The sequence below is a fragment of the Nannobrachium achirus genome, assembly GCF_963921795.1.
Source record: "Nannobrachium achirus genome assembly, chromosome: 11".
NCBI lineage: Eukaryota > Metazoa > Chordata > Actinopteri > Myctophiformes > Myctophidae > Nannobrachium > Nannobrachium achirus.
The window spans coordinates 28,743,104-28,887,282 of NC_137820.1; the positions used below are offsets into that span (position 1 = coordinate 28,743,104).

Here is a 144,179-nt window from a genome sequence, read left to right on the forward strand (position 1 = left end):
TGTACCCGATACAATTAAAACTGCTGGTCACTTTGAATACAAGTTAAACTGTAATTGGATTCATGTGCATGAATGAATCATGCTTCTGTGGTTACACCAGACAGAGAATTCATAGCACCATGACTTCAAAGAGCAAAAAAAAAAACGGTTTCCTTGCTGGTGATTGTTAAGTTATCGGGCCCAGAATATGTGAATCAAACCGTCTGAGAGTGGTCACCTGCTATCAAGTATGACATCTGAAAGTAAGTAAGGGTTATTTGTGCAAATCTTTGGACATTTTAACTCAAATCTTTGCTTCTGTGGGTCCCGGGAACAAAATATTTTGAGCTGGAGATGGGGGTCCTTGACTAAAAAAGTATCGAGCACCACTGATACAACAACATAAGAAGACTTTTAGGATTTAGAAGACGTTTGTAGAATCAACCTCATGTCTTAATGGTTTAAGATGTGTGTGCGCTCACAGACATAACCATAAATGCAGTATCGGTATAAAGGTAGAGGCTTTATGTGAATTAGTAGACTATGTGAAAAGCCCTTGAGTTAAGAGTTGCTGCCATCAGTGCATTATGATGAAGTTAAAGACACTTTGTTGTTATAGTCGGGGGCGTTAGGGAGATAACATGGCCATTTCACGCTATATTAGTCTAAAAGCGCCAAATTTTGCACACATGTAGCCCAGGGCATGCTCTAATGATTTAGCTAGGGCGTCCGAGTCGGCGACCTTCGGGGTCGCCACAATCAAGTTGTGCTCCCATCGACTTTCTATACAGGAGGAAAATACCCAGAAAAATATCCGCTTTAAGTAGGATGTGAGGGGTCTAACTAGGGGTTTGTCATGATGCTGAATCCATTGCAAGCATTTGCCGACTCGGGCACCTTAGCTAAATCATTAGAGCATGCCCTGGGCAACATCTGTGCAAAATTTGGCGCTTTTAGACTGATTAGTACGAAATATCCCTAACGCCCCCGACTATTATGTGAAAAGCCCTTGAGTTAAGAGTTGCTGCCATCAGTGCATTATGATGAAGTTAAAGACACTTTGTTGTTAACACTTATGTTGCAATGATTTTTTCTCTTCAATGTCTCGCGTTGCCATGGTTACCATAGACTTCCATGTAATTGTGCAATTGGGTAAAAAGTGCACGCCCATGCCTAGATGATGCACCACGTGTGTAGATGCTGTTCACAGCTTTCAAACAAAAAAATCCGCTTGGAAATCCGTTCAGGCATTCATGATTTATCAGCCATTATGTTTAATTCAGATGTAAACAAACATGGCTGCCATGTTTGAAAGAATGAGTTGGTATGGGGGTTAAACATGCAATTTCGCGATCGCGATCATGCCTAATACATTTCTGGAGGTCCAAAAACAATTTTTGAAAAAAAAAAATTGAATTTCTTTTTTTTCTTTTTTTCAAAAACGGCCCAAACTCGGGAAACTCGGGGTTGGCACAGCGGTAGTACCAATACAAACTCTGGAAACTCGGGGTTGGCACCATATGTGTTAACAGGAGAGAGAAACAAAGAGCTCATTAGATCAGCCACACTCCCGTAGATAACTTCACTTAATCCGTCAACTTGAAAACCACATTATTTATATGGATTCAATACAACAGTAGACACACAGTAACACTCCTGCTATTTTGTGCAACAAACAGTGGAAAACAATAACGTAGACAGCGGTTATAAATACAAAGTTCAAGTGAAAATGTACAAAAGTTAAACTGCCCTTAAAACGGGTGCAAAACCTAAAAAAATACAAAAGAAAAAATAAATCTGTACACGTGTCAGTGAAAGAAATTGCTTTCACACAAAAAACAACCTCAAAAGAGAAAAGAATCTACTGGCCATACCGGAGGGCTTTCTCCTTCGTTTACTGTAACTATTGGCTTTGAATTAATCCTGTAGCATAAACAGCCAAGCCTTTTTGCAGTTGGGTAGGGATTCCCGAAACGAACAAAGTTCGGTAAGTACTTAACTGTTTTATATTCTATGGTGCTCCACTCTGGGTTCTGAGCATTAGATACTGCAAACTGCTGGAACTGTGATTTCACTACAGATCAACCTGTGACGTGCTTTGACATAATTACTGTTACTGTAGTCTCTGAATTCTCGCTCTTTCTGGCGACAGACACAGGGCTATCTCTCTCCATTCATTTATAGTCATATGGTTGTGTTTGTAGTTGCTCAGAGAGGGATTATATAGGTTTGTGCTTCCTAACCTCCCGAGCCAATCGCACACAACGTTTGGCAGGTAAAATCTGCAAGTTGTTGTGATTGACCTGCCAAAAAAAAGAAGATCAAATTACATTTTGGAGTATATTAAATGCCTTTACTCAAGGCCAATGGTTACTGTAAAGGAAGGAGTGAAAGAGCTTGATTATAATAATCAAGCATGATGGTGAAGTTGGATTTTCATTTTATAACCCTTTTTCGAGCCTCGTCGTCTTAGATCAGTGGTTCTCAAAGTGGATTCCAGGGACTTTGTGGGTTCTTTTATGTGGGGTCTAAATTGACCCATACAAGTTTGTAACTCTGACGGTGTACAAATGGAACCAAATTTTGGTTCCATTTGTACACCGTCAGAGTTAAGGGGAAACCTTGACATGTAAAAGTTCGAGAAACACCGTCTTAGATAAGCCACATCCTGGGGGGGGAAAAAACCTCAGAAGGTGACAGATTTGGGCAGCTGTTGGCTTCCTGGGTGCATCCTGTAAAAGTCTGGGCTGGACCGCACCAAAGGCACGGCCGCCGTCGACTGTCCTGAGGGCCTGGTGTGGTGGACGTGGCCGTGGCCCGGCGGGGAGGAGCCGGTGTACAGCAGCGGCGCCGGGAAGGCAGAGTGGTCCCTGGGAGCCCGGGAGAACGGCTGTGAGTAGCCGCCGCTCAGGGGCGAGGCGCGCGCGTCGTGGTGGGAGCGGCCGGGACTGTGCGTGGGGCTGTGCTGGTAGGGGGAGAGTCTGTCCGCGAAGCAAGGCGGTGGCGGGGCGATGATGCCGTCCTCCACCCAACTGTCGCCCCCCGCGTACTCCGGCAACTGAGGCAGGCGGGCGAGAGTGCACGGCGAGGGAGGGAGATGAGACGGCGGGATGAAGACGGGCGACGGGGGGAAGGGGAACGGGGCGGGTGGGGACTGATCCCTGTCCGTGGCGGTCGGTACCGCCGGGGGTCGGCCGTACGCCCCCGGGGCCTCCTCGGGAGTGGGCGGCAGCCCCGGGCTGTGAGGCCCGCCGGCGGCCGCCGCCTCCAGCAGCCTCTCCAGGTAGCGGTCGTCCTCGTCCTCGGAGAGGTTGTCGTACTGGGAGGTGTTGGAGGGCCGCCGGTTGCCCGCCGACGCCGGCACGCACAGGGACACCGGGAACTTGGTGGGCTTGGGAGGCAGGGCTCTGGGAGAGGGGGTGGAGGTGGAGGTGGAGGTGGGGGTGAGAGGCAAGGGGGGCCGCGAGGAGGAGCCGGGCTCCTTTTGCACCACCAGGTCCAGGGAGGTGGGAGGTTGCGGCCGGGGTTTCGGGGGGAGTCTCCCGAGGGGAGGAGGACAGTTGATCACGACCGAGGGAAGAGAGGGGGGTTGGATCGGCTCCGTGCCGGGAGGAGGAGGCTCCACGTCCAGAGAGGCGAGTCCGTCGTCGGAGTAGCCCAGCGGCGGAGGTGGGAGTTCGGGGAGGTCCAGCATCTCCTCCTCGGCCGGCATGGCCATCACCTCCGAGGCTGGAGGCTCGTAGGGCGGAGGCCAGTCTCCACCCTCCACACAGACCACCGCTACGTCTTCTGCACAGGGCTTGTTCGCCGGCTTCGGCGGCAACGGGGGCGGACCGCCGGACCGGACGCCTTCGGGAGTTTGCGTGTGAACCGGAGGGGAAGGCACGGGTTGCAAGGCCTGTGGTGGCCCCGAGAGGCCCTGTGGAGACCCCGAGAGGCCCTGCGGGTCCTCAGGAGAAGGGCTCTGCTCCGTACGGGGCTCTGGACTCTCCATGGCGGAGGGAGGCTGCAGAGGCATGAGGACGATGGGCCTCTCCTCTCCCAGAGGTTTCTTCACCCACTCTTCCGGCTTGGCTGGAAATGAAAAGGAGATTCAGAGGAAAATATAGAACACGCTTGAGACCGTGGGTCTGAAGCTGAGACACAGGAAATGGATGTGTATTTTTAGACCCAAACAAGAAAAAGAATCCCCCCCTCCTCCCCAAAAACAACAAAACGCTAAGTAATTAAATGAGACTGTGGGTACTGTTTTTCCATGAGAGACGGGTCAGTGCCAAACCAGAACATAGTGTCCGTAGCAGGTTCTGTAGGCAAACTACAGTATAGTGCATCATTATCGTGAACTGTCTACAAGGGATGCAACTACTGATTCTTTTTCATAGCAATAAATAGATAGATAGATAGATAGATAGATAGATAGATAGATTTTACTACGAATCGACATAAATTAAATAGACTTTTATAATTGACTAAAACGATTAGTCTGATTAACTGCTTAAAGCCTATTTTATACTTAACAAGCTTGCTTCCAGGATTAAAATCGACTAATGTCTTCAATTGCCACAATTCTCTTACCTTTTAATGTGCACGATGGTGCACAGGTCATGCACGGATCATGCACCACACATTCACAGCTTTCAAACAAAAAGATCTGCTTGGAAATCCGTTCAGGCATTCAAGAGATAGAGGCTATAGTGTTTTCTTCAAATGTAAACAAACATGGCTGCCATGTTTGAAAGATAGAGTTTGTTCTGGGAGTCAAACATGCATTTGGCTATAGCGATCATGCTGAAACCGGAAGTAGGGAGTGCAAAAAAGAAGAAAAAAAGGGCACATACGGCCAAAATTCGGGAAACTTGTGTTTGGCACCCAGTGTGTTAACTGTACAACTGTGTAATTTTTTTCTTTTTTTAAATAATTGATTAGTACAATAAAAGTGTTGCAGTCCCAGTGCCCACCTGCAGGTGGCCGGTCCAGCTTCTTACTGCGCAGCTCGGCCATGGCAGCCTGGAGCTGCTCCACCACCACATCATCTGGGAACAGGAAGGACACGGCAAGCTGCTCCTGGAGGAACTCCCTGAGGTCCTCTAGTGGAAGCTTCAGCAGACACTCTGATGACACAAACACAATTCAATTCAATTCAATTCAATTCAATTGGCTTTATTGGCATGAGAAAACATACTTTTACATTGCCAAAGCAGAAGTGTACACAATACAATACAATAGGAACAAAATATGTACAAGTGAAAAGAGTGTAACAGTTTTCATGCATCAAGGTTACATGCAGGCATAGCAGGGATATATACAATGGTCTTTAACAAACACACACACACACACACGTTTGTATCAACCCATTTACGTAGAACGGACTCACTCGCTAGCTTTTGCCGTGGACTGAAGACTCACCTTTTCAGACTCCACCTAAACCCATAGCACTACTGAAACACTCAATGACCAATTGACCATACAGGAAGCTAGTTAGCATTTGTTTTTAGAATCCTTTTTCTTTTTTTTCTTTACTGATCATTTTTTAGATTTCTTTTATATTGATATTCCTATGTATGTGTTATATTGTTGTTGATGTTCTGACATGTTATCTTGTTTATTATAGTGATGTATTACCTGCTTATTGTAAGTCGCTTTGGATTAAAGCATCTGCTAAATGCCTAAACTGTAAACTGTAAACGTAGACCTGAGGCAGATTCAGTCCTGCCTACGGAAGCCTGCAGCGTGCCAGATAACCGTGATAATGCACACCCTCTCGTGTAATATTGCTTAATTTTTGAATAGCCAGCGCTAAAACCTGTAAATGACACGGATGCTTTTGGTTTTAAGTATAAATCAGGCGTACACTGTAACTCCTACCCTAACCTCTAAATACCTATCCTAAACTGACTGACACACACACACACACACACACACACACACACACACACACACACACACACACACACACACACACACACACACACACACACACACACACACACACACACACACACACACACACACACACACACACACACACACACACAAAAGGATGGGAGTTTAAAAGCCCAATGTGACAAGAACACAAATAACCCTTTTTGTCCACGTCATTTAACATCATCGTTAACAAAAAGCAGCATCCCGTCACTCGAGTGACTTTAGAAACAAGACATTCTGAACGGTGCGCGATATCGACCAATCCCTGCCATGCGCTGAGCGAGCGCCCAATGGGAAGTTAGCGTTGGCTTCTTCTCCACAGCAACGAGCCGCTTTGCATTATGTAAGCCATACACTTATAGGCAGCCAACCGGGAGACAGTGGAGCATGTAATCCATGCATGCAACATGCAGCCATGCATCTCTACAGTATATACAGTATGAGCATAAAGCTGCTTCTCTGACTCATTCTGAAAGCACGGTACAGCTAGGCCTAGTGGTCACAGTTGTTACATAATCGCCTGATGACAATTATGTTAATAGTTGCAATTATTTTGCATTTATTGTAAGAATCGTTTCCATTAATTTGCATAAATTCATCATCAAAATTACCTTATCAGTAAGCGATGATTTACAAGCACAAGCTTAGAAGCACACGCTTGTAAATCAGCCATTTTCATTATTTAAAACAGAATTCTAAGTACACATTCATGAAATATGGCCTATTTTAGCCATGCAATATACATTTTTGATTAGATTTTGATTAGATGTTTTGTTTACAAAGCCTAAAAACGAATTAATTTGTAATTATATATGTTCCAATGTTTGATGCCAAAACCACAATCATTTGTATGACCATTAATCATCAAGCAAACGTTCGTGATGTTGACAGCCCTACTGTCACCAACTGCCTGTCGGGTGGGAACCTCATAAGCCCCAAAGATCAGGATTCAAATTCAAAAGCATCAAAAGTAGCAGATCTACAAGCTCAAAACGTGTTGTTTAGTGACGCGTTTCGAGCTTGTGGATCTGCTCATTTTCAGGTTTTTGTGTGACGCTGCAGAATGATAAAGTGGAGCATTCATTTACGAAAAAACACAAGTTAAAACAGTGTTTCTCAACCACTGTGCCTGGGGACCTTTGGTGTGCCCCTGAGAAGGGTCAAGTGTGCCCCTTGAAACTGCTTGAAAGCCAGTATTGTATTTATCATTTATCATAAAAATGATTTAAACCAGTGAAAACAGCCGATCTACAAGCACACAACGCCTCGCAACGCGAGGCGTTGTGTGCTTGTAGATCTGCTGTTGTCACTACTGTTATGCGACAGCCTTGTATGATGAAGCAGGGATGTACTTTGCGAAGAAACGTACACATTTGAAACTTGGAGATACAAGGTTTAGGTTTCTTCCCGACAGTGGCGATATTTACACCCCCGTATTATGTTGGTGTGCCCATGGATTCTTGGGACATGAAAAGTGTGCCCATGCAGAAAAAAGGTTGAGAAACACGGAGTTAGAATATGGACATAAGAGACTAAATGGTCAAGTAAACGTTCATGACGGTGACAGGCCTGCTCCTCAGTACTCACTCTTGTGTACTTTGAGGACAGTGTAAGCCATGGCAGTGAGCAGCCTCTCCCCCTCCAACATGTAGATGTCCCACAAGCGCAGCGTGAGGGTGAACGGGCTCTGTTCACACAACACACACAGGAACACCATGTCACCACAAAGACCCTCATAAGAGAAGATTTGTGTTTAAAAATATATATATATTATTTAAACATTTCCAATACTCAAGATCTTTCTTTACAAATTGTTTAGAAAAAAGCTTGTAGATCTGCTATTTTGAATAGCCAACATATACAGTAAATGGATAAAGTGGTTGAAATGATTGTGATGCTATGTTCCTTTTTTTTTTAAGAAAATGTCTTTAGGAAAAGAAAAACACTGAAATAGCAGATTTACAAGAGCACACCGCATCAATGTGACCCCATTGTGAGTTAGTAGATCAGCTATTTTCATGCGAAAATAACTAAAAACAATCATAGATATCTATCTGGTGTGGTGGTGAGTAATAATGTAAGCATAATATTTACATTGTGTAACATGTATGGTTATACACAGAGGGAACGAGGGACATTTAACAATCACGTAATGCATGTTTTGTAAGCAGGGACCTTTTATAAGCAAACAGGAGGCAAATGGAAAATATGAGGAGTATGATGAGACTCACTCGATCAATGAAACACTGCAGAAACCACTTGGTGGTGTATATTCCTGTGGTCATCTGCTCCTTCTCCTGCGGGAGGACAGCATTTCACAGGGTATTAATAGGACACGGTTTGAGTCTCAAACATGATCCACACAGTTGGTTCTGACTACTTTTGACCTTTGAATACTATGGTATGCAAAAATCCCCGACCACATTTCAAGTCACCAACCCGTGTATATACAGTACAGTATATACTACTAGTAAGGTGCTGTTAGTGTGGTATGTGGCCTCCATATATGGGCATTCCCGTATGAAGTCCTGTTAGATATAGGCTTAATATTGATGACAGGGAACTCCATATAAGGGCATAAAATGGATTCTGTTAGTGTGACATCACGGTGAAGCCAGAGTGTGATGTCAGAGCGGCAAACCCATTCTGTTAAGAGTGGTTCCCCTGACATCACAGTGACGTCAGAGCATGATGTCAGAGTGGCAAACCCATAGAACCACAGTGTCAGGCGTTATAGACAGAGATACACACACATACTAAACTACGGTCGCAATGATGCGTAGCCTGCAAACTAGTTCAGGCAGATACACTCGAGAGGTTTACTCTATGTGTACTGTATGTGGCGTGTCAAGCAGATGATCAAATTGGCGGTGTACTTAAGCTCTCCTGATTCATTGTACTTCCTCTTGCCGTCAGTGCTGCCACTGAATGTATATGTTGTACGCTTTGTTTGCTCCCACCAGTGTTGTTTTTGACAGCAAATTTTGATTTAGTTTTAGTCATAGTCTTTTGAATAAAATGTAATTTAGTTATAGTCATAATTTAGTCACCTGAAAAGTTTTAGTTTTAGTCTAATTTTAGTCGACTAAATATCATAAGATTTTAGGCGACTAAATCTACAGTTGATATAGTAAAAAAAAAAGTATTTTGGCAGGCCTTGATGACATCACAATGGCTGATTTTACACTTGGTTGCGTGCTGAAAATAGCCGATCTACAAGCTCACAACGCGTCGCAGTTGTGAGCTTATAGATCTGCTATTTTCAGCACGCAACACCCGAGAGCAACCAAACATAAAATGACTCTCTTCTCCACTAGTCCCTCCCTAACGTGTTGGTCTAGTTTATTTTGTTGACGAAATTGTCAATATATTTAGTCTTAGTTTTAGTCCTCACAGCTTAGTTTTTATTTCGTTTTCGTCAGTGAAAAAAACGCAGTCGACAAACATTTTTAGTCATACTTTTAGTCGACGAAATCAACACTGGCTCCCACCACCACCCCAGCATTTCCTGAACCGTAACGGTAATGGACATACAAGGTTTCCACCCGACAACGACGATATACAAAAGCAGGAGTCATAGAGGTACGGTAAGGCTCACCAGGTGCTTCTTGAGCCTGGGAAGCAGCTTGGAGAGGATCTGTTCGTGGTGGGCCTGGAATCGCATCAGCTTGGGAAACCCAGGGATGAAGAACCCTATTGAAGAGAGAGAGCAGACAGTTGAGCACAGTAAATAACATATTACCCACTTGAACCCAAGCATCCCCTATTTTTGGGGAACATTCTGCAAAATAGCAGATCAACAAGCAGAAATAGCAGATCTACACAATCCACACATGTGAGCTATTTTTGGCGAAGCAATTTGGTGTAGACTAGGGAAAAAGGTGCACGGTACAGAGGCAACTTGTGTCCAGTTTACCAAGTACAGACGGTTTAAGTGGTTATGGGTGAAGCAAGAATACTCAAGGGCAAAGCCAATGATGTCCCTTTTCAGTTCAACACAAAGTCAGAGAGAGAACACTCTGCGTCAGGCACCCGGAACTAGTGGCAAGCAAACTGACACTATGGGAGCCGACCCAGGGCACTATGGGAGCCGACCCAGGGCAAAACCAGGAAAGGCAACAAGCGCACCACCTATGAAGATGCACTGCGACGTGACAGCTTAGCTAACAACACTGTAGAGCTCAAGATACCCTGTTAGAGTGTGGAGTGCAGGGATTCAGGAGTGCTCTTGCATTGCATTGCCATCGCATCGCTATGACAATTTGCTTTTACTACACACTGTGGATGGAATCGGCTCTGTGCATAATTGTTATCCCAGGTTTACTGAAAGTGCTATACATGTTTACTGTTGCAGTTCAGTGGAACAGAAAGCTTCATTTGATAGGCTTGTGGTAGACGCAAATGGTACCTTTTATGTGCGTTTCCCGGTTGGATTTGCTGGGGAGGAAGTGGAGTAAAATCCATGCTTTTTTCTTTTTTAATCACCAGTGGGGACGTTTTGTATCCCTGCTTCTAGCCAGACTGAATTAAATGCATGCAGTTACAGTTTACAGTTTAGGCATTTAGCAGACGCTTTTAATCCAAAGCGACTTACATTAAGCAGATAATACATCACTATAATAAACAACATAATATGTCAGAACATCAACAACAATATAACAAATGCATATGAATACATGCAGTTCCTTTTGGTAAACGTAGACTGATCTGTTTCATATTTATGTTAGATAATATCACAATTTAACAATTACACTAGTAAGACACCTCAGGGTGACATGCGACCTCGCCCTAAAGGGCGAGGTCGCGCCAATTCTTGACTATATCTGGCCAACCACAGTGTTTCTCTGACGATTCTAGTTGTTATCATTCTGGGGGGAGTTTGTTCATGTTTTTGTGAGGGTATCAACCCTAGGAGACACGGGGAGAACATGCAAACTCCACACAGAAAGGCCCTATCGCCAACCCCACCTAGGGTGTGAGCGATGGGGCCTAAACATGGAAATGTGGAGAACACTATATATGGAGATAGTCCAGTCCATCATGTCATAATGGGACTACCGTCATAGACAGTAGCCATTGTTAGGCCGGAGTCAATGGCTGTGTCTATGACGGTAGTTCCATATGACATATTGGACTAGACTATCTCCATATATAGTGTTATCCACATCTCCATGTTTAGACAGCCAATGACTCCAGCCTAACAATGGCTACTTTCTATGACGGTAGTCCCATATGACATGATGGACTGGACTATCTCCATATATAGTGTTATCCACATTTCGTGTAGCCGCCCTGTACAGGAAGTGATGTCACAACTCGCTGACATCACACTGACATCACAGAGGCTTCGGAAGGACGGTCAGAGGCTTCGGACACTCAAGCGACACGGTTCTTCAGAGTATATGCGACCTTCGGTCGCAATTAAACATGTATGTTAATCACATTAAACCTGGTGTACCATGGGTATTTTCAGTATGTGTGGTACAAACAAGTACATAGAGCATAAGTAGCCTCGCATAGCCAGGCTTTACTCATCTGCGAAGAGAAAAGCCTGGTGACAATATAAGGCAGAAAGCGTTCAACTTCCACCGTGTGAGCTTCCCCGGAAGTGAGCATACCCGGTTTTCCCCCTAACATAACTTCCGTTAAACGCAACACTTCCGCCAGAAATCTTGGAACCAACCGGAAGGCATATTGTCTACAGGGTGGGGCATAAGTGGATTATTCTTTTGTACACACTGAACTCCACTCACACTGATAAAAGTTTATCGTCTCTTTGTGCCGTGTTTCCAGCTCGTGGATCTGCTACTTTTGATGCTTTTGTGAGACGCAGTAGTTCGATCAAGTAGTAGGGCGTTCATTTTCGAAAATGACAAGGTTTCTGCCCGACAGCAACGTTATGTTTCTCTCTCTCTCTCTCTCTCTCACCGTGCATGACATGCTTGCTGCTGGTGAGCAGCTGTGACAGGGCCCAGAAGGCGTCCTCCTCGTTCAGGTACATGAGAAGGAGGGCGGCGATCTGACTCATCCCTTGGCAGTAGTTCACCTCCTGGGACACACACACACACACACACAGAGACAGACAGGCAGGAGACATACCGGGTCAATTAAAACTCATTTAGGCCCAGAATTATTGAATGCTTTAACCATAGAAAAATAGCAGATATACAAGCTCACAGCGCGGCACCGAGTGCCGCGCTGCGAGCTTGTATATCTGCTATTTTTGAAAAAGTCGTGAAAATGTGTGCAAATCTTTGAATATAATGTATTTTCAAAGCGAACGTTTGTAACTCAAATTTTGCTTCTGGGGGGGTCCCTGGAACTAAATATTTTGAGATGGGGGTCCGTGGCCAAATACATATCATTTTGGGGGTCCTTCACATGAAAAGGTTTGAGAACCACTGACATAGTAGTCTCTCAAGAACAGACTAACTGAGCTCCAGTTAAGTGAAAAGGACCTTTTCTTTGACGACAGCCAGTCAGATTGCTGACATAGAAACATAGGTTTTTCAAAAAATCTTAGAAGGATTCAAAAGACACTTATAGAATCGGGTCAAAATTCTAATTTTCACGATTTTTCAAAAATAGCAGATCTACAAGCTCGCAGCGCGGCTGTGAGCTTGTATATCTGCTATTTTTCAATAGTTAAAGCACAAAATAATGATACACAATAATGTGTGCCCGTTCTGGATGGGTTAACCTGCTTGGGAGACACGACGAAGAGGAATTATTTATAACTTAATGCAGGATTCCAGACCCAGAGAGGAGGAGGATGGGGCAAAACAACATGTGAATGTCTGATGTGGTCTGAGAGGACCAGTGGATGTTTTTTATCATCGTTGTCGGGTGAAAACCTTGTATGTCCAAAACCGCTCTTTTTGCATTTTTCATTTTAAAAATGATTTAAACTAGTGAAAACAGCCGATCTACAAGCACACAACGCCTCGCACCACGAGGCGTTGTATGCTTGTAGATCTGCTGTTTTCACTACTTTTGTGCGACGGCCTTGTATGATGAAGCAGGGCTTTACTTTGCAAGAGAATATACAAATTTGAAACTTGGAGATACGAGGTTTCCACCCGACAACAACGTTATGCTTGTACGATGACTCTTGAGTGAAGGGTAGTCTTATGTTTACCGCACCTTTACCGTCACGGCCCCCTAGACCAGTGGTTCTCAAACCTTTTCATGTCAAGGAAGGACCCCGAAATTCATGTGTATTTGGCCGCGGACCCCCATCTGAAATTGTTTGTGACCTCCAGAAGCAAAGGTTTGAGTTAAAAATGTCTAACATTTAAAAGATCCACAAGCTTGGCACAAAAGTGACACTATATTATAATTTTTTTGCCCTAGACTTCAGAACAAATTACGAAGGAGATTAGGTTACCCACTTAAGCCCTATATAAATTTTACAACAGATAAGAGAGAAGAGGGTTAATGTGGTTAACAGCACCAGGTTCTGCTTTTAAGTCTAATTTAGAAATGTCCTTTTCTTTTTAAAATTAGCCTCTTCATGATTTGTAATGCTGTTTTATTGCATTAATGTTTCACTGCCTTGATGGTATTAATGGCCGTTTTATGTTGCTCGTCTACAGTACGTTTTACTATCCCTCCACTTCAGACTGTTTTATCGCTCTAATTTTGGACTGCCGTTTATGTTTTCATACCGAACGCCGTTTTAATTATGTAGAGTGCTTTGCTAACTCTGTTCAAGAAAAGCAATGAGGGGTTATTTTATGATTATTTATAATCGTTAAGTGCTCCTACTACGTCATATTAATGTCGTTTTACCATTACAACAATTACAACCATTTCAGTTCCATAAAGGTCTGCACTAAAATGATAACCTGTCACACACACACACACACACACACACACACACACACACACACACACACACACACACACACACACACACACACACACACACACACACACACACACACACACACACACACACACACACACAAAATCAATGTCACACATTCAGGGGTGTCACAAGGGGGGGAAAAGTGGGACTGAGTTACTAGGGCCCAAGGTGGAGGGGCCTTGATTATTTTATACTTTGGCTATTGAAAAATAGCAGATATACAAGTACTTGTAGATCTGCTATTTTTTGCTTCTGGGGGGTCCCTGGAACGAAATATTTTGAGATGGGGGTCCGTGGCCAAAATACATATCATCTTGGGAGTCCTTGACATGAAAAGATTTGAGCACCACTGACATAGAAACATAGGTTTTTCAAAAAACCTTAGAAGGATTTGAAATATTCAAAGACTTGCAAAGAGCTTGTATATCTGCCATTTTTCAATAGTTAAAAGCACAAAATAATGCGTGATAATGCGTTCCCAGTCTAAATGGGTTAAAACCCCTCCCCCTAAGAAGAACATTCGTGGGGGGCCCGCAGTGAATCCTTGTACCCAGGGCCCAGCATTTGGTGCGACACCCCTGCAGTGCATTTGCCATTGGTCTGCATTAAGACTAGCTTATAGTGCCACCATGACAGGGTACTCACCAACATCAAGCACCCTTTCATGGGAGCATAATTAATTTAATTAGGGTTACTTTGAGGCTAAACTGCACATTCTCTACATTCCATGTCTGTCTGTCCCCATGTACCCCCCCCCCCCTCCCCCCTCTCACACACACACCTCCTGTGGGCTCTCTTTACTACTGACCCACTTTCTGGTGAGCAGTGAAGGGACACGCACGCACGCACGCACGCACGCACACACGCACGCACGCACGCACGCACACACACACAAACACACACACACACAGCCGTTTCCTCTGTCTGTAAAACACCTCACGCACCAGTGTTGTTTTTGACAGCAAATTTTGATTTGGTTTTAGTCATAATTTAGTCACCTGAAAAGTTTTAGTTTGTGTGTGTGTGTGTGTGTGTGTGTGTGCGGGCGCGTGCCTAGCCTCCAGTGTCTGTGTTTATGTCTGTATGAATATGAATCATGAGACGGTCCTGTAAAACCCAAACACTTGCACCTCTCTTCCATCACCCCGTCTCCATCCATGCAGAGGACCATGGGCTGCTATGGGAGCCATCTGGGGTTTTGTGTGAAAAGTGTTGCTTAAGTGTACACAGCGCCTGTCGTCTTTTACAAACAGTGTTTAAGTGTACACACACACACACACACGAATGTGTGTATAATGATGCGTCGAAGCAGATAAGACTCCGTTCAGTCACAACAGCCCTCCTGAGGTGGGCTTATCTTCTCACTGCTCTAGATCTTAGAGAGACTGTCATCTTCATCATGATTTCTGGTTTCCATTTCGATGAAGCCACAAGAGCCAAGAGTATTATTTAGTTTTAAATTAACCACTTCAGCCCTATATACTGTAGTTTGTAGTACAACAAATTCAAATTTTGTTTTGTTTTGGAAAATGAGATTCTTTTGGAAAATCTTTGCCTAGAAAGACATTCCCAAAATAGGGACACCAGGTTGGAATTAGCCAAAGGAGGGTCTATGTAGGGGTGGGCGATTTGGTGATAATTATCGTTGAGACGATACAATGTCTCCACGATATGCCTTTTCAGAAGTATATATCGTGATACAATTGAGGGAGCCTTGTAAAAAATCCTGTTTAATCGTTAATACAGAGATTCATTGCCGAATTCAATTTAAACCTGCATTTTGGTCTAAATCAGTAGTTCTCAAACTTGGAAATGTCAAGGTCTCCACTTAAATCTGACAGTATACAAATGAAACCAAATATTTGGTTTCATTTGTATACTGTCAGAGTTATACTTGTAAAGTTCAATTTAGACCTCCCAAAAGGAACCCAGAGAGTCTAGTTGCTGTTAAGTAACTTGAAAAATAACCATAAAAACCAACGTGAAAAAGAATCATGATAAAATCGCGTATCGTGATACAGCTTGGGAAAATATTGTGATATTGTATCGCCCACCCCTAGGTCTATGTCTAAAGGTGCGTTCCCACCAAAAGACAAAATATGGTCCAAAGGTTACTGTACAGCATGACAGGAGATGCAGTCAGCCCTGAGGTATTTTCAAACACGGCTCCCTTTGAAAAAGGCATGGATGGACACCCCTGAACTAATCAGTCACAGTTTGAGTCACCAGGCCTGCAAAGCAGTGAGCGTTTGGTTCAATGCTGGGCTAAGTGCTGATGATGTACATTCTGGCTGGGCTACAGTCATAAATAAAACATCCCCACCTCCTCTCCTCCTCTCCCCTTCCCCAGGCGAAGCCAGGGTCGGAGTGGACGGGCAAGGAATGCTTACACTGTTAATGTAACCACTTGAACCCTCGCATCCCTATTCTGGGGATCTACAAGCAAGGCCTTGTGAGCTACAGTAGATTTTAAAAAGTAAATCCAAAAATCACACTCGTGTGAACTGAGCGGTGGAGGCTGTGTGTGTGTGTGTGTGTGTGTGTGTGTGTGTGTGTGTGTGTGTGTGTGTGTGTGTGTGTGTGTGTGTGTGTGTGTGTGTGTGTGTGTGTGTGTGTGTGTGTGTGCGTGCGTGCGTGCGTGCGTGTGTGTGTGAATGTGAGTCTGAACAACAGCGCCCCTCCCTTAACATGTGTGGTCAGAAAAGGTTACTGCAGGCTACAGACACGCATACCCACACACACGGCCACGTATAGGAGCGTTGTGACCACCGCTCAAAAAGAATAAGGGGGCCAAGAATGGAGCCCTAGGGCAGGGGTTCCCAAACCTTTTTGTCTCAGGGCACCAAATGAATATTTTTTTAATCCGAGGCACCCCTACATTGTAATTTTCACTCCCAACGCCTTATATTTATAGAATATCATCGTTGTCGGGTGGAAACCTTGTATGTCAAAAACCATTCGTTTTGTATTTATCATCTGTAAAATGTATTATGCAAGGCGTTGTGTGCTTGTAGATCTGCTGTTTTCACTAGTTTTGTGCGACAGTCTTGTATGATGAAGCAGGGCTTTGCTTTACCAAAAGACGTACACATTTGAAACTTGGAGATAGGAGGTTCCTGCCCAACAGTGACGATATTTTAGTGATTATGTTGCGAGGAGAACGTTGAGATAATAGCCATTTTATTTTGGTTAGAACTGACTAAAAATAACTTTGTACTTCAAGTTTAAAATGTTAAAATATTTTTTCAAGTGTCCAAATAAATTCCAAATATTATCAAATGATCTCGCGGCACCCCTGGACTGCCGTCACGGCACTCCAGGGTGCCCTGTCACCCACTTTGAAAGCCCCTGCCCTAGGGGACTCTGTTCAACAAAGTATAAGGTTTAAGTGTTTAACTTTGAGAGTGTACAACACCAAACAAATGGGACCTGTAGGAGTCATTTTCTACTCTGCTATGCCAAGCAAAACACACTCGCACTCCTTCACATTACGTAACACACACGCGCGCGCGCACACACACACACAGAGCACGTGCACACGCATAAACACACTCACCGGGTTGTACACTGAGTAGGCTGCCAGAACATGAAACAACGCCTGCTGCCTGGAGAGGGAAAAGAAAAGAGAAACAGGCACACGTCTTAAACCATAATACTACAAAAATAATTAGGGTTTAATAACACCCGTAAAGAATACGGGAGTTTAAAGCAGGGGTCTTCAACGTTTTCAGGCCAAGGACCCCTTAGTTGAGAGAGAGATGAAGCAGGGACCCCCATAACCTTTTCATAGATTCCATATAGTTTCATCGTTTGACAACACGATCATCAGTGTATTTTGGATTCATGTCAATTTGTGTTTTCAGATTTTTAACCACTTGAACTGTCAATACTTAATAAACTTGACCTTTCATTCTGTACTTAGTCTGCTCTTTTTCCCCTCTACACCAAACCTCTTTGCCAAAAATAGCCAATCTACAAGCTCACTATGCCGTTGTGAGCTTGTAGATCTGCTATTTTTGGCTAAAGTTCTCAGTATATGGACACTAGGGTTCAAGTGGCTAATATAAAAAAGGAGGAAAAACACTTTCTATCACTCAAAGATTCGGAGGACCCCCTGTAGTAACTCTGAGAACCCCCTAGGGGTCCCGGACCCTCTGTTGAAGACCCTTGGTTTAAAGAATGAAATGAACACTCGCCGATGCCCATGATGCGAGAACATGACTGAGGCACAATGCCTCATTGTTAAATCAACTTCATTGTTCATTCATCCATAAAATGGATACTAAAGGCTTTTTACTTACATAAGTTACTAGTTACATAGTACATACAGTATGTTATGTATTCAGACAATGTAAATCATATTATATTCATAAATAATTGAGTGTTTTCACTATTCATTTAAAAGAGGGAACGACGTTTACAATCATCATATATTAGCTATGAATTCAAACAATATAAATCACAAAATGTACTCATTTGATATTTATGCTATAACTAAAACTCAACATTAACAACTCACAGATTGTATCCTACAGTATGTCAAAACATGAAGATAAAAACAAGGATTGGTTCCCTATGTGCACTCTCAAGAGTTTAACCTCTGACTAAATGTTGAGTGGTAGTTATATGTTTAATAACAAATGAGAACAATTCAGGATATACACTTTTTGAATACGTACTGTAATAAGTGCACTTTGTAACTTTGTGACTAACTATGTATGGCAAGAAAGACTTAAGTAACTATGTGAGTAAAAGCCATCAGTATCCATTGTACAACATCATTTCATCCTCTTTATTTTACACCAGTAAACCGGAGATGAGACAATAAAGTTGAAGCTTAACTGTCCACCTAGAAACTGTCTATCAATACCAGCTACTGCAAAGAGTGGACAGGGAGACCATGCCGATTTTAGACTCTGCGTTGTTTATTAATGAAACTTCCCTTTTAGTTTCCTGTGTTGACTCCTTCGTGTTGCTGTTTCATGAGTCACGGATTGTAGCACATGCAGCTACTGTAGAATAAAAACAGCCGTGGCCACGGATACGATGAATACAAGAACGCTCGCCCCAAAACACAGTAAGGGCCGCACCACCAGGTATTCCTAAACGTAACCTCAGTAAAACTATGCCTAAACCTAACCTTATTCCTAAACGTAACCTCAGTATGATTCAGGAGGAGGTTAGGGATGGGACGATACACAATATTATCGTTTATCGTGATAAAAAACACACGATAATCGTATCATGGAGATTACCTTTATCGTGATATCGTCCTCCGTCATGCACTGGGATCAATTCCCCTTTTATTTGCCGAGCTGCATATCCGGTACCAATTAGAATGAATTGTTTATTTCGATAATCAGTGAGACATTACAAGTCAATTTTCTTTTCATTTATTTTTTTAACCTGTAAAAAAGGTCGAAAAGGTATAGGCAGAAGCTTAATGCTTATTGATGCCTATCCTTGACAAACAAACAAAAAGACAAACACAAACAAAAGAAAATAAACCATCTATAATTGGTAAAAGATACTTATAATATACGTACTTGATAGTCTTTTTTCACTCTATATGAAATGTCTTTGCCAAAAAATAGCCGATCTACAAGCTCACAACACTTGTAGATCTGCTATTTTTTGGCAAATGTTCCACCCCAGGATAATGGCTTTTGATTATCGCGATAATATCGTAAATCGCGATTTCTTTTGTCACAATAATCGTGATATGACATTTTCATATCGTCCCATCTCTAGAGGAGGTAGAGCGGAAGGTTCCCTGTTCGATACTCGGCTCCCCCCGTGTCAGTGTGGAAGTGTCCTTGAGCAAGACACTGAAGCCCTAACTGCTCCTGATGAACCTTACATGGGGTGCGTTCGGAAACCCGCACCGGGTGTGTGCTCAGTGTAGTGAGTGCAGTGGGCGTGACGTTGGAGAGTGCGTTCAGTGTGGCTTATTTACGAACGACCAGTTTTAAGAGGCAGCTGTGTGCTTTTTCACTCTGGACTCTGAAGGTAAACTTTCTGAAAAGCAGCAGTTGCTGCTGAGTATGCAAACGTAACGTTGCTATTAGGAGATGTAGGTCTAATTCACAACATTGGCATACCTGCTGTTAATTTACATGTTGATGTGTGTGAAACTATCAAGCCCAGCTGCAAGTGCTGTATTTTGCGGTTATTTCCTCCATTGTTCACAGCTGAGAAGGGCTCGAGACACGGCCATGAAAACCAACCAATCAGAACACCGCACCACACCACCACACCGCCAAACCCCATCTTCTGAGTAGTGCACTCAACACACCAGTGCGCCGCGCACTGGATTTCCGAACGACAACGCACCAAGTGCACCGAATAAACGAACGACAACATGGCACACCAGTGCGTTGAGTCAGCATTTCCGAACGCACCCTTGGTCTCCTCTGCAGTCGGTGTGTGTGAATGGGTGAATGTAATGCACGTTGTGAAGCATTTCGTATAATGTTGCCATATAAATCGAACTAAATGGACCAGTCTGGGTCCATTTGGTTCCATTTGTACACTCTCTTGAGTTAGTCAGTTACAACTAGGGCTGTCACGATTATGACATTTTACATGACGATTAATTGTCACTCAAATAATTGCGATTAATGATTTAGTTGCGTTTTTGTCATTGAAAATTACATTTCTGTTTGGCTTTTAGGCTTTGAAGACATATTTGACAACTTTATAAAAAAGAACATTGACAGTGGAAATAGCCGATCTACAAGCGTCGCGTCGCTTGTAGATCTTGTAGATTTTTACTTAAAAAAAGATATATGAAAAATGTTCATAATCGTGTCCAACATGGACACGATTATGACGATTATGAAAAATAATCGTGATTATGTCAAATAATTGCGATTAGACGATTATGTAATAATTGTGACAGCACTAGTTACAACCACTGAACTCCGGCATAAGGGTTTATACTACAGTATGTGTTCCAGGCTGATCACATCTGGCACTTCATCAGTCTGTGACAGCGAGCACAAAGCAGCCAATATGGGGTGGTTAGGGGTTTCCCAGATGAGTGGGCTTTGTCAGGGTATTAACAGATATAATGCAGACAATTAGAGAGACCCCCGTCCCCAAGGCCAACATAGTAGTAAATAGATGCCTTATGGATGCTGACAGAAACAGGAACGCAGCTTTAAATAGCTCTCAGCGCATGTGTCTCTATGTGTGTGTGTGTGCGCGCGCCCCAGCTGTTGATTTGCAGGGAAGCGGCAGTCAGCCAAGCAGGATGGAACTGTATTCAGGCCTGTGTGGATACACATTACACACACACACACACACACACACACACACACACACACACACACACACACACACACACACACACACACACACACACACACACACACACACACACACACACACACACACACACACACACACACACACACACACACACACACACACACACACACACACACACACACGCTTTGAACTGAAAGAGGAGATATGACACCAAGAGAAAAGACTTAAAGGAGTTTTGTAGTTCACCCCCAAAATGACTTTTTTTCTATTGATTACTCATGCCATGGAGAGTAGAGTTCAATAATATTTTTTGGTTTTTGTCACATTCCTAAGACAAAAATTTGATTCGAGTAAATTTACCCCCATTGATTCCGGATGGGGACCCGTTTCGAAACGGGTCCCCATCCGGAACGAATGGGGGTAAATTTATTGTTATCACATTTTTGTCTTAGGAATGCGACAAAAAACGAAAAATATTATTGAATTCTTGTCTCCATGGCATGAGTAATCAATAGAAAAAAAGTCATTTTGGGGGTGAACTACTCCTTAAATGGGTCCATTTGGATGCGTATGTTCTCTCTCAAGAGTTTAGATTTACTGTGCAGCCAAGGGATATGGATGCGATGACCTGGGTGCGATTGTAAAACACATGAACCCTAGTGTCCCTATTCTGGACATGTCATGATACAATAGGTGAACTTTTTTTAGCAAAAACGGGCAAAAAAAAAGTCACGGAAAAAAGGAAGAGGGCCAAGTGTAGGCCCCTAGGGAACCCCAGTCCACGAAGTATAAAGTATACGGTTGTGGACTCATGAAGTCTGTTTTGTTTATTTGTCTTGCCCTTCTCTCCTTCGTTGCCACCAGATAGGACTGTCACAATTATTACATAATCATCTAATCGCTATTATTTTACATAATCGCAATCGCAATTATTTTGTGATAATCGTCATAATCGTTTACATGTTGAAAAATGTTTATATATGTTCAAACATTTAAAAAATAGTGGAAATAGCAGATCTACAAGCTCACAACGCGTCGCTTGTAGATCGGCTATTTCCACTATCAATGTTCTTTTTAAAGTGTAAAGTTGTCAAATATGTCAGTAATTTCTTTGTACATTTAGGTTATGTGTCATATCTGCCATGTGCAACATCAAAGCCTACAAGCCAAACAGAAATGTAATCGTCAGCGACAAAAACACAATTAAATCGTTAATCGCAATTATTCGAGTGACAATTAATCGTCATGTAAAATGTCATAATCGTGACAGCCCTACCACCAGATCTGTGCTTTGTCGCGGCGCGCAAAACAGCGCTGTTCTGTGTGTGCACCGCTGCTCATGTGTGTTTCTCTCTGTGTGTCTCTTGCACGTTTCCGTGTGACTGCCATTTCCTGCAGGGCCTTGCTCGCTGACAGGAAGGCTAATAAAACCCTGAGGGGAGAGCGGAGAGAGAGGAAACCACTTTTGTTTTAGTTAGGTGTGCGTGCGCGTGTGTCCGCGCGCGCGCGTCGCCAGTCAAAGGTTAGAGCCAGAGTCGGTGCCCTGTACTGTAGGAGACTTTATGAAGAGGACAGACCTGGACATTGAGAGGCCCGCTGGGAGAAAACAAAACAGAGCTTTTTGGAGACGCCCAACCAAAACAAAGCAGGGAGGACTGTGAGACACGCGTTCTAAAGGCTAAGCAAACCCTCATCACTTACCCAGTGGTGAGTAAAGGTCACAGGATTGGTCCTATGATCCACACAGGAGCGTGAAAATAGCGCGTAGGGATGGGCTGATATGAAAATGTCATATCACGTTTATTGTGACAAAAGAAATCGCGATTTACGATATTATCACGATAATCAAAATTCATTATCCTGGGGCGGAACACGATTTGCCAAAAAATAGCAGATCTACAAGCTCACAACATGTTGCGTTGCAACGCGTTGTGAGCTTGTACTGTAGATCGGCTATTTTTTGGCTAAGACATTTGATAGAGAGTGAGAAAAAGACTGTATCAAGTAGGTATTATAAGTACCTTTTACCAATAGAGGGTTTAAGTGGTACCGGATATGCAGCTCGGCAAATTAAAGGTGAATTGATCCCAGTGCATGACGGAGGACAATATCATGATATAATACATCTCCACGATACGATTATCGTGAGTGTTTTTTATCACGATAAACGATAATATCGCTTATCGTCCCATCCCTAATAGCGTGAAAGCCACACTAGCGTTCCGTTTCAGTTATAACAATGCGTAAAATTATGATGTTTTCTAAAACCTATATATTCTTACCGTTTTACATACAGCCAACCGGTTGAAGAAAGCTACGCTTTTACAAAATATCCGAGACCATTAGGAGTTTAGGGAAGATGCTTCTGTATCGCTTCTATTGCTAGTTTGACCAATGCAAATATTCTTCAAATATTATCTTTGTAGGACTCACCAGCCACATGGGTTAAGGTTAAGACCGATTTATATTGGTTGCACGCTGGTGTCACACACCAAAAATAGCAGATCTACAAGCTCGCAACGTGGCGCGCTGTGACGCATGACGAGAGTTTGAAGATTGGCTATTTTCGGTGCGCGACACTGGCACCCAACACATTTCGAGTCCTTCTTTAGAGAAAGCCAAACGTTAGGCAAGGGAAAGACATGTTGGACTCTATGGTGAATGATAACTGTAATCCATGTAAAGGGTAAAGGCCCATTCCCACTGGGCCAGATAACAGATAAAAAAATCTTTTTCTCCAGATATTTTTCCATTCAAAGTGGATGGTAGATACAGATAAAAAAATATCTACCACGGATAAAAGTATCTGTGGCAAATATCTTAGTTTATTAAAGTGCAGTGTAATCGGAGCATTATCAGTTAGGTTTACAGGTCTATTAATGTGCTAGACATATATTGCAAGATTAATAGCCCCATAGAGTCATCATGCATTTCCTCTTATTTTTTCAAGTCACACTCTCCAAAAGCACCGTGCTATAAGTCAGTGTTTCTCAACCTTTTTTCTGCATGGGCACACTTTTCATGTCCCAAGAATCCATGGGCACACCAACATAATACGGGGGTGTAAATACCGTCACCGTCGGGAAGAAACCTTGTATCGCCAAGTTTCAAATTCGGACGTTTCTTCGCAAAGTAAAGCTCGGCTTCATCATACAAGGCTGTCGCACAACAGTAGTGAAAACAGCAGATCTACAAGCACACAATGCCTCGCGGTGCGAGGCGTTGTGTGCTTGTACATCGGCTGTTTTCACTAGTTTAAATCATTTTTAAAATGATAAATACAATACTGGCTTTCAAGCAGTTTCAAGGGGCACACTTGACCCTTCTCAGGGGCACACCAAAGGTCCCCATGCACAGTGGTTGAGAAACACTGCTATAAGTTACTTTTAACATTCCCTGGCACAGCAGTGCACATGGCACACGCACACGCCCCAACCGTGCCAGGTAAAGATGGATGTTAGACGGTAGAACGTGGAGTGGAATATACTCACGTGACCCCGAAGCGGTCCTTGAACATGATGTGGTTCCTGAACGTCCTGTTGACGTCCAAGTCGATCTGCTTGATCTCTGTGGAGAAGTTAAGAGCCTGCTTCTTCATTCTCTGTGGAGCGAGAACAGTTACAGGACATCAGTGGCAGGGTTGTCATAGTTAAATAAATACTTAAAAAAATCAAACCTTGGTTCGAAGTGAAGCGGTGAACTTCTATTCTATGTGTTCTAGAGTTATGAACTCTGTGATCTATACATTCTTTATATATTCTGAATTCTACATTCTTTATATATTCTGAATAAATGAATGATTTTATCTGGAGGGCCGAGTTATCATGTGAAGCTTGACCAATCCTCAAAGTATCCAATCATCAGACCGGGAGGGACACTACACACATATTCTGGACGTACAGGACAGATAAAACCTGTTCATTCTGAACTGAAATGGCCATATATGGACATGGGACACACATTTTGCTTTTTGAAAAAGCCTATTCATTCTGGACTGATATTCTGGACGTACGGGACAGATAAAACCTGTTCATTCTGGACTGAAATTACCATATATGGACATGAGGTGACAGACATTTGTTTTAGAAAAAACCTGTTCATTCTGGACTGAAATGACCATATATGGGCGTGGGACACACAAAGCCACTCATTGGAAGCGGTTTTCACCGCTTAAAAAAAAAACATATATATATTTTGTTAACTGAAACAAGATGGACTAGAATAGACTGAAATGTTGTTACATTCCCATTAAATATCGTATATATCTTTGACAGTGTGCTAGACCTTTTTCTTTCATTAAATGAAACTAAAATAAAAGCTGCTTAAAAGAGAAAAAGTATTGGGTTAGGTTTTGTATTATGCATAGATCATTTCCTCGCCTCAACGTCAAAGGTTATGGGGCTGTGAGCTTACCTCGTATTTCCCCACATTTTGCTGTTTAACCGTCTCTATGTCCAGAAGCAGTGCCCAGGCTTTGCCTCTCAGCTGCTGAGGGATCCCTTTGTACACCCGCTTCACCATCTGAAATAATACGCAGCACAAGCACATCATTTAGAATTATTGAATTCTTTAACCAGTGGAAAAATCTTGAAAATATGTGCAAATCTTTGAATATTATGTATTTTCAAAGCGAACGTTTGTAACTCAAATTTTGCTTCTGGGGGTGGTCCCTGGAACTAAATATTTTGAGATGGGGGTCTGTGGCCAAATAAATATCATTTTGGGGGTCCTTCACATGAAAAGGTTTGAGAACCGCTGACATAGTAGTCAGTCTCTCAAGAACAGACTAACTGAGCTCCAGTTAAGTGAAAAGGACCTTTTCTTTGACGATGGCTAGCCAGATTGCTGACATAGAAACATAGGTTTTTCAAAAAGCCTTGGAAGGATTCAAAAGACACTTATAGAATCGGGTCAAAATTCAAATGTTCACGATTAAAAAAAAATAGCAGATCTGCAAGCTCGCAGCGCGGCACTCGGTGCCGCGCTGCGAGCTTGTATATCTGCTGTTTTTCAATAGTTAAAGCATAAAATAATGATACACAATAATGTGTGCCCGTTATGAATGGGTTAAAACCCCATATGGTTGACTGGAATCCCCCAGGGCTCTATACTAGTGTCTCTTCGATTATTGTGGGGAAGGATTTCACTGAAAATTGCAGATCGACAACCTCACCAGGATGCTGGGGATTAAGTGGTTAACTCTCGGAAGGAGAGGAGGCCAGCCTTGAACAAAATACATAAATACACTTACACACATGCAAACATGGGCAAGAGGAGATGGAAATATAGAAAGAGAGAAGTGTACTGTAAAATCATGACTGTTCTTTTTAACTCGGAGAGAGCACAAAAGAAACCAAATGGACCCTTAACTCCGAGACTCTCTTGCGTTAAATGAACACTGCATTGGACGATTAGGTAATTTGGTCACACCTTACAATTTAGGCATTTAGCAGATTCTCTGAACAATAAAATAACAAAAAAATATTATCTGTACATTGAAACCATACAAATTATAGGATGCCAGGTCAACAAATGACCATGGCATCTGTTTACATAACATGCCATCTTTAAAGGAAACTTTGAGTTTATATTTTAGATAGTCATTAGAGAAAAGAAAAGATGAGTGTTAAAATGTTTTCATTTACTTCTTTCTATCGTTTGAGTGTTTTTTAACAATTTAGATTTGCATGCATGCATGCATGCAAGTGGCAAAATGTTTATTTTTAGACACAACAAGCCCATTCCGAAGATGCACCACAATCTTTCATGGGCAGATGTGACTTATGGGGGCTGGTGTAAATAGTAACAAAGGAATTGCCGGCTTATTGTGTCTAAAAAGACATATTTAGCCACTTGTACACATGCCCCCACCCACTGAAATCAAAATACTAAAATCGCTAAAACAATAGAAAGCAGTAAATGAAAACATTTTAACACTCATCTTTTCCTTTCTCTAATTACAATCTAAAATATGAACCCTTTTTGTAAAAAAAAACAAAGTTGTCCTTTAAATGACATTTTAATCTTTGCATAAGCCTGCAAGGTCGTCAAGGCTAGGGCAAGTGCTAAGGGCAAAGGTGGCGTCTTAAGAGGCGAGTCTTCAGATTACGGCGGAAGATTGGGATTGAGACTGCAGTAGAGGTCTTCACGGGTCCAAAAAAGCGAACCGAAATCGAAATGGACCGTCAAATTTCGTCCGATTCCGACCTGTTCCGAAATAATAATCAAATTACAAAACCAAATCCGAGTGGCCCCGTAACGGTCTCGTCCGATTCCGTCCCGTTCCGACTTTCTTTATTTTTTTACAGACTGAAACCTCTGACATGTTGTCCCGAAATCCTTTTATTTCCGAGGTTCCGAGAGACCCGGCCATTTAATCATTATTAAAATCCCCTTTCATGTAGTCTACCGAGATCCCTCACTCACGGCAGCTGTGCGGCGTGAGCTGTTAACTGATTGACAGGCAGAAGAAGGCTGTCAAGGAATCTATATTAACATCGAAACAAATGCCATGCAGGGATAAAGGAATACTTTTAAGCTATTATCTATCAACAGAGGTAAGTCAATTTTGGCCGGCGACAGCAGGAGTAGCTGCTACGCATTACGCACACGCATGCGTTACGCACGCACCAAGCTCTTTTTCCCCCGCTGTAAATCTGATCTTAGACCAGCATTATCATCTCACAGTTACACAGCCATTCATGTCGCTGCCTCGCGGCTAAAAACGGACCTGAAACTGATCCTAGGTCAGCCTAAACACAGCACGGCACACACGTTAAACAGAACTCCAGTTCGTTCCGTATCCTGATCATAGCGCAGCGGCGCACGCCAGCGCACACACACATATTGATTGATTGCTTGCTTTACAGTTTGCATAAAAAAACTGAAAGTACACACACAGTACGGGTCCTATCGGGTTATTCACATGATGATTAGAGTCCCGTGTTCCGAAGTGTTCCGAGGGAAATGCGACCGTTTCCAACCCGGCTCCGAGTGATTATGATAAAACACTGACCGAACCCGGTACGGGTCTCTCGGGTCCTCGGGTAATTTCGGGGTCGGGCCCCCGTGAAGACCTCTAGACTGCAGTTCTAACTGCAATGGGGATTTCGTTCCACAGTTTGGGAGCCAGAAGGGAGAAGAGTCTGGGACGTGTGGTGCGTTGGCCCAAATGTTCTTCTAACGGCTTCCCTATATTAGCATTGTTGGATGAGGGTTGGATCAGGCTTTGAAGATATGGGGCTGCCTGCCATAAACCCTATATTATACTTCATAGAGTGGTGTCCCCCAGGGCTCTATACTTGGCCCCCACCCTTTTCACTCCAGGGGACTGGTATGTGGAAACACACCAAAAGTTGGGTCACGATTATGACATTTTACATGACGATTAATTGTCACACAAATAATTGCGATTAACGATTTAATTGTGTTTTTGACGTTGACAATTACATTCCAGTTTGGATTGTAGGCTTTAAATTTGCACATGGCAGATATGACGCATAATCTAAATAGACAAAGAAATTACATTACATAGTTTATATAGCCGATCTACAAGCTCACAACGCGTCGCTATGCAACGTGTTGTGAGCTTGTAGATTGGCTATTTCCACTATTTTTGAAAATATTTGAAAATATATGAACATTTTTCAACATGGAAACGATTATGATGATTATGACAAAATAATTGCGATTAGACGATTATGTAATTATCGTGACAGGCCTAAACCCTCAGGGTTCCTTGAGAACCAAATGGACCTCTAACTTTGACAATTATGAGAGTTCTTGAAATTAAAAACCAATTAGAACCACTGCCCGGCCTACACCAAATCTCTTCACCTAATGTTGACCTCAGAATAATGAGGTTAAATGACAGCTAGAGATGCATCAGATCTCTGTTCTGTGTCTCATGACTAGACCAGGGAGGAGGAGTAAGGGAGGAATTCAAGCTAAAAGAGGAATGGAAAACAATTTATGAGTGACAAAAAGGGAACGCTGCATCAAATATGGTTTTGTCCCGAGGCTAAACTGAGACTGGAAGGGATTCATGTGATTAAGTTCGTATGGCGGCCATCACTGCACTGTGTTAATTTTGACACACGATTTAGATTTAGTTTAGTCACAGTCTTTCGAATAAAATGTAATTTAGTTTTAGTCATATTTTAGTCATGTTTTAGTCGACTGAAAATCATTTGATTTTAGTTAAATCTACAGTTGATTTTGATGACAAAAATTCATTTTGGCGGGCCTTGATGGCGTTGTAATGGCTAGATTTTACACTTTGTTGCATGCTGAAAACAGCAACACACAAGTGCGACCAAACATAAAATGACTGATAAAATCAACATTTCAGTCTAGTTTGTATTTGTTTTCAAAATTGTCAGTAAATTTAGTCATTTTTCGTCATAGCTTTAGTCAACGTAATGTTCACAGAGCCATCACAGACCTTGTCACTGCTCCTGTACTTGTCCCACTTCTTCACCATCTTCAGCCATTTCTCCGACCTTTCCACCTCCTGGTGCTTTTGCTGAAAAGTAAAAAAGCCAGAGTCATACTCTACTTAAGGTCCGGTTTGTACGCAAGTTTAATGTCATCCGCTATATAGGCAATAAGGCAACGTTTTGTAGCGTCGTTTTCTACGTTCTTTCATTTTCTATGAGCAATTCATACCCTCCCACTGTTGTTATTGCTCCTACTATTGATGATTTCTTGTATAGTATTGTATGTCTTTAGAAGTCTTGGTGAATTGAATACACAGGACCACAATGGATTGTGTTATCCTTTTAGTATTATTGAATAAATGTACTTTTTGCAGACTGTTATTTAATATGCACTCAATACCTTCGCTTCAACAGCACTGGGTGTGGGTAGTTCCTCCTCGCTGGTGCAGAAACAAATACATAACAGCAGGCAGACACGATGTGGCATGATAGAGAGAGAGAGAGAGAGAGAGAGAGAGAGAGAGAGAGAGAGAGAGAGAGAGAGATAAAGAGACAGCAAGAGAAGGAGGGAGACCGAGTGAGAGAGAGAGAGAAAGAGAGATACAAAACCAGAAATATGATGCAGTTAGTTAGCTGGAATAATTGGCCCGTGTAAAGTAACTAAGTAGATCTACTTAAGTAATGTACTTAAGTACAATTTTGAGGTATTTGTACTTTACTTGAGCCATTTCCAATTTCCAATACTTTTACTTCACTACATCTCGGATCCAAATGTTGTACTTTCACTTCACTACATTTATTTGAACACTTTAGTAACTAGTTACTTTGCAGATATACATTATAATCTATCTATAAATGCGACAAATCTCTGTCTGTCTGTCTGTTTGTTTGTTTGTAATCCGCGTATCTCGAGAACCGTTCGTCCCACCGGCTTCAGATTCGGCACGCGCGTTCCCCGCTGCGGCGCGGAGTGCAGTGCCGGGCCTCGGCCCGACTCGGCATGCGGTTTTCCCGAAGCGGCGCGAAACGTTCGGAATCTCCTTACGCGGAGCTGATTGTTAACATCAGGCTGTTCCTGAGGAAATCGGCACAATCGCTGACTCATTGTGACATCACTTCATAAAAGGCTCTGACATCACGTACGCCAGGAGTCAACAAAAAATCTCTGTGAATGTGTATGTATGTATGTGAATCTCGAGAACCGTTCTTCCCACCGGCACGCGCGTTCTCCAGATTAGATATGGGCATAAAATGAATCCCCGAATGCGGAGCTGATGTCTGACATCAGAGTTTTCCGCAACCGGTACTGTGTGTGCAGAGATCTCCATATATTGGGGTTTGCATTAAAGGGTGGGGACAAAGGCTAACAGAAGGCAAACAGATGGTCAAAACGGGTCCTATGACAACATGACAACAGGTATATTGGGGTTTGCATTAAAGGGTGGGGACAAAGGCTAACAGAAGGCAAACAGATGGTCAAAACGGGTCCTATGACAACAGGTATATTGGGGTTTGCATTAAAGGGTGGGGACAAAGGCTAACAGATGGTCAAAACGGGTCCTATGACAACAGGTATATTGGGGTTTGCATTAAAGGGTGGGGCAGGCATAAAATGGACGCAAATAGACAGATATCTCCATATATGGGCATATGGGCATAAAATGGACCCAGAACTATATCTGCAGTGATCTCCATATATGGACATAAAATGGACGCCGACAGACAGACAGATACAGATATCTCCATATATGGGCATAAATGGACACAGGCAAACAGATGGTCAAAACAGGTCCTATGACAACAGGTATAATGGGGTTTGCATTAAAGGGCGGGTCAAAACGGGTCCTATGACAACATGACAACAGGTATATTGGGGTTTGCATTAAAGGGTGGGGACAAAGGCTAACAGAAGGCAAACAGATGGTCAAAACGGGTCCTATGACAACAGGTATATTGGGGTTTGCATTAAAGGGTGGGGACAAAGGCTAACAGATGGTCAAAACGGGTCCTATGACAACAGGTATATTGGGGTTTGCATTAAAGGGTGGGGCAGGCATAAAATGGACGCAAATAGACAGATATCTCCATATATGGGCATATGGGCATAAAATGGACCCAGAACTATATCTGCAGTGATCTCCGTATATGGACATAAAATGGACGCCGACAGACAGACAGATACAGATATCTCCATATATGGGCATAAATGGACACAGGCAAACAGATGGTCAAAACAGGTCCTATGACAACAGGTATAATGGGGTTTGCATTAAAGGGCGGGGCATTCATTCTCTATTTACATCGTTCCCGAGTTGGCCAGGTCGCCGACTAGACGCTGGGCCGCCCGAAGGGCGGCCCAGCTTCTAGTATTATAAAACATGCATAACCCACTTTAGTCCTATTTTATACCTAGGCTATTTGAAATCTATCTAAATCGTTGCGATCTACAAGCTCACAACGCGTCGCAACGTGTCGCATCGCGACGCATTGTGAGCTTGTAGATCTGCTATTTTCAAACATTTTGAACTTTTACTTTTGGTACTTTGAGTACATTTGTATACCAATACTTTTGTACTTTTACTCAAGTCAATTTTGAAATCCAGACTTTTACTTGTAATGGAGTATTTCTATATTGCAGTATTGATACTTTTACTTGCGTAAGGAATATGAGTGTTTTTTTCCACCACTGGTCCTAAGCTGGGGTCAAACCCCCCTATAGCATGCTGTCAGGCAGGTAGACTTACTGCAGGAAGCCGAAGCGGTCAGTGACCTTATAGATGTTATAGTCAGCATCCTCCCAGGGGTCGATGTCAACACCTTCTCTGCGCCCCTGGAAACACACATGCACAGCCCCATTAGGTGTCTCGAATGAAAATGCAACTTCTACCACTTTTTGTGGTCACATGTTCAGATAATGGATTCTGATTGGCTTAAAACAGTGGTAAATCAGTCAACAACCTTGACTTGACCACGCACACTGTTGTGTTGCAGTTGTAACATTTCCAAGATCTTGCAAGTTACAACTGTGTTTTCTTTCATTTATATGGTAGAAGTGGTAGAAAAGCAATTTACCATTCGAGGGTCGTGGGTTGTTGGCTGATTTACCACTGTTAACACTTTCAGTGCCAGGGCGTCATATGACGTCCGACACGACCTTGGCAATGATGCCAGAAATTAATATTGGCGTCATATGACGTCAGATGCTTTTTTTTCATATTACAGTAGCACACAGTCTGATCTTGCCCTCAGCACAGACAGGGCCCTCTGGGCTATGGGATTGTGAAGTCACACGTCATGTGACCAAATTCGAGCACTCCGGTTGGCCGGTTCCCCCCAGAAACAAGGGTCTAGACTCTAGAGGCCCATTATATACACAACAAAGTCACTGGACACACAGCAATCAGAGGGAGAGATAGATATATTGAGAGAAAGAGCGAGAATCAGAAGCAGAGAATTTAGTTATAAAATCATTAGATTTAGTATTATTTAGAGAGATAGAGATAGAGAGAGAGATCGGAATGTAGAGGTTTTAGCAAGGAGGAGTGGGGGAAGGGCTAGTTTCTTTGTTTAGGTTGGAGGGGGGGTCCATTTTGTAAAAAAAAAAAAGAACACATCGCCACCACGGGCCAGGCTAAAATCACGGAGGTACTCGGCTGCTACACCCACGGGCCACGGCCTCGATTTTGGTTCTGGCGGCCAGAAAAGCTCCTTCTACGGGCAATCGGTTCATCAGCGAAGGCCTCGGCTGGAACATCCACGGCCTCGATTTTGGTTCTGGCGGCCAGAAGAGCTCCTTCTACGGGCGATCGGTTCATCAGCGAGGACCTCCGCTGGTACATCCACGGCCTCGATTTTGGTTCTGGCGGCCAGAAGGGCTCCTTCTACGGCGAGGCATGCATGCTGCCAGGGACAGACCACCGATTGCTACGGTTTCTCCCCGCGCCCTGTAGGATGCACTGCTGAGCTGTGCTGCGGTATGTTCTCTACGTTTCACTTTGTTATACGTCTGTCTTTCAATGTTATATGAGATAAGTGCTGTATAATGTATCAAAATGTATGAAATATATGGCCCATAAACCATAAAACTGTCTCCGCGACTCACAAATGGGTCCCGACCCAAACGAGAGAAGCATCCATTTCATTGTAAAGTCGACATTCAGAAACGCTGATTTTAGGCTATATTCTTCACTGCATACTACGTGCCACTCACGTTAGAACTAGGGATGCGGTATCGGTACTCGTGGTATCGGTACTCGACCCGATACAACCCTATTTTGCTGTACTCGTACTCGCCAGATACTTCTCACGGCAGCGCCCGATACTCTGCTGGGGCGTCACAAGGGGGAGAAAAGTGGGACTGAGTTACTAGGGCTCAAGGTGAAAGCCAGGGCCTTAATTATTTTATACTTTTGCTATTGAAAAATAGCAGATATGCAAGCTCACAGTGCCGCACTGCGAACGAGGCACCAGTGCTCCAACGATACAGCTGCGACCACTTAAAGGCATCAGCATCACGGCATGCCTTGTTGCGCTAAACTTACCTCTAAAGTTGAATCTCTTTCATATATCCTTCACCACCTCACGCAAATTGCAAAGTATAGGCTACTGTAGGTAAGTTAAACTTCCCACTAGAAAGCTGTGTGTGTGTGTGTGTGTGTGTGTGTGTGTGTGTGTTTGTTTGTTTGTCTCTGTCGCTCTTGTCTTGCAAGCTCGCTCTCTCGGTGAAGTGTGTGTCTGTCTGCAGGGACGTGCAGAGAAATTTTAGAGAGGCAGGGGCTGATATTTATAGAAGGCCTTTTGGTGGACAATTCTCTTGAATGCAGCCTTCAGTTATGGTATGGAAAGGGCCCGGGGACATTTGCATTTTTTACCATAGTAAAAAAATGCATTCATGGACACTTTTTACAGACTGATCTGGCAGGGGCTCAAGCCCCCGTTGATGTCAAATTGTCAATGTGTGTACGTGCCTGCCTGCCAGTGTAGCACAGCTGAAAAAAGACGATTGATTGAAGAGAATAGAGATTCTGTGGGCTTCGCCACCTAGTGGTGGAAGAAATTACCTCTGGGAACTCAGATTGCTGTGGGCTAAATCAATGAATGCATTTCTGAGAATACCAGAAAAAAATAATAATTTGACATTATGTTATAGTTGCGGAAATTGGATAATATATTTTTTTAGAGGAAAAAAAAAAGCGTAATTTAAATACATTTTGTATTATTAATTGTACTCGTATCGGTACTCGGTATCGGCGAGTACTCAACATGAAGTACTTGTACTCGTACTCGGTCAGCAAAAAAGTGGTATCGGGACATCCCTAGTTAGAACATTGTTTATTTTGGCGATAATGAGCCAAGGACATCACATCACAGCCTAGTATAGAACAGTGGTTCCCAAAAGGTTTGATCGCGAGCCCCGGGGTGGGGGCGCTCGCCCTGGAACCTCCAAAGCACTAGCGACCACCCTCCACAACTCAAGCCCGATTTGGGAGACCCTCCTGGGCATGGCGCTGCTCGGCGTCGGCCTCTATACCTCCGTGACTCACAAATGGGTCCCGACCCAAACGAGAGAAGCATCCATTTCATTGTAAAGTCGACATTCAGAAACGCTGATTTTAGGCTATATTCTTCACTGCATACTACGTGCCACTCACGTTAGAACATTGTTTATTTTGGCGATAATGAGCCAAGGACATCACATCACAGCCTAGTATAGAACAGTGGTTCCCAAAAGGTTTGATCGCGAGCCCCGGGGTGGGGGCGCTCGCCCTGGAACCTCCAAAGCACTAGCGACCACCCTCCACAACTCAAGCCCGATTTGGGAGACCCTCCTGGGCATGGCGCCGCTCGGCGTCGGCCTCTATACCTCCGTGATGGAGGGAGTGAAAACTTTTTATGTCCAAAACCGCTCGTTTTGCATTTATCATTTGAAATTATTTAGACTAGTGAAAACAGCCGATCTACAACAACAGCCGATCTCCTTTTTAGGCACTAACTAGTAACTAACAATAAAATATGAGTCTAGAACACACCACTGTGTGAGATGCATAAAGTGTGGTTCCTGTTGAAATGAGCCATGCATCTGTAGCCTACTTTGATTGATTGATTGAAGACTTTATTAGAAGTTTGCATAGGAAAAGGTACAGTTTCATGACGGTACAGTTCACTGGTACAAGGTCTACTAAAAGGAGATCCATGAAAAGACTAAGCTTATTTCCACTGGAAAGTGGAAACCATTGAAGTATCTCATATAACATTGAATGACAGACAGATAGAACACAGTACTATGCAGTAGATATGTAAAGAAAAACAAAAAAAGACAGTAAGTCTAAACAAACAGTATATACAAAGAAGGGGCAGGGGAGGGTAGGGTGGGGCTAGGTTCTTTTTTTTTACCACCTCTTTCTAATACATTCTTCAATCAATCAATAAGCCTGACCTGCTATTGTTTTTTTTTTTTTTTGTGCATTTTTTTGGGTGCACATTATACAATTCAATTCAATTCAAAGGAGCTTTATTGGCATGAGAAAACATATGTTTACATTGCCAAAGCAAGTATAACAAATACAATATAAAAACCAGTTGAAAATGGGGAACATATATACAGTTGGAGGGGGTACAGCATTGTTCATTTTACAGAGCTATGTCGCATTGTGACATTTTATATATATACAGGGTACACATAGCAGCATTATTTTCCTACATAAAGGTATCAGCTCTGTTTCATACTGTATGTGCAATCTACAGTAGCTATGCCAGTCCATAGCTACTGTAGATATGTATCAAAGCAGAGCCTATAGAATTCAGTGGCCACGTATATATACATATATACATTTGAAATTATTTAGACTAGTGAAAACAGCCGATCTACAAGCACACAACGCCTCGCACCGCGAGGCGTTATGTGCTTGTAGATCTGCTGTTTTCACTACTTTTGTGCGACAGCCTTTGCTAAAGAACATACAAATTATACAGAAGCACGATCATTTAGTATTTTTTATTTATTTCTATCATATACAGGGCCCGTGGAGTCTGACTGGATGGAGGAAGGATGGAGAGGACAGTATGATGGCTGAGATAGCGAGAGCGGAGGAGTCAGGCATAGGTCATACACACTGTAGGTTCGCTGCCTGGACCAATGTCACTCTAGGGGAGCTGAAGAACTTTCTGGGACTTCTCTTCCTCACAGCTATCGTTCACAAGGCGGAGATTGCCATGCACTGGTCAAAAAACCCTGTCATTGCATGCCGTACTTTCCCAGAACAATGGCAAGAAACAGGTACCAGGCCATTTTGAGGTACCTGAGGCGCACACACACACACACACACACACACACACACACACACACACACACACACACACACACACACACACACACACACACACACACACACACACACACACACACACACACACACACACACACACACACACACACACACACACACACACACACACACACACACACACACACACGGTGAACAGTACCATCTTTGACCTTTATTTGTGGTGCCTTTGACTCCTGAATGTTGGCTTGTTGAATGCCTTTTTTTGAGAATACAGTACAGTACAGTACTGACTTTTATATTATTTTATTTATTCTTTACTTGCTGCACATTTATTTTATTTTACTTTTATCCAGTTATATTTTATTTTTGTGAAGTCATATTTGTGATTTCTTTTTTTTTGGAAATATTTGTAAATATTGTTGAACATAAATATGTTCATGCTGGATGTGTGAGGTACTCACCAGGGTTAGGGTTCGATGTTGCCATAAAATAAAAGGTTGACATCGCTTTTCTGACTTTTTGTCTTCCTGACCTTCTAGACCAGGTAAAAACACAGTGAATTCACAGTGCACAGTTCTATCAAAATGTAAGGCAATTTCTACCTTCTGAGTCATTTCATACTTTTTCACTTTGCCCCCTTGAAACTAGACGATGGTACAATATTTTTTTAACTTTTTTTGCACATAATGAAAGCAGGCATGTCATTATTTCTGTCAAGGGTACTTGTGTTCCGTTACCATTTACCAATTTGTTGCTATGGCTTCCTAAAGTTTTTTTTCTTTGAACTCAAATATCTCAGAATCTAGATTTCTGAGGTTATTGACTGGTTTGCGCAGTGTGCACTCTCGAGCACTTATCTCCAAAACCGCTTATCGAAATCACTCCAAATATTGTTTATATAAAAAAAAAATCCTCTTTTACCAAATCTCCCATTTTTGTTCCGATGTGAATATCGGATCATTTCCAATTTATTCCCTGGAATTGGGGCAGAAATGAATGGGACCTAATGGTGGCACTGGTAAGGGACGGGGGGCAGGGGGGGCTGGCACTCAAAGTGTTAAAAGTGCCACAACTCTGAAACAGTGGTAAATCAGCCAACAACCCACTCCCTCTCATGGTAAATGGCTTACATTCACTTCAATTCACAGCTTGAAGGTATGTAAAATGGCCCTAAATTGAATGGAGAACTTTGTGTTATATAGTGAGTATACCGTTACAACTTGACAAGTGTAATTTGCTAATATGGCTGATGGTCATTGGCCATAGGGCAGGGCCAGGGTGTTTACATATTTCACAGGCAGTCCAGACTAGAGTAGGGATGGGACGATATGAAATTTCATATCACGATAATTGTGACAAAAGAAATCGCGATTTACAATAATATCACGATAATCAAAATCCATTATCCTGGGGTGGAACATTTGCCAAAAAAATAGCAGATCTACAAGCTCACAACGCGTCACGTTTTGATAGAGAGTGAAAAAAAGACTGTATCGAGTACGTATATTATAAGTACCTTTTACCAATAATAGAGGCTTTAAAATTGGACCGGATATGCAGCTCAGCAAATAAAAGGTGAATTGATCCCAGTGTATGACGGAGGACGATATCACGATAAATCTCCACGATACGATTATCGTCGTGTATGGTCCCATCCCTAGACTAGAGGTGATAACAGTTGATGGATGTTAGTTATACCATGCAGATGTATGTTGGTTACTAGTTGTTCACATGAAGGAAAATGTCCTTCAGATAAACATAATGTATACGTTTGCTTGTCCACAAATGCTAAGCATGTCGTTTAGACAGATGCTAGGTTTCATTTGTCCTTGCTAAATTCTGTCTGAATCGAAACAGTAGGGATGCCAGTCAGTGACTCCCCTCACAAGTGAGTGACTGGTATTTAAATAAATCGGTCACAGTGAAGTGGTTATGTCTGTGTGTGCGTGTGTGTGCGTGTGTGTGTGTGTGTGTGTGTGTGCGCGCGCGTGTGTGTGTGTGTGTGTGTGTGTGTGTGTGTGTGTGTGTGTGTGTGTGTGTGTGTGTAATTGGCATTAGACTGTATACACTCAAGGCAAGGGGGATTGATTTCATATTCTTAATTGTTTTTTATCGATTGTTGAAGGATCATGCCGGAGGTCATGTATTCCAAATAGGTGCAGTAATTGCTTTAACCTCAATTTGAGACCTATAGTGATTATAGCCCCCCCCCCCACACACACACACACACACACACACACACACACACACACACACACACACACACACACACACACACACACACACACACACACACACACACACACACACACACACACACACACACACACACACACACACACACACACACACACACACACTCTCTCACACCCTAATTTCCCATTTCCACCACCTATATGTAATGAATCTATTCTCAGTTCACAGACATCAGCCAGCACTCATGGACTACACAGGTCACAGGGGCAGGGCACAGTGACACACATACTTGCACTGGTGGTGTGTGTGAGCCCTGCCTCGACTACCTAATCTGTCAGGGAGAGAGAGAGACTCCCAGAGGCCAAGCTGTTCTGCTTTCCTTGGGAAAGGCATGTCATTTGGCACTGGTGGCATGGTACAATCTGTCCCAGAGCTCAGCTGTGCCTCCCCACCCCCACCCCCACGACCTATGGTATAATCCACTGACTTTAGGGGCTTTAGGGCAGAAACCTCTCATCTTCTTATTTTGATTCTTTTTTTCTATTTCTTTTGGTAAATTAATGCCCTACTTGCCCTACAATGTTACACAAAACGTATACAAAATAGCAGATAGCTCAAAACGTGGTTTGAATCGACTTGTTTTGGGCTTATCAATTATTTTTATTTTTTTAATTTGAATCCTGAAAAGTAACAGTTTTGGACATATGAGGTTTCCAGACGACATCTATTATAAACCTAGATGTTTGAAACATGTATAGCAATGTAGGAAGCGCAACTTCTTCTGAAGTGTCATAGCTCCACGAAGTTGATTACACACTAGGGCATTAACGAAAAAGTCGACAAGTCGACTCAGTCGATTTAAGTGGACTCCCACCGGAGAAAGTCGAAGTCGAAGTTGAAAAAATAAATCGTTCTATTGTGAAAATAGCCAATCAACATGCTCACAACGCCTCGCAACGCGAGGCGTTGTGAGCATGTAGATCGGCTATTTTTATGTCAACTCAACTTTTTACTGAGTCGAGTCGACTTGCAAAAATCACATTCATCACGTTAATGCCCTATTACACACACACACACACACACACACACGCAAGTACGTACCTTGTCATATTTGGAGATGATGTCAGCTCGTTCGTCTGCTATTATCGTCTCTATGTCCTTCTTCATGTCAAAATCTGGAAGTAAACGGAACGAAACAAAGAGAATATTAAACTGATGAACATACCGTATAACAGGAACTTGGGATTAATCACACAGCCAAAGAAGAACAGGAGCTTCACTAGAATATAATAACAGTGATTTTGTTGTTCACTGCCTGGACCAAATTTGGACCAGTGGCTCATTTTTGAACATGTACTGTACTGCATTTAGAGTCCTCTATACCAGTGGTTCTCAACCTGTGGGTCTCCAAATTATTTTGGGGGGTCCCCAGATGATTAAATTAATGTGAAACATTGTCACTCAACAGTATACAAACCAACATAAAGTGTAAGTGTATAGAGGGTGTCTGCACATTTCTAGAGTGACAATTTAAAGACTTTTATAATACCTCTAAAATTAAAAATTAAACATTGATTGGCCAAATTATCAAATATTTTTAGAGACAGAAATTGTGAAAATAGCCGATCTACATGCTCACAACAGCGTTGCGAGGCGTTGTGAGCATGTAGATCTGCTATTTTCACAATAGAATCGTGATTTACAAAATGTAATGCCTCAACTCTTATAGTGCTCGTCAGAGTGGGGGGTCACCAGATCAAATATGATTATTTTGGGGGTCGCGACCTGAAAAAGTTGTGAACCACTGCTCTATACCTTTGGGAAAGAGCTGTGTTCTTGCTAATTCTGCAAAATGTCTAAATTGTAACAGTAGGGATGCCAGTGACTCCCCTCACACTGGTATTTAAGGGACTGGCATTTAAAAAACTCGGTCACAGTGAAGTGGTTACTGTATGTCTGTGTGCATGTGGTGTGCGTGTGCGTGTGCGTGTGTGTGTGTGTGTGTGTGTGTGCGTACGTGCGTATGTGTGCCTGTGTGGGGGCAGGCACTCAGTTAACACCAACCTTTCTCTGGCCATAACAAACCGTATAGACTCAAGGCAAGGGGGATTGATTTCAAATCGTATTGTTTTCTATCGATTGTGCTGGAGGTCATGTACTGTATTCCTAATCGGTGCAGTAATTGCTTTAACTCTTGGGAAAGAGCTGATCATAAATCATTAGCTATACCAAGATCAGAAAGGATTATCTGACAGGATCATGTGTACATTTTCCAGTCGATTGAATCTTTCCAAAGAGCAGAGTAACATCATTTACAGGCTTACCCACTTTCACAAAGGGAACCCTAATCTTGTAAAAAATGTCCTAAGATGAAAACAAAACCAAAAGCAGATCTACTGGGTGGGCTATTTTTGAGGACAGGGCATAAGCGGTTAATATACAGGAACAAACGTCACAGGAAGCAGTATCACGAACACAGACCACGACACGCCACAGCTGTAGCATCTCTCAAATAGCATCTGGATATGAACAACATCACACCTCAACCACAAGAGACAGAGCTAATGTTAGTACTGTACATGCAGAGTGCAGACATAGCTTTAGTATTGGTGGTTCTCACACTTTTGAATTATCGGGAGATAAGCGACCGTCAGGTCGCATGTATACACAAATTGGCCTTAGAGGGGCCTTAGAGGGGCATGTGAGAAATGAGGGGCGGATGTTGTGGTTTGCCAGCCAAGGAGTGTGTGTGCAGTTTGGCATGGATAGGGGCAACGGTGCCAGAGATAAGAGTAGGGCCAAAAGTGTGACGTGACGGACAGACGGACTGACTGACGGAGGAACTGACAGACAGCCGGTGGAGGTTTGTATAGTAACTTGTGACGATCATGTAATAATTGTGACAAGCCTAACCCTCGGGTCCATTTGGTTCCATTTGTACACTCTCAGGGTCTCATAAGGGTCCATTTGGCCTCAATGAATCCGGAGGGTCCCTGGACCACATTGATAACGACCGTTCTGCATCATTTCGAGTGGTAGCTACTAGCTTCTACACCGGTAAAGTAACCTTTGGCCTTCCTCAAACCTGCTCCTGTTTAATCCGCTTTCAATTGACCATCAATGTGTAAACGGCCTCTAATGCGTTTGATGCTGGGCAGTGAAGCCATTATTCCCTTCATGTTATAATTCATTGGACCAAGTCCTCTAGCGGAAGGTATTCGCAGAATGCCCCGCACAATAATGTAAGCCTTCTTCCTAAAATGTGTTTTTTTTAAAGAATGTGTTATACTGCAAACTCCTACTTCCCCTTTTTAAAACATTTACAAGGCCACTCTCTGTGAACCTGCTTTGTAAAAGAAAAACTAAAACTAAAACTAAAACAATGCAAAGTGTATGCCTATGTAGATACTAGTGTAGTATGAAAAACAAACCAGGATAGGCCTACATGTGTGTGTGTGTGTGTGTGTGTGTGTGTGTGTGTGTGTGTGTGTGTGTGTGTGTGTGTGTGTGTGTGTGTGTGTGTGTGCATGCATGCGCGCCTGTGTAATGCTTTACTTATAATTGGTGGCATATCTGTGCTGTGCATTGAAAATAGCCTATCTATAGGTTCACAACGTGCCACGATGCAGTGTGTCTTGACTCGTGAGCTTGTAGATTGGCTATTATCAGTGTGCAAAACTAATCCAGTTGGTGGACACTCACGCCACAGTTTTAAAAGGTTGACAGACTGCCTCCTGCACCCACAGGAAAAGGAACACCAGAGTGGGCGATTTAGGAGGGATTGAGGAGGCCCTTGATGAGACCACTGCCAGTGCCTCCCCCACGTTCTCACAGTTTCACCCGGTGTCTGTCTCCCCTCAAAGCCTACCCCTTGCCTATACGCTAGCTTGCTAGGCCTGGTCGAGTCTGTCTGACAGTGTGTGGCTTGTCTGTCTGCTCAGCAACTGTCGTTAGAAAGCATCTGTGAGTCGAAAGAGGACAGCAGCTTGATCTCTCTCTCCTCATCGACAAAGAATGGACATCTCACAGGCAGCGGTGTTTGGCTATGAAGACTACAGTATGCCAGCCATGCCAAGCAGACATTGGGAACACATGGAGATAAAAGACACACGTGCTGTGCAGTGTTCGTGGTGGTCGGCCTACGTCATGGTACAGTATGAAGGCTTTAAGATATGCCAAAGAAATACCACAGCATCTTATCTGATAAGATGCCTGAGTGAGCATGTTAGAGCAGTGTTTCTCAAACTCCCCTTAACTCTGACAGTGTTACAGACTAGTATGGGTCAATTTAGTGAAGTCCCCCCTTAACACAATTAGTGCCTCTTAATCTGAAGGTTGCTTGGTGCCTCGGTGCCACGCAGTTTCCTCCATAGGCCGCCGCTATTATTTTGAAGGGCTGGAAGGGGGTTGTTTTTGTTTTTTTGGATTATCACTTGACGGCAACGATTACGTCATCTAGTCACATGACAGTGTGGGACAAGAAGAGGAAAGATGGCTGCGCCCTGCCTTGTGCCTTGTTTACATTTAGATCTGCTGCAAAATGTCTCAAAATGGCTATTTTGTTTAAATGACGTTTCTTTATGGGCCTCTCCATTGACTTAACATTGAGGAGCTTCACTTCGCGTGCACGCCCAACGTGCGTTGTAAACAAATCGCCGACATTACCGATGCGAGCGGGACCGGAGCGACATTAAGTAAGTAATAATATCTTTACTGTATATACAGTAAGATTCACAGTCCTCACCGTCAACGGCGCCATGGTATTAACCCTTTCAATGACGGTGAGCGCCGTCTACAGCAGCAGAACAGTTAAAGGAACCCAACCCGCATACGTACGTAATATATTTGTGAAATATTTAACTTTAATTTTATAATGGAAAACAATGGGTCTCTGAGTCTGATCAGTCTGAAACCTTGCCCAAATATCTAGTCATGGATGTCATAGTCGACTTGACGTCACGATCTGGCCACATCGAGACCAAGATCCACGTTGGAGCCACGCTGTTGGATCCCGAGATCCTTATGATAATATATAGTTGCTGTTAGGCAAATAAAAACGCAGCGCTTCATTTTTGTGTTTTTTTTCATACATTAATGCTCTACTTCATCATTTAACGGGCGGCATAGCTGAATGGTCGGGGAGCCCGCCTGGGGAACCAGAGCCCCTGGTTGTCCCGGGTTCGATTCCAGGCCAGGGTAGCAATGTCGATGTGTGTCCCTGAGCAAGACTCTTAACCCCTGATTGGTCACGCGCTCCTTTTGGACAGCGAATCACCTGGGTTGGGCTGAAATACTGAATTTCCCTCGAGGGAGGAAATAGGTAACTATTATTATTAATATTATACTACTAACAGCAGCAGACAAAAGCATAAAAACTTCAAAAGTAGCAGATTCACAAGCTCCAAATGTGCCACGAACTGAAGCGTTTCAAGGTTGTATTCAACATAATAGCACAACAACAACTTGAACAAGTTCATCTTTCAAGTTCACGGCTTCACTGACTGACGTCTAACAGCATGTGTGGCCAGATGCTGCCTCAGGCTGCGTTAAAGCATGCCTGGCATCCTTAGCCAGCAACAGGTGGGGAAGCGTGGCCTGCTGCTCCACAAAGACCCCCTCTATGGCTGCCCTCCACAGACCACAGGTCCACAGCTTCCAGTACACATTGTGGGCATTCACAGCCAGCAAGTGCTATTCAATCCTACTACGGCACCACATTTAAGTCACCACAAATCGTTTGTGTTCTTGCAATCAAGTTCATGTAAGCTGCCAAATGTGCATTAGACCCGTATTTTACCCTGGCCTCTCACTTAGTGGTTCACTACAATATTTTCTTTTTTACATAGTTTGAGCTTCAACTTTCTTATGTTCACTTAAGCTCGATATACTTCGTCATAAGACAAATAGTGCAAATAGTCGATCTACAAGTCTGTAGATCATCTGACATTTCTTTTTTTGCATACCGGTATGCCCAAAACAGGGATGCCAGGCTGAAAGTGGTTAACTGCCAAAACCCATTCCGTTTCAGCAGCTCAGCATTCTCCTCTGTAAACAACTGAATCTCTCCCCTTCTCCTCACTGACAGCCGATGAGTGAAAAACACACCAATTAGACAGTATGTCAGTATGTCTGTCCTTTTATCCTGACAGATTTCCCTTTCTCCTCTTTTATCATGAGGAGAGGGCAACATGTTTCTGGTATTCAGGGGTTGTCAGGAAACTCTTCTGAACAGCTTAGTAAGCTGTTTGAGAGGTGGGACTGTATAGGATGTGGGTTAATGTATTGTTCTATATGGCACACGTTTTCAGTCAGATGTCACAACAGGGAAAGATGGCCATTTCCCTGTTTGTGTAATATGTATTTAAAATAGGACACAGCTCAGACTGTAATGCCCTTTGCTGTTGAAGCTCATGTAGTTGAAAGTTGAAGTTTACAGCATTGTTTGTCTAGAAATGATATCGCTTTATTTTGGATGTACTCTCTTTGATATTGTTCATTTAGAAGTCTGCTATGTAGTGGCTTACAACGACTTCAATAGTTTTGATTGTTTATTGTTTTTCATTGATTTCCGTTGATTAGATTTTCTCTGTGAAACGCATTGTGCATTGTGATGCTTACCAGAGTTCAATAAATCCATATGTTCCATTCCTATGAATGACTATGACACATTTTTCAGAAGTGGACAGAAATGAGAAATGTTGTGTTGTCAATGTCAGCAGAGAGCAGAATGTCGCGTTTTAGTTGCCGATTTCTCAGAGCGGCAACCATAACTGCATTGTGAAGTGCCACATCTAGAAAAAAAAAAACAATATAATCAAAGTTCTAAGAAACCTAAGAAACAAATGCTAACTATCTTCATGTATGGTCATTGATTTTCTGTAGTGCTAAGGGTTTAGGTGGAGTCTGAAGAGGTGAGTCTTCAGTCCACGGCGAAAGCTCGCGAGTGAGTCCGTTGTTCTAAGTGCGACAGGGAGTTTATTCCACAACTTGGGGGCCAGCTACAACTTGGGGGCCAGCTACATGGCAGCGCTCTGGAAAAAATGTCTATTATGTAAAGTGTCTTGAGACAACTTGGTTGTGTAATCTGGCACTATATTAACTTGTCTTTGATAAGACTTTTTACTTACTAAAAGCACAGACGTAAGCCGTTTTTACCATTGGGCCAACGAGTCAGTAATGCTTAATTTATGCTCCGTCATACAATGGCGTTGTACTGCTCACTTCACACCCGTGTGAAGTGAGCAGTGCTGCTGCTGCTGCTGCTGATGATGATGATGATAGAGCCACATGACATCTCATCATTATATTGTCGGGGACATACATATATACAAAATAAGTATGTGATGGCCTGTCCATTTTGCATGGACATATACACACATGGACACATACACACGCATACACATACATTTGCTTCTCTGGTTATTGGTTCTAGATAGTTATTTTCAATACCTTTGCCCTAGCCCTTCTTCAGTCAGTCAGTATAGAAGGTCTCCTCTTTGACTTGAAGCAGGAGGCTGCTTCCTGTGTTCTGAGCCTCCAGACTGCTGATAATATTGTGTGGCGGTCAGGAAGAGAGGGAAACCAGTCCCCACCGCCACTCCTTGAGGGGAGAACCTGTGGTGAGTGACACTAATATTTACACGCAACAAAAGCAAAGACTCTCCTTTTTTTTCCAAGGACAAGGATTTCTGGTTTTAAAGAAAAGGTTTGAATTTCCCAGACTAAGCATGTCTAGTCAGCGACAACAGCATGGGCAAACACCACAGGCCATGCAAAATGTACCGTAGTGTACATGGTTCTTGTTTGGACAGTGAGTCAGTACACTGTCTGGTCTGGAACAAAAACTGAGGCACCTTTCACTGGCGGTCGCGGTCAAAGTGCGATGCCTCACGCGTTGTTCAAAGACCTTCACTGTTGAATGGTTCTTTTCAAGTGGTGGACAGAGAAGGTGCATTTAGTGCTGGACACAGCAGAGCAGACATGGTGGTTGTGAGCCAAAAACTGGGGGGGAAACACTGAATCAGCCCCCAGAGAGGTCACTGGGTGGGAGGGAGGGAGGGAGAGAGAGACTACAATGCTTTGTCAATGTAAACGTATGTTTCCCATGCCAATAAAGCCTCTTATTGGCATGGGCCTCTTTGAATAGAAGTAATTGAACTGAATTGAATTAAAGAGAGAAAGAGAGAGAACTCACAGTAAAAAAGCATCCCACCTGGGAAAGGGGGGAGGGAGGGGAGGGGGGGGGGGGGGGCATGTGAGAACATAAAAGGGAGAGTCATGGTCCGAGTCAGTGAGAAATACAGTAGGAAAATGTGAGCTGGAAGAGCAGAAAGATGTTGTTGCGGTCAGGGGTGTCGCACCAAATTCGGGGCCCTGGGTACAAGGATTCACTGCGGGAGTGCGGGTCCCCATGAATGTTCTTCATAGGAGGTGGGGTTTAACCCATTTAGACTGGGCATTATTACGCATTATATTGTGCTCACAGTGAGCTTGTAGGTCTGCTATTTTTTTTAAATCATGAACATTTGTGCAAGTCTTTGAATATTTCAAATCCTACGTTTTTTTTTAAACCTATGGACTCCCAAGATGATATGTATTTGGCCATGGACCCCCATCTAAAAAAATGTTGTTCCAGGGACCCCCCAGAAACATAATTTGAGCTAATGGTCGCTTAAAAATACATATATTCAAAGATTTGCACACATTTTCACGACTTTTCAAAAAAAGCACATTCGCGACGCAATGTTCAACTTATGATCTTGTAGAGCAGATATTTTCGCTATTTTTGTGAGACACAAGCATTCAGTTATGGAAAAACGCCTTTGTTACTTTGTTACACCACAGGCACTTATAAGAACAAGTGTACTTTCCGTCTACCAAAGAGCTGGAGAGAAGGGGAGACCCCTGTCAGCAAACAAACCCTCCACGGCAGTGACAGTGACCAAAGTAAATCACCTACACTAACTTCAACAGTCAAGGAAAAATAATTATTACCCACTACTTCACAACAGGAGAGAGGACAGAGAATCATTGATAGCGACAAGACTTTTTGTCTGTATGCCATATTAGGCTGGTTGATTGCAGTCTGAAAGACTACATAATGACATCATTTCCTGTTATGACGTGTGGCTCTAAATGTAGCCTCCACAAGCCCTGGGTGAACACTCATAACCACGGACAGCACGCAGAACCTTCTGAGTCACAGCCAGATAATTACATGGCTTCTTCCAGCATGCAGAGGATGCAGAAGTCTCAAACTAGCGGGCTCACGTGATTTATCATCAAAACTTCCTACTGTCAAACACGCACTGTAGAATCTCGTGTTAATTTGACTCTGAGAGTGTACACTCAGAGTTACAAATGGATGAATGAACGAACACGAGAGGATTTTACTGTGCATCACATTGCTTTTGTGAGATCAATCCACAATTGGGATGGTTGTACTTTGTTTCCCTGCTCTTCTATTGATACATTTAGATAGAGGGTCTTCAACAGGGGGTCCTCAGAGTTACTACAGATGGGTCTCCCCAGTCCCCACCTGTAGTTTTGAACCCTAGTGTCCATATTCTGAGAACTTTAGCAAAGAATAGCAGATCTACAAGCTCACAACGCCTCGCCCTGTGAGGCGTTGTGAGCTTGTAGATCGGCTATTTTCGGCAAAGAGGTTTGGTGTAGAGGGGGACAAATAGCTCACTAAGTACAGAGTGAAAGGTCAAGTTTGTTAAGTATTGAGGTTCAAGTGGTTAAATATATGAAAAAAACACAAATTGACAATACAAAATACACTATTGTGCGGTCAAACAATGAAACTATGGAATCTCTGAAAATGTTGTGGGGGGTCCCTGCTTCATCTCTCTCTCTCTCTCTCTCTCTCTCAACTAAGGGGTCCTCTGACAACGTTGAAGACCCCTGATTTAGATCGTGTCAAAGGTCATGCCTCACCTAGGCTAGACACAGGATCATCTGACACAGATTTTGACCTGATGGCGGTGAAGATTCCATTTATCCCCTGAGCAAGCAGGCAGGCTCTGTAGCTCAATGGTAAACATTCCAGCACTTAAGCAGGAAACTGGGTTCAAATCCGGGGTAGAAGAGGAAAGTTACACAGTGCAGCTTTATTAATAGAGAAGATAGATATATGCCTCACAAGTGCTATGAAATGGAATACACTTCCGGTCTTCAAAGTGGTCACTCAACAAGAACGTCCTCTCTCAGGAACATCCTATGATTGTGTCGTGTGTGTTGCTGACACAGACTCAGTCTCAAACTAAATACAAAAATAAATACAAATATTTCTGAATGTTTGGAACTTATGTGGCATGTGAAGAATGGTGTCCCAACATTTTCTTCAGTGACTATGAGGGAAAAGTCATAAACTCATAATCTGTATTAATCTGTATCTGAAATTGTAAAGTGGTATCTAACAACCACCTATTCCACAAGACTGCCCTGTTTGAGTCAAATTGAGGAGATTCAATTACAGTATACTACCCTGATCCTCTCTTTTTTGTTCTGTAATTAAACTTAATCTGGACAGCAGTTAGATTGAAAAGTATGGATTATAGGTTTAGAGCTCAGATCAAGAGAATGAAAGGCTGAGATTAGGAGTTTAGCAGTGGGGAACTAGCTGGAAGAACCCCAGTCCATCTTGTGTATTCTGTATGTACATTCAGTGTGTGTGTGTGTGTGTGTGTGTGTGTGTGTGGGGGTGTGTGTGTGTGTGTGTGTGTGTGTGTGTGTGTGTGTGTGTGTGTGTGTGTGTGTGTGTGTGTGTGTGTGTGTGTGTGTGTGTGTGTGTGTGTGTGTGTGTGTGTGTGTGTGTGTTGCAATCGGTGGTACAGACCTGGAGGTTTAACCTTGTTCAACACATCAATAATAATAAGTATTTAGTCAGATAAGTTAAAATAATTAGTATTACCTACTAATAATACATGTGCATGCATGCACACACATTTGTCCAAATATTACTAAACGATAAAATTCTACCTATACCAGGGTTGCCAACACTCCTGAATTTGGCAGGAGTCTCCTGAATTTTGACCCCACCTCCTGCCATGCTCCTGAATTGTCAATTCTCCTGAATTCTCCTGGATTTGCTATCAAACTCCAAGACTCACCAGTCCAGAACACAGGAAATTACATCTACTATGTTCAAAATTTCCCTGAACCCCCGCTTATAGGTAGTGTGGGAAGTGCATGCATTCATACAGAGCATTCATACAGAGACTTACTTACAGTAAGCAGTCCTACATTGCTGCAGTTATCAAATCAATTTCTGTGCACCGCTTAATGGAAATACTGAAATTGTACCCATCATTTTCCATTGCGAGTAAAGCAAAGCAAAATGATCAATATCGCAAAACTTCACCAGAACATCTACCCTGTTAAAAAGTAACGGGGGGAGGACTTCCAGAGCCCCCCCAAAAAATAAAAAATACCCCCCAAAAATCTCAAACACACACACACACACACACACACACACACACACACACACACACACACACACACACACACACACACACACACACACACACACACACACACACACACACACACACAGAGCCTCTCCTCAGACTGCTGATGGGGGGAGGAGATGACAGATGTTGCGTTCTATACTGGATGACTGGCTGAGAGGAAAAGCCATCCTTGCTCAGCAGCCTGGTTCAACCCTCTCTGCCTAACCTCACACAGCACACTCCCATCCTGTCCAAGAAGCCAACATACCTCTGTGTCATCTGTTTCACCACCCTGCCTGCCACCACCACCACTGCTGACATGTTACCTTACTGGAGCCAGCAGCGCTTAACGCCAGCTGATATCAAAAGATTCTCAGTGAGACGAAACCATTGTAGAAAATGCTTGTGAGAAATGTTCGCATTACCCCCGTCTCTGTTCATAGGAAGCAGGCTGATGGCAGCGCTTTTGACATGACATCATGTCATGTAGCAACTTTGTTCTAGTTTCAGAAGAATGTTGCAGAGCATTAGGGCTGGGACGATATGAATATTTCATATCACGATTATTGTGACAAAATAAATCGCGATTTACGATATTATCGCGATAATCAAAATCCATTATCCTGGGGCGGAACATTTGCAGAAAAATAGCAGATCTACAAGCTCACAACGCGTTGCAACGCATTGATCCCAGTGCATGACGGAGGACGATATCACGATAGATTAAATCTCCACGATATGATTATTGTGAGTGTTTTTATCACGATAAACGATAATATCACGTATCGTCCCATCCCTACAAAGCATATTTGGCCTCTTCTTGTTACAAATCTTTGATGTAAACAAAGGTGATACAAAGAAGTCCAAGCTCAGCATCCCTCGCATGTACAGTACCACTACCAGTAAGACTCCCTAATCGGGAGATAAGTGACCATCAGGTCGCAACGTGATTTTAGGCCAAAATGTGTAGGAGCAGTGTCCAAAAATGTGTTGGTTACGTGAGAGCACTTCAAGACAAGTCTTAAAGTCTCACTGAAATTACTTTTTCATCTTCTAACTATTAATTTAGCTAACGTCTGTCCGTCCGTCGTCCACCGTCTGACCATCTGTCTGCATGCTGACATCACTGATACTAAACAGTGTCGCCACCACATGCTGAAACAATGCCGAAATTTGGAGATGAATGTCCAAATTTGGAGATGAGCATGCTGACATCACTGATAATGAACAGTGTCGCCACCATGGCTGTCTGCATGCTGACGTCATACTCCGATGTCATAGTACTGACATCACAGACTGATACAACGGGTATTGCACAACTGGACGTCAATGGTGGCTGTTCTGCCCAACGGGCACCATTCTGGGTTCTCCAACATTACTTCTGAGACTCCTACATTCAATCCCTCATATACTGTAAGTGTGCATACCCCCCGGGCACAGGACTAGTTTCATTTTTGAAGTATCAGTCTGAAACGGAAGCCTGTGTGTTTCTGAACCAATCAGAAGGCCCCAACCCCCCCATGGCACGGTCAAATCTTACTAATGTGTTGCCTTATGTTCTTGTTTGTAGCTTCACTAGCCTGCAGACCAGCCAGAGAGAGACGGCCATTCGGCCACATCTTGAAGGAGATTCAAAACGGAGTATCTTAAAATCAGCTGTTTGGAGGAACATGCAGCAATGGGAATCAAACAGGTGAATGTAACTAATCAAAGCTCATGTATATTAAGTAGATGTCATCACGCAGCATGTTTTAGTTCACAGGAAGTAATTCAAATTGGCTTTTTATGGACTTTTGATATAAAAATACACACAAATGGTTTATTTTCTTTTTTTGGCATCTAGTGTTAGGCATGCCACAGATATGATATGATGACCACAGATGCTCTAAAAGTGTCATAAGGACTTCAAGGTTAGAAATCCATTCCTGACATGGTCTTGCAGTCATTGAGGCGCTGGGAACCTACATTATCTGCATCAAGAGGGTTGACCTACTCTTGCAGATAGCCTGTGGAAAACCCAATCCCATTTCCTTCTCTGGGCTGGCGCCTACTCCAGTGTGACCCGCGCTCCCATTACTGTGATCGGGTAAGAACTGGGGCACTTCCCTTTGCATTTAGGTGTAGATACACTGTAGATACACTTCCCTCCCCAGGCCTCCTGACTTCCCGATTCAACATGTGGAAATAAAACCATAAAATAACAGTAGCCTACACTCTAATGTTCTTTGTCATGCATATTGTCATGCAATATTTTTGCACGTCTATTACTAGGGCTGGTAGATATGACTATTTCAGGCTTTTGCATTATGATTAATGAACATGAACATCTTTTTTGATAGTGAAGATGGTCCACAACGCATCACATGAGTTTATAGATCGGCAATTTTCCCTATTTTTGAACACCACCACTGTACAATGAAATATAATACAGCGTCAAGTGGTTAATCAGACTGATCAATTTAGTAGATTTAAAAAAAATCTTTTTATTGATTAAAACAAATAACACAAAAAAAAACTTGATTCTCGATTATTCAGTTATAAGTGGTTCGAAGTGTTAACGCTAAGCAGAACAAGCCTATCATTCCAATCCAACAGAAGGAAGGAACAGAACAAAGCAACCACATGGCTCCAATTTCCACATAAAACATCTTGAAGACCCAGACTGCTGCACAGCTCCTCCTGCTATTAATGGCTGTCAGACACTAATGTGTGTTGTGTTGTGTGTGCGCGTGCGTGTGGAAGAGGGCGAACATGAAAAGAAAGATTTTGAGACTGACTCAGAAAGAGAAAGTGTGTGTGTGTGTGAGAGAGAGAGAGAGAGAGAGAGAAAGAAAGAGATAGAGAAAGAGTATCATTCAGGAGGAGTCAAACCTGCAAGGGATGTCCTGCTGAAGGAAGATCCACAAGGGATCGAAACGTCTTCCTAATAAAGTTGTATTTTACCGTAGCTCAGTCAGGATGCAGGTTCTACCTTTCATTTAGTGTATGCCTTTAACTCAGCAGCATCCACTGTCGATGTGCGTGTTCAGTGGAGCTTTTCTCGACTGAATTTTCCCGCCAGAGCCAGAGTCCCAGCTCTCTGTGTGTAGACAGACGGGTATGAGAAAACCTCTCAAGTAACAAAAACCTTTCTCAGCCCAGGGCAGTGCCACGGTATAGCTCCGGTTTCAGGTTCAGATAAGAGGATATTATTATTCCTGGCTCGCCGTCGCATCTCGCTCAACTTAATCCACAACAACAGAGCTTTTGTTCATTTCCTCTCTCAACACAACATTGGTCTTACAAGTCGAAAACAAAGCCACGTTATGCGGAGGGAGACCCCCCCAGAATATGAATGTCACTGGAAGTCGCCGCACAGGAAATCCAGAGAGGCTCCGCACAGGGAGGCTGGACAGCCCTGCCATTCTTTAAGGCGAGGTATGGAACACAGATGGGACACTGGACGAACTCTGTCACTTATGGAGGCCTGCCATTTGTGCCTGGAGCACTGGTTCTCATATGTGTGGAGTCTGAGGAGGACCATCAGGGATCCTTGAGAGAGTTCCAATCCAGGGGGTCCCCAATTAAATGATTGATAGTTGATAGGATAGGAACCACATTAGGGCTGTGAAAATTTGCCAAAAATAGCATTCGAATATTCGCCTGAAAATCCCCCGTATATTCGAATAAATTCGAATATTCGAAAATATCGAATAATTCGAAGCATCCGAAATTCGAAGCCCTTTATTCTAGACAGTCGCTTCTATCGCTTTTCTTTTTTTTTACTGTGTGCAGGTCCGCGTTGGTCAGGGACGTGCAAAGAATGTTAAGAGAGGCAGGGGCTGACATTTCTAAAAGGGCCTTTTGGTGGACAATTCTCTGTTAAAAGGGCAGGGGCTCAAGCCCCGTTTGATGTATGTGTGCACGTGCCTGCGTTAGAGCAGAATCTGATCCTCGTTGCAAAGCGTCACTCACAGCAGCCGTGATTGAGTTGAGTTGGAACAGCCACGACATGAAATGAGCAATTATAATCACACCAATGGATTATGTTCTGGTTTGAACCAAATTAGATAGTCTACATTAAGAGCAGTGTGAGTGACGGAGGGAGTTTTACCGTTATTGCGTGCGGGGAGATTGACTCGGTGAGAGAAGAAATCCATGCTTTTTTATAGTGTTTTCGGTGGAGAAGTCTCGTTGTTGTATGCCTTCCCGTCACTACCGAAACGAGTCGCCCGTTTCAGCTTAACTCGTTAATCATTCTGAATCAACGTGAGCCAGTTTAAAAGCACTGTGTGTGCACTGTGCACTGTCTGCGAGGCGGACGAGTGCATCTGTCTCTCCACTCCGACATGTGACGGCCAGTGTGTGAAGGGAAAGTGAAGCAGCTGGAGGTTTATTCTTCGCTGTATGACGGTGTCGCTAAATAGGCACCCTTAATGTACAAGCCCACAGCGTATTGGATCAGCGACGTATTGTGGACTTGTAGATCAGCCCACTTTTGCAGCAGCGAATGGAGACTTCTGCCTTGCGAGACCAGCCACCTTTTAACGTTCCATGCGCCCAGAATCTCGCGAGAAGTGCGGTAGATTTGTTTTAATTAAATATAAATTAATTCGAAGCTCAATTTTTTACTTTCGAATATTCGTTTATTGTTAACATTCGAACGAATCTTCGAATATGGAATATTCTTTCACACCCCTAAACCACATGGATAAGGGTTCCATTTGTACACTCTGTCTGAATTATAATAACAACACAGATGATTTCACAGTGTAGATTCAGGTCCCAGACACTCTTATCAAATGAGGGTTGTGGCCTAATGTATACCAAACTGCGGGCCCTTGAAATTAAATAGGTTAAAAATCGGTGGCCTAGAGAACCTGCGACCTATGTATGAATATGATTTTACAGTAAAATAGCAACAATAGTTAGTAGATAAATAGTTGTATAACAGAGAACAAGATGTTCACCACCAACAGGAACAAACTACCATCAATGCCTTGCTGGCCTACTGTTTAGTGCACACAGACTTACATCTTCAAACCCGCTGTGCTCAGGACGTTGACCAGTCCGGCTTGTACCGAGCTAAAGGCCACTGAAGGGCAGCCATTCCCGCCCTGCCCTGCCTCTTAGAGCCATGTCCAGACAATGACGCGAAATGTCAAACATAGCAATCAACATGTGTCCCGCTAACTCCTGCAGGTGTGCCACTGTGTGGACAATGGCCAATTGTTAACCCTTGTCACAGCACTTCCTCTCGGGCTTGTGCTAAGTGGTCCTTGGCCCGAAAAGAACAAAGCATGACAACAGTGTATAACTTCATCAACTGCCGCTGATGCAATGCAAAAGTAGGAAGTCACAGTGATGCATTAGGAAGCAACATACTATTGCATTAGGCCCATGTATCTCACAGATGGGCAGTCGCAAAGTCTCCCATAACCGCTCAAAACATGTCGTTGTCATTTAATTATTAGACATTATGTGCAATCTTGTTATTCTTGTGAACTCTTTCCTCTATAAGGCCATGCCCCCCAAAATATGGATACCAGGTTTAAAGTGCTTCAGAAAGATCCCACATCTTTTTTCTGTCTGTGCGCCTTTCTCCCGCCTTGTCTTGTCTCTCTTGTATATCGGCGGTATAGTGTCTGGGTTTATTTGTGGAAAATGCCAGCGACAGGGAGACAGCGTGACCCTAGGGTGCTTTCACCCAGAACACAGCCCTAGAGGCTTGGAGGGAAGCGCAGGGCTCAGAATAGCTCACTGTCCCCAAGGGGCCGCTGGCTCTTGTGCTGCTCTGCTGTGTGCTGTGTACTGTACTGCCACTGTCACTTTGCCTTAGCAAAGAAGAAGACCATACTGACTCAGAGCATCCCCATCCCCAAACCTCCTCCATCTTAAAAAATAGGAAACAACAAGATGGGAGTCTGAGGAGGAGGAGGACATGGCATCTTGGACACCCCGCCGACTCTCCCCTCTGACCCCCGGCCTGATAATCCAGCAGCAGCCAGCTAGCCAGCCTCCCTGCCTGGTCCCTGCCCTCTCCTCTCCACTACCTAGGGGGGGAAAGATAGCTAAATATAACAATGACAGCACAATGCTTTAGACGCTGGAGCTGAACGCCAGAGATAGAGAGAGAGAGAGAAAGAGGGAGAGAGACAGAGAGAGAGTGGGAAAGACAGAGCGAGAGGCCTCTTTTCCCAGAGTGGCAGCACGTTTCGGAGGGGTGGCGGTGGGAGGGGGAGGCAAGAATGTGACGGGAAAAGTATTCGTAAACACAGAACCACAGGACCCCGCGGAGAAAGCCACGTTCTCATAAGTGGATGCTCTGCCCGATGAGGACGGAGAGAGACAGAAATAAGACCAGCATCTATTAATAAAACCACACAGGGAAAACTCTTGTACAGAGTTTGAAGAGGTTTGGTTTTGTGGTATTCCTTTGATTTACAAGAGAGGCTTTTGTGAGCCCTCATCGGAATGCCAGACTTACTGTAATGGTCCTTAATCGCTATATTGCCTAGTAAGGGAATACAATACTGGGGGGCAGAGTAGGCTGGGCAATTAACAGAAAATATACCAAAGACGATATTGAGAACCAATAACAGACTTAATCCATGTGGGTTAATCAAAAAGCAAGTGTTTTTGTGATAAATGTCTTCTATTTCTTATATATCAATATGTCATCGAGTCTGATTTACCACTTACCGTACAAAAATAGCCAATCTACACACAAGTTTTATTTAATAATCATTCATCATAATCGAGCCAAACAAAGGTTTGAAATAATTATGATATTAATATGAAGTCACACCCCAGCCCGCTATAATGAGAGACACACAATGGTCACGTCAGAAGTGACGGCAGAGGAGAGTATGGCAACCTCATGCCGACTGTTCTGTCGGCATGAGGTTGCAAACCCATTCTGTTAGAGCGGTTCCCCTGACATCACAGTGATGTCAGAGCATGATGTCAGAGCGGCAACCCATTCTGTTAGAGTGGTTCCCCTGACATCACAGTGATTTCAGAGCATGATGTCAGAGCGGCAAACCTTTAGACCACAAAAAGGTCTACTCGTCCAGACGGTCATGATGTGCCGTTTCACATACTAAACTGCGACCTTCGGTTGCAATAACACTCTCAGGTTAAACCACTTCAACCCTAGTTTACTGGGGTACACTGCCTGGAACACTCATTTTTTACCTCTACACCAAATACCTTGGCTGAAAATAGGCATTCTATAACATTGTAGACACATTTGCAGATTGGTGAGCTTGCAGATCTGTGAGCTTGTCAATCTTTTGTGTGAATGTTCATCCCAGCATAGGGACGCAAGGCTTCATGTGGCTTCAGGCTGGTGGAGCTACACGGTTGGAAACGGGCTGAATTATTCAACAGGGAGAAAGAGGCACAAAACACATGTTCCCCACAGGGCCAGGACCAGCAGCTATTACAGACAGCTGGCCTCAAGCTACAGCCTCACAGTCTGATAATATAAGGCAGACACAGAGACTCATTCCACTGGCTATTCATTTGGTTGTCCAATTATTACAACTTACAATTAAAACTACAGTAATGGTGGGATCACAAAACCTTAATGAGCCTCTAGCAGGCACGTGCACACAGAGACATCAACTCTGTGTGACATCTGACTAATGAACCTTCGGACTTATGGGCAGTCCCCTGTCCAAACTCTCCTGAACTTGAATGCAGCATCTTAGGTTGAAAGAATTGCCCTCTCTGTGTATTAATCCAAGCCATAGGCCTACGCCACATCTCCAGTATTGACTTGATTATGCTTAGTTCAGTGTGAAAAGCACCAAAAATAGCCGACCTCCAAGCTCTGCGAAGCGTTTTGAGTAGGGATTGAAATCAGAATCGGCCAATATAAAAAATCGGCAGGTATGATAGCAAACTGGCCGAATCGGTGACCGGCAGGTCACTGACATAAATACCGGTTTTATGCCAATTGTGTCTATGGCACTGCACAGCATGATGCTCTGGTCCTGTGACTAAAGTAAACATCAGGGTTTCCTGCAGCACTTTACAGGCCAGGCGCCCCGCCTGGCCAGAAAACCCCCCCGCCCCCCCAAGGGTATAAAAAAAAAAAAAAAAAAAATCAAATTTTTTTTTTTTTCAAAAAAACTTTTTGGACCTCCAACAATGTACTAGGCATGATCGCGATCGCGAAATTGCATGTTTAACCCCCATACCAACCCTATCTTTCAAACATGGCAGCCAAGTTTGTTTACATTTGAAGAAAACATAAGGGCTGGTATCTCCTGAATGCCTGAACGGATTTCCAAGCGAATTTTTTTGTTTGAAAGCTGTGAAAAGCGTGTACATGCATAGTGCATCATCTGTGCACGAATTCGTACACCAGCGTGCACACTATTTTTTTAACCCTTTGGTGGCGAACCGGCAATATAAGTTATTCAATGTTGAATAAATGTGGATGATAGCATGTAGTTGTGTTTTCCGTCATCATGGGCACATTCATGTGTTTTTTATAGGGCAAAAATAAGAATTAATATTAAAAATTAAGTGAATTAATTACTCGAATTAATTCATTAATTATCAAAAATTATCAAAAATTGCGCCATTCGATCCCCCCCTGGTCAAGACTTTTTCCTGCAGGAAACCCTGAACATTAGCAAGTAGCAGCCAGTCTACTTAGTGGCAGCCTACAGAATACAGATGGTGCTGATTACCTTTGCAATGTAGGCTAAGGATATATTCCATAATCCTGTGTCAATGTCGTCTGACAAATTAAACATTGGCCAAATTGTCAAATATTGGAGGCCCAAATTGTGAAAAAAGCATTTTGGGGAGCATGTGGGGAGGCACCGGACGGGGTCCCCAGTTCAAATATGATTATTTTGGGGGGCGCGGCCTGAAAAGGTTGAGAACCACTGGTCTAACACTGACAGAAGATTGCAGTTGGGAGGGTTGTGTGTGTGTGTGTGTCGTAGGACTGCCGAGACGGCCGTGGTTGGAGGGAATTTCCGAGGCTAGCCTAATTTAGTCTCATGTGATTGTTGACTGTAACAAAACAACAACGCTATTAGGCTATCATGCTGTGATGACCGATCTCTCATTTCCTCAGGCAGGGCTTTGTTTGGTCCCTTTTCAGCCTAATAGACCATACCATTTATTCACAGTATTAAGTCTGACCTCCATTTCACTGAAGGGGGAGGGGGTGGGGGGGGTGCACAGGCTTGACTAATCACAGACATATCAAGCAATTCAAGCGAATACAGATGTGTCTTGCTAACCAGAGCAGATACAGATATCTATACACAACTAGAGCCTGACCGATTTTTGTGTCTGATGCTGAGCCCAATTTAGAAGTGTCCGAGACCACTGATTACAATGTTTTGACCAATATTTTTTCAATAAGTGTAACAGGTCGTGTCGTGAGCTTGTAGATCTGCTATTTGTGGACGAAAGAAATGATAAGAAAAGAAAATCGATCAAATACCAGGTTGAAAGTGCTTAAAAAACGTATTTGCGACATATCGGCAGCATTATTGCTGATACCGACGTGGTCAAAACAGTCAAGTAATGACTGATGTATTGGTCTACTGATATATTGGGTCCTGCTGTGCTACCTGCACAACTACACTGTTTTACAGTATGTTTTGAGACTTCTCAGTTCTACGTATAATTATAATGCCCAAAATAAGGATAGAATATTAATCGATTATGTATTAACTTATCGATTATTTTTATGATGGATTAAATCGATTTGTTTGATTAACTGTTGCAAGTCACGACCCCTACTTATGGTGGTTAAATGAACTCAATCGTCTTTATGACCAGTGTTGTTGAGCAGGCTGTGGTTGACAAGATCCAATCCAAACGACAACAACTGAAAAGTGATGCTGGTTCTGGTCACACTCTAAAGCCTCTGTGTCCTTGTTGAAAATGCTTGGCAAAAGACTTGGCTATCTGGTGCTCATTGTAACACCCTGCTATGGGGCTTTCACAGCCATCATAAGGCAGCCTTTCAAGCGGACAAAAGGGCCATTTATGCCTCTCCAGTGAAATAATATTATCAGAGTCAGAGTGCAGAATATCTTTGGCCTCAGTTTAAGGATGCTACTGCGACTGAAGAGAATTGTGAGTCAAAAATGATTATAATAACCGACCGACCTCTTTCTTAGCATTTATTGATAATCCACCACATTTCAAAACGGCTTTGTTTTCCAATCTGTGGAAAAGGCCAATGTTGTGTTTCTGCTTCTTTAACACATTGCCTGCCCCACGTTTTTTATTAAACTCTTCCAAAACATGTCAGGGTTTTGGAGCATTTTGACTCATTTGTAATGTAATATTTTGAAAATTTGTTTCTATGTCTATGAACAAATTGAGTATACCGATGGAAAGATTAAAATCTATACTTTATAAAAAAAAATAAACAAGAGTTTTATGTTCCATGATGATTTTTCAATGAATTTATTAGCGACTACTGCGCCTGCCCCAAATGGCCTAATTTGTTTAAAAAGGCTAGAAAAAAGGCTTTTTATGAAATAACATGAATAAGTCTCTTATTGGGTTGATTTTGTTGTTTCAAGCCAATAATTGGCACTGTGGCACTGTGTACTCAGTCTCAACACACACGCACACACTCACACACATGCATGCGCATGCACGCGCACGCGCGAACGTCACGAAGCACAAGGACCACCCTGAGCTCCTCCTATGACATTTCAGGCACACACACAAACACACGCGCACACACACACACACACACACACACACACACACCCCACATGCGCGCGCACATCCACATGCGCGAGCACGCACGCGCCCCTGTGGAACACCTGTGTTCAGTGGCGTCAGTTCAGAACAAGCTAAGGTATGGCAACATGACTGGTGTCTTGCACGCGTGCCCTCGTGCAGGCACGATGAAAAGTACATTTTTATTATTTCCCCCTGTAGCCAAGGTATGGCATTGGCAGCTGCATACCCCTGCCATACCCAATTGACGCCCCTGCCTGTGTTATGTCACGTGATTTCTTAGCTAACGGAAACTCAGATCGATGCAGAGAAAAGTTTGCTGGACCATTGGATCATTTTCCTTACTGTTGTTTAGCCACATGGATTATAGTTTTACGAGCCAGCAGACTGTTTGTTTATCAATGGAATATCTTTACGAGCCAGGAGTGCACTGGGGGGGAGGAGGTGACAGTGTATCAGGTAGGACCCTGGTTTTTTCCGTTTTTTTCATTGTGTGTCGTGTCGTATGGATGGATGTTGTTTTGCTGCGTGTGGCCAGGGGTGTCGCACCAAAATCTGGGCCCTGGCCACAAGGATTCACTGCGGGACCCCCATGATTGTTCTTCATAGGGGGGATTTCAAAAATAGCAGATGTACAAGCTCGCAGAGTGCCGCGCTGTGAGCTTGTAGATCTGCTATTTTTCAATAGCTAAAGTATAAAATAATTATGTCCCCTCCACCTTGGGCCCTAGTAGTGTAGGGTTTCCACTCGCACTCCCCCCTTGTGACACCCCTGTGTGTGTGCGCGTTCTACACACTCACTCCTCTTCTCCCACTATAAATACAGAGTGTCTTCACCTAAATACACTCAAATCTAAACGAATTCTACTGTCATCTCTAGGCTATCAATCAACTATCTAAACTCTAACTCTAACTATAAATATCCTATATTCAAATCTCAACCGAGCCACCCAACCGATCTTTTTTTTTCTTTCTTTTTTCTCCTCAGCTGGCTAGCTGGCTAGCCTGGCTTGTCGCGTCTAAAACAGCTGCAGACTTTTCTCCCTCTCTCTCTCTTGTATTTGGATTGCCTGATAACATGTATTTCAATGCAGTTTTTTGACCTTTTTTCTTCATTCACGTGAATGACCTGGTTCCCTTTGATGTTGCCCTACTGTATTAAGTCACAGGCAGCACCGGAGCACCATCAATTGTAAAACAATGAAAAGACTATAGAACGTTTATAAACGGGCTGGGCGGTAAATAGCTGGGCAAAATAGAACGTTTATAAACGGGCTGGGCGGCAGATGTGTTAACACATCCTTGACAACCACTGATTTGTTTGGATGGATCATGTCTCTGTCTATATAGGCTACCTCTCAGCCAGGAAACATTAATGGACCTCAACTGCCTTGTGATATCTCTCAACAGAAGAGAGTGGAGGTCTGTGCCCGCCTGCCCGGTTGTGCACGTCAACCACTTTTAACCTGGTGTCCCTATTTTTGAGCATGTCATTATAGGCAAATGTTTCTCTTTTTTGTTTTGTATATACATTTTCAAAACAAATTCAAAACATTGCACAATTTTCATAAATAGCAAATGGAAAACATAGCAGATCTACAAACTCCTCAAAGTATATAGAGCTTACTTGTAACTTGTAAGTGGTTATGCCTGATTTATATTTCGTCGTTTGATGGAGTTGTGTGCCTAGAGTAGTCGTTCTCCATGATTGTGACGCTTTGTGAGCTTGTAGACCTGCTATTTTAGATGTGTGACTCCTGAGAGTCATAAATTAAGCATTACTCCAATGTGGCAACCCAAGAAGAACCCCCCCTCCTCCCTAGGCCCTGTCATGATACGAGTGGATCTCATGTCCTCTGAGCATGAGGTATTAAGCTCATTGTTTTGAGCAGATGTATCTAAGCTCTGTGAGCTTTCCCACATAACAAAGGTCTAAAGGTCTACAGGAAGATTATAGGGCTTTTGCTGAACTAGTAAGTAAGCATTTGAGGGGACCCTACTATACATGCTGGATGGTGAGAAGGGGACACGGGAAACATATGGCAACAAGTGGACGTAACATCCTTCTCCCCGTTAACAACTTTTAACCTGGGGCTCCCTTTTTGTGATTTTATCCATCCATCCTTTCATCCTTCCATCCTTCCCCCCTCTCTCTATCCCTCATCCATCTTCATCGTCTTAAACATCAGGTCACTGCGTCAACGGTTTCAACAGAGAATGAAAGTCTTCCCTTTCCCGGCCAACATTAGCTACTTAAGACACTTAACTATTTAAAAAAATGGGCTGATCTAAAAGCTAACAAAGGCGCAAGCTTGTAGATCGTCTATTTTTCTATTATATTACATTGGGTGCATAATAGTGGCGTGGTGCCACCAGTACGTTCACACTGGGCATTGCATGAGAGTAGATCATCTACCAGCATTAGCCGTAAAAGAGATTAACGCATTAAAACAGGGAAAGCATCTGTGTAATTTTCGATTTTAGCTAGATTTGAACCACTTTAACTATTGTTATATAGTTTGGAAATTCAGGAGATATACAAGCTCATAGCACATCTTTGAATATATATAGTGTGTGTGTGTGTGTGTGTGTGTGTGTGTGTGTGTGTGTGTGTGTGTGTGTGTGTGTGTGTGTGTGTGTGTGTGTGTGTGTGTTTAAAGCGAACATGTTTAGCTCAAATCCTTGCTTCTGGGTGTCCCTGGTACCAAATATTTTGAGATGGCGGTCCATGGCCAAAATAAATACATATAATTCTGGGGGTCCTTGACATGAAAAGGTTTTGAGCACTACCGATATAGCAACACACAGGATTTAGAAGACATTTTTAGAATCGGCTTCACGTTTCAATGTATTAAGCCATACAGGCTTTAGTTATGGTTTGATCAGTTCAGCACAAAAGACATCTCTTTGTATTCAATTGATGTCTCTAGCTGAGAGTGCCTTGGGGCAAGGCACTGAGATGCCATATAAGACAATATGGAGAGAGAGAAAGTGAAATTATGTAATAGAAGTAGGGGGGAGAGAGAGAGAGAGAGAGAGAGAGAGAGAGAGAGAGTCACATCACGCTATGTGTTTACACAAAAATAGCTGTGGTGACAGCGTGTGAACATTTTTGGAACATGTATTAACATTTCTTTTATTATGTGTGAACATTTTGGAAATGATCACCTAATAACATTCCCAAGTAGTAAGTAAGAGATAAATGTTTGTGTCTACATGTCTCTGAAAAATAGGTAGACAGGGCATGGCTATATAGAGTGACACATGGATATGTGTAAACACATTGCGTGATGTGACATTATGAGCACAGAACCCCCTCACTCCATGCAAAATGAAGTGAACCCAGTCCATGCAAAATGAAGGTGGTCTGTGGCTCGAGATGCCCAGACAGTTAACCTTCCGGAGGGGACCATGGCATGCAGACCAGTTACTGGACTGCTTCTGGAGTGTGTGTGTGTGTGTGTGTGTGTGTGTGTGTGTGTGTGTGTGTGTGTGTGTGTGTGTGTGTGTGTGTGTGTCCTTTGCACAAGGCATTCTTGTACTTCTGTTTATGTGGACATAAATATTTCAAGTGTGTGTGTGTGTGTGTGTGTGTGTGTGTGTGTGTGTGTGTGTGTGTGTGTGTGTGTGTGTGTGTGTGTGTGTGTGTGTGGTTGGCTGGTAGGGGAGGATGTGATGATTCACAATTAATACATTTCACATCTCAAAGGCTCTTGGCCTCTTGCTCAATTTCCCCCCAGCCAAACAATTCTGAATGTTTCCAGTTGAATTGCCAAGAAGTCAATTATTGACAATGGTAAGTCAGGTAAGATGTTGACAGTTTTAGAAAATCCAGATGTAGATAGTTACTTGGAACGCATACTAGTAGGCTAGTAGGCTTCAATCAAGATGTTATATTTTGGGGAGTGTAGTCACTCAGTGCACGCTTTGGCAACTGTTTCCTGTCCTTCTGATCTTCATGTAACTTGTAACGGACGGGAACAGCCCAAATATGCTGCTCATACTTTATCGCATTTAGTAACAGAAACAAGTAAATAACAATGCAGAGAGCGGAAAGTGAAAGATGGAAATGACAGACAGACAGACAGACAGACAGACACACACACACACACACACACACACACACACACACACACACACACACACACACACACACACACTTTCCTTTCTAGTGTTGCTTGCACAAACAGAACCAATTTAAAGGGTTACATCCAAAGCTAACGGTTTAGCTTGTAGTTATTTCTGGCTACTGTAACAGTGGGCTACTCTATATGGTTCTCAAAACATGTCACGCCGAAAGATGCCCCCCAAAAGTGATATCAATGTATATGGACCCTTTAGGAATGATGTTGATACAGCAAGGCATTAGGCACCCCCAAAGAGATTTATCAACGCAGTTGTAAAGATTTGTCAACCTATTTCGAAAAAGCCAGTAAAACATGCTCCTCGTTTAGCTGTGGAAAGTGGATGGTATCACATCAAAGCATTGAATTGTGGACACATTTCCTATCAAACAACAACACAACATTCAAAGTTTTGGGACTAAATCAAATGGTGGTCCGTGGCTCAAAAAGCAGAATAAATAATGGACCTTGATATGAAAAGGGTTGAAAACCACTGAACTAAATAAAGGAACGCTCATATCTTACCTTTTGGAGTGACTTGACTTCCACTCTTGTGCGCGGCGGTGCAAAACAAACCCCACTAAAACTATTCTCATTCTCTCCTCGGCTGGTTCCGTCCAGGGAACATGTGTGTAGCCTACTATCACACACACTGCTGCGAGCCCTGGTTCCACCAGTAAATATGGCTCGTTTAACACCACACTCTCACTCACTATCACTCCCTGTTCGCTCCGTGTTGTTGAGAGGGAGTGCACGACATGCAGCTGTTCTGGCAAGACAACCACGCAGCACCGTGCACGGCACAGAGTCAGACTGACAGCCACGCTCCAACAGCGGCAGCAGCCAGGCAAGGGGCGTCATTTGGGTCATGGGAGGGTATTTTTTGCAGGTCTTTCAGTCCGAGTGCAGTGGTGTCAGTTCAGCAAAAGCTAATATGGCAACATCATTTTTCCATAGCAACAGGCACGATGAGATGTACATTTTATTATTTCCCCCTGTAGCCAAGGTATGGCAGCTGCCATAGCTTGCCATAACCAATTAACGCCTCTGTCCGAGGGTAAAGCAACTGGGTTAAGCACCCGTTGGTCCGACCAGATTAACATTCACCAGGTTAGCATTCACCAGCGTCGGCAGGTTAGCATTTCACCACGGCGTTGACAGGTTAGCATTTCACCAGGTTAACATTCACCAGCGTCGGCAGGTTAGCATTTCACCAGGTTAGCATTCACCAGTGTTGGCAGGTTAGCATTTCACCAGGTTAGCATTTACCAGTGTTAGTTTACTGAGGTTAGAGTTAGGGCTATAAGGACTAATGCCTCATTCACACTACAGATAGGCCTATATAGTTGAACGTTTTGCTTGGTAATTCAATGTTATCTCAATGGAAACCAGCTTTAAAGGCTGGGCGTGTCGGCTGTCCTTGGAATCCAGACTTTAAAGCTGGTTTCCATTGAGATAACATTGAATTACCATGCAAAACGTTCAACTATATATCTGTAGTGTGAATGAGGCATTAGGTTAGGTTTAGGTGTATCTCCATGATGCCCCAGACTTTCGTCACCTCCGCGCAGCCAATCACAAGCTTCAGTCTGCCTTAACCCAGTTGTCTTTTTGATACACTCGGACTGAACGAACTGCAAAAAACACTCGCCCTTTGGGTCATCAAGGGATGGCATTTGCCTCCCCCTAGTGTTCACGTTTAACCTCACATTCAGACAGTTGTGTTGTGCATTATTGTCCCCATTGCTCCCCAACTCTGAATTGTTTGCAAATGAATCTGATTTCTGCTACGTGACACACACGTGTTATAATTTCGAAAACCTTTTATTGTATTAATGTAACCATTAATGTATTTACCACTTTCAACGTGACATCCCTATTTTGGGAATGTCATTGATAAACGGTAACGGTTTGATCTCTGTTTATTATCAGTTTTTGTTTTGTTTTCTTTTTTTTTAATCGTTTTACATTTTTTGGGAAAAAAACGTTATAATATAGCCTACTATAATCTGTTTCATTTTTTTTTCTAGGAGGCTATATCAGACGTTTGAAATTTGACTTTTTTTGTGTAGGCTACTTGCTTGCTATCAGTAGCCTAGCCCTGAATACAGGACGGTCATGTATATGACCGTCCTGTATTCAGGGCTATCAGTAGCCTACTCCCGTTTGTATAATGTGCAACAGTTATATTTAGATTGTATAACATCTAGTTGCAATACATCCATCTTGCATTTCTGGCAAACTGCTGAACTTGATTAATTAACAGTAGGCGACTTCTGTCCACTAGAGAGCGCCACAAAACAAGGCTTTGGCTAAGCAACTGCGCCCTCCTCTGGACATAATTAAGCTATAACAATAGTAGGCTACATTCATTTATTGAACCATTTCATTATTATTCCTAACTAGAAGTTCGGGCCATTTCAAGGCCCTCACGTCTAGAGGTCGGGCCGCTATGCGGCCCTCTCAGTTACGTTGTATTGCGTAGTTATGTATGTAGTGAGTAAGCCGCAGGGTTGTCAACATTGGACTGTCAGAATCCAGGAGATTTATTTTTGGGGGGTGCGCGGAACTCCCCAACCGGGGTCTGGGGGGTCCTCTCCCCAAAACGTATTAATAGATATATTTTCCTGTGTTCTGTTGAATTTTGTGCATGTTTGATACATTTATCAGGCTTACTTTACTAGCATGTGTACAATTTCAGCCTAATATGCCAAATGTAGGTGTACTGATCTGATGAAAGTAAGACATCTTTAATAATGACGTCTCATCTGTAAGTCATTACTTAAGTGAATATCTATATGATCTTGCATGCATTGCCCCCACCCCTAAAGCGGGTCCTCCCCCAGAACATTTTTAACAGAGTAGATTTAATCTCCTGTGTTCTGATGAATTTTGTGCATGCTTTTATCAGGCTTGCTTTACTAGCATGGGTACAATTTCAGCCTTAAAATGCCAAATGTTGGTGTACAGATTTGATGACTGAAGCAAAAGGACATCTTTAATAATGATTTCTCATCTTTAAGTCATTACTTAAGTGAATATCTGTATGATCTTTCTGGCATGCATTGCCCCCACCCCTAAAGCGGGGGGTCTGGGGGTCCTCCCCCAGAATTTTTTTTTTACATAGTAGATGTCATTTCCTGTGTTCTGGTGAATTTTGGGAGTTTGATACAAAATCCAGGAGAAATCCAGGAGATTTGCCAATCCAGGAGACTCCCAGGAGAGGGGTTCAAAATCCAGGAGACTCCTGGGAAATCCAGGAGAGTTGACAAGCCTTGACCAACACCTTCCTTACTCAGTAAGGAAGGTGTTGGTATGAGCAATGAGTATGAATGATGCATGTGGACAATTAAGTGTAAATGCATATGGGCAGTTGTTGATGAGATAGCATTGTTGTTAGATGTCATGGTTTACTGTCATGTTGTAATGTAGGACAGTTACTTGCGTAAGCAGAGCGCGCAAGTACTGCGATCAGCTGGGTATGTAGGTCGTGTCCTCCTTTGTTTAAGCCCGTAGCCCAATCAGGGACCAGCATTTCTGTCAACGTCATCATTAAGAGCCAATGAGGGACCAGCATTCGTGGAGATGCCAGTGGTGATGTCACTGGCATCGCCAGTGGTGATGCCAGTGGTGAGCGCACCTCATGGCGCGCTCTGCTGGCAAACAAGTAGGCCATACATGCAAGACTACCTGGCTGCAGCCACTAGGGTCCTGTTGAGGTCCACGAGAGACAGGAACCTCAACAAGTGGCAGGAAGTGACCTCACACCTCTTTCTTGCTCTACCCCATGGAGGTTAAGTTTAGGGTTAGGGGTAGAGTTGGGTTGTCTAAAAGATAACATGTACACATAGCGACAATGCGGCTCAAAGGGACTGTAGTGCCTTGGACTGCAAGGCAGAGACGTCAAGTGACCTCCACAAGCGGCATGAAGTCACTTGCACACTGTGAGGTCACTTCCTGCCACTTGTTGAGGTTCCTGTCTCCCATGGACCTCAACAGGACCCTAGTGCTCCATACATGACCTACTTGTGCACAAGGCACGAGTTGGCACCTTGACAGAGTGCAGTTCTAGTTATATTTATATTCAGATGGCTGCTCCCTAAAGAAATCTAGTCTTTGTGACACTTCTAGAGTTTGCCTCCAAAACTATTATTTTATCTGTGAGTAGCTTTGTCATTGTTCCAGAAAGTACAGCCTTCTCATGATTACCAAACAGGGTGCCTCTCGTTTGGATTGGATAGACCTGTCAGCCCCGGGCCCCACAAATGACCTGCGAGTGACAACTATTTCCTAGAAATAGTCAAAAGTACAGTATTTGTCTCTGAAGTATAGTGGAACCAAAGTCTTAACTAGACTGCACTCTGTCGAGGTGCCAACTTGCTCCTCATGCACTCGTAGCCATACAGTACATATGGCCTACTTGTGATCTACTGCGATTGGTGCTGTTTCGGTGCTGTCTGTATGTACTGTATGTGGGTGGGCAAGTTGGCATTCTGTTGAGGTGCCAACATGCGTCTTGTTCTTCATATCAGGTCGCACTTGTTGATGGTGACGTCACCAAGAATGCTGGTCCCTCATTGGCTACAGCTTGGACGGCCCCTCTCTGATTGGTGTAAACACAGACTGACGCACAGGACGCACAGAAACACCGAACGCAGTACTTGCAACGCTCTGCTGGCACAAGTAATTATTCATAAATACAAATACTATAGATACTCAATAATGTATATATACAGTTTGAATCTGTATAGATACTCAATAATGTACTTAGGTACTGGTGCCTGTGCAAATCGGCATTGTTAGGCATGGTATGGCAAAGGCTTGTGCTGTGTGATGTAAGACCAGAGCTCTATATAGGTGTGTTGAACGTGTCACCATGAAACACAATGGACTCTCAGACCACACTAATTGAAAGAAAATATAAAAAGGTAGACATAGGGGGCCCCGAAGCAGTATTTCATGCTCACGAGGAGAACATCACAACTCAGGACTCCAGAATTAGTAATGGAGATGACATGGATAAACAGATGGTGGATCTTAAGATCATTTGGAACAAGATTAAATATGATCTTAAGATTCCCATCGAAAGCACAGGAGCCCAACTGAAGGAGAGGATCCACTCACTCACCGGTCTTACATCGGATATGCAGAAGGTTATGTACAAGGGACTAATTCCAGAAGAAAAGACACTAAGTGAAATTAAAATTACCAATGGTGCAAAGATAATGGTCATAGGATCTACATTGAATGATGTATTAGCTGTGAATACACCGGTGAAAGTTGAAGAAAACAAAAAAGAGCCTTTATGCAGAAAAAAACAACACAAGAAGGTGTTGGACAAAGGGAAACCAGAAGACGTAATGGCAGCAGTCAAAGGAACAAAGGAGAACTTACCAACAGCGCCTCTATCCGGACTGTTTAACAAATCCGGTGGCAAAGTTCGACTCACGTTCAAGCTTAAACAAGATGAGCTGTGGATTGGAAGTAAGGACAGAACGGAGAAGGTGGCGTGGGCCTCCATAGACAGCGTAGTGGCCGAGCCCATCGAAGGTCACGAGGAATACTACATGATGGCTTTTCAGACGGGTCGAACAGAAGCTTCATGGTATTGGGTCTACTGGGTGCCTGCACAGTTTGTCGATGCAATCAAAGACACAGTCATGGGGAAATGTAGTAAGTATTTCTAATGTGCGCACTGTCTTCTCTATAAATCCAGGAGTCTGCGTCCACCTACGCACCATACACACCTACGCACCTTATAAAACAGATACAGCACTATACTTCACTAGTAGGCACCCTTATAAAACAGATACAGCACTATACTTCACTAGTAGGCCTACTCTGACAACGGCTCTAGATTACAACGTGTCTCTGTAGGTGGCTAGCCGTGTGAAGTGAGCGGTGCTCACTTCACACTCCTGCAGAGACTGTGTGCCTGTGTGTTCGGAGCTAATCTCACAAACTGCTGGCCCAGAATATCTTTCACTTATTGTGTACATATCTGTCTATACATTTGTCTAGTGATTCGCTAGATGAGCCATGGACAGACACAAGTTCACAACACACACACACTGGAGCAAAAACATTATCCACCCCTTGCCTTCGGCCTGGCGGAGATAATAATGGATTTAGTTCCTTTGATATAGGCTACGTGATGGGATAAACTGTTCCCCAGTTCTATTCAGTTTTTTATATACTGTATGTTTTAGGTCACTAAAACACAGTAAGCTACACTCCACTTGATATTGTCAGCATAGAATGCTCTTATTTCCCCCAGGTCATATGTTTATGGCATGGCTCTGTACGAGGCTGTAGCCATTTATATGAGGGCCTTTATGTGCGTGTTTGTATGCACACTGCCAGTAAGCCAAAGAAGTATCTCCACTAATTATTTTCACATATATTTTATACTTTTTGTAATGTTTAACTTTAATTTTAAAATTAAGCCAATGGGTCTTGGATTGGGCTGTAGTCATACGACATATATACTGTATGTCATAGACGATTACTAGGACGATTATTACTTTTATTTTTGTAATTATCATTATATTATTATTTATTCTATTGCCATTATTATTATTCTGTATTTCTCATAGTTATATTGTATTGTATGAGAGAGTAAAAAATAAACCCTTCACATTATGCTTTATATTGTTTGAGGACCGAGATCCACATGGGTGCCACGCTTTTATTAGACCTGGTCTCATAGTCATTCAGAAAAAGGTAGGCCAATAATAGATGCCAGACTTTCTTAATTTTACCATTGCTACATCTCATGATGTGCTCTATCCTCAGAATGTTTTCTTTTTTTAGTCCAGTGTTTTGTTTGATTGATTTCCAGATCTCGTATCAGCCAAATTATCCTATATCATTCATCCTTCCTCTCATTGTAGTTTTCCCCCTCTTCTCTAGGTCGTCCATCACTTCCAGTCATCCCTTTGCACTTTTGCGCTCTTGCATCTTGACTTGTGAACGGTGCCCGTGTGTTGGTTCCCACAGCACCAATTTGATGGCTGGCAGCTCGTGATATATTTGGCAGTGTCCTGCTAGTCTCATTCTCGCTCACCCTTGGTATTCCGTCATACAGATTCTCGTTGGTAACATGTGCACTATTGCTGGTGTTAAGTACTGCATGTAACATTCATTATAGCCTATATATCCAGAACTATGAACATCTGTGCATCAGGGTCTCTGGCCTTAAAAAACCTACCCCATAAATTAGGCTATATAGTCCTTAATGGTGCTGGCCCGGGTTTGAATGGGACCTGCCAACGCTGGTGAATGTTAACCTGGTGAATGTTAACCTGGGAAGTGGGGAACACAGAACCTGGGGAACATAGGGAGGACCCCGTTTGAATCATACCCGAGGAACTTTGCTGCATGTCATCTCCTCTCTCTCACTATCACTATCATCAAGACAGGTATTGGATTTATGTTGCCAGAGATAACCTCTGGCAACATAAATGCATTTTGCAGATATGAGTGGGGAGTGTTTCTGATGTGGCATACAAGCATGTATTCTTGTCATTAAATGACAGTAGAGCTACTGTATTGTGGGGATTAGTTAGGAAGTTAGACACTGAGCAGGGATGGGGGGTATGTTGTTGTGAGGTTTGGGTTATTTGGAATTTTTACTTTTGTATTTGCAGGGTTATGGTTGTTTTTTGTGTGTGATTGGTTTGATTTATTTTGGTCACATTGTTTATTTTACTGCTATTGTCTGAGCTTTGCTTTGTTTTGTGTTTGATTTGTATGTTTTTTTTTCTTTCAAACATGTTTTATTTTGACGTAATGTCTGTTTTTTTTAAAGAAGCACATCAGGAGCCTATCTCCTGTTTCTGTAGCTGACACGGCTTGATGTAGACCCCTGGACATGCAGGGCACTAGTACACCATGTTGCAGGGATTTACTCATAATCCAAACCTTGATACTGAGTGTCAAGCATGAGGCATTGTATACCATTGTTATAGTCATACATACAGTAAGTAGGTGTGACTTGGGCCGAGGATCAAACCACAACCTCCAATCTCAGGGCAGACACTCTAACCACAAAATCTCTGGGCTGGTTTAATTGCAGTGCTATTTAATAATCAAAATCACAGTGTGAAGTGAGCGGTGCCTTTTGTGTGAGTTAATTTCGTTAAGTGTCCCGCGATCGAAGCTTGGCCATTGAGCCAAGTCAAGTGTGGGACGGACATACATACAAACAGACAAAACTAGATGTGGGAGCGGTTAGCACAGCTCAAAATCACACCTGTGTGAACTTCATACTAGAACTCTGTCACCTTGTATCAGGTCGCACTTGTTGGTTGGTGGTTGGAGGGAACGTTGCTCCCTCATTGGCTAAAGGCCCAGCCAACAAGATATGGCTACATACATACAGCATATACCCACATCACCCTACTTGCGTGCTCTGCTGGTGCAAATCTGAAGAAACACTGTTGATTTGAGTAGCATGCAGTATGATGATGATGTATATACCCACATGATGTCACAGGGGGTCAAATGATACCATGGGAAAACCCTGGGAGAGGGGCAAATATCAGAGTTTGATACCATGGGGAAACCCTTGGAAAAACACATGGTCATACACACAAAGCCACGTATTGGAGCAGTTAGCACGGCTCAAAAACATTTGAAAGACATGTTGAACTCAAATAGCTGCATTCACTTTGCTCTTCAAGGCTTCCTCTTTCTATTCAGTACTCCTCCATCTGAAAGATTGAGTCTCTTGAAAGCAGGTGATCTGCTGGTGAGAAGCCTCCTCTTTTCTCCAATGTCTCTAGAGTTGGTAGGATGGTCTCACTGTCACCCATCACCTGCAGGCTGCAGCTGGTTTGCTGCAGTTTTCAGCTGTTCTGTGGCTTTAAGCTTCTGCTTTTTCAGCCAAAACCTCCTTTTCTCCAAACAGTCCCTTGTACTCTTCACCTCATGCCAACCCTGTCATTCCTGAAGTGCATTGTGAACTGTTTCTGATGTGACATACAGTACAAGCATGTATTCTCCTCTAGAGTCTCCTCTAGAGCCATGCAGTGTTAGGGTTAGCCTCCCAATTATTTGAGCATATTATATACCGGTAGGTGAAATCAAACGTTTAAAAGTCTTCAAAAGTTTTAATAGCAGATTTACAGCTATACTTTTTTGAATAGATCGTAAATGGATAAATACAAGAATCACTGTATGATGAGATCCCAAACATTCCACTGTGGATTCTTTTACTGTTTTATATACTACATATTTATTGAAGTGCTTTTTCATGGCTGATTCATACTTGGTCATACGGCCACGTTGCTCACCGGAAATCGTTAGTTCCTTGTGGATCTTCGGACAGTCGTATGACAAAGTATAACTGGGAGTATTATGTATGCATAATACACAAGTGATACTGGTGTGTCAACTTTAGCCAAAAAACTTTGTTTTCATCGGTGTACAACAGTTCTGGGCTATATCCGTCAGCAGGCATACACAGTGGTGGCATCATGTTTAGTTGAACTAGAATCCGCAACTCTGAGAGTTGGACAAATGGAACCGAATGGACCCTGATGGGTCCATAGTTATGGTGGTATGTGGTCTATTATTGCATAACAAACTGGGGGTCCTTGATGTTACAAATGTTTGAGAATCACTGGCTTTGAGAATCAAGATGTTGTGCTGCTCTCCCCATGTAAGAAACACTGTATCTCGGGATCATATTAATCCTGTATCTCAAATGGGGGTCTGTTTTTAATCTTTGGGACCCCAATTTACACTGTAAATTCAGTGTTAATTGTTAATTGAGTGTACTAATGAACCCGTATTTGGTTCCATTTGTACAGTATGTACGTTTGTACATTCTCAGAGTTATAGACCATTTGGACTTCCTGGTGTGGTGGTCGGTCCCTGGACCACAACATTTAGAACCAGTGCTCTTACGCCCGTGTGGGGTCCTTGAAATGGAAGAGTTCGGGCGGGTTTGCAAAATCACTGCTTTAATCCCTGATTATACCTCCAGATCCTTACGAGCTGCATGCTGCCGGCACCAAAGAGGAACAGGTTAACTGCAAACAGATTCCAGTTCTTGGGAGTGATGACCGTGGAGTATCGAGACCAGAGAGCGCCCGTGGTGGTGAGAACAGCCGACTGGGACGTGCTGAGCTTCTCGGCGGGCCGGTTCAGGTCGGCCAAACCCGCTACGACCAAACCCCACTTGAACATGGGAGCCCAGAAGAACACCGTCTTGGGACCGGCCGGGTGGTTGTAAAAAGGCTGAATCTTTGCGGGCAACTTTTGCCCAAATTGGTTCAGAACCCTCCAGTATGAAGCTCTGACTCCTGCCAAAGCCATCGTTGAACTTGTTTTGTAATGACAAGTTTGTTTGAAATGTCCCACGTTGTTGAAGAAGCTCCAGAGATCTCGATCTAAGCGGGATGATGTGACAAATGACAATGTCTGTTTGCCAGTTCACTTAAATGACTATTATATGGTTGCGATGACGATGTTGTGATGTCATTGTGTGATGACGTCATTACATCATCTACAGTATCTATTAAACTCCATAAATCTGTGTTTGTGTGTGTGTGTATGTGTCTGTTTGCATCCACATAATGCCCAAATACGGAACTACAATATCTCCAAAATTAGGAGATGACTGATGCAACTGCATAGACAACAGGGTACGGGTGAGAAAGACACAAGGGGGCACAGAAACAAACACAGGACAAATATTGTACTTTTACTCCACAACATGTATTCGACAAGTTTGTAGATTTTGATTATTATTACAAAACATACATTAACCACTTCAGCTCTGTATACATTTCGGCCATTTGAACATTTGCAGATCTACAAGCTTTGTAGGCCTACTTTTGGTACTTTAGTATAGGCTACATTTTGATACCAATCATTTTGTTCTTTATTAGGCTACTCACGTTCGTTAAGTAAAACATTGCGGTCCTTTTTCCAGGAAACAGAAACCTCTTATCTCCATATTATAACTTTTTGTGTTTTTGAGCAGTGCTCCTTGATACGAGCTAAGCTCCAACATCTGGCTTTGTCCAAAGTGTCTTGTACGCCCAGGGTCACATTTGGCCTACAACTTTGTAACAAAGCACCCAAAGTTTGCTGTAAATAGTCTGTTACAAGTAAAAGTCCGGAATTCAAAATTTGCTTGAGTAAAAGTACAAACGTATTGCTATCAAAATGTACTTTAAGGAGGAATTCACCCCCAAAATGACTTTTTTTCTATCGATGACTCAATAATGAATTGATGAATTCAATAATATTTTTTTTTTGGTATTTGTCGCATTCCTAAGACAAAAATGTGATTATAGTAAATGTACCCCCATTGATTCCGGATGGGGACCCAAATACATTCGGGTCCCCATCCGGAATCAATGGGGGTACATTTATTGTAAATACATTATTGTCTTAGAAATGCGACAAAAAACTAAAAAAATATTATTGAACTCTGAATAATAATCTACAGAAATGACATTTCTGAACTTTTGTTTAGGAGTGTCTATGTACCTTGTATAGGTTTAACGCAGGGCAGTTTGCCAGTCTTTTGGCAGAGGTACAGCAGTGGCTGAACAAGCCCGATGATCACAGTGATGGACATAAATGTATACACAACAACTTCCATTTCATCTGACAAGGAGTCTCCTTGAGTGGCAAAAATGACAAAAGCAATGCACCAAATAAGGAAAGTTGACGAAAAGGACACCATGATCAGGCAGATGATGATGAAGGCTCTCCTCTTCATGCTGTTGTCCCTCTCTCTCCCCGTCTCCCCTGGAACAGGCTGGTTCAGAGCCCTGAGAACAGCCAGGCTGCACAACAGCATCACCGACATGAACAACACACATTCAGACACATAAACATAAAACCTTATCTTGGTAGCACCCAGCAGCATGTGTGCCATCGATGCTCCAATGATGAGCAGCCAGGCCAACACAGAGCAAGCCGCCCTGTACCGGAGTGGTTTGTACTTGAGGAAGAGCACTGGGTGAACCACTGCCATGAATCTCTCTACGCAGATGCAGCTCTGGAAGAGGGGGCGCCCGGTGAACAGGCACCCATAAGTGAAGCGGTCTAAGGCGATTAAGCTGCTCTCGACGAGAGAGAAAAGATACAGCAAGCTGAAGATGATCTCAAATGCACTCAGATTGAGTGTGAGGATCTCTGAGGCCAGTGTGCCGGCTGGTCCAGTTAACACCAGCCACAGAACACAGCCGTTGATGGGGACTCCCAGGACCAGGTTGATTGTTGTGCTGGTGATGTGTAAAATGTCCTTGATGCTGTAGACGAAGGACTCATTTGATGATGTGTTCATTTTCCTGGCAGCTTTGATATTTTGAGTGTGCTCTCTGTCTTTTCACAATTCAGTCTTTCGGAGAAACAGACAAAAACAGAACAAGGAGTAAAAATACAGAGTCACTGAGAGAACACATTGATAAGAGCGATGTCACCACCACACTATTTGTTCCTGCACAATCAGACAAATGTCACTAGGCCTACAACATACCGGTAACACTAAATAAATCACATTTACACACATAATCTTAGATATAATATATTTGTAATCAGACCGTGGCCTGTGTACGTCCTCTTGCCTGCGTGCTCTGCTCTCCACACATGCAGTGCCACCTGTTCAATATACAAATACTTATACAAATACCTTTTCATATTTTCACATCACATGTTCATGCATCATTAGCACACACTTTGAAACCTCCACGTTGCAAAGATACAAATATTGTCTTCAATTAGTCAACATAAAGCAGAGTCCCCATGATTTGAGAGGATAGACCCTAAAGTAACACACACACACACACACACACACACACACACACACACACACACACACACACACACACACACACACACACACACACACACACACACACACACACACACACACACACACACACACACACACACACACACACCTACAGATACAGTTAGCTTGTTCACCCTCTCCCACCCACATACCTCAACTCATGTTAAACAAACAAATGGAGAATACAGTACTATGACCTGTATCAAAGTCAGAAATAAACGTACAAGCCGTATTAAAAGCATGAGCAGGTTGTTTCGAGGTGTGAATACAAGGAAGCCCTGAAGTGGCCAGGAGAGGTGAAAGATCTGAGATAAAGAGGAAGATTGTTCCAGTCAAATGTGGCTTTGTAGTGGAATGCCCTGATGACTTTAAGTTGAAATATCACAGATAAGAGTGACTTTTAACTTGAGAAAAACTGAGTGAATGTGTAGATGTACTTACTATAGTATATAGTAATTACAATATATTTATATTGTATAATATTAATTCATTAAAGCAAACACTTTCAAATCATGGGTTCATATTTACAAATACTGTTCGAAATACAAAGACAAGGCATAACAAAACTACAATATGTGACATAAAATATTTATAACATAACAACACTACACTACATTACAAAAGGACTGCATGACTGCATCAAATGGACATTTGAGACAACGCATACAAGACAATGCAATAACCCACAGTCTAACCCGCAGGCTAACTGACAGGCAGACAAATAGACTAGTCTCTGTTAAAACTTCACTGAGTTTAAACAGATAATACATTCATGCAAAATACATATAGGACAGCATCGAAATAGGGCGGTCTGTTGAAAACACAAACACACCTGTGACTTGTGTTTGTTGACATCAACTGAAATCAACATAGCTGAGCTGGCCTCCACCGCAGGAGGTGAGAGGAATACGGGAACGCTCGCCCCTCTAACCCAGTGGTTCTTAACCTGTGGGTCGGGACCCCCAGGGGGGTTCCCCAAATTATTTTCGGGGGGTCCCCAGATGATTAACTTAATGTGCAAAATTCTTTTCTCACTCAACAGTAAACAAATCAACATAAGGTTTAAGTGTATATGGGTATATGCACATATCTAAAGTGACAATTTAAGGACTTTTTAAACTCTAAAATGACAAAGTAAACATTGGCGAAATTGTCAAATATTAGAGCCAGATATTGTGAAAATAGCAGATCTACATGCTCATAACGAGCATGTAGATCTGCTATTTTCACAATAGAAGCGTGTTATTCAAAAATGTAATGCCTCGGCTCTTAGTGCTCGTCAGGGTGAGGGGGTCTTCAAATATGATTATTTTGGGGGTCGCGGCCTGAAAAGGTTGAGAACCACCGCTTTAATCCATTGAAAAAAGTGAGCGGTGCCTCAGTGCTCCAATGCTTGACTGAGTGTGTATTTCTGTCCGTCTGTCTCTATTACTCTATGTTTGGAGTACAGCCTCAGCAGCTGCAATACCTTCAAGTGGCGCTGTTGAGCAGCCTAAAGGGCCATTCACACTGAGCACCATAACAGTGGCCACCAAAGGCACCGCTCCCTTGACACTGGGTGTGATTGCTGCTATTGGTGTTGTTACTGTTATGTTTCAATTTACATAATAGACGTTCACTGTGTCAATTCATCTAGTTTTTTCACCAATTCAGGCTTTTGCAAATCCCGCCCCATTCTGCCCTGTTACTATGGTGGGACATTTGACCCTGGGCAGATTGTTTTTATAGTGGCAGTGAATGGGATTTTTTTATTTTTTCATAGCCTCATTACAGCTATATAAAGTACCAAAGGAAAAACATCTAGGTGATATTAATAAAAAGGGAAGACAAAGGTACAGTAGTTACATTGCAAAACAGGGGGTTTCCCCGAAAATATATGTTTTAATTTGTTTAATCCCAGTGGGACAGAATCACCCATTGCAGATTCTTTTATAGTGGCAGTGAATGGGATTTTTTATGTTTTCATAGCCTCATTACAGCTATATAAAGTACCCCAAAAAACACATCTACGTGATATTAATAAAAAGGGAAGACAAAGGTACAGTAATTACATAGCAAAACAATAGTTGTCCCCCGAAAATATATGTTTTAATTAGTTTAATCCTCTGGATCAGAGAGAGAATAGAAATAGAAAAAGAAAGCGCATTGCATCTTGGGTAGGAAGAGGACAGCCAGATTATAGTTCTCCTCACATAATAGGCTGGCTTTTCGTAATTCTGCCCATTTAAAATATATGTACCCAATCGTAACTCTTAGTTACATTGATAAGGTCCATGTGAACTAGTCTACATAAAGCAGAGTCCCCATGATTTGAGAGGATAGACCCTAAAGTAACACACACACACACACACACACACACACACACACACACACACACACACACACACACACACACACACACACACACACACACACACACACACACACACACACACACACACACACACACACACACACACACACACACACACACACACACACACACACACACACCTACAGATACAGTTAGCTTGTTCACCCTCTCCCACCCACATACCTCAACTCATGTTAAACAAACAAATGGAGAATACAGTACTATGACCTGTATCAAAGTCAGAAATAAACGTACAAGCCGTATTAAAAGCATGAGCAGGTTGTTTCGAGGTGTGAATACAAGGAAGCCCTGAAGTGGCCAGGAGAGGTGAAAGATCTGAGATAAAGAGGAAGATTGTTCCAGTCAAATGTGGCTTTGTAGTGGAATGCCCTGATGACTTTAAGTTGAAATATCACAGATAAGAGTGACTTTTAACTTGAGAAAAACTGAGTGAATGTGTAGATGTACTTACTATAGTATATAGTAATTACAATATATTTATATTGTATAATATTAATTCATTAAAGCAAACACTTTCAAATCATGGGTTCATATTTACAAATACTGTTCGAAATACAAAGACAAGGCATAACAAAACTACAATATGTGACATAAAATATTTATAACATAACAACACTACACTACATTACAAAAGGACTGCATGACTGCATCAAATGGACATTTGAGACAACGCATACAAGACAATGCAATAACCCACAGTCTAACCCGCAGGCTAACTGACAGGCAGACAAATAGACTAGTCTCTGTTAAAACTTCACTGAGTTTAAACAGATAATACATTCATGCAAAATACATATAGGACAGCATCGAAATAGGGCGGTCTGTTGAAAACACAAACACACCTGTGATCATTACAATGATCGCAAACGCTATGGTCGCGAGCGGCCTGGCCGTGCTCCGCAGTGCGGACAGCCGGTGAAAGACGGCTGCCACTTTCTCCGACTGCAGAACTCCACCCCCGCTTGCAAAAAGTGAATGTATTTTTCTGGTTGGCCAGTCAGGGAGTCTCAGGGACCAATCAGAAGGCTGACAAACGGTGAATTGACTGCCAAGGCCCGAGTTTCCCGGGTTTTTCACGATGTCTCTGACGGCCATAGGCCCGAGTCCCTCGAGTTTAGATTAATTAGATATGATTAAAAACAATCCAAAATCGGATCGCCGATCCGCGGTGCCTAAGTGCCCCAAAGATAGTGCTTCCGGTTTGGGACAGGAAACGGAACCAGATCTGTATTCTTTTTTTTTTTTAAGATTTGTTTTTGGGCTTTTTGCCTTTATTGGATTGGACAGTAGACTGACAGGAAATGGGGGAGAGACAGGGAGTGACATGCGGCAAAGGTCGCTCGGATCGGGAATCGAACCGGCGACGCCGACAGGCATTGATGCCGAAATGGCAATGCCTATATGGTATGCGCCTGGTCCACTAGGCCACCATGCGCCACCCAGATCTGCATTCTTTTTTGCCGGAAGAACCCCTTTCTCTGGGACCACTTCCTGCCTTGTTTACTTCCTATGTAAACAACACTGCTCCTAGCTCAGCAACGTAGCACGGATTAAGATGGGGTCTTTTGTAATGGGTCCGCATCAATATGCCGACGGGCTGGTATTACAACACTAAACTAACTAAACCCTAACCCTAAACTCAGTAACTGTGACGAGTAACTAACCTGCCAACGCTACTCTTATCAGTGATATTTCCATTTATCATCATCATGGGGCTATACTCTCTGCTTCCAGATTGTGACAAAAAACAATATTATCTTTGTGCTGCTGGGTTTTCAAATTGTGTGTCACAATATGAAAATTATTTGTATCCAGTCAGTGCAAAACAATCAACAGGTGACACAGTACATGTGTGGAGAGCAGAGCACTCAGACAACAGGACATCGCAGGTCAGATTGCAAATATATCACATTTAAAATGGTGTGTATTGGTGTTTTGATTAGTGTAATGAGAAGTATTATGTTTCATTATTCAAAGTGTCTCTGATTGTGCAGGTAGAAATAATGTGGCGGACACAACGTTCTTATCAATGTCTTTTACTCCTTTTCTCTTTTGTCTGTTTCTCTTGAAGACTTTGAGTTGTGAAAACAGAGATTACACTCAACTGAGCTGCCAGGAAAATGAACACATCAAATGAGTCCTTCGTCTACAGCGTCGGGGACATTTTAGGTATCACCAGCGCAACAGTCAACCTGGTCCTGGGAGTCCCCATCAACGGCTGTGTTCTGTGGCTGATATTAACCGGAGCAGCTGGTACAATGGCCTCAGAGATCCTCACACTCAATCTGAGTGTATTTGAGATCACCTACAGCTTGCTGTATCTTCTCTGTTTCATCATAAAACTGTTCCCCGTCTACTACTTAACTCGTGGGTTCCTGTTCACCGGGCGTCCCCTCTTCCAGAGCTGCATCTGCGTAGAGAGATTCATGGCAGTGGTTCACCCAGTGCTCTTCCTCAAGTACAAACCACTCCGGTACAGGGCGGCTTGCTCAGTGTTGGCCTGGCTGCTCATCATTGGAGCATCGGTAGCCCACATGCTGTTGGGTATGAACAAGATAGGGTTTTATTTTTATATGGCTGAATGTCTGTTGTTCATGTCGGTGATGCTGTTGTGCAGCCTGGCTGTTCTCTGGGCTCTGAAACAGCCCGTTCCAGGGGAGACGGGGAGAGAGAGAGAGAGAGGGACAACAGCATGAAGAGGAGAGCCTTCACCATCATCTGCCTGATCATGGTGTCATTTTTGTTAAGTTTAATACTTTGTTTGGTTTGTTGCCGTCATTTTTGTCAGTCTAGGACACTTTGTGGCAAGTGAAATAAGTAGGGATATAGGTATTTCCATCACTGTGATCACTGGGCTTGTTCAGCCACTGCTGTACCTCTGCCAAAAGACTGGCAAACTGCCCTGCATTAAACCTATACAAGGTACATAGATAATCACACAGTGAACTCACAAGAATGATATAGTTATACATTCATTCCCTGTTTAGATACGTGCGTGCGTGCGTGCGTGTGTGTGTGTGTGTGTGGGTCCACAACCAAGCTTGCAAATCAGTACACCACTCAGTGTCAAATGCCTTGTGTATGGTGACAGCAGGTCAAGTGGCTCAGGAGGAGGTGGAACAACAATGTTGGATCTGAAATAGTCCAGTCATTATATGAAAAAACCTCAAACAAATTGCAATAGTAGCAAACTCAACTGATTCTGTATCCTCATTATGTCCTTAGTGAGGGAAAAAAAGTCCCAAGGAATCCCATCGGGGCAAAGTTTTGAAAACGACCTACCTACCTTCAATTACTATACACTACAATATAAAGGAAAAAATGACTGAACAAAAATCTGCTTTAAGTGGGATGTGAGGGGTCAAACTAGGGGTTTTTAATTATTCTGAATCCATTGCAAGCATTTGTTTTGCATGAAAAACATTCCTTGGGCTAAAAACGGACCCCAAAAGACTGTGAAAATTGATGACTCATCACTAAACCATCGTTTTGAGTGGCCATTTCTTGCCCAAGGAATGTTTTTCGTGCAAAACAAATGATTGCAATGGATTCAGAATAATTAAAAACCCCTAGTTTGACCCCTCACATCCCACTTAAAGCAGATTTTTGTTCAGTCATTTTTTCCTTTATATTGTAGTGTATAGTAAGTGAAGGTAGGTAGGTCGTTTTCAAAACTTTGCCCTGGTGGGATTCCTTGGGACTTTTTTTCCCTCACTAAGGACATATTGAGGATACAAAATCAGTTGAGTTTGCTACTATTGCAATTTGTTTGAGGTTTAGCCTAATTTTGGCCTAAAATGACTGGACTAAAAGGTTCTCGGGCTCGATCCATGGCTCCTCCTGGCTGCATGTCAAAAGCCCCTTTTCCACTACGAGGCAGAACCACAACTTTCCAGAACCTGAACCTATTGTTGGGGTTCTGGTTTTGTTCACATTGAGCATGGCAAGGTTTCGGACAAGGTTCTGGGAACCTTTTTTAGGTCCTGCTCTTGATGTAGTACAAAACTTGAGTTCTGGGAACCTATGGGCGGGGCCAGCACCGATGTACCTCTTTTTTTGGGACCTTCCCGGTGAGGTCTGGTTAAATGGAAACGTAAGCAGAACTTGGTCCCGGAACTTCACAGGTTCTTGAAAGTTCTTAGTTTTGGAAAGTTCTAGTTCTGGTTCTGGTTCGGCCCTGTTGTGGAAAAGGGGCTTCTGTGTCCTTGAGCAAGACACTGGAACCCCTAACTGCTCCTGATGAGCAGCAGGTTGGTGCCTTACACAGTTTCCTCCGCCGTCAGAGTGTGAATGTAATGCATGTAATAGTCCATTTAATAAATGGACCATTTAAGTATATTTTCTTTGCACTGCAGAGTTTTCAAATTGTGTGCTAATGATGCATAAACATCAACTCCATGTCATATGAAAATTGTATTATTTGTATATCCGGTCAGTCAGTGCAGGTGGCGCATTGCATGTGTGGAGAGCAGAGCACACAGACAACAGGACTTCCACAAGTCAAGGTCTGAATACAAATATATTATATCTAACATATATCTTGTTATATCCATTGGTGTTTTGATTAGTGTCATGTTGGTATTCTGTTGTAGTACTAGTGATATTTTACTATTCAACGTGTGCCTGATTATGCAGGTAGAAATAATGTGGTGGAGGCAACATTCTTATCAATGTGTTCTCTCTCTTTGTCTGTGAATACAGAGATTACACTAAAATCAAAGCTGCCAGGAAAATGAACACATCAAATGAGTCCTCCGTCTACAGCGTCGAGGACATTTCACACATCACCAGCGTAACAGTCAACCTGGTCCTGGGAGTCCCCATCAACGGCTGTGTTCTGTGGCTGATATTAACCAGAGCAGCCGGTACACTGGTCTCAGAGATCCTCACACTCAATCTGAGTGCATTTGAGATCATCTTCAGCTTGCTGTATCTTCTCTATATTATCACGAAAATGCGTCCCCTGTACTACTTCAATGGTGGTCTCCTGTTCACCGGGCGTCCCCTCTTCCAGAGCTGCATCTGCGTTGAGAGATTCATGGCAGTGGTTCACCCAGTGCTCTTCCTCAAGTACAAACTTCTCAGGTACAGGGTGGCTTGCTCAGTGTTGGCCTGGTTGCTCATCCTTGGCGCATCGGTAGCCCAGATGCTGGTAGACGGTAACAAGATAGGGTTTTATACCTTTGTGGGTGAATGTGTGTTGTTCATGTCGGTGATGCTGTTGTGCAGCCTGGCTGTTCTCAGGGCTCTGAGACAGCCCGTTCCAGGGGAGACGGGGAGAGAGAGGGACAACAGCATGAAGAGGAGAGCCTTCACCATCATCTGCCTGATCACGGCGTCATTCTTGTTAACCTACTTTACTTGGTGCATTCTCGGCGTCATTGTTTTCATTGTAGGACTGACAGATGAACTGGCATTCGTTTCGTACGTGTTTATGTCCATCACTGTGATCACCGGGCTTGTTCAGCCACTGCTGTACCTCTGCCATAAGACTGGCAAACTGCCCTGTGTTAAACCTCTACAAGGGGATACAGGAAGAGTTGTTTTTTTTAGAAGACTGGGCACCTTGTGTGAAGAAGAAGACTGGGCACTACTCTTCTGACACGACGTGTTGTGCGCTTGTAGATTGGCTATTTTCGGGTCACAGAATGCATTTTATGAGCGGAGGAGTCGATATAATAGAAACCCGTTTCTCTCCATAATATTCTCTCTGTAATATTTACATTGTGTGGACTGTGGATGTTTTAAACGTAAACAGTCACAGAATATGTTTTATGCGTATATAACCAATAACCATGCTCCAGCATGTCTTCTGTTCTGTCACAGAAATGCATATACTGTAGCAGACAGACTCTGGCAGCTCAAAAACACATACAGCAGTGGCCACTCCACTCCACTGGGTGCCCACAATTTGGGCACCAAGGTGCCCACATTTCCCTATAGTGCCCACAATGTGTTGGTGTTCACTCTTCTCCTGGTTACCATAGCACGTGTAATATACTGTAGTTATATTAATTCACCATAACACCATTTTGTGTCACGTGTGTAAAGCTATATTAGTCTGAGTTATTTTATTGTTATTTTTATTCATTCACTTTAACTTTTCTTTCTTCTTTGTTGTTTCCCTGCAATGTTCTGCAGACATTTTATTTTATTTGTATATGAATTTTGGAGACAACCCTGTTCAAATCAAAACCCATTCATGTGGAATGATTATTGTTAGAAAAATACACTAATGGAAAATTATATTAAAAATAACTTTTGTTAGTAATAAAAATATATATACATCTATTCTATTGTCAAATATGTAATGCCTCTACTGAAATAATTACTATTTGTGTTACAAATTGTAAATTGTTGACAAATGAATAACACATTAGTGATCACTTTCCAGTTTTGTTGGGTCCGTTTTTTGTTTTTCGAGCAAAACAAATGCATGCAATGGATTCAGAATCATGAAACAACCCTAGTATGACCCCTCAAATGCTACTTAAAGCAGATGTATTTGTTGTATTATTTTCCTGTATAGTAAGGTCAATGAGAACCCAACTTTGATTGGCTCCCACAAAGTTTCCCAAGGGAGTTGGGTTTGACAAAGTTCAGAGGTGATAGTAGACACCTTTATGATCACATGTGTGAAGACTGCTAACTTTCCCTAACAGGCCTACAGATACAATAGTAGAACTGCACTCTGGTGAGGTGCCAACTGCGCTCACCACTGCCATCACCACTGGCGATGCCAGTGACATCACCACTAGCATCACCAGGAATGCTGGACATTGCTAGAAATACTGGTCCCTGATTGGGCTACGGGCTTAAACACACACATCTACCTACCTACCTACCTACATACCTACATGTACCTACACCTACATATGCAGCCAAACGCAGTACTTGCGCGCTCTCCTGGCACAAGTAATCTATCTATAAATGCGAGAAGTCTCTGCGTGTGTGTCTGTCTGTCTGTCTGTCTGTCTGTAATCCGCGTATCTCGAGAACCATTCGTCCCACCGGCTTCAGATTCGGCACGCGCGTTCCCCGCGCGGTTTTCCCGAACCGGCGCGAAACGTTCGGAATCTCCTTATGCGGGCTGATTGTTGACATCAGGCTGTTCCGGAGGAAATCGGCGAAAGCTCTGACTCATTGTGACATCACTTCATAAAAGGCTCTGACATCACGTACGCCACATGAGTCAACAAAAAATCTCTGTGAGTGTGTATGTATGTATGTAATCCGCGTATCTCGAGAACCGTTCTTCCCACGGGCACGCGCGTTCTCCATATATGGGCATAAAATGAATGCCCCCATATATGGGCATAAAATGGATTGCAGACAGACAGATACAGATATCTCCATATATGATGCAATTCTGGGAAATTGCGAGTGTAAGTGACTTACTCTGTAATGGTGACGTCACTGAGAATGCTGCTTCCTGATTGGCTAAAAGTTGATCCGTAATAAAAAGAACAGGCCGGACTAGAACTATATAAGGTGCCGTACGCATTTAGACGCCCAGAAAGGAATAACCAGATCTAAACTGCGAAATCTACAAGGATGAGTCTCTTGTGGGTTCTTGCGCAGACCTTCAACAGAGATTTACATGCGTCAAGAGTAGTATGGCAGGTGAAGGCAGCCTCCATACAACACAAGATGAAGAAAAACACCATTCCCATAATATTTGATAGGATTGTGAAAAGCTTTGAGGGAAAGACTGCACTGATCTTGGCAGATACCGGGGAGAAGTGGACTTTCAAGGAATTGAATCAATACTCTAACCGAGTTGCTAACCTGCTGCTGAACAGAGGGTTTGAGGAGGGAGATGTGGTGGCCCTGTTCATGGAGAACAGTTTCGAGTATGTGGGCCTGTGGCTGGGCATGGCCAAAATTGGAGTGGAGATTGCCCTCATCAACACCACCTTGAGACTGGAGCCGTTAGCTCACTGTATCAACGTCACCAACCCCAAGGCCATGGTGTTTGGATCGGAGCTTACCGAGGCGATTTGTGAGGTCCATAGCTCCTTGGAGGAGACCATTAAGTTGTTCTGCTGTGGGGTCATGGATACCGTAAAGGTCCCACAGGGAACAGAGAGCCTAGATCCCCTACTGTATACCGTCGCTGTCGCAAGGGTAAGAAAGCCAGACCGCACCTTCAAAGATCCCCTGTTCTACACCTTCACATCAGGCACCACTGGGTTGCCTGAAGCCGTTATTGTACCGCACGCCAGGTACTATCGGATAGCATCCATGGCGTTCAATTACTTGGGGCTCACTTCGCAAGATGTGATGTATACCTGCCTTCCATTCTACCACTCTGCAGCGGCCATCGTAGGCATTGGACAGTGTCTACTCCACGGCATGACTTTAGTGATCAGAGAAAGATTCTCTGCCCCCGATTTCTGGGTCGACGTTGGCAAGTATTACTGCACGCTTTTCCAGTACAGCGGTGAGATCTGCCGGTACCTGATGAGGGAGCCGATTCGCCACACAGACCAGCAGCACTGGGTGCGCATGGCGTTGGGCAGCGGCCTGCGGAGGTCCATCTGGGAGGAGTTCTGCTACCGCTTCAAAGTTCCAAGGGTTGCAGAGCTCTATGGAGCCACTGAGTGCAACTGCAGCCTGGCCAACTTTGACAATAGGATTGGAGCTTGTGGTTTCATCAGTAGGTTTACATCAAACGTATACCCGGTCAAGTTGGTGAAAGTCGATAAGCGAACTAAGGAATTGCTCAGATGTCATAATGGAGTCTGTGTTAATTGCAAACCTGGTGAGCAAGGCTTGTTAGTAGGCCAGATAGTCAAGGGTGACCCGCTTAGGAAGTTTGATGGCTACGTTGACGAAACGGCAACCGAGAAGAAGATTATCTATGATGTCTTCCAGAAGGGGGACTCTGCCTATGTCTCCGGTGATGTATTTATGATGGATAGTTTTGGATACCTGTACTTCAAGGACCGTCTTGAAGACAACATCCACTGGAATCGAAAGAACGTCTCGACTACCGAGGTAGAGGGCACTCTGAGCACGCTGTTGGACCTCACCGATGTGGTCGTGTACGGAGTAGAAGCACCAAAGGTACTGGGTAAGGCCATCATGGCGGCCATCACCGATCCCAACCACTCCTGTGACCTGGAAAAGTTGGTTGAAGACATGAAAATGGCTCTTCCGTCATTGAAAAGGCCCGTCTTCCTTCGGTTCCTGCCAGGGGATGTAAAAAAGACGGGCACATTCAAGTTACAAAAGACAGAGCTTTGTCGTGAAGGTTTTGACCCCAAAGTGGTGAAAGATAAACTGTACTTCCTGCATCCCACCCATGGCAGCTACGTGAAGCTGGATAAGAGCCTACACAAACTCATCATGTCTGGGGAACTGCCAATTGGATGACCAGGAACGACTACAGCACAGACAAGGAGAGGAGAATTCATATTCCTACACGTGCATCCTATTTTTCATAGCATCAACAAAGGCGATGTTTTACTGCTGTAGAGAAGGAACACACAAGGCTTGCTGCCAGAATACAGAAACGAAGAAACTGAGGACTACAAACCTAATGCATGTAAGTAGTGTGTGTGTGAGAGAGAGAGAGAGAGAGAGAGAGAGAGAGAGAGAGAGAGAGAGAGAGAGAGAGAATTGAAATTGAATTGCATTGAATTGAAGAAGTTAACTTGAATTGATAGTTGCATTTTTGTTTTAAATATTGTTTGACATTTGTGCTTTATAGTTTTTTGGGATTATCATTTTCTGTTATTTTCTTTACTGGATAGGACAGTGTAGAGGCAGGAAACTGAGGGCAAGAGAATAGGAGATATGGCCCCGGGAGTCGGATCTTGAACACAGGTGTTTGCAATGGAAATCACAATGTTGTCAGTGCACCCGGTTGAACTGCTTTATTTTTTATAGAGACAAGAGACACGGAACAAAAACATATTCGACCTTCAAGCTCAAAGCATTGCCGCGTTGTGAGCGGGTTGGATCCGAACCCCCGATACAGTTTCTATTCATGTGCTCTTTGTGAACCAGCTTTTTTTATCCTTTTTCTTTTTGCAGCAGAACTGCAGGGCAAGAGCAGTTTGAGGAAAGGTTCCTCGGCTTGCAGCAGGGATATCAAACTCATTTAAAGGACAACTTAGTTTTTTTAAGTAAGTCATATTTTAGTCATTAGAGAAAAGAAAAGATGTGTAAGAATGTTTTCATTTACTTCTTTCTATCGTTTTAGTGATCTTAACGATTTTGATTTGCATGCATGCCCTTAGGTTGGTGGGTATGCATGCAAGTGGCTAATTATGTATTTTTAGACACAATAAGCCCATTCCCAAGATGCACCGCAATCTTTCATGGGACAGATGTTACTATGTAAATAGTAACAAATTGTGTCTAAAAAGACATATTTAGCCACTTGTACACATGCCCCCACCCACTGAAATCAAAATACTAAAATCGTTAAAACAATAGAAAGCAGTAAATGAAAACATTTTGATTTTAACACTCATCTTTTCTCTAATTACAATCTAATAATAAGAAAAACAAAAGTTGTCCTTTAAGCCATGGGTCGGATTAGATCAAACACGACTTCACGAAGGCTTGATCAGACCACTTGTGTACAAACATATATTTATTTTCTCGACATGTGTCTCAGTCCCTTCTACAATTATAAAATGTATCTTTTTGCCAGACCCATGAAATGGGTAGGCCTACATAAGCAAATGTCGGTCTGTCCCTTTTCTATATAAAGGGTATATATGATGATGACGACATGATGATGACATGCCTACAAAAGGCATGATGTCATAAATGATGATGACAGACAAGGGGTCTGGCACAACCAGGTTGACCTGGTCTAGTTCACTTTACACATTTCGTTTGAAGATTACATGGCAAGCATTACTCTCTTTCTCTCGCACATGCGTTAGTGATGCCCATGTCTCTTTTATTTTGTGACACAATCAAGCAAGCACGTTCAGGACCTGGACCAATCAGTGACTCTCGATTGATCAAGCCAGATCAAGTCAAACCATGACTAGTCAGAATATCACCTGATTTCAACCAACAGAAATCCTGCCCACAAAAACGGACGTCCTGGATTAATCAGAGACGGTTAGATAAATATCATAACTAGTCAGATATGCCCCAGAATATAACCGTATATGCTCATATTTCAACTAACATCAAAGTTTGTAATGTAAACAATAACAGTAATACAACCAATAACAATAATCCTGTCAAACAAAAAGGTCCATATGACGTCCTGGTAATGACGTCAAGATCATCCCCATATGGGCTGTGATCTGGCCTAGTTCTGAACGTCACCGGAGTCATAGGAGGATGTTATCATAACGTCATCATCTTCAGTAGTCAGTAGTCCATATTGTGAAATATATTCATAGGCTATCGCCGCTGAACGAGAGAGTGAAGTTACATCGTTGTGAGTGTTTATTAACTTTAGAAGTGATCTTTATTACAACCACGGGGTGCATTAATTAGAACACAACTTTAGAATTCCCTTTATTTGTGACGTCTGGATGGTCGGCGCTCCTGGATTTGAACATCCATTCGCTCGGTGAAGGAAGATTAAACCGATCTGAAACTCATTTAATATTATTGTATGATGGAAAGTTTACTCAACTTAAGTATAATTTAAGTACATTTCGAGGTACTTTGACGTTACTTGAGTGTTCCCATTTCTTGATACCTTATCTACTCATATTTGCCTCTCAGAGGCAAATATTGTACTTTTTACTCCAGTACAATTGTACGTGTCTTTTCCTATGCAAACTGCTAATAAAGTATTGAATCAAATCGATCAATATTATACCTTGGCTTTCAACTTTCAAAATTAGCAGATATACAAAGTATCATGCAACTAATTGAGTATTTGTAGTACTTTTGTAGTGAAACTATATTTTGATGCCAATACTTTTGTACTTTACTCAAAGGTAGGGGAAGTGATATTGTTTAAAATAAATAGATAAAGTTTCTTGTTAAACATTTACTCAGACACATAAAAAACGTACAAAACTATGGCACCACCTCTTTAATAATAAAAAGCATACACAGTATATAAAAAATACAGTATTCTACAAGAAAAACAATGTGTTTTGTGCAACAACAACAAAAAAAGGAAATACAAAATAGTAAACTTTGATTTAAACTTTGGTTTTAAAAGAAAACGTAAAAAGCAGCTTTGTGCGTACCTTATTGTCAGTGATTGTGCTGATTCACTGGTGTTGTATTGCTTTGATGACGAAGGCCATAGGTATAAATGATCATGTTGCAACAAATGAACGTACAGGTCGCACAGCCTACAACACATACTGTACAGTGTGCAAACAGGCCACAGTCTACTCTAGTCCCTAAAACTCAAGTCAAATACAGTAGGATGCCAATGTTATTACATAAAGAATGTTGGTGTTAATGATTTCAGTTTAATTTTATATCGTCTGTCGGGTGGAAACCTAACCCAGTGCTGGGTTATACCGTTGAACTACTCGTTCAACGGTGTCATGAAAAAATAGTGACCATACAGTACAGTAGCTGATCTAAAAGATCACAATGTGGCATGGTGTGATCTTGCAGATTGGCTATTTTCGGCAATAAATTATTTGATTAAAATGTATTATTTTCGTATTGGATTAAATAGATTAGTTTGATTAACTGTTGAAACCCTAAATGAGTGACTGCATCACATCGGTTTATACAACACATGTAATAATGCCCAAATGTTACAGGACACTATCCCTGTAATAACCTCAAGTTGATTTCAAAAGCAACTACAGTGTATGTCACACACGTAATGTGTGTCCTACTTGAAGGTGTGTGTGTGTGTGTGTGTGTGTGTGTGTGTGCCTCTATATTCCCCTAGTAAACATTGCTACAGTGTTTGTTCAGTAACGGGAATCTCCCAGGGGAGACACCGGTTACTGAACAAAACACTATCACAGCAGTGATTATTAATATCAGCACATAGATCTTAAACATTTGAGAAAAAAGAAAAAAAGAAAAGAAAAATCACTTACAGCACCTTTATGAAGAATTATGCAATATTGTTCTGCAACATGGCATACTCTACTCGTGTACTGTACGGTACATGATTTGCAAGAAATCTTGAAAGATAAGAGGAACTATTGCTTCATCCAGGAAGCAAAATATTGGAACGCAAGAAGGCACAAAGAGAAACCAGAAAAACCTTATATTGTCTCTGTCGGGTGGAAACCTCATATATATTCAAAACTGTTTTCAGAATAAAAATAAATAAAAGTAGTAGATTGAACGTGTTTCAACCTTACAGATCTGCAACGTTTGATGCTTTTGTGTGACGCTGTCGCATGATATAAAAAAAATAAATAAAAAAAACAGTTAAAACTGTTTTTTATCCCATGATTTTTGGAACCCATTTCTCACCTAAGCTGTAGTCCTGGGCGCTACTCTCCCTCTGCCAAGCCTGGGGAGAGCCCTGAACTGAGCTCATGCTTCCTTCAGTGCATGAGGAGTGAGCTAGCCACGTGGAAGGAACACGTTATTCCTGTCAGGTGCCCCGGCTGGCCAGGGGGAGGCAGTATAGAGACCAGGATTACTGCATGCTTTTTGACCTTACCTATCCTAGGGGACACTGGGAGAACATGCAAACTCCACACAGAAAGGCCCCTTCGCCAATCCCAGGGTTGGCAGGGTATGGGATCTGATGACACAGAGGAGAGAACACGCCCCCCAGTGCCCACAGTGTCCCCAGCGGGAATCGAACCGAGGACCTTCTAGCTGTGAGGTGACGGAGCTACTGACTGTGCCACCGTGCCCTGGAGATAAGAGGTTTCTGCCCGACAGCAATGATATGAAACATGCCCATGACCATAGAAAAAGGGTTGGCATTATGTGCCAGGTGGGGGGCATTTACGACCCCTATACCCATAGATATACAGTATACATACAGTTAGAGAGAGACAGAGAGAGAGAGAGAGAGAGATTACCGTAGAGTTAAGGCAAGCACATCATATTTTGGTGGCACGGCCCAGTGGCCATTGAGCAGTCCAGCGTCTACCTACAATATTTATGTCTCTGTCACATAATACCAGCCATTTCACGATATTAAAACTACAACAGCATATTGATATTAACATGTACTGGTTTCACAGGTTGTTAAGTGAGACTAATCATCAATTTAGTTATTTTTCAACTAAATGTTCAACGCACAAAAAAAAATGGTGATTAGGCGTCCTAACACAAGCCTGCAAACCCCCCCTCCCTCCCCCTCCCTCCTTACAGTGAGGTTTCCCTGGTCTCCAGATGAACTGGTTTGAAGGACAAAATCTCTGTGAAGGTGTGACCTATGAGAGAGAGAGAGAGAGAGAGAGAGAGAGAGAGAGAGAGAGAGAGACAGAGAGAGAGACAGACATAGTGTGTGTGTGTGTGTGTGTGTGTGTGTGTGTGTGTGTGAGATGTGTGAGGTGTGTGTGTGTGTGTGTGTGTGTGTGTGTGTGTGTGTGTGTGTGTGTGTGAGAGTGAGTGAGTGAGTGAGTGAGTGAGTGAGAGAGAGAGAGAGACAGAGACAGAGACAGAGAGAGAGACAGACTTAAAATAAATCTAAAGTTGCGTCCATCAATCGGGTAAATTTATACAGTCTTGCAGGGGACTGACTGAGATGGCTTCAAATCTATAGGTCTCAATATATTCCAGTTTTATACCCCAGTTTATACGTATAAGTATGTAACGCAAGCTGTATTGCTCACATAGTTCGCTGTGTACAGGGATATTTTCAACCTACCGTAAATACATTGACTGATTGACTCCTGACTTCAAAAAGGCAGAGACTCCAAAGGTCTCTGCTATGTTATGTCTACCATCTTATACCTTCCAGCTTCTTTTACCTTCTACACTGTGTACCTACAGTAGGGTTGTTTCCATATTGCTTAACTGTTACTGTCCCATTTTTGGTCTATCCAGCCTGGAATCAGATTGGTTTTAAGAAATCTATCAAGTTGATCAAGCTCACAATGCGTTGATCAAGCTCACATCGGGATGCGACATGGTGCAAGCTTGTACATTCACAATTCTTTCAACAGATGGATTTCATATGAACGGTAACGATTCTGACGATAAAGCGAAATAATTGTGATTGTCTTGAATAACTGCGATCAGTAAGTATGTAATGGTTGTATGTCATCATTGTGTGCAGGGCTTACGTTTCCACTGGTCCAGGGGCAGGTCCGTGTTGTCTAGCGAGTGGTCGTAGGGTTGAGCCTCCGTCTCCTCCTCTGGCTCTCTGAACTCGGAGAAGTATGGCAGGGTCATCGCTTCCGCTGCCGTCACCCTGCTGGCTGGGTCCAGCAGTAACATGCGCTCCAACACGGTCACAGCTGGGGTGCGAGAAGGAGTGAAGAAATTAGTGGAAACTAGGAGAATGGAGTGTAAATTTGACTGTTTGTTGTAAGCATGCAGATCGGCAATTTCCACATATTTTTCTCTTTTTTGGGGGAAAACATAAGACACACCCAAAATAGGGTTTGACTATATAAATAGGTTATCTCCATCCGTCACCCTCAGCCAATCAGGGACCAGCATTCTTAATTCATTCATAATATCGAGGTATATGCAGTTTAAGGGCCACATATATATATGCCCATAGCCAATCAGAGAGGAGCAAAGGGTGACATCATAATATCGAGGCATATACTGTATAAGGGCCCGTAGCAAATCAGAACGGGCATAAACGGGCATATGCCCGAAAACCTTGGGGATCGGTGGATTGGAGAGCCTCACTTGAGATTTCAGCCAACCAGACTATAAACGGGACAATTTTCATTATTGCTCAAGTTTCACGTGACACCATAATATTGTACTATAAAGCAGGTGAAGTGGGCGCAATCCTCCATCCGTCCTAGTAACGGGTAATAAGGAACGGATAAGGACCTAGTTTTATTAAATGATCAATTATCGATTATTTTGTATCATCCATCTATAAATTCCTGAAACAGAACTATTTACGCCCTAACCAATCAGAGAGGGGCCTAAACGGGCATATGTCCGACATAGCTTAACACTTATGTTGCAATGATTTTTTCTCTTCAATGTCTCGCGTTGCCATGGTTACCATAGACTTCCATGTAATTGTGCAATTGTGTAAAAAGTGCACGCCCATGCCTAGATGATGCACCACGTGTGTAGATGCTGTTCACAGCTTTCAAACAAAAAAATCCGCTTGGAAATCCGTTCAGGCATTCATGATTTATGGGCCATTATGTTTTCTTCAGATGTAAACAAACATGGCTGCCATGTTTGAAAGAATGGGTTGGTATGGGGGTTAAACATGCAATTTCGCGATCGCGATCATGCCTAATACATTTCTGGAGGTCCAAAAAAAAATTTTGAAAAAGAAATTTTGAATTTTTTTTTTTTTTTTTTTTCTTCAAAAACGGCCCAAACTCGGGAAACTCTGGGTTGGCACAGCGTTGGTATCAATACAAACTCGGGAAACTCGGGGTTGGCACCAGATGTGTAAGGAGCGCTCTGCTGGCGCACAAGTAGGCCATACATGGCCACGAGTGCACAAGGAGCAAGCTGGCACCTGGACAGAGTGCAGTCTAGTTATCTTTGTTTTAAAACAAATAAAGACGTAAGCATGTCCTACCCTGCGGGTTCACTTTGGAAAACACTTGGTGAAGGTCTTTCTTTTCCACTTTGGGGAGACTTTTGATATAGCCTTTGGCCTGAGAGAAGAAGAATAAAACATTTTCAACAACCAGATTAGTTTAGTAAGTGAAATTATTTTAACTCTTTAACTTGATTTTCTTTTTACACATTTATGCATGGCTCAAAACATCCTACATGTGGGTACATGTTGAATACATGTGCAATGTGTGAAGCCTAAATGATGTTCTGTCACACGATTGCGACGAAAATAGCCGATCTAAAAGCTTTCTGTTATGAGCTTGGAGATCGTCTATTCGGTGTGTGACGGTGTTGTATGAATTATGAATGGGGCTTAATGTGATAGCATGTGCTAAACTCACATCCTGAGATTCTAATTTGTTGATGAATTCCTGAGTGGGCGTTCCTGTGATCTTCATGATCTCAGTAAGCTGATCAAGGTCTGAGCCACAGGCAGGGGGTCAAGGTTCCAACAGTACAGTATAGTTAGTCACACAGGAGTAGCCTAAATTATTTTACTAATTAAAAGTTGTATTGGAAAGCAACATTCTATATGTACAGACCTAGGACTAATAGCCATTTCCCAAAGGAGCTATTCAAATTAAAAGATACTGTACATACAGTACATTACTAAATGTTTACTCATTTATTGTGTGTTTATTTTTATTCGTAGTTGTATCTCTTTCTTCTGTATCTGTTCCGTTTCCTACTATAACTACTACCATGACAACTGGTCTGTTTGCCTGTCTATCTGCTGAAATTAAATATATTTAAATATATATTTTGAATACTGTACATATTCAAATATAGCTCTTTTGTATGACATATAACATCAGAAATGTTACACTGATTATGCAGAGCCTTCTAAACCTGGGAATTAAGAGTGTAAAACACCATATCGTGACTGTCGGACAGAATCCTCGTATCTCCAAGTTTCAAATTTGTGCGCTTTTTCGTAAAGTAAAGACCTGCTTCATCATACAAGACTGTTGCACAAAACTAGTGAAAATAGCAGATCTGCAAGCACACAGCGCCTCCCACCGTGAACGGTTTTGGACATACAAGGTTTCCACCCGACAACGACAATATGCTGATGCAAGTGACAGAGGGACAGGCTGATGAAAGGATACGGTCGTTGCCTTTAAACAGAGGTTTCCCCTGCAGCATCTCTGCCATGATGCAGCCCACAGACCAGATGTCCACTGAGGAGAAAAACAGCCCACATGACGTTGTTAACACACACACACACACACACAAAATAGGCATTTCACACTTTGAGCAGCACTCTTTAGGGTGTGTTCACACTGTCCGCCTCAAATAAAGAAAAAGAAAAAGAAAAGCGCTGTCAATAACACTTTTTCTGCTGAAAAAGCTAAAAATGGGAGGGGAAGGGGGTGTCACACTTCAACTTCTATTCTCGACTTTTGGAAAGGGTTGTAAAATAAACAGGTGGTGCCTATTTTATTTTATTTTTTGCAGATAAAGCTGTGAACGTACCTTTAATAAATATACAGTAATTGACCAGTAACTGAATAGGTCAGCATGGTGATAAAAGAGCACCACCTAGTGGATAATCATTATGGCTGCACAGGCTGCCAACACTAAAGTATGTGTCAAATTGTATGCCTTAATTATTGGACCTGGAAGTAGAAAATGCAATACAGTGTAGTCCAAAATGCATTAAACTGGACTAGGAAACCTTTTGGGCTTCCTCCTTTAAGTCACTTCCTATTGACGTGCTCACATGGTCAGCTACACTATCGTATCGTAGAGTTGCTGTTGAAGAGCTGCTCGACACGCTCGTTGGCGTCATCAAGCATGTGTCCGTGTGTGGAAGCAATGAGCAACAAAAATGCTAAGTTAAATATAAAGGTTTAAAAAGAACAGGGAACTGGCTAACGGCAAGAATTCGTTTTTTCCCCATTACAAGGAGGAATTGTGTGGAGGCTGAGAGAGAAGGGCAGTGGAAATGGTGAAATAACCTTGATTAACGCTCTGAAAAAAGCTGTAACAAGCTACATTTTTATTTTACTTAGCTTGTCACACAGCAACAAGCATCGGCATCAGTTTGTTCATCTTGCTACCTTCCATTGAAAACCGGGGATCGAACCTGGAACCTTCGGATTCCAAGTCAGCTTCTCTACCTTCTAAGCCACTGCCGCCCGTGGCTAGTGGCCTGTTGCTTTGTAGCTGGTAGTAGTCAGGGAATATTATCAGAAATATGTCCACCAATGTGTTTGTGAAGGTGTCCAGAAACACATCTCACAAAGACTGGAATTCAGTTTCCCTAGGGGAATCTGATCTGTGATAGCTGCTGAAAGGTGGGGTCCCATTAACTTTCTATACAGGAAAAAACACACAAAAATAAATCTGCTTTAAAGGGATAAGAAGTAGCATGTGAGGGGTCAAACAAGGGTGTTTTCATGATTCTGAATCCATTGCAAGCATTTGTTTTGCACGAAAAACAGTCCTTGGGCTAAAACGGCCCAAACACACACAAAAAAAGGGTTTGTGATGACCTGGATATGGCCGTTTTTAGCCCAAGGAATGTTTTTCTTGCAAAACAAATGTTTACAATGGATTCAGAATCATGAAAAAACCCTAGTTTGCTACTTAAAGCAGATTTATTTTTGTGTTTCTGGACACCTTCACAAACACAGTGGTGAAGAAAAATGTTGGTAAGGAATTTATTCCAAGATGTTTTAATATCCCCTGACTATAGTGTAAACACAGCATAATTCTTTATAAAAGTGAATCTTTCTTTTTATTTTTGGATTGTTTTTATTTTATTTTGGATGTTTCATTTGTTCTGCCCTAAGGATAGCTGACTTCAAAAGCTCTACAAAACATGTCCATGTCATATAGCAGCACATACAGTAGCCCTGAAACATGACGATCAACCGTCATGTTTCATGGCTACACATACAGTAGCAGATGATTACCGGTTTGAGTGTAATGCATCCAACTGAGGATGACTTCTGGAGCTCTGTACCAGCGAGTTACAACATATCCCGTCATCTCACTGTCTGCCTGCCGTGCCAGACCAAAGTCCAGGATCTGACGGGACATGAAAAAACAACAAGAAAATTATTATAAAATAAAACATTGTCTAAAACCGATATATTATTTTGATATCGGCCAACATCAGCCGATAGCGACATGATGACCGATGCATTGCCCATCTTGCCTGGTTCCAGACTCGCTGAATCGCTAGCCTTTAAATTTTTGTTTTGGCGATTCAGGTAGTCTGGTGTTGCTCTCACTGAAGAGGTTTTCCTCGTTTGGAAATCCGTCCGGCGAATCAGCGTCGCTTCTCGGGGCTTGTGATCAGCGTGGGTGTGGTTTTCCAAGAACTCAGTGCGATTCCAAGTAACCTAGCGCCGCCGCCGGACCCAAACAAACATCGCGTCGCCCGTCGCAGTAATATACGATCGCATCAATCTTGCTATGAAACATCAGTAGCAGACATGTTTTACTGTGTTTGATTACTAGTTTGTAGCGCTCCTATTCTGCCTGTTTCTTTGGTTAGCAAGTAGCAAGCAACAGGCTAGCAGCCAGCCACATAACAACTACGTCCTCTGCTTTGCTACTGTTGTGTTGGTCAGACGGTGAACCAATCACAGAAGACTGCCTCTTTGGCAACGCCCATCCCAGAAACTGCCTTGGATGAAAGCAGTTTCAGACTGAATAATGTAGTGAAACGAAATGTCAATTCAGGCTGAGTGTCAGGCTATTGCCCATCCCTACTTGCAAACTTTCCCCACAATGTTGAAACGAACCGATTTACAAACTCACATCTCGTGACAAATGGATGGATGGCAGCGTTAAAGTGGAAGTGGTTAACACCCACTGATACCATACATCTGTAGCAACTCTGGAAGGAGCCGTTTAAATTTAAAGGACAAGCAACCGATATTTAACATGAAATCTATGATTCTTTTTTTTTTTTAGATAAGATTAGATATCTTCGTTTAGTGCACCCACTTAAAATCAAATAGCAGCATCAACAAAGAAATAGAGATACAGCATCATTGTGCCATAACATAGAGTACACGGAACACATGGAAATCATATATAGTCTGGCAATTACAGTAACTATTGTGTGCAGAGAGCTCATTCCCAAGCAAGCCGCAGGTAAATCTCAATCAGCCCACGGTGCATTCTCTATGCATTGTTTTACTTAAGACTAGTGGAGGTTTTCCAGCGCTTTTAAAGGTTTTAACAAACGTACACGAACCCGATGTTCACATGTTCCTCCCTCGCAATAGAACAATGGAATTCTTCAGGTTAAAAAATCTGCATGGTTGCCCTTTGAAGAGCTGTCCATTTTTCAGCTACAGTATAACATCACAAGGAAAGTGTTAAAATGATACTGTTGCACCGTGTTAACAGAACAGTGAGTGCAGGATCATGTTTAATCACGGTACCTTGAGCTCACAGTCTTGGTTGATGGCAAGATTTCCTGGTTTGAGGTCCTAGAAGGGACCATACAAAACAATTAGCCAAGATCAAGAATAAACAGATGTGCATGTCAACATGAATTGATTGAACTGCATAGTTTCTTAGTTTGTGCTGTTTGTTGTATTGTTGCTCATCTACAGTAGATGTTGAATGTTTACATGGAAACAAGTCTTTGGCTTTTTGTGATAATTAACGGGTTTCTCTCTCTCTCTCTCTCCCTCTCTCTCTCTTTTACATACTGCTGTACTCTTAAACTGTCAATAAAATATCCAATCAATCAATCAATCAGTAACCCCCCCAAAAAATCAAGGCTAAGCTAGTTCAGGAGTTCTCAACCTGTGGGTTGGGACCCTGTCCACCAAATTATTTTGGGGGGTCCCCAGAAGATCAACTTATGTGAAACATTGTTTTCTCACTCAACAGTAAACTAAACATAGACACACAACATAAGGTTTAGGTGTATCTGAGGGTGTCTGCACACTTCTAAAGTGACAATTTAAGGACTTTTTTTAACCTCTTAACCTCTAAAGTGACAAATTAAACATTGGCCAAATTGTCAAATATTGGAGGCAGAAATTGTGTAAATAGCCGATCTACATGCTCACAACGCCTCGCAACGCGAGGCGTTGTGAGCATGTAGATTTGCTATTTTCACAATAGAACCATATTATGCGAAACATAATGCCTCAATTCAGTGCCCATCAGGGTGGGGGGGGGGGGGGGGTCCCAGTTAAAATATGATTATTTTGGGGGTCGCGGCCTGAAAAGGTTGAGAACCACTGTTCTAGTTGGTGTCATGGTGAGAAAGGGGAAGGTGTACTTTTTGCAGTTGAACACAAGCACCACGTGAAAATGCAGGCTACACGTGCCAATGCAAACACAGGACATGCAAACACACGAATGTTGGAAATAAATACCAAGCGTACTTACCCTGTGAATTATACCAGCAGAATGAATGTACTGTAGTGAAAGAATAGATAACAGGGGTTGAATCATCAAAAGCGAATTCAACTAGATTACACGTTGCATTTGTGTGAGAGCAGACATCAGAGTTGCCCACCTTTAACCCTTTGATCATCTGGTACACCAGGTATTGAACCTTGTCTTCCGAGAGCCTCTGTAGCTTCATGAGTTTGCCCAGGTCAGTCCCCATGTAGGGCATTACCAGATAACTGAATAAGTAAAATACAGGCATCAGAATTCAGGAGGAGCATGTGCAAAGATTATCCATCAATCAGCTGGTGCTAACTTAACCCATTTAGATGGGGAAATATTACGCATTATTACTTTAACTACTTTAATTATTTTATGCTTTAGCTATTGAAAAACAGAGATTATTGTGTATCAGGGACCCCCCAGAAGCAAATATTTGAGTTACAAATGTTCACTTTAAAAATATATATATTCAAAGATTTGCACACATTTTCATGATTATTTCAAAAAAGATCTACAAGTGCTGCGAGCTTGTATATCTGCTGTTTTTCAATAACCCCAAGTATAAAATAATTCCAGGTCTTAATGGGTCAAAAGACAGTTTCACAATATGGGTAAGGACAAGACATTGTCCAGTGTCATAATGAATTAAATCTTTGTGTGACGGAAACACAATTTGTACTTACAAATCGTGAAATCTGTCCAGAGAGAGATCAGCGGTGAACACATCTAATAGTCCAATAACCTGACGCAGAGACAAATTGTATATATTGAAGCAACAACATCATTACAATTACAGGGCATTTTTGGTACAAATAACAAGAAAAATACATCAGATAATTAGACATTATAATTTAAATTACTAGAAGCTGGGCCGCCCGAGTCGGCGACCTGGCCAACTCGGAACAATGTAAATAGGGAATGAATGCCCCGCCCTTTAGGACCCGTTTTGACCATCTGTCTGCCTGTGTCCATTTATGCCCATATATGGAGATATCTGTATCTGTCTGTCTGTCTGTCGGCGTCCATTTTATGTCCATATATGGAGATCACTGCAGTTATAGTTCTGGGTCCATTTTATGCCCAGATATGGAGATATCTGTCTATCTGCGTCCATTTTATGCCCATATATGGAGTATCTGTCTGTGCCTCCAACTGTGTTGCAGACACAGTGCCGGTTCCCCCTTTAATGCAAACCTCATTATACCTGTTGTCATAGGACCCGTTTTGAACATCTGTTTGCCTGTGTCCATTTATGCCCATATATGGAGATATCTGTATCTGTCTGTCTGCGTCCATTTTATGCCCATATATGGAGATCTTTGACCATCTGTTTGCCTCTGTCCATTTATGTCCATATATGGAGATATCTGTATCTGTCTGTCTGCAATCCATTTTATGCCCATATATGGGGGCATTCATTTTATGCCCATATATGGAGAACGCGCGTGCCCGTGGGACGAACGGTTCTCGAGATACGCGGATTACATACATACATACACACACAGAGATTTTTTGTTGACTCATGTGGCGTACGTGATGTCAGAGCCTTTTATGAAGTGATGTCACAATGAGTCAGAGCTTTCGCCGATTTCCTCCGGAACAGCCTGATGTCAACAATCAACCCCGCATAAGGAGATTCCGAACGTTTCGCGCCGGTTCGGGAAAACCGCGCGTCGGGTCGGGTCGAGACCCGGCACTGCACTCCGTGCCGCGGCGGGGAACGCGCGTGCCGAATCTGAAGCCGGTGGGACGAACGGTTCTCGAGATACGCGGATTACAGACACACAGACAGACAGACACGCAGAGACTTCTCGCATTTATAGATAGATTATTATGTTTTATTCAACATAAATGAAGCACATACATAACAGCAAGTTGTCTTAAGCTTTGATTCTTTCCATGTGCATGCCATGGACCAATAGACCAGTATGCAGATAGCAGCTTGACTGCAGAGGCCCTGGACCGCTGAACTAAGATAGATCCCACCGTGAGACTCACATTTTCATGCTTCATGTGTTTTAGAAGCCTCAGTTCCCTGTAGGCCCTCTTGGCGAAGAGCTCAGACTGGAAGGGCCGGTGGAGCTTCTTGATCGCTACTTTGGCTTTTGTTCTATGATCCACAGCTGAGCTGGAAGCAGAGACATACATTTAAACAAACATTTATCAACTTGGCATTCGTCGTATCACCTTGGCACAAATCACGCAATCAGGCTGAAAAGCTCCATCAAGTAAAAATGTAAATGATTTTTGATGGAATCTAAATACTATTGGATATTTGCCTTAGACTCATGTTGAATAACTGAGTTAGGGCAGCGATTCCCAACCTGTGTGGGCCAGGGAGGCCTGCAAACGCTTTCCATTTTTTTTAAGTTGGCCCTGTTCCAGAAAAGCTTGGGAACGGCTGCCCTACATATTCTCCCTTGGTTTAGCCCACGTGCTGCAGGCAACTTATAAGTAGTGGAAGACAAACAAACATAGCCTGCAGGTTCGCTCATGTCAAGTGCTATTAAACTATGGTCGTTCTTGACTTGAAGAACTCGTCCAAGGAATTCATGCACTTTATTACCGACTGCCACAGTCTGGGTCGTGGGATTATTGTTGTGTCGTAGCTCTGGGGTTCTCAGACAAACTGATTAATGTCATGGACCACCAAGTTGACCTGGTGATTTCAAATGATTCTGTCCTATAGGGCAGGGGTTCCCAAACTTTTTTGTCTCAGGGCACCTCATAAATATTTTTTTAATCTGAGGCACCCCTACATTATAATTTTCACTCCCAGGACCTTATATTTATAGCATATCGTTGTTGTCGGGTGGAAACCTTGTATGTCCAAAACGTTTTGTATTTATCATCTATAAAATGTACTAAACTAGTGAAAACAGCAGACCTACAACCACACAACACCTCGCGGTGCGAGGCGTTGTTTGCTTGTATTTCTGCTGTTTTCACTACTGTTGCGCGACATCCTTGTATGATGAAGCAGGGCTTTACTTTGTGAAGAAACATACAAATTTGAAACTTGGAGATACGAGGTTTCTGCCCGACAGTGACGATATTTTAGAGATTTTGTTGCAAGGAAAACGTTGAGATAATAGCCATTTTGGTTAGAATTGACTGAAAATAACTTTGTACTTCAAGTTTAAAATGATAATAAATATTTTTTCAAGCGCCAAATAAATTCCAAATATTATCAAATTATCTCGCGGCACCCCTGAACTGCCATCACGGCACCCCAGGGTGCCCTGTCACCCACTTTGAAAACCCCTGCTATAAGGACCCTGATATGAAAATATGTGTTAATTGATATTTAATTAACACATCATCAGTGGTTCTAAAACATTTTCATATGTCATATGTTTTAGGTGGTGGAGATTAAAGGATAGTTCATCCCCCAAATTACTTTTTTTTATTTTTTATGATATCCTATGCATTGTAGCCTACTGTGTTCTATCCGTCTGTGGTCTGTCATTCAATGTTATACGAGATAAATAAAGGGTTCCTGTGTAAATAAGCCGAAAAGCTTTACTAGGATCTCCTTTTAGTTGACCTTGTACCAGTGAACTGTACTGTCATGAAACTGTAGCTTTTCCTACGCAACATTCTAATAAAGTCTTCAATCAATCAATTACTCACCGCATGGAGACTTGAATTCATGGATGTTCTTTTTTTGTTTTGGTCACATTCCTAAGCCAATAATGTGATGATGAGGAGACTCTTTTGTGTCTCCATATGGAACAAAGCAGGCTCTTTGTGTCTCCATAGGGAACCACTGCTGGTCATCACATCATTGGCTTAGGAATGTGACAAAAACAAAAACTATATATCCATGAATTCAAGTCTCTATGGGGTGAGTAATCGATGAAAAATAAGTAATTATTGGGGTGAACTATCCCTTTAAGCCATTTGAAAAGATTTTGAAAGAAGATCTTAGTTGTTATTAGGGATGTCCCGATACCACTTTTTTGCTGACCAAGTACAAGTACGAGTACTTAATTTGAGTACTTGCCAATACCGAATACCGATACTGTAAGTTAAGTTTCTGTACAAGAGCTTAAATAGTGTGTGGTGCTCCAAAATAAAATGCTTTAAATAATGATGTTGTCATGCCTAGAGTGAGAGAAGGTGAAAACACTGTTCATTAGTTGAACTAACACACACAAAACTGTGTCTTAGGACTTTTAATATGTTGTTACCAACATATTTATTAAACAAAATGGTATCTGGCGCTGCAGTGAGCAATATCGGACGAGTACAGCAAAAGAGGCTGGTATCGGGGCGAGTACCGATACCGCATCCCTAGTTGTTATATTAGATTTAGTTATAGTACAGAATACTACAACTATCCTTTACTGTAGGTGGGTAGAGAGAAACCCCATGACCTGAAAAGTAATTCTTATACAGTATAGTCTCTCATCGAATTACCCTCTAGCTGGTGAAATTAACCACCTTCTACCTGGCGTACGTATTCTGTGCATTGTACTATTGTGCTGCTTCTTATTGTTTTCCTTGCCTTCGGTTCCTGTAACTCACTGCTGTGCTGCCTCTGGGCAACTTAAATTCCCCCATGGGATCCATAAAGGTACCTACCGGTATCTATCTATGTTTTAAAAATGTGCCCATGCTCTGCTAGCTATTTTAAAAAATAGTGAATAGTGACCTCAAGGACCCCTGGGGATCAACGGACCCCACAGAACGACTGGTCTCATATTGGTAGGTACAAGAAAAACTGATTCATATTGGTGATAGTTATATAACGTATTGTTAGAATTGTCTCTGAAAACATTATAGCTTGCACTAAAAATATTGGATACATTTTTTATTGTAGTCATTTCAAGTGAATAGGATTAAAGGAGGAGGACCACTGCTGGTTGACAAGAACTTGACCTTGGTTCAGACAAAGTGCGTTCCTCATGATGGTTCCACTGTTCCAGGGGGTCCCCAGCAGCTTTATAGCATCAGTTTAACCACTGTAATCCTACATAGGCCATTTGAAAATGTGCCACGAGTTGTGAGCTTGTAGATCTGCCATATTCAAATCTTGAATTATTTTTTAAACATTCTAAGATCACAGCACAAAACTTGCAAGGGGGTCCCTGGCACAAAATATTTTCAGGTGGGGTCCACGGCCAAATACAATGAAAATGTTTGAGAACTAGTAGGATACTTTAAGTAGGGTACTGTAAGTATAGCTTAGCCAATAGTAATAGTAAGTATACTTTACCATACAGATTGCTCAAAATAATGTATTCATTCAATAAATTCCGGATTGCTGCTCTAAAAGGATACGCCCACGATGTTAATCATTGATGAACACAATTGGACCTCATGGGCTCATACTGTGTGAAGCACGCAAGGTGGCGTTAATGGACTGAAGCAAGTGGCTTCATAATAAAAACAAGTTACAGCTTTGTGAAAATGTCATGTTTAAACACAATTAGATTGCACAATGGTCTTCAAAAGCACACATACCGTAATAAATGTGTGCATGCAGCATGTCATGTGAACGGTTCTTCGCTCAATGTGAAGTGTTAACTCATACAAGGAAGTGAAGCAAAAAGCAGGCTGTGTTTTTAGGCTTAGTACACCTCATCCATCGTCGTACGAAGGCGTCGCTTTGCAGTCAAGAACTGAATCTTGTCACGCTTCATGTTGGTTTTGTTTTGAAGAGATGACCAGACCTGGCCAACCGTTGTTGTGAATCAGTTCTTGTGAATCCGCATAAGCGACACCGTCGTACGGACGGATTGTAAATTTGGCAAGGCGAGCAACACATTTTCCTTTGTTTCACTGAGCTGTGCTGCCTGGATTGGAACAGAAATGAAGAAAATTTAAAAATAACCATTTCCAGCAGTGTCACCATTTGTTCCTAAACGTGTGTTATCGTCATGATCAGTATCACTTATTTTGTTGATAGTTTTTATAGGACCCAAATGGACCGACAGTGTACAGATGTAGCCCTGAAACATAGCTGTCATATCATGGCCGTCATGGATCGACCCCAACCTGGTGTCGAGCAGTGTAGCGAATTTGCCACGTACGTCTACACAAACGTTCAGATTTCAAGAATAAAGCGCGTATTGAAGGCTCACGGAGGTAAAATGTGGCACGCTCAAGCAGAATTACCCGTATATTTCGTATTGTTTAATAAGAAGCATTTTAATCCGATCGGTCGGCATTTTCTATAAAGGTTTCAATGTATCCGAGTGCAGTACACCTCCCAACCGATGGGGTCGCGTTGAGAGAAATCCAAGAAAAGGCCGCTGATAGGATTAAAAGCTTCTTATTAAACAATAAGAACGATGCGGGTGATTTTGCTTAAGCCTACCATATTGTGACATCTGTGAGCCTTCAGTAAGCACTTTATTGTTTGACATCTGAACGTTTGTGTAGACGTACGTGGATAATTGGCCAAACTGCTCAACACCACGTCGAGATGGATCCATAAGTGTCTGTCATGATATGACAGTTACGTTTCAGGGCTAGACTAGTCCATTTGGTTCCACGATCCATCTCGCAGTTATGGGAGTCCGTGGTTGTCCCAAACTGAGGGTGCCTTAGGAAAAAAGGTGAGTTCCAGAAGTTAGTTTAGAAGCAGTATCAGACAGACTCACTTACCAGACCGTGCCGTACGCTCCTGTCCCCACCTGCCTCAGGTCCCGGTACCGCTCCGGGACCTCCCATGTGGTCTTGTTCACCTCCTGGCGACAGTATCCAGGTCTGATACGATTAGACATGATAATCTCATTCACTTATTTGTCTTATGACCAAATTAAAAGTCTCCGCTGGTACTTATGTGAGGCGTTTATAAATGTTTTCTGTTCCGTCCTAGTAGTACGCATCCATTGTCTACCTATGTGTGTGAGTGTTTTCACCCTCGCTCTGTTGTATAGTGTCTGTGTGTGTGCGTGCGCAGCGCAGCAGGGCGCAACCCGAGGTCACCAAAGCAAAGCCACTCCCGAAAATGCTCCTGAAATGTGATCAACACCATAACACACACTACACTGTCACTGTTGTCTGTTAATCACCTGGCTTAGGGCAATGTTGAACAGTAATTTATTATAATGTATTATTACTTAGTAATATTAGTCTACTAGACTACTACTGTAATAGTATTACTTAAACCCAGAAACGAGTAGTGTAAGGGATTACTCTGCCAAAACAATAGGCTACCAATATATTACTATGTAAAAAAAAAAAAAAAAAAAAACAGTAAATAGTAGGCTACATATTAGTACTCTGGTTTTGTTGGCTGCCTTTTGAAAACATTTTAGTTTAAAAGGTCAAGAGAGATTGCTGCTTTATTTTATAGCCTTACGGCTGGTGACTGACTCTTATTATTATTGTTGTTCCAAAGAATTGGATTCAGTTCTAAAATGAGCTGGCTAACAGATTACTGTCTGTATGTTTGCCCAACACTGCCTTAGGGGATCTATTCATACAGGTAACCAACAACAGCTTGTTGGTAACAAGCCTGTTGTTATCTAAGGTATCTATCTATCTATCTAAGCCTGTGATGATATAACCTGATGATATAATGATGATATAACCTGATTAATGGCAGGTACTTTTAATAACTGCACATGAATTAATGATTCAAACTCTGCAGGTATCCCTATGGGAGACCTAACAGTCTGTTAAGATACGCTACCATAGATTAGTTAAAATGTTTTATTCAAAAGAAAAAGAAAGCCTTGTAGCTTTTTCATTGTCTAAAACAATGAAACTTAAAAAAGCCCTCTGGCATTTTGAATTGAACATCAAAAATCACACTTAGTGTGAAGTGAGCGGTGCTAATTTTTGAGTTAATTTCATAAAGCGGCCAAATGAGCCAAGATGTAGGCTAGATGTAGGCCACGCTTCAGAGCCTGGACATTTAGTGGGCGTAAAACAAACTTTGAGCGTTTTTGTGCCAAGATGTAGGCCAGATGTAGGCCACACGAGCACCGCTTAAAAAAGATCCATTCTGCGAATATGAATTTAAAGCATGAAAAAGGATTATGTGCGTCTTCAGTGGGTATGTGGGTAGTGTTTGGAGCTTGCTGTGACTTGCAGGCTACAGTATAAGACCTGAGGGTGTACAGACATTCCATACAAAAGCATGTGTTTGACGTAAGACTTTGGTTCCTTATGACCAGAACAGAAGACACTGCACATTTTTATATAAACATGACAATCAGGAATCAGCATGGATGGGAGACACAGCATTCCTGGATCAGTCAAGTCAAAAAGCTTTTCCACTTTGCCTTATATGGTGTTTCCACAAATGGAGAAATGCATGTTGCAACTTTTTAAGTGTCTTTGTATTTTTGGTTTACATCATTCACACTATGCAACACATATCACCTAATGGCCTAAATGCAAAGCCTATATGTACAAAAAAAAACTGGAGGAATGGGGATTACTCTATGTCAACATCTTTTAAGAAAGCTCTTATAATCAACAAGATTATTTTCATAACAGCGCAACACATTTATTCAAACATCTCACTATCATATGTACCAAGATTCGTGCTTTCCTCAAAGTTTGATGGGTGTGTGAAAGAAGGTCAAATAATATTGAATGAACTTGAATGAAATGAGCAGTCACTCTAGGCCAAGAGTATTATTAGTGAATGAATGTATAGTATTTTTTCCCTTCATAACAAGAATAATTCAAAGCATCCCATTTATAACACAGCATTCAATAAAATAAAAAAAAGATTGAATCTTAAAAAAGCTTCCCATTTTTAACTTCCCATGATAACATGTTGTTTAATTCATGTACACAATGCGTTCTAGTGTGAACGCAGCTACTGCTATGTCAAAGTTAAAATATTTTCTCCAGTTTCGATTATTAACTGTGCGTGTTAATTGCGGCTTACTCTATCGAGTACAAACATTCCCTTTCACTCTAATACATATGCCCCCCCAAAAACAAACAGAGTCAGATGCTCAACTCTCACACACATTGAATTATTTGGTATATCATCATCATCATCATGAGGCAATCCAGTTAGTTCTCCATGGTTATTCAAACACAGACAGGTCATTGTAGGACTGGTAATCTGCGTCATCATTAATAGGCAGCATAAACCCAAAGCAGAGAGGGAACCAGATCAGGATATCTAATAAAGGTTTACATCGTCGCTGTCGGGCTGAAACCAACTATCTCCATTTTTCAAGATCAGTGCTATTGAAAACCCTTTTCGTCTGTGAATGGGTTTTACAATATTAAACCATTATAATTAGTAGTAGTTTCTCCCCTTCTGACTTTGTCATTCAAATCAATTTGGGACAAAACAACTATTGCCACATTAATGGTCAAAAACCTCCTACTATGTACATCACCATACCAACGTTTATGAGGCAGAGTTACTTTTTTGTCTTCTGAAAAGTTAACATTTTGGGCATAGTTGGTTTCTGCCCGACAGATATAATATAATGTGAAATTCATCCTTTCTAATTATGCATTTTTTCCCTTTGCTATGTCCCTGAACTCATTCTCTCCTCCTTAGCCTTAGAGAATGCTTGCCTTTGGAGTGTATTGCCTTGTGCTTGCCTTCCATGCACTGCCTCCCCAAGTAACAGAGAGAGTTTACAATTGTACAGTGTGCACGCGTGTGTGCGTGTGTGTGTGTGTGTGTGTGTGTGTGTGTGTGTGTGTGTGTTGGGAGGACTAAATCTGGCTTAATAAACTCTCTCTATCACTTCAGGTAGGCTAGCAAGGAAGGCTATTACGAAGATCAGCTGACGCAGATGGCGTTGGCTTCAGGAGGGGGTCTGCTGGTGTAGGGAAGAGGGACTCTCGTGGATGAAGAGGCTGCCTCCTCCAGCTGTCCCTCCTCTCCCTCCGCCTGCTCCTCTCCACCTCCTCCACCCACCCATAGCGGCTCCTCTAGACCTGGCTGGGAGGAGAACGGCTTCTCCAGAACCTTGAGGACCCGTTGGACCTTCCGAAGGCACAAGAAAAGCAAACAAGCAGTTAGTAAGTAAACCTGAAAGGGAAATAAATGCACAGCTAGATTAAGTGAAAAGGCGATTATGTTCAACTTGGATGAGGAAGCATTCAAAATTATCATGAATTGAAAAGGTGTAGCGTATAGCGAATATGAATATGCATTCAGTGCTCCTACTTGCAGTTACTCTTTTAGAGAAACATTATTTTCTGAGAAAAACAGAACATACAGTACTTGTGTATAAGCTCATATTTTTACAGTGCAGTGTATATCAGCAAATTCACATGGAAAAGTTTAACTTGCATTCAAATATGAATAAACAAGACAGTGAAAGGGCTGTAATGGTTCACTGTATACATATAGCCGTGTGAAACGACCTATGATTGGCATAGCATAATCCTAGCAAATATGAGAAAACAACACAGTCAATGCTTGTATGCTGACCTCAGAGAAGTCTCCGCTCTCTGCAGCGTCAATTGCATTCTGGGCAATGTAGTTTCTGAGCACCACACGTGGATTGGCGCCGTCCATCACCCTCACCCTCTCCTCCTGCACTGCCTGAGTGTTATCCTGGCCCTCCAGCTCCCGGGCCAGACGCTTCCTGTAGCACATGATAAAACAGGGAACTGAGTCAATGGAACAGTGCCACTGGCAACAGCACATTTCCTCTGCTAGGGCTGCAACTATCGTTAAGTTTCGAAGCTATTATTCTACCAATGACTTTTTCAATTAAACGAATAATCAAGATGCGCGTAAAAAGAAAAAGGAAAAAAAGGTCATATTTTATATCACGGCACACAATGGTGCCGTGCATCGGGACACGTTGTGAGCTTGTAGATCTGCTATTTCAAAATAGGTATCGGATCAATTTACTAATCTATTATGTTATTGAATGATCGATTATATAATCGATTAAACGGTATAGTTCATTAACTGTTACACCTCTACAGTCTTCTCCAACTGTAGTTAGGCCTGTCACAATTATTACATAATTGTCTAATCGCAATTATTTTGTCATAATCGTTTTCATGTTGAAAAATGTTCATATATTTTCAAACATTTTCAAATAGTGGAAATAGCAGATCTACAACCTCGTGAGGTTGTAGATCTGCTATTTCCACTATCAATGTTCTTTTTTTAAGTATCACTTCTTTGTATATACTGTATAGGTTATGTGTCATATCTGCCATGTGCAACTTCAAAAACTAAAAGCCAAACAGAAATGTAATTGTCAACGACAAAAAACACAATTAAATCGTTAATCACAATTATATGTAAAATGTCATGGTTATATGGCCCCACCTGTAAGAGCAGATCCACTGGACCCAGTCCTCTGCCTGTTTGCTGTTCAGATCCTCCTGGCTGCTGTCCACCAGCTCTTTCAGTTTGCTGAGTTTCTCCAGCTGCCTGGCCAGGGTTGTCCTGTCCGAGATCATCTGGAAGAGGGCTGGGTTGCTCTGGGCCATCGACATCAACATCGCCAGCTCTCTGGCAAGAGGAGAGACGGCGGGTAAAATTATTGAATTGTTTGAAAATATAGTCTGTTTTAATTAGACACGTGCCATCTTGAGGGAGCGTATCATTGTAACGACGTTGGTGAATGCTAACCTGGTGAAATGCTAACCTGCTGACGCTGGTGAATGCTAACCTGCTGGTGATACCTAAAACAAACCCCAACCCTTACCCTAACCTCAGTAAAACTATGCCTAAACCTAACCCTTAGTGGAACTAATAGGACATCGAAATATTGAGATTTCACCCCATCTTGACAGGGTGTTGAACAATATGCCAGGGATAATTGAGAAGTCGTTGAGAAATAAATCCTGACAGGGTGAATAGTCATCGACGTGTAGCGGAAGTGCCTAATCACCCTGAAGGGAGTTATTTCTCTATAAAGTGTCATAATAATGTTGGCTACAGCATAAAATTCAAGCAGTGCAGCCAGGTGCTCTGCGTCTTTGATTAGACAGCGGTTTTGTTATAGAGCCCATCGTTCATTATCAAGAAATAACACACCGTTGAATTCAACGATTGACCAATCAGACTTTATTTTAGACAGACATCGTAAAGGAAAAACAAGGAGTAAAGCTGGTTCCACACTGCTGCGTCTTTCGTTGCGAAATGCGTTTTTCAGGGCAAGGAGAGAGAGAGATAGAGAGAGCAAGGGACCGAGTGGTGCGCGAAACGGGCGGCAGTGTGCAAACGTGACTGACAAAACGTGAGGTTGATTTTTTTATTTGCGTGCTCCGAAATTCACTCCGATATTCGGCCCGAAAAACGCAGCAGTGTGCAACCACCTTAAGAGACACAAGGTAAATATTAAAAACAAATGGATCTGGGTGCTGCATTCGTACCAATATTTTTTGACTGAACAGCACTGGCTTTCTCTCAAGTTGAAACAATTTCTCATGCCAATAAAGCTCCTTTGAATTGAATTCAAACTATTTCAAATGTTGTCTGAACGCAGTCAACGCAGCGCAGCACTCATTATCAGTTTCACTTCAGAGCTCTGCCAAACACTAGCAGTGACACAGAGGTGGGACGAGGGAGGATCATAAACCATCCGTTTGTGTGGCGAACATATTGAGCACCGTGACCACTTAATCCCTGGGGAGTCCCCCAGGGCTCTGTTCTGGGCCCCTTGAGTCTCTCACCGTAGATCCATTGTGGGCTTGCTGGCAGCCCTGAGCTCCTCTAAGTGGGCACACTGCTCCAACAAGAGATTTGTTGCCCGCGTGACAATCTCCTCCTCCACCTCACCTTCAGCGGGGCAGGGGATTTGACTGAGGCTGCGGAAGGTGTTGGTAAAGTCAGCTCCTGTAGGGGGAACAGACGAGAGAGACCGGAGTTGAGTGAGACAGAATAAATATTGACAATCATTGTGTAATATCTGCTGCGTGGTGCAGTTGTAACGATTTGCATCCTAACAATTCCAAAGCCAGTTGAGATCAAAACCCAGCCGCCATCGCTTTAATTGCCTGAGACGTCTCTAAAGCGGCAGTTTTAGGGAGCACTCAACATCCTGCAATTTTGAAATTGTCAGCTTACCGCGGCCACACCTCCACAAGCCTCAAGGCCTTGTTAGGAGATTTTTGACATTTTTCAAAATTGCAGATATGCAGGACGTTGAGTGAAACAAAAAAGAAGGCTTCCTATATTTTTTGAGACAATGGCATAGCGCGTAGAAAACAGAGAGTAAGGAGTGCATCTGTTTGGCTGTAAAGAAAAAATCTCCCACACAAGGTGCTCTTTGGTGGCCAGGTGACAAAATTGATGCAAAAAAAGTTAGACCAAGGCAATCTTGGGGGAAAGTTGCTAATAGATAGATAGATAGATACCTTTATTATCCCAAGGGGGAAATTCAGTTGTCCAGTTGTAGCACAGCAGTATACAGTTATTTACAAAGTTACAGAGAAGTAAGAAAAAAGATAGATAAGAGGAAAAAAAAAAACAAGAGCAGTACAGTACCAATAAAGAGAAGGTGCATCAATAGAGGGGGCGAATAATATATAAGTAAGTATATATACATAAAGTGTCTTACAAAAAGAGACCGTAGCAGTCAATGCTAGTTAGTGCAACAAGTATCTCACTGTCATAATGCATAGCAAGAAAAGATTAAAAAGGCACCTACGGCTACGCGTTGCGGCACATAATGCCTTCTTCAGGGTGACTCAATGGCATAGCGCGTTACACGTTAGAGGTGTCTCAGCCAATCACAGCGACCTCAACTGACTTGGTACCTACTGGTTTGGGAGTTCACAACGTAAGTTCACAATGTAATGATCTTGGCAAAGCTTTGCTATGCTAAAAACAACCACCTGTGTTATGCATGGTCTGCATCAGATCCCTGATCAGCTCCTCGTCCTCTGGCTCCTCTTTTGTCAGCAGACCCAGCTTCTTCCTCATGTTGGCCAGGTAGAAGCCGTTATAGAGGTCCCCGTATTCGGCCACAACCGCCTTGGCCCTCTCTGGCGGCAGCTCGGGGTCCAGCGCCTCCGCCAGCTTCCCCAGGTTCCACCTGCATATGTCTGGCTGGGCCTGGTATGTGTAGCGGCCCGAATTATCAGAGGAATTACAGATGAAGTCTGGATCAAACCTTGGAGGGATAAGGAAAGAGAGAGGTATTCAGATAAAATTGAATATTGTGTAAAAGTATTCTGTAATATAATTCAAAAAACATTCATATATTCTAGATAGATTGGGCATGCAGTGAAATATTCAAAATCTGTTTTTGTTTTAATTTTTATGGCATACAGCTCATGAAAATCAAAAATACATATCATGTGAAGTTTCCGCAGTCAGTGATGATTTAGGGTGCCATGTCATCTGCTGCATATGGCATTCTTTTTTAGATGGTGTTTTAGATGGCGTAAAGCGTATTAGTCCTCTGTATTTAGCCTTGTATCCTTTTCGTACAAACAAAAAATAAATAAATAAAAACACCTTGCATCGTTACACGCTGTGAGCTTGTGGATACAGTATGCCATCTATTTACAGTATTTATTAGTTATTTTCGTCTTCAGAATAGACAAAAGCACAGGGCACCATGTTGTACAGTATGTAACCACTTTTGACTGTGTGACAGACCTGTCCATGAAGCCATACGGCCCATAGTCCAGCGTGAGTCCCAGGATGCTCATGTTGTCTGTGTTCAGGACTCCGTGGCAGAAGCCTACACACTGCCACTGGGCCACCAGTCGAGCAGTGCGCCGCGTCACCTGCACGCAAGACACCAGAACTATTATCTGCCTACGTCCAAGATCACAAAGGAAAACTCAACCTCTTTCTCTGTGTGTGTCTCACTCACTCTCACTCTCTCACTCACTCACGCACACACGGAAATGCCAGAGGTTTCTGTCTCATTGCTAATATGGTAATCTAATAATAGAAGGCCTAGTGACTCATAATAACCAAGAAAACAGAATTCTAATGTTTTTGGTCATAAACAAAAAAGGACGTTCTTGGGTGCTAAAAGGCTAAGAGACATGATCACTCTTTGAGTAAAACATTGTGAAACTGATACACCTGATACAATTATTATTATTATTATTTTATTTTAAGTGTATTCTTGAATCAATAGAATAATCCTTTATCTACACTGGCAGAATGTTAATTGGAGTTCTCTTGTCTCTTTGTTTGAAAGCTGGCACGGGATTTGCACTATTAGAGGAATCTGATGTTTACCTCTCTGAAGAAAGCTACGTTCCTCTCCACCCTGTCCGGGAAGTTCTGCTGGATCTCAGGGTAGAACATCTCAATGACATAATCCATCATCTGGCCTCTGATCTCATCACGCCCATAGCTGGGCCCCTGACGGCCTGTAAGCTCATCAGCCTGCTTGAAGATCTCAAAGGATCCAAACCTGTATATAAAACCATGCACGCACAATTCAAAGAAATGTTAAGTTAGGGCAACAGATAAGAGACAACTTCAGAGATTTACATACTAGTCCATATCTCTAGACTATAATATCAGTTGCTTTTTAAAAATAACTAGTTCTCCATAACAGCTGTCGGGGTATGATGAATCATGTCCTCACGAGTGGAAGACGTTGATATCTGTGCATACTGTGTAGTGTATTAAATAGTCACTATGTAATTAGAACATAAATTACATAGGTGCTGTTTTTTTCCAGTGTTTAAAATTATCCGAAGCCCTGTCTTGGCATGACAAGAAAAAACTATTGCACCATAGTTGCTGCTTACACAAGGATGCTCAGTCATACATACAAACAGTGCTTTTCTGTTCTGACTTGTGGCTATGGATGTATACCAGTGTGACAGTGAGTCACAACTAGGGCCTGGCCGATATACAACAGATGTCACTGACCTGAGGAAGGTGGGAGCAATACGGAGGACTATAGAGCATCTCTCGTGGCGGGGATGTCCATCATATTTAATATCCCGTACGACTCTGCTGTCAGATGTCACCACAGAGCCTGCTCTGGTGGTGGGTATACCCAGGGCAAACATCGCCTCGCTGCACAGAAACTCCCTGATGCTGGAACGCAGAACCTTACGGCCATCAGCTTGCCTAGGGATGCGAGAAGGACAAAACTGGGTGTAAGTCGTGACTCGCGACACTGAAATATATATGTATTTTTGAGCGGTGCAAAGCGCTCCTAAGTTTCACTTGGTGTGTGTCAGCCAAAATAATGTATGAGCAAGGATCTCCACGTTAGCCTGATTTCAGACTCTACGCTGTGGCTTGAGTCTGAACCTGTCTCCATTCTATTTGATTGAAAAGGGGAGGGGATTTCAAATTTGAAATTCCCAATCACAAGAGATCTGGTGGGAGGGGTTGTTTGACTTTTGCACACAAAACATTCCCTCCTCCCCCTCCCCTCAATGACATGCACCAAACAGGTCATTGTCTTTGATGTTTGATTGATTAGAGAGAATCACTAACGAGCTATTCGACACTTGTATGGCTCAATCAATGACTGCAGTTCGGAGCCCTTTTGAAGTTCAAAGGGATTGAATGAATGAATCTTCAATGAAGAAAATACACCCGCACACTGCCACTTGCAGGTTCCAAGTATAAATTTATTAAAAGCAACGTTTTCGGTCGGTAGACCTTCCTCAAGACCTGAGCTTGAGGAAGGTCTACCGACCGAAACGTTGCTTTTAATAAATTTATACTTGGAACCTGCAAGTGGCAGTGTGCGGGTGTATTTTCTTCATTGAAGATTCATTCATTCAACTACTTTGTGACCGACGCACCTGCTTGAGAGGAGCTACTGGGTGTGCGACAGTCTTCTCTTTACAAGAAGTTCAAAGGGAGCAATTAAGAACTCTGGTGAGCCACACAGCCACCCCTCCCTCCACTGTTTCTGTTGATTTTCAAAAGTTAGACGCGCCCCTCCTCCGCATTGCATTGATTTCATTGGTCGGTTTCGGTCGGTTTGAGAAGCTTTCGGTAGCAAGAGACACGTCATATGACACATCCAGACCAAGAGATGCAGTTCACTCAGAGAGTGGGCGGGTCTATTGGCTGGAGCCAGGCTATCTCCACGTATGGAGATCCATGCTCATACCCATAAAGTAACTGTCGTCAGGGACAGAACGGCCCATACAAGGAGTTATGCACATGTGTCGTGTTTGCACCGCTCACTTCGCACTTGTGTCATTTTTTATATAGCCTAGTACAGTGTTTCTCAACCTTTTTTCTGCATGGGCACACTTTTCATGTCCCAAGAAATCCATGGGCACACCAACATAATACGGGGGTGTAAATATCGTCACTGTCGGGAAGAAACCTTGTATCTCCAAGTTTCAAATTTGTACGTTTCTTTGCAAAGTAAAGCCCTGCTTCATCATACAAGGCTGTCGCACAACAGTAGTGAAAACAGCAGATCTACAAGCACACAGCGCCTCGCACGTGTGCTTGTAGAACGGCTGTTTTCACTAGTTTGAATCATTTTAAAAAAGATAAATACAATACTGGCTTTCAAGCAGTTTCAAGGGACACACTTGACCCTTCTCAGGGGCACACCAAAGGTCCCCAGGCACAGTGGTTGAGAAACACTGTCATAAAGTACTGCACAACTTGTCACACCTGGAAAAAGGCGTCAGTCCAGCGCCCTTCACCTGCATCTCCCATCGGCCACTCGGGTTTTCCTGCAGCAGTTCTGGGTTCTGATGAGCCGGAACCTTCACCTCCCCCAGGTAGCACGCAGCGCCGTCACCCAACTGCCCAGCGAACGATCCGAACTGGTGTCCACAGTAGCAGTGGGCAGCCGGCTCCGAGCCCGGCATGACTTTGCAGCCGCCGAGATACCCCGGTGCAAGAGGGTCGCCCATCACCTCATCCCCGTTGAGCCCCAGCAACGCCAGCGCTTCATTGGAGACCGCCACAAACCTTTGATTTGATCAATGTCATTAGAATAATGATTAAAATGTATTTTGAACGAGAATAAACTAATTAAATCCTATATTAAAATTAGATTAAGGGAGGACCAGCCGGCTCATGTCACCATGACTCAGCCATAACCATGTAAGTTCCCAATGCAGCCACGACCAAATATGGAGTGTGTTGTCTAACCTCAATGTGTCATTATGGCATCAGCCATTATATTGGCACAAAAGGGGCATGCCCATATATGGGCATTATATACTGATGACATCAGAGATCATAAAAGGGACAAGGACTGACAGATACAGTGACCTCCATATATACACATATCAGCCAAATCGGCAGTGCAACTCTAGTTCTTAAAAAACTAAACTATAAACAACACAAATTAAATATTAAATAATTATCCATATTTATGAGTACACACTTTAACACTCTTGGCAGTGGTTCTCAAACGGGGTCCTTTAGGGGTGGGTGGGTGCTCAGGACTAAATAAGGCAATACAGCATGAAGAAAACATTTACAACTACTTTAACCCTATTTTATACTACTGCTCTTCGAAAACAGCAGAACCTGAGTGATGCCACTTGTTGTGAGCTTGTAGATCAACTATTTTCATAAAACTAGGTCAAATAAAATCTAGGAAAAGTTATGAAGAATTATTAATTATTTTACACACATGCAGTTCACACCTACATTTATTTACTCTTATGGGGGTCCCTGACCTGATACCAAATATTCTAGAGGTGAGCTATTTTAAGATGGGGGTCGGCAGCATAATATTTGTGATTCTTTTTGTTTGAAAACCACTGACATATACACTTACAGATCCATCTAATTAATGATAGTCTACATTGCGCATGCAGTGAAATATTCAAAAACCTATTTTGGCATACAGCTCATGAATATCAAAAATCCATATCTCAAAATACAATATTACACTAGACCACTCAAAACAAGGATTTTACAAAAACGTCAGTGACGATTTGGGGTGCTAGGACATCTGCAGATCTTTTACACAATATTCTATTATTATTATTATTCTTTTTTAAATGAATCTGTACTCACTTTTATATAAGCACATACAACTATAATGATAATCATCATATTTCAATGTCATACAGCCTGCTGCTATAAAACAGTACCTGGGCTTGGTGACGGGTGTTGGAACCACCCTGGAGAAGCAGGCTCCCTTCACTTGGCGGCCGCCGGGCTCCGTGCAGGGATCCACGGGCAGCCTCTTCAGGACGACGTTGTCAAAGTCCAGCCGCTCCAGAGAGGAGCGAGCCATGACCAGTCCCATGTCCATCACCACACCTCCACCACCACCGCAGCACAACAGTCTAGTAGTGATCACCACAACCCCGGAGGAACCAGCAGCAAACACCCGTGTACGTGAGAGAAGACGGGCTCCTAGTGAAGCCATCCAGTGCGTGACATCTGTGTTTTAATGCTGCGTGATATAATTTAATCTAAAAATAACTTTCATAACCTGCCTAGGCTGCCTTGTACAACATGAAGCGGATGTTTGCCAACTTGTATTGGCTGTTGCGTCATTGTTTTTGGTCCGGCCGGAAACAATGACAAGAGCGGAATCGTTTTAAAGGAGCTTTTTCTTGAAAAACGCTCAAATAAAAATAATATCGAAAATATTTTATAAAAAAGATTAAACTTCATATATGTGTTTCAATTAAAAAATGACCACAAAAAACGTAAAATAATGATAAAATAATAATTTTGGCCATTGTCAGGCTGACTTTGTTTACATCCCTCTTCTAAACAAAGAGGGATGTAAACAAAGTCAGCCTGACAATGGCCAAAATCTTATTATTTTATGCTTTTTGTGGTAATTTTTTTATTAGAAACACATATATGAAGCTTAATCTTTCTTATAATATATTTTTAAAATATTTTTGACATTTTTATTTTAGCGTAGGTTTTTCAAGAAAAAGTTGACTATTATAGCTCCTTTAATGTGACAGACACTCACAGTAAAATATTCCCACATTAATATGATTGATAGGAATTCAAATGTATTTATTGAATGAATTAATCACATAATGTGAAATAACATAATGTGAAATTGCAGCAGCTTAAAGCTTTTATAAGAATATCGTCTCTCTACCCACTCCTCTCTCCAAATAGCCTACCCAAAAACACACAAATACCGGTAGGAAGCTAGCCTACTAAATAAATAAAGACAAATAAATACAACTACCTGGGGTCTGGGGATAAAGGTCAAAGAAAAAAAGCCAGTTGAGGCAACAAAAGCATTTTCTTTACTTTAAAACTTATGGTTCAGTAAATAAATCAACCCTAGCAATGAGATGATAGGGATAGAAACGTGTGCATTTAAAAACTACACACCCCGCTCAAAGTAATGAAGGGAACAAAATGTTCCCTAAAGTCTTTGAGCAGTACTACAGTATATACTATACGCAAATAAATTCAAATAAATTAAGGGAACATTTTGTTCCCTTCATTTCTTTGAGCAGTATATTAAAGAGAAACAAAGACAGACCACAGGAAGGAAAAGCACCATCTCTCTCTCTCTCTGGCACTTAATTAAATGGTTAATCCAAATGCAATTAATCACCTATAAATACCTCTCCAGCTTCATGCACTCAAATCACTTTATTTTAGAACTGAGAATTGTTAACTTAACTCTGTGCTCAAACTAAGTCCATGAAAACTTCCCCTAAAATAAAAACACAAAAATAAACTGTTAAGGGGAGACAGAAAGAGTGGGAACGGAAACATTGTGGATACCTCAATTTACTTTTCCAAAATGTTAAAAATCAAGTAGACTTTGGAAAATGGTCTTAAGTAATGTAAAGTATACATGTCTAACATTCATAGTCATACAAATACAAATATTAAGCCTTCAATGAAAAATGTTCAAATCATGCATACTTTACTTTTTTTTACATTTTGGAAGATAATAGCCAATTTAACATTGAGGTGGCCACTCTTCCAGTTACCACTAAAAGTTCCCCTCCCAAATAAGAAACAATGTACCTGGGATGTCAACAAATCATGTTTTACCCATGAACAACATATACTGCCAATAGATATACAGCTCAATGTTGTTCTCAGTAGTGGAGGCAACCTGTGGGTCAAAGGCAGCAGCAGTGTAGAAGTCCCCATTTATACTTTGTCGTACGATGGCGTCCTGCTCAGTAGTCATGTTATTTTTGGCATGCGACACAAAAGTACGATGGAGCATAGACTAGACATAAGGCTTTACTTCCAAGCCCTGACCCATTTTTTCACTCATAGTCAATTTCCTTCCTACAGAGAAAAAAGCATAGTACTAGTACAAGCTTCATATGTGAAAGGGAGACCGTTCAGTTATATCTTTCAACAAGCCCAATAATTCAACTAAAGCCCTCCTGTCGAGTCTTTTATAGATGGCTTTCTTTACAAGGTGCATATCGTCTCATGTCCAGTATGGACCGTTAAGTCAAAAGTTAGACATTTTGTGTTTAAAGCATACATTTGAATGTTCCTCGTATTAACAACCACTTAAGCCCTTGAGTCTTAGTGAAACGGACCTGAGTTGGAACTGTACTTGGACCGCTTTTTTCCCCCCATCTACACCAAATCTCTGAGCCAAAAATGTACGATCTATACAAGCTTAGATCTGCTATTATTGGCAAATGTTTACCCCCAGAATAGGGATGCTGGGGTTCAAGTGGTTAAAAGAGGTCTTGTGTCAAATGTTACAAAATGCTCACAAAGTGATCACCTGCTGGTCCTGAGGCACGTTCAAGCCAACCGCATGTCAAGTTTCCGCACAAAGAGCGCGTGGGGAGACCATGAATGATACCATTTCAGTTCACAACAGGGGAGGCAACATATCACTAAACGTCTGACACGAGCAAACATTATGAAAAATTCATTAAAAATAGCAATGTAATATTACATACAGTATCTACATATCCAATTCCGGAATATGTATAAATGCATAATGTATCAATTTTGCCTTTTCAGCCCCACCCCCACCCCAGTAACTAAGCATGAGCCCTTATGCCTGAATCATACTTGGTTGCACCAAAAAGGGTATGTGCGTCACATCATCATCATACCCAGAAGTTATGCGGGAACGCCTACTGAGTGGCAAAAAACCTACTTCCTGGCCTTGACAGCCCATACATCCAAACAGAAATGTCCTAACTGATTGCATTAAACGACATTACATTCACTTTGCCACTTGATTTGTCATTAACTTTATGCATGCGCATACCCTCTATAGCAGATCTACAAGCTGATTGTCTCTTGAGCCAGACTGTTGACTCCCAAATGCTTGTGTCATACAGTCTGCAACGGTAGCTCTGAAAGCGATCCAGGGGTAAAGTGGATGTCCCGCCTCCTCCCTCCTTCCATTTTGTCTTTGCAGTCGCGCAAATCTGTCCTAATCGAAATCAAATGAGTAAAAAGCAGAAATATAACTGGCTGCTTATCAGAATTGGGAACTACGAAATAAGTGTGGTGTAGTGCCAGACTCTATATAGCATTCGGAAATTGTGGAATAGCTGTCTGGCTATGCGAGACCAACAAGCTCACAACGTTGCAGCGAATGAGCTTGTAGATCTGCCATTTTTGGTGCGAGACATGATTCGCAACCAAGCATAACTCAGGCTTAAGAATTGTGATAATATGAGTCTGTTGTGGCAAGCAAGACAGTGCATAGAGGAAATCAATGACTTATGTTAATCTTGTTGGCGGCTAGAAATAATATATTACTTTTAAGAACTGAGCAAAACTACAGTAGATTGCTTCCCCAACAAACACTAATGAAATAAATTATAAATTTTAACGGGTTGGCACTGTTACCAGGGTTATAAAACATGTATACTACAAAGGAACCGTTTCTAAAGCACATGACTAAATTCAAGGGACAACCATTATGCATATTTTGGTATCTTATCAAATATTACTCTACCCAATCGCTTATAAAGTGCTGCATATTTAATGAGCCAATGAGTAAACCTTTGGTTGGTGTCGTATCCAAGGATCTTAAAAAAAAAAAAAAGAGAGAAAGCCTTTAGAAAAAAGTGGACCTCTCAGAAGTCGGCTCAGTCTCACAGGTTGCGTCTTTGAAGGCGATACCTCAACAAGCCACAAGATGGAACTCAAAGCAAACCTCAGGTCATGTGTGCCTCTTACTGAGTCATGATGAGTCGTCTTAAAATGTTCCAAGTCAATACAAGGAATGTGGGGGGGATATATGTAAAGAAGTATTAGCATTATTAAAAATTACAAAACCCAAGCAAAAAAAAAGGAGAAAAAATGTTTGCAAATAAAACAATAAAAAAAAAAGCAGAGTACTGTCATGGTCTCTTTGGCAGTACTGCCCTGTTGTGTCCACAGGGACACTGATACGAGGCGGGAGGAGGTTCTCGAGGTCCTTGTTAGTTCATCCACCCCCGCCCTCCTGTGTCGTTAAGGCCATTGGTGATATAAATGCATTGTTTTTAATAATCAGAGGGTCTTGTCGTAGACGGACATAGGGGGCCCACGGCGGTCAAGCGGGGGGCGGTTGCAGGTTCTCCAGTAGCGAGCGCACAGCGGGTAGAGACAGCAGCGCTCTGCCGATGCTTCCCCCGGCGCGGTAGCAGGCGTACCCCAGCAGTCCCACCATGCCCCCCTTGAGGACCGTGCGCACAACCCAGCCGAAGCGCGAAGGAGGCGCAACACTGAGGAAGAACCACAGAGACAGAAAGAGATGCTGTAACCATTGTACAGATCGAATGAATCGAAACGGACACATTTGTATACATTTTCTAATCGGCTAAATCCATTAGTCAGAGTGACCACTTTAGCATAAACTAACCACCAGTTGTTGTCGGGTGGAAACCTTGTATCTCCAAGTTTCAAATGTGTACGTTCTTTCGCAAAGTAAAGCCCCGCTTCATCGCACAAAAGTAGTGAAAACAGCAGATTTACAAGCACACAACGCCTCGCACCGCAAAGCATTGTGTGCACTAATTTAAATCATTTTTAAAAAGAAAAACGGTTTTGGACATACAAGGTTTTCACCCGACAACGACGTTATGCTACTCTACAGTAGCTTAACTATACCGTTTAGTTATGTTTCTGTTAGCCAATTTAGTTTTTTTCTGGCATCCTACCATTATTATTTAATGGTATTAATTATTTATTATGTGAAGCACTTTGGGCTAGTACATTTTATGTTTGAAAGGTGCTATACAAATAAAGTTAATATTATTATTAATATTATATGTTGTATAACGGTATCACACGCTATTTTTGAAAATCTATTATTTTATGGACTAATGATATTTTTTTATAATCGATTAAATCAATGGGTTTGATTAACTTTTGCAAGCCTATTATGATGACACCCTTATATAATTATAACTTGATGGCATGTGATGGCATCCAACATACCTCATAATCTCCTGAATGTTGAGTGACTTGTCCCAGTTTTTCTCTATGCCAGGGACATGACCCATTCCTACCACTCCCACCACCACAGCAGGCACTTCTGGAAAGGTAAACAAACATTGTCATATAAAAAGGTCCCAAACAAGGTCACAGTCAAATGTAATCAATTAACCTCTTTAAACCTGCTGTCCCTATTTGGAGCATTATCATGAATGACATTATAAGGGAACATTTCCAAAACAAAAGCACACAATGCGTCCCAAAATGTGACAGGATGTGCGGGCAGGTGTGTTTAATTTGTCAAATTTTGTAAAAAAATACTTCAAATATAAAAAATACACAAATGATTCTCCAGTGCAGATGCAATCAAGGAGAAAACATGAATAAGGCCTGATTTACACTGCCACCCAAATCCAGCCTGAATCAGATCTGTGTCACATAAAAAGTGGAATCTGATTTGTTTAAAATAGTCTAAATGCAGACAGGTCACATGCAGGTCACATGAAATCCGATTTTGAGAAACCACATCCAGAGGTGGTTTCAAATCCGATTCAAATCGGATTTCATTTCCTGAACGTAATGAACTAGCATCAACGTTGTGACGTTAAGTCATGACGCCTACATCGTTACCACGGTAACCAAAACAGATATGTCGACGCGGGGCAGCTTTGGGCTGGCGCTGTTAAAATGAGTCTGAACGCACAGATCCGATCTGGTCACTTGCAAATGCAGTGTGAAAAGTCGGGCCAAAAGATTGGATTTGAGAACCAAATCGGATTTGGTCTGGATTTGACTGCAGTGTAAATCCTGCCTTAGTCATCATCAATACGCACTCTGGGCATTAGGGGGCGCCTCCACACAGCGAGCAGCCTGGCGTAGAGTGTGTGTGAGGTAGACATCTCTCTCGGCCACGATGGTCTGGTGGAGAGCAGGGAACTCTCCGATCATCTCTGACATGGTCTGCTCCAGCAGATCCTTCTGTTTGCACTTCTCTACGTCCTCTTTGCTGAAACACCAGAGTCCAGAGCAAATACAAAAACACTATATTAATTTAACTCGGAAGAGTGTACAAATGGACCCCTCAGTCAAGTAAACATAGAATGATAGGACATGGCATATCTGTTGATCTTTTCATGATTAAAGGCAAACAAAGCATATCTCTTAAAATAAACATAATAAGCTTCTTTGCCGTTGTTCGTAACTTACAACGTACACATCAGCATATCGTCGCTGTCAGTCATAAGAAACGCATCTCCAAATGTCAACCCTAACCCTTTTTGAGCAGTGCTCCTGGAAGGAGCTAAGCTCCAACATTTGGCTTTGTCCGGGCTCTGAACAAAGCGCGCAAAGTTTGTTGTACAACCCACCCAAAAAAGTGTCCGGGCTCTGAAACGTGGCCTACATCTTGGCACAGATCGCTCAGAGTTTGTTGTACGCCCAGGGTCACCTTGGCCAAGCTTTGCGGGACGCTTAATGAAATTAACTCATAAAATAGCACCACTCACTTCACATTAGGTGTGATTATTCACAAATGAATGCCCTTACTTCGTCATAAGAGTGTCGCAAAACGTAGTGAAAATAGCGCGAAACACGTCGCGATGTGAGCTTTTAGATTCAACATTTTAAAATAATAAAAAACAAACTGTATGGGGCAAACAAGGTTTCCACCCGACAGCGACAAAATCCCCTTTCTCTCATGTGATAGTTGATACCTGATGGGGTCAGAAAGGAAGCAGAGTCCCCAGGCCAGGCGCACCTTCTGCCACAGGCTGAGAGCAGCGATGGCCCTCTTGAACGTCACAGGGATGGGCCTGTCCCCCAGGTGGAACTTACAGAAGGGCACCCGTCCAGCCTTTATGGGACGAAAAAGGTCAAAGCTGCGAGTATTACACCTCATGCATACAAAGATACAAAGACACACGCTAGGTATGCACCGTCTGTATGGTCCAAACATCTTTTAGGGAATTGTGCAGCAGTGTTTTAATTTCTTCCATTTATATTTTCATCAATAGAGGGTATACGCATGCATAAAGTGAAATCGAGTGGCAAAGTTAGTTTAATGTTGTTTAACGTAGTTTAATGCAATCAGATAGGACTTTTCTGTTTGGATGTATGGGCCGTCAAGGCCAGAAAGTAGTTTTTTTGCCACTCAGTAGGCGTTCCCGCATAACTTCCAGGTATGATGATGATGTCACGCGCATATACCCTCTATTGTTCATATCATCATGCCACAGCATATATTTCATCTTTATGGTAATCTCTCACGACCACCACTACCTTAAACAATGTTGTTCTTAGTAAAAAAAATAAGCAACCGAGAGGAATTGGACTAAGAAAGGGGAGGAGCCAAACCCAAGTTCCTGTTTTACACAAAATGGCTGGGTGGTGGCCCATAGGCCGAAAACTATGAATTTCTTTCTTTTTTTTAACGAATAGGTTTCCACATTGGGGTGTGCGTGTGTTAGGGCTGTCACGATTCTGACATTTTACATGACGATTAATTGTCACTCAAATAATTGCGATTAACGATTTTATTGTGTTTTTGTCGTTGACAATTGCATTTCTTTTTGGCTTGTAGGCTTTGATGTTGCACATGGCAGATATGACACATAGCCTAAATATACAAAGAAATGAAGAACATATTTGACCACTTTACACTTGAAAAAGAACATTGATAGTGGAAATAGCTGATCTACAAGTAGATCTATTTCCACTATTTTTTAAACTAGACCTTACCCGTTTGAAGATATGTGCTCCAATATATGTGCAGAGTGTGGGTTATGGAGAAAGTAACTGTAACTGGTGCGTGCGTGAGAATATGTGGGGGCATCATAATGTAAGGAGCAGCCCATGGAGGAGTGTATATTTTTTGATGGATACAAATAATTTAACAGCTAAATTAGGTGAATAGAAGTATGAGGATGTATGCGCTTGCTCTACATAATTTTGCCATACCCGTCGGAAGATAAGACACACATCAAATGCACCCGGTGCATGAGTGACCCGTGCATGCAGGCAAACCACATGAGAGAGAGAGAGAGAGAGAGAGAGAGAGAGAGAGAGAGAGAGAGAGAGAGACACTGCAACATTCCTAACTGTGAGATTGGTGGGTGTGGGGTTACAGATCCCATGGCCTGGAGGAACGGACCGTTGCCCTGACAACAGGCTGAAGTTGAGTTGAACAGAAGTGGTCTAAAAACGCTAAGAAATAGCTTGAATTTGGTGAAAATGGAAATCGGGCTCCGTCAGCCTCTGTATAATGCTAATGGCCAATGCGCCATGTGAAAATTGGGATCAGTTGCTGAAGAGATAAAGGTGGAAATGCATTTGTGACTGACTGACTGACTGACTTCTCTCTAAAATAAACATTTTTCAACATGTAAACGATTATGACGATTATACCAAAATAATTGCGATTGTGTCAAGTAATTGCGATTAGACGATTATGTAATAATTGTGACAGCCCTAGCGTGTGTGTGTGTGTGTGTGTGTGTGTGTGTGTGTGTGTGTGTGTGTGTGTGTGTGCATGTGTGTGTGTCACCTCTTTGAAAGCCTCCCTGAACTCTCCTCCAGGAGCCATGCCCAGTTGCTCTGTGATGTGAGCTGAAACTTTGAGCAGCAGGATCTGCATCAGGCCAGACATCACCCCGTTCTGACAAACACACAGCAGGACACAAAGGAGGTTCAACATCAATCCATCCGTCATGCAATTTCACAGCTACACTGTGAAAATGTCCAGTGTACATACTATGATTTATATAACTAACATTTCTCAAGACAAGACTGCTGAGCTGAGAATTTCCTTAAAGGACAACTTTGTTTTTTTACAACAAGGGTTCATATTTTACTTTTTTTTTGTTTTAGCGATTTTAGTATTTTGATTTCAGTGGGTGGGGGCATGCGTACAAGTGGCTAAATATGTATTTTTAGACACAATAAGCTGGCAATTTCTTTGTTACCATTTACACCAGCCCCCATAAATCACATCTGCACATGGGATTGGGATTGGGTTTATTGTGTCTAAAAAGAAATATTTAGCCACTTCTATGCATGCCCCCAACCTTGGGGCATGCATGCAAGTCAACGTCGTTAAAACCACTAAAACGATAGAAAGAAGTATATGAAAACATTTTAACACTCATCTTTTCTTTTCTCTAATGTAAAATATGAACCCTTGTTGTAAAAAAACAAAGTTGTCCTTCCAAGCCCTCATACTGGTACTTCGGGGGAACTGGGGAGACAACTAATGAATGTGAATGACAGACTAATTGCGTCTCCATCCAGAATTAATGGGCCTACAAAGAGTCAAAACAGAGAGAACAAACACACTGCCTTGCTGAAGTTAGTTTTAGAAGTTCCTTGCACCTTCAAGATTTTCTTATTAGCGGCCGACTGCAGTCAGATGACACCAATGTGAAAATTGTGTGTGATTGGTCAGAAACAAGGTGTGCCATGGACAGTTTTGAAGAAAGGTTGGATTTCTATATAATCCCACTCTGATGGACTAGAAACAAAACCAGATGGCAATTAATTCATTGAGAGAGAATGCACACACTTTGTCCGGTGTCTGTTGCCAGAAATGGTGCAACCACAGAGACAAATGACGTCAAAAAACGTTGAAGGGTCATGAAAACAAAGAGTGTAGATCAAAAATCACCATTTCAGCGCTGTATACAGTGGACAGGGTCTAAAATAAAGCACTCAAAGCGGAGAGTAGACACATCAAGTTTAAATCAATTTCGCCCTAAGAGAACTTGTTTGAAAAGACAAAGTTTGACTTCTTTTGAAGTATGCTGCCAGCTTTACTTTAGCCGATACGCTCTGTTTGCTTTGGGTGCAGAAGCGAAATATTGCTCGATGCTGCATCTTTACATCGACTTAATATTGAATTGCATTGCTCAAGACAGTTGTGTCGTGTCTGGTGTGTGTGAACGCACCTTTAGGCATAACGCTGTATTTGGCATCAGCAAACAAAGTACTCTCTCTTCTGTCAGCATCTCATCAATATTTATTGAACTAACGGCTGTTGTTCTCCAGTGTTGCTTCACATTACCAGATAAGAGCCGTACATTTGGTATTTTGGGGGCTTTCCTGCCTTTATTGGATAGTACAGTTGAGAATGACTGGAAACAGGTAACAGAGAGTGACACGAAGCAAAAGTCGTAGGACTCAGGAATCGAACTTGCTACTCGCTATTAGAGCCTATATGTGGTATGTGCCCCCCTGGCTTACATATTATACCCGACAGAGTTACAAATCGTCACTGTCAGGCAGAAACCTTGTATCAAATCATTTCTGAGGTCATTTTTCAGTTTCTCTCCAAAAGAAGATTTTTTGTTGTTGTTTTATAGACCTTTTTGGCTTTTCTTTGCTATTTTGTTTGTTCCAAAAATTGTAACTTCATCGTTTCATTATTAATCGTTCTGTGACAATCTTTTTGTTCGATAAGCCTTGGCCTTATAGATGAAAATGTGGCTGTCGTCAGTGTGTTTCCTTACTTTTTTAGACGGTCATGTAGTGTAAGCGTTATGAAATCATTGTCTAAAGGTCCAAAATAGGATGGTCATTCTTAGCTTGCGGCCCTTGGACTTTTGGTATTTTGCTGAGTGGCCCCTGAGCCATATTAAGTTGAGTAGCCCTCAATGTTGTTTTTGACAACACATTTTGATTTAGTTTTAGTCATAGTCTTTTGGATAAAATGTCATTTAATTTTAGTCATAATTTAGTCACTGGAAAGCTTTAGTTTTCTAATTTTAGTCGACTAAATATAAATGTTTTCTTAGGTGACTAAATCTACAGTTTTCTTATTTCTTTTTTGTCAACTAAAATGTATTGTGGCAGGCCTTGATGGCATCATATTGACAACACTTGGTTGCGTGCTGAAAATAGCCGATCTACAAGCTCACAACGCGTCGCGAGCTTGTAGATCGGCTATTTTCAGCAAGAGCAACCAAACATAAAATGACTCTCTTCTCCACTAGTCCCTCCCTAACGTTTTAGTCTAGTTTTTATTTTGTTGACGAAAATTGTCAATACATTTAGTCTTAGTTTTAGTCATGACAGCTTAGTTTTTATTTAGTTTTTATTTAGTTTTCGTCAGTGAGAAAAATGCAGTCGACAAACATTTTTCGTCATAGTTTTAGTCGACGAAATAAACACTGGTAGCCCTGGACTAAATGAACCACTGGGTGTGTTCGTGCTAAGCTCTGCCCCGCCCTCCTCCTCCTCCTCTACGCCTTCTTCAACACCCCCTCTGGCAAAACGGACCTGTTTGATGGCCTGCTGGACCTTTTCCAGGTTGATGTCCTTGGCTTCCTTCAGCAGCGTGCTCTCGTCCATCTTCAGCATGGACACCCTGTACTGGCAGAGCTCCACCACCACCACGTCTGGCTGCACCGCGCGGATCGTCTATGGGGAGGGGAGGGAAATGAATACGTCTCCTCCTGACCCGCACTCATTCTCTGATACACTTACTTGGCTAATAGGGCTGTCACGATTATTATGACATTTTCCATGACGATTAATTGTCACTCGAAAAATTGCGATTAAAGATTTAATTGTGTTTTTGTCGTTGGCAATAACATTTCTGTTTGGCTTTTAGGCTTTGAAGTTGCACATGGCAGATATGACACATAACCTAAATATAAAAATAAATGACTGACATATTTGACAGCTGTGTACTTATTTCCACTAGTTTTGATCATCTTATATGATCATTTTTCAACATGGAAACAATTATGACTACCCGTATTTTCCGGACTATAAGGCGCACTGTCAATGAATGGTCTATTTTCGAACTGTTTTCATATATAAGGCGCACCGGACTATAAGGCACACATAATAGACGCTACCGTTGCGTTATGCATCCAACAGATGGAGCTGTGCTAAAGGGAATGTCAATGTCAATGAATGATCCATATATAAGGCGCACTGGACTATAAGGCGCACTGTAGTTTTTTGAAAAAATTAAAGGCTTTTAAGTGCGCCTTATAGTCCGGAAAATACGGTAAACAATTGCAATTATGTCAAATAATTGCGATTAGACGATCATGTAATAATTATGACAGGCCAATACTTGGCTACATAAAAAAGTACATAAAAAAGTCAGACCTCTCAGATCATCAAGCTCTAACTGTAGGTCAGTGGTGTAAAGTAACTAAAATACATGTACTCAAGTACTGTACTTAAGTACACTTGAGGTATTTTTACTTTACTGGAGTATTTCCAATACATTTACTTCTAATCCACTACATCTCAAAGGCAAATGTTTTACCGTTAATCCACTATAATAATTATTTGAAAACTTCAGTTACTAGCAACTGTAGATTTTGATTATTATTGCAAAACATACATTAACCACTTCAGCCCCATTTAAACGTTGCCTATTTAAAACTAGCCAATCTACAAGCTAACAATATTGTGAGCTTGTAGATCTGCTATTTTCAAAAGGTTTTATACATTAGAAAACGTGTGAAATGGGACCTTCTGCAAATGAGTACTTTCTACTTTTGGTACTTTTAATTACATTTTCATACCAAAACTAGGGATGCCCCGATCACGTTTTTTTTTTGCTCCCGATCCGATACCGATCAAATATTATTGCTTCCGATTCGATCCCGATCTTTCCCGATCCGATCTTTTGGCAAGGCATTAAGAAAAAGAAAATCTATTCATTCTATCACTTAGTGTAGCACTGAATCAACAAATTAAAAACAAAGCTTATGAGTAGTGTACCACAAAATAACCATGCAAACTAAATCAAATTAAGAGCAGAATAGTGCAATAAGAACATAATTCTATTACTTTTAAGTTTTTTTACAAAACGAAACAAAACAAAATATTACATTTAAATAATTGCCTTCCTTTGATCCATATACAAGGGGCCCGTTACTACTTATTGGCATCAGCTGCCAGCTGGACACAGAGTCTGACACAATCACCTCCCCTCTGCAGGGCTCTGTGTCTGTCTCATTTCTCCAAAAGCCCTTGAATATGATTGAAAATTATTAAGGATTACTGTGATTATGGTAAGCTTACGTTTCGCATTCACCTTACCTGTAACTTTCACTACTCCCAGAAATTTTTTTTTTTTTTTTTAAAACAAAAAAAAAAAAAACTTTTTTTTCCCCCGATCTCTGATCTTATAAAAATGACCATATCGGCGGCCGATCCGATCACGTGATCGGGATCGGGCAACACTAACCAAAACGTTTGTACTTTTACTCAAGTACATTTTTAATTCCAGACAACCAAGGGTTGATCTTTGAAAAGAGAAGAGGCACACCCACCATAGAGACGTCCTTCTTGCTGCTGTCGCTGAAGTGGGCGGTGCCCACCAGGTAGAGCACGCTGCCGTCGGGGGCGGTCAGCTTGGTGACGGTCTCGGGGAGGTCGGGGCACGACTGGCGCCGCTGGGCTCGAACCTGCCACAGCAGCTCCACCGCTTCAGCGTCAGCTGATCTCACCAGGACAGAGAAAGAGAGACACAGTGAGGACATGATGCTGTCACACGTTGTCTCAGGACAGTGGTTCTCAACCTTTTCAGGCTGTGACCCCCAAAATAATGATATTTTAAGTTTTTTAACTGGGGACCCCCCCCCCCCCCCTGACTAAGTGTTGAGGCATTAGATTTTGTCTAACACGGTTCTATTGTGAAAATAGCAGATCTACATGCTCACAATGCCTCGCAAGCATGTAGATCGTCCATTTTCACAATTTCTGACTCTAATATTTGAAAATTTGGCCAGTGTTTAATTTGTCATTTTAGAGGTACTTGAAATGTGCAGATGCCCTCATACACTTAAACTTTATGTTGGTTTGTTTACTGTTGAGTGAGAAAACAATGTTGCATATTAATTAACAACCCATTGCCAGCCAGATTTAAATATGAATGTGCGCTTATAACGCCAGGAAATAGCTATATTTAATCATCATAATCACATCAATTTACCAAGCCACGTTGATATACCATACCACAAAATGACCACTAGAGCGAGCCATAGACCATAGACTGTGGAAGCCCCCATGTTAACCCATGTTAAAACCAAGGTTCACAACATTCAAGGATGGGACGATGACGTCGATACCCATTGACATGAATGGGAGACCCGCGGGCCGCCATCTGAGCTCAATACTGTTTAATTCGTGCTTGATCGTCTAAAACCACCATCGGTATGGGCACCGGAACGTATACAGATGCCACACAGAAAGTTTCCGAATCAAAATCCGACCTAGTGAAGCTGCGTGAGGGTCGGATGGTTTGCATTGAGCCTAGCGGCTAGCAGAGGCCTACGTAAACAGGAAGCTATGGCTTAAAGGTGACGTCATAATCGTATCCTTTTTTTTCACGGTTTACGTCTTTATACTAGCCGAAGGTAAGCTAACCGTTCCGCTCCGTCTATTAACCCAAATTAAAAGCTTAAACAATGCTTTTATATAAAAGTCGATTAAAGTCGATTGGCAGGGAACTCCATAGTGAGATAGTCGATCTAAAAGTCGACCGGCCCTGACTGAGTTAAGTTGATCATCTGGGGACCCCCCAAAATAATTTGGGGACCTCCCTGGCGGTCCCGACCCACAGGTTGAGAACCACTGTCTTAGGACAGTGATTCTCAACCTGTTGCATTTCAAGGACCACCAGTTTCATATGCATAGGCCTTGTACCCCAATAGAGAGCAACATTGTGGTGCGGGACCCATTTGTGGGTCACAGGACAGTTTTTATGGGGTCACGACTCAAGTAAAAATCCAATATCGTATTTTCCGGACTATAAGGCGCACTTAAAAGCCTTTAATTTTCTCAAAAAACTACAGTGCGCCTTATAGTCCAGTGCGCCTTATATATGGATCATTCATTGACATTGACATTCCCTTTAGCACAGCTCCATCTGTTGGATGCATAACGCAACGGTAGCGTCTATTATGTGCGCCTTATAGTCAGGTGCGCCTTATATATGAAAACAGTTTGAAAATAGACCATTCATTGACAGTGCGCCTTATAGTCAGGTGCGCCTTATAGTCCAGAAATACTGTGTATATATATATATATATATATGTTTTATACATTTTAAAAAACTAAAACAAACAGATCTAAGAAATTCCATAAATATACAAAAATAATAATGAAGTAGTAGTGAAAAGCCGCGATTAGATCAGCCATTTTCACCAGTTTGGGTCCTCCGGGCAAATGTCTAATCTTTCTTTCGGGTCTCGACCTGAAAGGTTTGGGAACCACTGCAATAGAGCAGTGGTTCTCAACCTTTTCAGGCCGCGACCCCCAAAATAATCATATTTTAAGTGGGGACCCCCACCTTGACGAGCACTACGAGTTGAGGCATTACATTTTGTATAACACTGTTCTATTGTGAAAATAGCAGATATGAGCATGTAGATCGGCTATTTTCAGAATCTCTGCCTCTAATGTTTAACAGTATGGCCAATGTTTAATTTGTCATTTTAGAGGTATTGAAAAGTCTTTAAATTATCACTTTAGAAATGTGCATATACCCTCTCTATACACTTAAACTTTATACTGGTTTGTTTACTGTTGAGTGAGAAAACAATGTTGCACATTGAGTTAATCATCTGGGGACCATCCAAAATAATTTGGGGACCCCCCCTGGGGATCCCGACCCACAGGTTGAGAACCACTGCAATAGAGCACCCAAGTCTGATGTAATTTAAGCATCCTACCCGGGTCACCTCCCCCCCCCCCCATTCTGAATTCCCATAGACGTCTTTAACCACTAAGACCTGGAACGCATCTGTGTCACCCTAGATTATAACCATTATTTTATGCTTTAACTATAAAAGAAAATCTACAAGCTCATAGTGCGGCACCGCTGCGAGCTTGTAGATCTGCTATTTTGGGGGGGGGGGAGGTCTTTCAATATTTTTGACCCGATTCTATGAATGTCGTCTAAATCCTTTTTGAAAAACTCATGTTTCAAACTTTTTCATGTCAATTTGCCCCAAAATTATATGTATTTGTCCGCGGACCCCCATCTCAAACTATGTGGTTCCAGGGAGCCTCCAGAAGCCTAGATTTGAGTTACAAAAGTTTGGTTTGAAAAGTATATATTCAAAGATTTGCCCAAAATAATGTTCAAGATTATTCAAAAATAGCAGATCTACAAGCTCACAGCACAGCACTCTGTGCCACGCTGTGAGTTTGCAATTTTCAATAGCTAAAGCATTAAATAATGGTTAAAGTATTTACTTTTGGACCACAATTCTTATAAGAGGATTAAAAGATGACCAATGTTATTTTCCATAGAGAAAATAATTCGGTAATCTATTTGAAAAGAAATGTTCTTTATCGCTGGGACCCCAATCTACACTATAAAGTGTTCATTTAACTCCACATGGACCCTTATAGGCTTATTATTTGGTTCTATTAGTACACTCTCAGAGTTACAGACGTTGTCTTTCTACCCACAATAGCACTATAAATAGGCCTGAGGCGATGACAAGGCAAACAGTTTTTGACACGTATTACAACATCTGTGACGGAGAAGAGGCTTGCACCTTCATGCTACACTTAAAAACAAGGCCAATCACTCAGATATTATGAGGAACTCACATAGTCCTGGGGGAAGGCTGGGCAATTCATCCTCTGAAGGCTCTTCTGAGGGCCCCACTGACTCATCCTGGCAAAAATGAGGCAACGTATAAGAACAACAATCATCTGTGACAACAAATCTTACAACACCGTACCATGTGGTCAAAGATTATCCCCCAGTCAAATCCCATGACTGAAAAAAAAAAAAAAACATCATTTGCATAGAACTGCTGCTCTACCGGTTGCTGGCAAGTGGCAACTCATGAATTTAATTGAGGATATAATTGTGCATACATGACAGACACTTAAAACACTTAAGTGTTTTTACAACACACACACACACACACACACACACACACACACACACACACACACAGAGAGCTGTATTCCACAAAGATATTACATCTGCTCAGTGAGGGGTCCCCTGACTCCCCTCGAACGGGCCACAGCTGTCAAAGCATCAGTCACAAATCGCGCGCACACGCACACACACACACACACACACACACACACACACACTAGCCTGGCTCCAGCCAATAGACCCGCCCACTCTCTGAGTGAACTGCATCTCTTGGTCTGGATATGTCATATGACGAGTCTCTTGATTCGGTTCAAAGCCGTATCTTGGCGAACCGACCAATGAATTCAAAGCAAGACGGAAAAAAATCTACAGAAACAGTGGAGGGAGGGGTGGCTGCGTGGCTCACCAGAGTTCTTAATTGCTCCCTTTGAACTTCAAAAGGACTCCGAACTGCAGGCATTGATTGAGCCATACAAGTGTCGAGTAGCTCGTTAGTGATTCTCTCTAATCAGTGAAACATCAAAGACACTGACCTGTTGGGTGCATGTCATTGAGGGGAGGGGGAGGAGGGATTGTTTTGTGTGCAAAAGTCAAACACAACCCTCCCACCAGATCGCTTGTGATTGGGAATTTCAAATTTTAAATCCCCTCCCCTTTGAAATCTCAACACAATGGCTCAGGCTCAGACTCTTAAGCTCCAGCGCAGAGTCTGAAATCAGGCTACACACACACACACCTCTGAGTTGTTGCTGTCCTGGTCCATGGTGGAAGCTGCATTGGATGAAAGAAGACACGTTATCAGTGTAGTACAAGTGGAACCAAATGGACCCAGATGGACATCTGGCTCCCTCTCAGATTTTTAAACCTCAAACTAAGTGTTCATGAGGCTCTGTGGTTGCAACTTGGCAGCTAGCAACCCCATAGTGGCCAAATCATGACAGCTAACGCGTCTAGTTAGCTAACACACTGCTATATCTACTGAGCTAACACTAGTGGGAAACAGCATCCAACACAGCAAACAAAGTACGTGTTTTCTTTCCAAACACTGGCATGATCAAAGTTAAAGTGGTGCGCCATAAGCAATGTGTGAATATCTAAAACAAACACAACTTACAGAGCAATAAGAAGCCAGCCCGTCTGTCTGTCTGTGTGTCTGTCAGCCCCTGGGATTCTCTCGCCTCCACACTTGCTAGTAAGTACACGACTTGTCTCTGACAGCCGCCGCGGTGCATGCTGGTACTTGTAGTCACATTCAGAAATGACAGCAACAAAAACGCTGGAAAGTAGGTTACATCATTTTACTCAAGTACGTTGTGTTACTAAAGGACAATTCTATTATGGTTCTATATCTCAGAGGCAGATATTTGAACTTATTTTCTCCACTACAATTGTTTTACAGCTTTAGTTAGTTATTTTGGAGATTTAGATGTTTACTTCAAACATAGGCCTACATTATTACCGAAGATCGCAGTTTACCATGAGAAATGTCACAGCTTGTCCGTAGACATGTAGACGTGTACACATTTTTAGTCCTATGGGTTTGCCGCTCTGACATCATGCTCTGATGTCCAGCACATCCTGTCCACGTAGGCCTATCCGTGTATCTCTGAAGGTCACGCCTGACACTGTGGTTCCCTTGACACGTCACTGTGACATCAGAGGTGAAATCACAGGTGACATCACCTGTGACAAGTCCATATATGGGTATTCCCCAGAATCCCTTTTATGCCCATAGGCCTATATGAAGATCCCATCTCTTTCCATATTGTATGTTGTGATGTCATGGGAACCACTCTAACAGAATCCCTTTTATGCCCATATAGGCTATGGAGAATCCCGGATGTCATCAATGCAAACAAGAATTTGCGCGACCTCAGCGAGGTCGCATGTCACCCTGAGGCGTCTTACTAGTTATAGCCTACTGAAATCTTCACTTCAGTCATTAAAATTATGTAGGCCTATAGGTTAGGCGGCAGCACATATGCTAATTAAAATTAGCACCACACTGACCAGCTGCAACATTAAAGTGATAAACACGTGAATGTACAGTACTACTATAATTCAATAATATGATTGTGAAATGGGCCGTTCTGCATAATGGTTATACAGTGCTGGCTGTGCAAGTATAGTTTGTTGGCAATTACTTGTACATTTATTATTATTCTAATACGCGACCACTTTTGCATCCGTTCTGGAGCACCAGGAGTCGGTGGTCCCCGGGAATTCTCCGTGAGCAGCCCTGTGAGCAGCCACGGCGCCAGGGGGTCCCTGGGGGTCCTGGAGGTTGTGGTTTGGCAGGCAACGTTGGCGGAGATATGAGTAGGGGAAAAGTGTGACGTGTGACAGACTGACTGACAGCCGGTGGAGGTTTTGATAGTAACGGTGATCTGACGGTCGCAACTAATCTAAAACCCAATCATACATAATGTAATATTTTACTTACTTAAATGTTCAGATCTACTATCCCACATTGTTCAAAGTAAAGGAAACCAACTGTGATTGTTATTTAATAACGTGATTAAATATTAATTGAAGTTGTCCCATTGCTACTTCTGGTATGCCTTGCCTACTTTTTCCCCGGCCTGGCTGTCAGCTGTTAGTGAAAACATGGAGAAAAACTAAAAACATAGGAATAAAACATAATGAAATGGAACAGACAAGTGACTCTCATTCTATGGATAGTTACTGTATATATACTGTAGGCTATATTTGCCTTATTTTTTGCACATTTGATTGAATACTGCTGCTATTGGACATATAAGTCCTGGACAAATCTGCACATTATAAATCTTTCAAAATAAATCTGTTAAAAGATAAGCTATTGTACGTGTCTAGGACAAAACTCTAACTCTAAATCTATTACATCCAGTTTTTTATATACCGGTGTATATATATATATATATATATATATATATATATATACTAGCCCTTACCCGTTCAAAGATATGAGCTCCAAAATGATGTGCAGTGTGTGGGTTATGGGATGTGCACTGTGCACACAGTATATGAGGGATGGAAAGTAACTTTAACTGGTGCTTGCATGATGTAGGAGCATCAATGTAAGAAACCCGTTTCGTTTAATGGCTACAGAGATACTGTCCCCCCCCCCCCCCCCCAGAATAGATAGTAGATACACCATAAAAATGCTAATATACAGCATACGATTTGTGAAAGTGACAAACGGGCTTCACAGTTATGTCAGGTGTGTTCATATGCTTATGGTGATGCGATTTCAGATCAATTGCTCCAGCCACTGAGGAGAAACGCTGTGACAGACACTCACTCACTCACTCAGACAGACAGACATTCGCAAAATTATAGTATAGATATATATATATAATGTATTTACTTTGTTTCATTTTGATTGCATGTTAGCACAATTGTGCGGAACAAAGTGCCATCAATGCTGCTTGTACTCATTACGTACTATATCTCATCACATTCACCTTTGGAGACTTGGGACAAAGGTCACAATGACCTTGACCTTTGACCACCTACTACAGTATACTGAATGTCTAATCGGTTCATCCTTGAGTACAAGTGGATGTTTGTGCCAAAAGTCATGGCATTCCAGAGATAAATGGATGGACGGACGCAGGGACGTGCACAGAATGTTAGAAAGGCAGGGGCTGCAATATCTAAAAGGGCCTTTCTGTGAAAATGTTGAAAATAGCAGACCTCAACGCGTCGCAGCGCGACGCGTTGTGAGCTTGGAGGTCGGCTATTTTCAGTACTTTATACCACACTAAACTCAGCATAAAAAAGGCAGTGTACAGCATGGATTTCTACACAGAGAGGGCAATTCTTTCAACATAACCTGCTGCATTCAGGTTCAGGAGAGTTTGGAAAAGGCAATTCTTTTGAATGCTGCCTTCAGGTATGGCATGGAAAGAGGGGCATTTGCATTTCTTTCACCTTTGTAAAAACTACATTCATGGTCTGGAGAGGGCACTTTTTACAGACTGGTAAAAGGGTAGGGGCTCACGCCCCCTTTCATATCTATGAGTGCATGTGCCAGGACGGACGGAAGGGCAGATGGACATTATGGACGGATAACCTGGAACCAAAATGTCTCTGGCCACAGCTGTCACCAGCAGAGGCATAGAAACAACAACAAATAACCTACTAATATTTCACTTTTTTACTATTTTATTTTGTATTTTTTTATGCAATGACATTACACTACGTTTTCTACAGACAAAAGATGTGGTCCCTGCACAACAACTTATACCATTATTACCACCAAGATTTCCATTTATTTGTGACAACCTCAACGTGAACGTCTGGTAGTTTACAGCAGTGGTTCACAAACATTTTCATGTCAAGGAACTCCAGATTGATATGTATTTGGCCACGAACCCACATCTGAACGTATTTTTTTTGTGCCAGGGAACCCCATAAGTGAAGATATGGGTTAGAAAAAAAAATCAAATGTATTCCAACTTTTCCACATCACAACGTGTTGTGATCTTTGTAAATGTGAATTTGATGCTATATTAGTAACTCATTTTGTTGGGAACCCCCCGAAGGACCCCTGGGGGTCCATGGACCCCACCTTGAGAACCAATGGTTTACAGGAACTACGTGGGCCTATAACCTGCTCTCACACACTTTTGTGCTACAAGTGATAAAGTGCTTTTAGATGCGTTCAGTGTGCTTATGTGGGCACACTCCAGAAATACCAGAGCAACAAGCTCATGTCTTGTTATTTTCAGTGTGCGACACCCACGTGCAACTAAGTATAAATCAGGCTTTCAACAGAGGGGTCGTGTGCCAACCATGTCTGTTGTCATGGCAATTAAATGAACTATAGCCCATTTCTTTAAAAACGATTGGGAGGTTAATCCTGTAAAGGAGATGAGGAAAATGGAAATGTTTTTCCTCTGTGCCCCGGAGAAGGGGTCGCACAGGTCGACATAACGAGTCCAACAATTAATTAACTCAACATTTTGGTCTGTCCATGACAGCACAATATGAGCGAATTTTAGACTGCGTGACTGTGAAGCCCAATCAAACGGGTAGCAACAGCTATTCAGCCAAGAACAGCCACGTCTTCATTTCAGACAGCACAACGTTCCCACAAGAAGACAGCAGACGCAGATGAGTCACACCCGAGTGAGTCCAGCTCCATTTGTCACGTTAAAGTTATTGAAGTGGCACACGCACACACGCACGCACGCGCGCGCGCACGCACGCACGCACGCACGCACACACGCACGCACGCACACACGCACGCACACACACACACACACATGTAGATCGGCTATTTTCACAATTTCTGCCTCTAATATTTGACAGTTTGGCCAATGTTTAATTTGTCATTTTTGAGGTATTAAAAGTCCTTAAATTGTCACTTTGGAAATGTGCAGATACTCTCTAGACACTTAAACATGTTGGTTTGTTTACTGTTGAGTGAGAAAACAATGTTTCACATTAAGCTAATCCTCTGGGGACCCCCCAAAATACCCACAGGTTGAGAACCACTGTTTTAATTTAGACAATACTACTGTACACATATCAGTTATCTCGCGTACACTTTCATGTTACACAGTGAGTTTTGCAGGCTGTCCCTCAGTGTTTGTTCCCTATAACAGGACATCTTCCCATTAGTAGGTTACTGAACATGGTGTGGCGTGAA

The 144,179-nt window shown here is 42.4% G+C and overlaps 7 protein-coding genes across 8 annotated transcripts; 2 read left to right on the top strand and 5 right to left on the bottom strand.

The window, feature by feature from the left end:
* Positions 1-2,601: 2,601 nt before the first annotated feature.
* LOC308294693 (uncharacterized protein) lies at positions 2,602-66,006 on the bottom strand. 2 transcript variants are annotated; one of them, XM_080737485.1, is made up of 15 exons: positions 65,788-66,006; positions 46,416-46,580; positions 40,068-40,141; positions 32,229-32,314; positions 29,885-29,924; positions 29,490-29,570; positions 25,460-25,567; positions 24,538-24,647; positions 17,331-17,379; positions 11,833-11,953; positions 9,503-9,597; positions 8,136-8,201; positions 7,492-7,591; positions 4,938-5,090; positions 2,602-4,053 (listed from the first exon to the last, which is right to left on the bottom strand). In XM_080737485.1, the coding sequence occupies exons 3-15, from the start codon at positions 40,131-40,133 to the stop codon at positions 2,666-2,668; spliced, it is 2,463 nt and encodes an 820-aa protein (XP_080593611.1). In that variant the 5' UTR covers positions 40,134-40,141; positions 46,416-46,580; positions 65,788-66,006; the 3' UTR covers positions 2,602-2,665. The 2 variants fall into 2 exon arrangements, with proteins under 2 accessions (XP_080593611.1, XP_080593610.1); XM_080737484.1 differs by lacking the exon at positions 46,416-46,580.
* A 4,142-nt stretch (positions 66,007-70,148) lies between these two features.
* On the top strand, positions 70,149-70,949 carry LOC308294252 (ubiquitin domain-containing protein UBFD1-like; the record flags this gene model as incomplete). The annotated part of the gene is made up of 1 exon (XM_080736979.1): positions 70,149-70,949. One exon carries the CDS (start codon positions 70,149-70,151, stop codon positions 70,947-70,949), a length of 801 nt encoding a protein of 266 aa, XP_080593105.1.
* Positions 70,950-75,222: 4,273 nt separating this feature from the next.
* Positions 75,223-75,585, bottom strand: LOC308294253 (mitochondrial pyruvate carrier 2-like; the record flags this gene model as incomplete). Its single annotated transcript, XM_080736980.1, has 1 exon — positions 75,223-75,585. The coding sequence occupies one exon, from the start codon at positions 75,583-75,585 to the stop codon at positions 75,223-75,225; it is 363 nt and encodes a 120-aa protein (XP_080593106.1).
* A 6,988-nt stretch (positions 75,586-82,573) lies between these two features.
* On the top strand, positions 82,574-89,831 carry LOC308294254 (long-chain fatty acid transport protein 4-like; the record flags this gene model as incomplete). The annotated part of the gene is made up of 3 exons (XM_080736981.1): positions 82,574-82,926; positions 85,155-85,845; positions 88,035-89,831. The coding sequence occupies 3 exons, from the start codon at positions 82,574-82,576 to the stop codon at positions 89,829-89,831; spliced, it is 2,841 nt and encodes a 946-aa protein (XP_080593107.1).
* A 5,769-nt stretch (positions 89,832-95,600) lies between these two features.
* mapk12a (mitogen-activated protein kinase 12a) lies at positions 95,601-109,294 on the bottom strand (the record flags this gene model as incomplete). The annotated part of the gene is made up of 11 exons (XM_080736982.1): positions 109,098-109,294; positions 104,481-104,610; positions 103,166-103,224; positions 102,607-102,718; positions 102,477-102,506; positions 101,513-101,560; positions 100,028-100,142; positions 98,216-98,287; positions 97,448-97,527; positions 97,066-97,144; positions 95,601-95,794 (listed from the first exon to the last, which is right to left on the bottom strand). Exons 1-11 carry the CDS (start codon positions 109,214-109,216, stop codon positions 95,601-95,603), a joined length of 1,038 nt encoding a protein of 345 aa, XP_080593108.1. The 5' UTR covers positions 109,217-109,294.
* A 1,534-nt stretch (positions 109,295-110,828) lies between these two features.
* selenoo1 (selenoprotein O1) lies at positions 110,829-121,779 on the bottom strand. Its single transcript, XM_080737478.1, has 10 exons — positions 121,416-121,779; positions 119,974-120,276; positions 118,246-118,449; positions 117,601-117,778; positions 117,004-117,134; positions 116,235-116,512; positions 115,071-115,233; positions 113,719-113,904; positions 112,861-113,017; positions 110,829-112,410 (listed from the first exon to the last, which is right to left on the bottom strand). Exons 1-10 carry the CDS (start codon positions 121,694-121,696, stop codon positions 112,204-112,206), a joined length of 2,088 nt encoding a protein of 695 aa, XP_080593604.1. The 5' UTR covers positions 121,697-121,779; the 3' UTR covers positions 110,829-112,203.
* Positions 121,780-122,844: 1,065 nt separating this feature from the next.
* Positions 122,845-139,707, bottom strand: trabd (TraB domain containing). Its single transcript, XM_080736454.1, has 10 exons — positions 139,656-139,707; positions 139,278-139,312; positions 138,262-138,328; positions 134,970-135,136; positions 132,949-133,089; positions 130,223-130,333; positions 128,394-128,533; positions 127,515-127,687; positions 126,685-126,781; positions 122,845-125,969 (listed from the first exon to the last, which is right to left on the bottom strand). Exons 2-10 carry the CDS (start codon positions 139,302-139,304, stop codon positions 125,798-125,800), a joined length of 1,095 nt encoding a protein of 364 aa, XP_080592580.1. The 5' UTR covers positions 139,305-139,312; positions 139,656-139,707; the 3' UTR covers positions 122,845-125,797.
* Positions 139,708-144,179: the final 4,472 nt, after the last annotated feature.

Coding starts and splice junctions, on each gene's coding strand:
- trabd (XM_080736454.1), bottom strand. CDS start 139,304: ATGGACCAGGACAGCAACAACTCAGAG. Junction 130,334..132,948: donor TCCAGCAGGCCATCAAACAG/GTCCGTTTTGCC, acceptor TGTGTTTGTCAG/AACGGGGTGATGTCTGGCCT. Junction 128,534..130,222: donor TCAGGGAGGCTTTCAAAGAG/GTGACACACACA, acceptor CGTCCCATAAAG/GCTGGACGGGTGCCCTTCTG.
- LOC308294693 (XM_080737484.1), bottom strand. CDS start 40,133: ATGAAGAAGGACATAGAGACGATAATAGCAGACGAACGAGCTGACATC. Junction 11,954..17,330: donor CCTACTCAGTGTACAACCCG/GTGAGTGTGTTT, acceptor TGTGTGTCCCAG/GAGGTGAACTACTGCCAAGG. Junction 8,202..9,502: donor CCAGGCTCAAGAAGCACCTG/GTGAGCCTTACC, acceptor GTCCTCCCGCAG/GAGAAGGAGCAGATGACCAC.
- selenoo1 (XM_080737478.1), bottom strand. CDS start 121,696: ATGGCTTCACTAGGAGCCCGTCTTCTCTCACGTACACGGGTGTTTGCT. Junction 118,450..119,973: donor GGACTGACGCCTTTTTCCAG/GTGTGACAAGTT, acceptor TCGCATCCCTAG/GCAAGCTGATGGCCGTAAGG. Junction 113,018..113,718: donor CAGTGGATCTGCTCTTACAG/GTGGGGCCATAT, acceptor CATGTGCTACAG/GAAGCGTCTGGCCCGGGAGC.